The following is a 144,179-nucleotide window of genomic DNA, read 5'->3' on the forward strand; positions in this document are numbered from 1 at the left end:
GAACTGCCTTGTGGAGGCCTGATAAGCCAGATATGGTTGACTAGAGATTTTCTATTAGAGTTAAGTTTATCTTGCAACAGCCTTTGTAAAGAATCCATTTCCTCTTAGGATGTGCTTTGTCTTTTCTTCTGATATTCCTCAGGTTTGATGTCAAAGTTCAATATGAATGCTGAGCCCAAATCTGTCTTCCTCTTTGGTAGTAGCTATCAGCAGAGAGTGTGCAAGCTTTGTCATAACATCTGCTGTGATTTCAGGCTTAGTTTGCTGTTAAGCGTCCTCTTCATTTGATTGGAATGAAGCTGAAGCCTGTCTTCATTTGGCTTGTGAAAGTGCCCATGCTATGGGCAACCGCATTGTTGAGCTGTTCCACACTGAAGAGAACGTCTTTGAGGATGTGATGTACAGCTGAGGTCATGTACAGCCACACACACAAAAGTCAAATGCCCTATAAACACACCTCTAAGAGCTCGGGTGGAGGCTGGGGCGGTTGGAGTATGTGATTTGTAAATTAATGGTTGTTTTGTTTCTAACTACTTTTATCTGAGCCACAAGGAATCTGATAGGATGGATAGAGAGGAAACCACCTTCAAACAAAAAGAGTTTCCATTGCGACGTTCTGACCACTCGCTTGAGGAGGCATGGGAAATTCAGGGGGAGGAGTTTCTGTGTCCCTGAAGTGAGGAGGACGAGGAGGAGGATGAGGAGGAGCAGGACGCATGGAACTGTGTGGACAAACCTGGACTGGTCTTTCCCTGAGTCTGGAAGTTGCTACGGTTTCCACAATGTCCCGTCATCCCAGCTATTGCGGACTGTCGAGCAAAGAGGACGCCTGGAAGCAAAGATCAGGTTCAGATTTCTGTCAGCCCTTAAGACCAAACTAATTTACTACAAATGATGAAAACACCACAATCACAACCTGCCATTGAAGACGTAAATCGGGACCCAAAAGATTTTATATGATCTTATGGGGTGGTTGGGTGGGGGGAGGGGTCTAATTTCCCAATGTCAAAATCTGATTCGGGGCCCCCAAATGCTAGGGTTGGGTGTGTGTGTGGGTTCTGGCAATTCATGTTTTTCATTGTTTTATTTTCACAAATAAAATGAACATACAAATACTGTCGCAAATTTTAAGAGGGCTGCAACTAAGAAACAAAGAAAAAGGCCCCATTTGCAATACAATGAGAGCTCAATATCTGAATGCATGATCTGGATAGTGTTGTGTAAGACACAGTATCCATATTAGCATCCATAATTGGAAATGTACATCTAATATATGTGGTGATTACATTTTTGGGGATTTTATGTGACATCCTGTTATGCAAATGAGTAAATATCACAGTATCCCCTCTTTGAAAGCTAAAAGAGTCTGGTAAAAGGTGTTCATTATTAATGAAACATTGTTGTGGAGGTAATTTGCTTTCACCGACGTGTTAAATCTGGCACTGTGCTTTATGATACTGTACACAACAGTAAAGTAACTTAGGATGTATGTCTGCTGATGAAAGTATCTGTCAGCTGGAATCTGGATGATCTGGATCAAGTTGAGCCACCAGCAGCTCAGACACAAAGCTCAGATATGATGTGACGGCCAGCAGGCTTATACCCTCACATCACCTGCCCGTGTTAACACACACGGGCAGTAATTACTAAGGACACAAACTACCTTCATACACAGACATACACACACACACCAAGCAAGCACATAAGACAATAAGCCTCATCGACCTCAAATCCACAGGCCCAATTTTGAGATATTTAACTTTTTTAACTCTATTGGACTGCCACTTCATTACGATGGATTTTATAGCAAAGACATCAAATTGCGTGGAGGACTAAGCACCAGGGTGCTGCTATAACTTATTGAATTTCCTGCCTGCAATTACATCAGCAAACGGCCCCTCTATTTACCTGTGTAGACAACTCCATTTATTTCTATTGACATGTTGATGCTGCTAATGCCGTTGGTAGACAGGTTCAATGCGGTCTCTTGTCTATCATCTGTCAAGAGAGGAGGCAGAGAGGAGAGAGAGAAAAACTCAATATGAGCATTTAGAAAGGGAACAGAAGAAGCAAGAGGAGCACCCCGGTGGAGTATTGGTGATAATTCACGGAGTGACAGGATAAGGAGCGCTTTATTAAAGATTTCTGGGGAGAAAGAACTGTCAAAAGATGTTTCAGCCATTTGTAGGCAGTCAGTCATGTCAGTTATGGATGAATCCAATCACAATATACAGGCAAACACTTTGAACACTCAGAAAGTTTTGAACAGGAAATACGTATATATAAAGGAAATATAGTAAAAATAGCAGAAACTCAGAGAAAATATCAGTAAAACCCTGTTTTGAGTTTTTGCTCAACCCTCATAGCACAGCTCATGCAGAAATTGTTATTTAAAAATGTAATATAGCTTCCGAAAGTCTTTGTCCCGTAGATGAAACTATTTGTAGATTTCCAGCAATAATGGCCAGGAAAGGGGACGAGATAAAGAGGAGGGAGTGCTCTGCAGCCAGCATTACCACAATGCCCCACTAGGGGCCCCACTTTGCTCTTGGTCATTGGGTTGTGAAATAGGTAGAACTCAAACTTCACGAAGAAAGGTTGTATAAAACCTGACAAACAGGCTCAAAAGACCTGAAAAGTCGGCAATAGCTGAGTATGAATTTACAGAACAAAGATTTCCAAATGTGACAGTGTGGCAATACAAAATACAATTGAAATAGTTCGATAAATAATATAAAATATTAAGAAATTAATATAAAATACAAAAAAAATAAACATCAGTTAGAACCATATTCCAGCATAATCCAAATTAATTCCAGACGTGTTTAGGTGTCAGTCATAGAAACCATAGAAGGTTTAAGTAAACTTAGGTATTTGCATTAAAATCTGTCTGGTGGAACAATGAATTACACACACAAGTATAATTATAAGTAATAATTTTCTTGTAGATATTAATTTAAAATCTTTAATAACATCAACCATCGGATGAATGTAATGTACTAAAAAGAACTTTACTCAAAACCTCCCATAATAGGAAACTGTAACTTTTACAGTACAAAATCAGATGGCAGTGTTTAGTTACTTACTACGTTACTAACGTTTGATTGGTGTCACCTCGAATGCACATTAAAACCACGATTTTTGGAAATGAATAACATGTTTCTCCTCATATCTTTTCTTGGAAACACCTATGATAAAATAAGAGGAGTCATGATCTCACTGAGGAGCTGCAATATCAAAAACACAAATTAATGTGTCTAAGTGCAGGTGGCTGCAGACAGATGATAGTGTTTGGGCGTAATCTTTAAATGACGGTCTTTATAAGTGTTTATATGTGAGGGCCCCAGCCAGACGACCAATGTGGGAATTAACCTAAGAAAGATTCTCACTCATTTTTCCATCTAAGCCCACTATTATGACTAATATGAGAGAGGCCACAATGCTGACAGAAATGATATCACACTTGAGCAGCTCTTTCTTCCTCCTTTAGCCTCTATCATTAAGTCATATGTGACTTATGGCTTGTCATAATGCCACTCTCACTGTAGCTGCAGCCCTACACACACACATTTTTACTCATGACACTCCACATTCTCCCTGTGGTCAACAAAAACTATTTCTTCATCACATATGTGGTCCTGAGTGTCAAATTACATACAGTATGTGATATGATGAAGTATGTGCACATTAGCGGCTCAAGCATTTTGACACAGTGTCCACTGAGGCAAGACAGACTGTAATTTAAGTCTGACAGGTGAATAACAAACTAAAAATGAGTGTACAGTGTGATTTTTGTTTGCCATCCGTTGGAAAACAAAATCAGGAGCCACAATATACTTTACCGTTTACCGTCTTTTCTGGTGAAACCAAAACCTTAAACTTTTCAGGAAAACAGAGCCTCAGTGGCCATGTGTTATGGGCCTTAAAAGCAGCACCACCAACACAGAGTTGTAATTTCAGGGCAAAAAAAGAGGCATTTGGAGAATAAGGTTTTGAGGACAAGTCAAAATCTTATGATAATAAAGTTGTTATACTTTGAGAATAAAGTTGTAATATTAAAACATTATGTATTTATTTATTATTATTTATTTAATCGTGACAACATTTCCTCAACTGAACATCTCATATACTTCAGGACTTTCTCCACCTACTTATATCTGTGTCCTGTGATTTTAATGTGATATTCATGATGCAATGAAACAAAATTCTGAAAAACATGTAACATAACTAGGGGTGGGGTGACGCTTCGATTATTTAAATACGTAAGATGGCTGCGCCAGGTGGAAGCGTGCACGCAACCGGAGAACAAGCTGAGGCGAAAAGAAGTCGCCCACGGTCTAAAGTCGAAGCATCGCGGAGCGCGTTGTCAAGGCTTTGCCGGCCGCCGTGCGGCTCTTTTCCGGCTGATGTATGGCTCGCGAGCCTCAAGCGGGTCTTTGCCAGCTGATGTGCGGAAGTGCAAACTGACTGCGTCCCCTCCCCCCTCCGTCCCTCAGACCGACTCATGGCATCGCATACTCACCTGCGTCTCATGTATTTTTGTTGTTGAATGCAGACTGCGCTCGATCGCTTTTACTTGAATTAAATAAGCAATATGCTGGATTATAAAACGGAGATTATCAGTCAAAAGGTGTCTAGTTGTGGAATAATGCATTGCAAATCCTTGTCACATTTGTTTGTTTTCAAGAGAAGATGATTGGAGAAAATATAGAAATATTACTGAGACGTTATTTATCATATTATTATATTTATTTTGCGGGAAATAATTGTTATATTGTGTAACAAATATAACCTATAGATTAATTGACTAATCGAAAAAATAATCTGTAGAGTAATTGTTCAAAAAATGATCGTTAGATGCAGCCCTAAACATAACGTAACATGTTTTGTAAAGTTAATTTTTGGATTATTGCTATTTAGTTAGTAGTACACTTCATACATGATTAGGGATTGGTGTGGGAAGAAAATAATCCATTTTGAAAATATTTCTGGAAATATTCAATATATTGATTGGCCACATTTTCAGTGGATTGAATCTCCACGCTGACTGAACCCATCTTGTTATGTCTTACCTCTGTTATGGAGTTTGATATTGAGTGGCAGCTGTGTGGCCATAGCAAGAAGATTCTGCTGCAGAGCGTGCTGCATGAGCCTCTGCTGCTCCTCTGCCAACATCATCATCCTCTTCTCCGGTGGTTCGCCACTTTCCAGCTTCTCTCTCAGCTGCTCCAGAGCTGCTGCCTGAACAGCAGCTGTGGCTTGGGCCGCTGCTGCTGCCTGAGCCGCTGCATGGGCAGCCACGGTTGCTGCATGATGGCCACTAGGAGACATGGGGATGGCCACCCGGCTCGGTAGGCAGCTGGTCATAATGGTCTCCTCTGGAGAGAGACACACTGGTGAAAATTATGCAGTATGTGTATACTATAAACCTCAAGGAGGTTTTGTTTGTTAGCAGTTTTAAGTTCTTAACAGATTATGTGGAACCTTAGGCATGGATTCAATTGCTTTCAATAAAAAACTGTTGCTTGTGAAAAAGTGTTTGTCCTTTCATTTCTGTCCAGTGTCATGGTTTCCTCATAGCCACAAGGTCCCACTTTGAAACCCTAAGCTGACCCTGATCCTTTTTGTGTTTCTGTGGTGCCGATTGGTCTAATGCCAAAGTGTTAACAAAATGACAAATCTTGGCTTGTTCAGCCTTGATGAAGCTAAGCTGATAGGCTGAGACAACTTTTTTCTGTATACATTTTCAGTGTCAAGCTCACACCAATAAATTCCCATCATATAAATCTCGTAAAAAAACAAAACAATGTTATTACTTATTTTACTATTTTACCAAAACTATACCTTTCATATTTCACATTTTCTGTCTGTGCACATATCACTGTCACAACTTCCCTTCACATTCCCTGTAATTCAGGGAATTCCCTCTAGTTCCAATATCATCTGTACTTCACATGCATTCAGTCTGTTCTGATGTTAGTGACATGACAGAGTGTGGTACTATTTTCATGAGGAATTAAAATAGTTCTGGAATGTTCTTGCAGTGAAGCACGTTCTCCATCATACAGTTTTGGAATGTTTTCTTCAGAGTGTTTTCCTGTTTGGCAGAACATACACTGGATTGAGAGCCTGGGTGGAGCTTCTTTTTTCTTCCAACTGGACTATTGGATGCACAGTTCTCATGTCTGTGAAGGTTTTTTGTGGACCCTGCTCGACATGACAGCTTCCCAGCTGTCACTCATCTTTTCGCGCACTGCTCTGTACCTGTAGTAGACCGAGACTATCCTATCATTCTGTCTTGTAAGTTGCAGAAAAAAATGAAAACAGCTCTCGGACGGGAGCTGGCTCCCATCGTTTACCTAAAACAGCTAAAAGCGATGATATGGGAACTACAGGGAATTCTTCGAGCCGGTGTGTTCGCTAACGACACATGACGCCCTGCTAGCGACCGGAAAGTCAGAGACGCGTTCGCACCACAAATGAGACACGCACACACATGCCATTCACATTCGTAATTTGTTGCCTTTTGTCGGGGCTGAGTTCGGGTCGGTCATCGTCAAATCCGGCATGTGCTTGCCAGCTTGACAGCAGCTTCATTTGTTGGACTGATAGCTGATTGGCTTATAATTGTTTTGTGACAAACAAAACAATGAACAGCTAGTGACGATGTGTTGTCAAATGCACGTATTCTTTGAACCTTTTGGCGAGCAACTCAGAAACGCTTGGCGAGCAACTCAGAAACGCTTGGCGAGCTACTGGTAGCTCGCGAGCGACGTGTTGGTGACCCCTGCTCTGGTTCATATCCGAAATTGGCTTTGACAAGAAGAGGAAATCCTGCAAGGTGTTTCCACTTTGGGGGTGCTGACCGCAAGATACATGAGAATGAATGTGAGAAAATCGAGGCAGCTGTGTTGAAATAATTTGTAGAATATTAACACAGATAACTTATATAGTCTTGACTTATCTTATGTCTCGGAGGTCCTGTGTTTTCTTGTCCTCATTTACAGCATATTTTCTTATGTAATTTTGTCTAATTTTACCTTGTTTTACGTAAGGTTGTCTTTATACATCTAAATGCATACTAAGTAAATACTAAGTAAATAAGTACAATTATAATTTTGTCTTGGCTCATCCAATTGTGTCTTCTCATATCCCACATCTCATCTTATCTCCTTTTCTTTTTCCTATTTGATCTGATATTGTCTTAGTTTACCTTTCTTGATCACAGGGGTGACGTGGCCGCTGGTGTGCTTGGACATAGGTAGGTGTGGTATCTGCATCTTTGGTGAAGACAGTAGGGTGGGAGTGCCGATAGGAGAGTAGTTGAAGATGGCGGAGCCATAGCTCTGCCTTCGGCCTTCCCGCCGATTGCTGTCAATAGCTGCCTGCAGCTCACCAGGGGAGCTGAGTCCCCGCTTTTCACATTCGTATGGGTAGAGGTACTTCATATACCTGCATGAAAAAATGTAAACATAGTCAATCAATCTATCAAATAATTGATCAAGGTTTAAACCCATGCTGAGCTAGCGGGGCGGATATTGAAATGTTTTGAAATTTGAACTAAGAAATCAGTTTATCTGCAGCAAGTGCAGCCACTTCAACTTCATTTTGATTTGATTTGATTATGTGTACCAACATTCTATCAATCTGGAATGCTTTCTTAGGCTGATTTTACACCTCACATTAAAATGTGATTTCTGTATCTAGAGACATTATTCAGATGACATCTGACATCAGGAATTGTTTTGACGCTTTACATTAAAGTTCCAATTATCAGGATTCTGCAGCGTTGTGATTGGATCTCATAGGCAGACTAGGTTAGGTGGTTTGAGTTTCTTTATCTATGTTTAAAATAACTGTGTCACTTTCCATGTTGCATAAAATAATTTAATATAAGTCTATTAATTTCTGGAGTGGAAAGATAAAGCAGAGGGATGTTTTCAACGTGTGGATGGATTTTATCTCATGAATGTTTCCCAGCTGTACGGCTTTGCACCTGGATTGTGACAGATGTGCCAGATCAGATAGTGTGCCGAGTGCCACAAGTTTTACAAACACCTTGCATTAACATACGTGATTCTCTCATCTTCTCAGTATCTTCTGATACTCTCAGCTGCTCCAGAGCTGCTGGCTGACTTATAGAAATCTATGGAAAAGTTTGACTATGTCATGTCTTTCTAATGAGTCTTTCTATGATGTCATTAAATACAACAATTTCCCTCTGTGCATATTGATGTGTTGTGTAGTTGTGATTCTTGTCCCCTCTCACAAGCCTGACTGCTGGGTTATAAGGGTAAATGAGGAGGTTTTAACACTTGTAGCATTTCCTGCACTGTGCAGGCCATTTTAGTACATTGGGGGTTATCGTTCATCTGAGGTTATCGTGTCAGCTCGTACTCACTGTGTTCGCAGAGTGAAAGCTGCACTGGTTATGGAGGTAGGGAGGTTAAGGCCTTTGGTGATCTCACGCCATATTTTCTTATTGATGACTTCCACTAAGCCGCCTTTTTCAGTGACGAGCTTGTAGAGCATGTAGAGATCCAACACCTGCTTGGCCATGATAGGAATCCGATTCACTGGAGTCCCTGCAGAAAAGCAAACACAATATCCACAATCAATTCCATTAACTTTGGTTCCTCCCATCAATAGGCTGCTGCACCATCTTATAAGGCCAATTTATCTGCAGCCAGTCAAACGTCTGACAGCTCTTTTGAGCAAAACATCACTCAAAAGTTTCACAATGGCTCAGGCCCGCATTGTTTGGATTCATAAAATTTGTATCTGGACACACATCATGTAATCACACACTTCCATCTGCTCTAACTGAGACTCTTTTCTAATGCATCTTATGCACAGAATGACACAGGATTATTATCATTATTAGGATAATTACCTCTGCAAAGAAGGTTCCTGCTTGTGCCCATTTGTTTGTTTGTTTAGGTGTTATTAAGATTACTTAAAAAGCCTGTAACCAACTTTGAATAAATGTAGTGGAAGGGTGGTGCAAGAGAAAGAGAGAGAGAGAGAAAGAGAGAAAGAGAAGACAGGTATGGGGGATGGGGAGGGGTATTTTTTCTTATGTTTAGGTGTACTTTGTGTGTGATCTGACTGATTGACTGACTGTTTTTATTTGTGCCCAGCTCACATCTGCTTGTAAGAGACTAAACAATTATTGTAGTAGTGAAACAGAAACGTTTGAACTATATAGAGGCACGAGAAATGTTTATTAAAAAATGTAATAAAGGTTGTATTTACTCCTCTAGTGGAGTACTAAACTATTGTGCATTGTTAATATGTGAACAGAACTGTGTGTACATAAAGATCTTTAGCTTTTGGTGAATTTCAGTTTAACATTTGGTTCCACACAGAAGTTATTTGAGAAGGCAATACCTTCGCAATGTTGTTTTACAGCGGACATTGTTGCACTGCAACCTCTTCTGGAGAATGAAAAATTAACCATTGAAAATAAAGACTTCATCTCGTGCATAAGGGTAAGAATGTGTACTTATGGGTGAGGCTATGAAAGTTAGTCGTAAGTCAAGAATATTAAGTAAAATAAATGAGTGGCAAAATAGAGAGGAAGACGTAAGAAGTGGTGCTGCACTGAGGTAAATTATGAATAATGGTTAAGTAAATCATAAGGATAGAAGAATAGTAGCTGTTGGGGAACTTTAATCTTATTGTGGTAAAAAAACAGATAATTTCCTCTTGACTCTTCACTTTGTGTTTCTGAAAACTTAAACAATCTGTGTATAATAGAAGGTCGACCTGTACTTTATAGCTGCCAGCCTGGCCCCTTATTAGCAAAATTAAAGGGCTCAGATAATTATTTGTATTTGCAATTTAATGTTGGGCAGTAAAGACAGAATGGCTGGCTCTTTGTGGAGATTCCAAAGTGGTTGACCCTGAGATAATTAACCTGCATTTTGCTGATAGAGTTCCATTGTGCCCATTGGATTTACCATAATAGCAATCAATAGCTGCAGAAATATAGTGCAAACAGCAGCAGTGGGGCCTATACGGCGAGGGGGGTGGGGTGGACTTAAGTATCGTCTGAGGTGGTAAAACCACATCAATTAAGCCCAGTAATTACGGCTTCATTTCACCGTGCTGGCATGTGAACAGAGAGACACTATTAAAACTAAAGATTCATGGTCCTGTCTCCTCACAAAACAAAGCCGACCCAATGTCATTTCTCCATGCAGAAAAAACAGGAAGCACTGCATCTGGGTGAAACCACTTGAGATGTTCAACTTCATAAAGTTTGTGAGTGTGAAAATGTATGAAAATTGAAAAAAGAAACATGATGATTTTTAAACAGAATAAAGCTGATTCTCGGGCTGATGTCTCATATTAAAGAGATATGCCACCATGTTTATGAAATGCTCTCATACCCACACCAAGGTGGATCAAGTCTGAACAAACTGTGTTCTATTGAAATGATAAAAAAAGATCAAAAAGATGTGTCTTCAATAAACATCATATTTTCTAATGTGTGCGTGCTGCTGAATCAGCAGTTGTTATTGGTTGTTGTGTTTCTGCGCTATTATTTACTGTACAGAAAGTCCTTCACTGAACTGAAAATGTTGAAACTGAACCTGGAAAAGTAAAGTGAAACAACCTTATTATGATATTCAATACCACTGTGGGGCTATGTCGGCAACCCGCGGCTCCGGAGCCCGTGCGGCTCTTCAGCCCCTCTGCAGTGGCTCACTGTAGATTTGAATTTCTGAGCTAACATTGTTTAACACAGGGGTCGCCAACACGTCGCTCACAAGCTACCAGCCGCTCGCAAAGCATTTCTGAGTCGCTCGCCGAAAGGTTCAAAGAATACGTACATTTGACAACACATCGTCACTTGGTAAAGCTGTTTGAATTTCTATTCAATCAAATTCACAAACATCCCGCCTCCTTTTGTCACAAAACAATTATGAGCCAATCAGCTGTCAGTCCAACACATGACGCTGCTGTCATGTTTGGTTATGTGACACCGAAAACAGCCCAGATAAAAGGCAACAAATTTCGAATGTGAATGGCAAGTGTGTGCCTGTCTCATTTGCGGTGCGAACGTGTCTGTGGAGCGCCACTTCACCAAAGTCCACGGCAACTTTTCACGGGACTTTCTGCTAGCAGGGCGCCATGTGTCGTTAGCGAACGCAACGCACCGGCTCAAAGAATTCCCTGTAATTCCCATATCATCTCTTTTAGCTCTTTTAGGTAAACAATGGGAGCCGGCTCCCGTCCGAGGGCCATTTTCATTTTTTTTGCAACTTTACAAGACAGAATGATAGGATGGTCTCTGTCTACTACAGGTACAGAGCAGTGCGCGATAAGACGAGTGACAGCTGGGGGGGGAAAGCAGCATTTGGATGCATTTTAACAAATGTGACAACATAGTGAGGCAGTAGCTCAGTGGGTAGAGCTTCAGCTTGTGAACCAGAGGGTCCCAAGTTCATGTCCCTGCTGAGGTCCCCCTGAGCAAGGCACCGAACCCTGTGCTTTTGAACTGTGGTCTTTCGGGGAGTTTTAATTCCAAAACATTTCCATAACTTTTCCAGATCTTTTCCAACTACTATGTCATTGTAAACTAAACTTGTCTTCAACTGCTTTGAGCCATAATTGATATTTTTCAGCAGATAACCAGAGGCTATTAAAACACATTAATTTGTCTGCGTTGTGGAACTGATTCTATACATCACAGCCATTAAGCTCTAATCTAACAAACGTTAGCTGAATAAATAATTGTAAGAGAATAAGGAGTTACAAGACAATGTCTCATGGCAACCGTCACTGTTTGGTTTACAGAAGGAGAAAACATCTAAACTGTTTTCCCTTAATTGCTTGTAGCTTGACTTACCACCATTATTGTGATTATCATTATTTCATTCTCTAAAAAATCCATTTTCAAATTCCAAGATTTTTTCCAGGATTTGTATTTCTAGAAACTATGGAAGATGCTGTGACTTAATAAAATATGTAACCTTAACCAAAATAATTGGTAACTTACTAACTGTAACCACAACATTTGTGTGTACGTAAGCTCAACCAGCTAAATACTGAACTGTATTAATAGTGTTAAAAAGGAGTAATACATATAATAGCTCCAATTGAGTAAAATAGATCCTTGATCTTTATCTTTATTACTACTGATTATATGGTGTATCTGTGCTGATCTATAAAACTATAATTTTGTGGAAGACACAATAGCCAACCAAACGAGGATTGAGGCAATAAATAAAAGCCTCAGCCTTTGTCTGACAGAATCTGAGGCAAGACAAGCCTCTTAAAACAAGATTTATGTGCTTTCAATACGGAGGGTGATGCATTTGTCTCCATGATTCCCTGAAAGAGATATAAGGAATAAAAGAGTGAGGATGGAGGCCTTTTGTCAGCACAAACAGTCTGATCAGGCCATGTATCATTATGACAATGAGGACAGAATGGAAAGTGGAAAAAGTCTAGCAGCAGTTGTCTCGTTAATCCCTCAGCTGCTAAAAAAGACGAGTTCTTAATTGGAACAATGTTGGGCAATGGAGCTAGAGTGGTGGAGTAATCATCTTTATGCTTGGCTTCATCGCTGATGCGTTCACTTTGCACCTCCTGGCCGATAATGGGATAGGAATTTCTCCTCCTCATTGACTTTGCTCTTTTAACCCACGAAATTAACGATTAATGCAGCGTCACAGGGGAAACCAACTGTTTATCTACTCCTGCTCTGCTCCCTAAATGAAGATGAAGAGGGTGGAGACACTGCCACCATGACCTGCAGACAAATTCATTTCATGACATGCTGTGTGAGATAATCACATTAAAATCTTAGTAGAAAACTGTGTCAGACAGATATCAATTTTGATGCATGTCACATTATGCTATGAATGTCTGGTGCATCACATCTGCTTGTCCCATTTTATGGACCATTTTTGTGTGATGTCAATGGTCATGTGACATGTCCAGTGTTTAGGTCAGAGCAGTTATGGATTTGCATTAAGATTTAGAGGCAGAAAAACAACAAGCAAGAGCTGACAGGAAAACATTTGTTCACAGGGTAAATTCAGTGTTTGTTTAGTCTTTTGAAGGGACGTGTGGAGAGGTAAATGATAAGATAACACCAGCTGTACCCAGTTCAGTTTGAATTTGCTGTTACCACTCCTTGAAGAGGCAAGTCACAGCAGCAGAGTAAAAAGGTGGATTATTTAGTGTCACACAGATCGAAGGCTCAGTCATTTTCTAGGGTAACTCTCAAGCAGCCCTTTCTTCTTCCACGTAGTCTTCTTAAGTAATTAGCCGGGGGACAAAAGTTGACTTATTTGAGGAAAAGTGCTGATGGTGGTCCTGGAGGACAGTAATCAGTTAATAAGCACAGCCTCAGGCAACAGTAAATCACCCTGGATATTTATCAACACACAAAAGAGGCGATCAGCCCTTTTGTCTGCTTGGCTTTTGATGGAATCTCTCAGTGAGGATTCCATGTCTGCTTCTTCCAAGGCTGAAAAAAGCAACACAAAGGCGTTCAGCCCATCGGCTGCATGATTCCTTATGTCCTCTGAAAGGAGAAAGAATTTCAGTGAAAGTCTCCTGAGCATCGATATCAGTCACATTAGGCAGTACAGTACTAATGTTAATAGAAAATATGTACAAATGTGGAACCTGACAAATGTTTTAGATTGGCAAGCACAGATTTCGCCACAGTTCTCTCATCAGCATTAACTGTCATTTCATTTTGTTTACTTATTTTTTTAATCTGTTTTACTTGAAAGTAAAGGTAGTGGACTCAAACATCAGCAGCATGTTGATGTAGGCTTGGTCATGCAGTTCACCGCATAATGTTGCTCGTAATAAAGATGAGCAGCTGTAGAGCAGTGGCCTTATTGCCTCTGAGAGCTACTTTGACAAAATAAAAGTGTCCGAGAGCTACTCCACCCAAACCAGCTGAATAAGCGTCTTTTGTGTGAACATTTACAAAATGTTGATATCCCACACTTCAATTCAGCAACATAAGCTTGTTTTTTTTCTGTATACGTTTTCAGTGATAAGCTCACACTAATAAATTCACATCAGATTCATCTCATTGACAACAAAACAATCTTATTATTTTTTAAATATTATTAGTTACTTTTTTTTACTATTTTACCAATACTATACCTTTCATATTTTACATTTTCAGTCTGTGCACATATCACTGTCAATTTCCCTTCACATTCCCTGTAATTCAGGGAATTCCCTGTAGTTCCAATATCATCTGTACTTCACATACATTCAGTCTGTTCTGATGTTAGTGACATGACAGAGAGTGTGGTTCTATTTTCATGAGGAATTAAAACAGAGTTGGAATGTTCTTGCAGTGAAGCAAGTTCTCTGTCGTACAGTTTTGGAGTGTTTTCCTGTTTGGAAGAACATACGTTTGTACACTGAATTGAGAGCCTCGGTGGAGCTTCTTTTTTCTTCCAACTGAACTGTTGGATGCACAGTTCTCATGTCTGTGAAGGTTGTTTGTGGACCCTGCTCGACGTTACGGCTTGATTCTGCATTCTGCCTTTATGTTGTCACAATTGTTAAAATGCATCCCAATGCAGCTTTTCCCCAGCTGTCACTCTGCTTCTCTCTGTCCTGCTCTGTACCTGTAATAGACCGTCAGCATGCCCCGTCCCTCCCTGCTTGATGTTATGATCGTTGTCTGTCTTCACGTGAATTGGTCGAACGGCACAACATCAGTTCGAACGTTCAATCTTCCCCGTGTTCATGGCACGGTCGGAGAAGACCATCCTATCATTCTGTCTTGTATTATGTTGCAGAAAAATAAAAACAGCTCTCGGCCGCGAACAACACATCACGCCCATCTAGCAGCCGGAAAGTCCCGTGAAAAGTTGCTGTGGACTTTGGTGAGGTGGCGCGCTACATACGCGTTCGCACCGCAAATGAGACACACTTGATATTCACATTTGTACATGTTTTTAATTCCTCATTAATCCCTCTATTTGTTGCCTTTTATCGGGGCGGTCATCGTCAAATCCGGCGTGCACTTGCTAGCCGAATGTTACGTTGTCACGTAACCAAACATGACAGCAGCATCGTGTGTTGGACTGACAGCTGATTGGTTTATATTTGTTTTGTGACAAAAGGGGCGGAATTTGTGAATTTGATTGGATAGATATTTAAACAGCTTTACCAAGTGACATTGTGTTGTCAAATGTACGTATTCTTTCAACCTTTTGCGAGCTACTCAGAATCGGGTCCTGATGGGGACCCCTGCTGTAGAGTGTCTGGCAGTGCATGGTGGGGGTAGGGTAGAGTATTGTCTGTGTGTTCATATTGACACAAAACAAGCTTAGGAGAAGTTTTTTCCTCTTTCTAATTGGCTGTGTTTAAAATAGACTGTATCTATTACAGGCTGTCTCTATGGTTCTCACTTCATTGTAGTTGTTGTTCACTTAGCCACAGGAAGGTGGGGTTCTTGAGCTGCAGCCCCATTGCCAAATCGCTGCTATGTTACATTCATGTTTACAATGAAATTGAAGTGAATTTCTTAAATATACAGTAGCAAAAAGAAACTGTAAATTAGACAGTGTTTACCTCGACAAAGATAAGCAAATAAAATAACATTGCTACATTGCAAAACATAGTCACAATATTATACAGCTCTCTGTAATGCTCAAGTTTGATTTCAGTAGTTTCATTTTCTAATGGTGAATGTTGATAACAGACCGCTTATCCAGGTACTAGCTACCAACTTTTGAAATTGATGCAAGAAATTAATTTATAACTAATATATTGTTAATAAATGTGTTTTTTGTAAGTGGCCGTATAATAAGTGGCTGGGTAATGCATCGTCAGTCAGCCCTAACCCTAACCCCATGTTATTACAAAACATTGATAAAACATTATCCTCCACGTATTTCTTGAACATAAAACATAATCTGCACAACTAGGTTAATATTGGAAAAATATTTCTGCCGTATAACCCTGCTTCAGACTCTGATTATTCCTAAAATATTCAATAGTTTATTGTATCCTTTGTGCAGCAAAGTGACTTTTAGTTCCTGGTAATGCAGCCACTCTGCTGCTGCAAATTTTCTCACAAATGAGATTCAGAAAAGTCTATCATATCTAATGTAGTGAACTCTGTGTCTTACATTCAGCTTGTTATATGTTTTATGCCCATTTGTTGTTCTATTTACTTTGATTTGATTTGATTTTTTACCTCCAACAAGGAGGTTATGCTTGTCTGGCAGTCTCTTCGTAGGATGTCTCAAAAAAGAAAAAGAAACTTGGTGGTGGGTGGTGCTGACAACCTGATATGATAAGTACATTAAGGTTTTGGCCAATAACCTTTGAACTGTAAGCCAATAACTTTTGAACTGTAAGTTATAGAAACCAAATTATTCTTCATTTGGTCAGTAATAGGTTTATCCATCAGTAGAAGGTACAAGCATTACATATTTCATAGAGGACTGAATCTATGGATTCCTATGTGTAATGAGGATTTCACCAAATTCTTTTACAATATGAAACTATATTAACTATACATATGCATGTACATACAGTAGTTTGTTTGTTTGTTTTTTTAATAAGAATGCATTTTCTCCATGGTCCCTGGCAATGAAAACATTTCCTCTTATCAAGCTGTGGTGATTTACTCACTATCAATAAATAGAGGTAGGCAGAAGAAATGTGTAAATTGTAGCTGTACCATGTCGGCAGATATATCTCTATATCAGTGACTACTGTTTAAACGTCACAGCACACCGTGTTTAAAGTACTTCATCACTTTCAAACTTTTACAACACAAGTTGTAATTTACCACAATAGAATATAAATAGGGAACAAGACATAACTATCGGCAACTACAGACTACACAGATCTGCCTGCCAGGGTAGTAGTGTCATGTGACATTGTAACACAGGTGGAGATGGTTTATACAGGTTTCACAGCCACAGCAGTCAGATGGCACATGTCATGTTGAAACACGATTTGAATATGCTTGTGACATGCACTGCTGGTATTCATACTGTCTGTCTATATACGTTCTTGCCATGGGTGAAATTTAGTTTTGTCTAAATTCAGCTGAACACTGGCAGATGAAAGGTCACTGATCACAGATATAGGCTACAATTTTATATTTTATACAAATTTATAAGCTTCAAATCAGAACATTACTATTGTGTTGTAATCATGTATTTCACTGCTGCTAACAAAGATGTTTATGCAATATTTTGCAAACTGAACCTGTAAAACAAGCAACAGACTTAAGGGAGCTGTATCTAAAGAGAAATGCATAAAGATTTTGATCAAAGAATTCCTAGCGGACAGATGCAGATCACCTTTTTCTAACTTCAAAGTTTCTGCAAGGCAAATGAAAGCCATTCACAGCCTGGATGGTGAATGAGATACTGGTGATTATTGCTGTTTGTTGTTACATATATCCAGATTCCAAAAGACACATAAGGCTGTGAGATGAGATATTGGAGAAACTCATTGGGGATTGAGAAATTCCTAAAAGCAGTACCCTATGTCCCTGTCTCAGACCCATCCTCATGTCATCTGTTCGGTTCCTTTGGAATGAAAAAAACCCCCGGCTGTGCACAGAGCACAAATATCTGCTGGTTTAGTAAGGCTCGCTATGGCTTGGGTAGGATTCACAGAGGAGTGGAAACATATTTTATGTGTCTTTTCTGCAGGTCTTAGTCTAAAGTATTGGGAGGGAAGCCTGACGCTCTGTACTTGCCTTCTGCCCTGGATTCATCCATCCAATAAATCAACACTATTAAAGGAGTGCTGTACGGTTGACAATTTTTCCATCCATCAGCTGACATTTCTTTGGCAGTGCAAAATGATTGTGATGTTTTGAAGAAACATTGATTGGGATATGTGGACCAGTCCACTCTGATCACACTTGTCAAAGCCCAGCAGTGTAGATAAGCTGTTGCTGATCTGCTTTGCACTGACAATGTCTCCCTACACTAAGTCCAAAATCAATCTTTAATTGAACGCTCCAACAACAATCCATACTGTCTCTAAACCCAAGTGACCACCTGACTGCATCATTACTCCATCAAGTGTGTGCGCTCTCCCACAATCTTTACAACTTGAGTAATATATCAACTCATGTAAAAAACACGATTTTATCTTGATGTTTCAGGTAATTACAAACAAATAAAGCAGCAGTAGATCCTAATAGGCCTCGGCTCCAAGGAACCAGATGGAAACGTGAAGACCTCTAGTTAAGCCAGTTTTTGGCCTGAATCAGCATTGAGATGCTAAGATTTTATTGTTTGTGGTCATTTGGGCTGGTTTTAATATTCTTTAATGAGCCACCCAGACACTGGGTTATGTGCCCATGCAGCTCAAATATGCACAACTTTCCCACATGGATCTTTTGACTTAGGCAGTCTGACATGCGGCCCACATAAGTGAATACGGATATGGCACTTTGAAACCAATTCCACCCTTCCGGTGGTTATTAGTGGAGCCTTGATTTTTTGATGGATCTAAAGGTGATCATGTCAAGATTCTCTAGTGGTATGCGGTCTGAAAGGAGTGTATTTTATATCCTCCTGGAATCCAGTTGTTGCCTCACCGGTTTCAAAACTATAAATGCTAGAAAGTATTTACAATCCAATCTGACTACATTCTGTACATACTGTGTAATGTGACACTGGAAAGGGAGCCAAGTGGCTGAAAAGGAAGAGATCATAGATTTGGCCACATCCACAAATAGTTGAAACAGTGACACAGATAGATGTGATAAGCAGGGCTGCCTGTCAAAAGAAAACAAAACCAAGCCCCTGCATACACCTCAATAGATATGTAAATAATACTAGATTTGTTTGTGTTTTGCTTTTCTGTGTATTTTCATATTCCTCCCTGTCATCCCTTCGTTAACGCTAATGTCACATTTACTCTCAAGAGATACTGTGAGATTGGTAGTTTGAGAATCTAGAAAATAGTTAATTTGTGAATGTCTTAATTGTGAGCGCTCTCCAGACAGCAGAGGAACACCAACTGGGACTTGTACCATTACTTTATCTGTGGATTGCTGACATTTTATAGATGTGTAAAGATCAGAAAAATGTTGTCATGTGACACAGCCTCACTTAACTGGACTCTTGTCTAAAATGAAAGCTGAGGTGAAACCTTTCCTCCACTACAAGTCAAGGACAAACAGGTTAAGCCATAAACCAGATTTAGCTGTGTGTCAGTAAAACATTGTGTCCAGAACAAGGAATCCAAAATAACAAAAACATGACACGCAACTGGTGTGCTCCTGAAATAGCTCTTCATTGTAAGTGGCAGGGCCTTTTATTCTCTCACGGGTGGTTAACTTCCTCATATTATGCAAGGGCCTAAACACAGATCTTTTCCCCAATAAAAACAACACAATCCTCACTTTGGGAAAACACAACATGAGGCAGTTAGTGGCCTAATAAAAACAGACAATTCAGGACATTGTGAGGAGGCCAGAATGCAATGGTGTCCAGAACTCTTATATCACAAATGAGACGCCTACACAGATGGACAATTCAGCATTCTTGCAACAAGAGAATTCATACTTTGTCAGAGATGTATGACGACATAGTGACACCTACACACAACCAGCCAAACACAAAAACACAAGGAGTGTAGAGATTACAGATTACAGAAAAGCAGAGCTGGACGAGGCTAAATGAAAACTGGACTGAATTCTAAAATGCCAGAGGAACACCATCACAGTGTTGGCTCAGTTCTCAATATAGTGGGAATGCATTATCAGGGAGAGTTGAGACTATTTTCATTATCTCTATTTTTTACTTTCTTCCCATTCTGTGATGTTCAGTGATAACATTTTTTTTTTTTTTGACATTTAGGAGGGAGTGAGAAGCTTTTCGCTGCTCGAACAAATATTCCAATGAATAGATGCAATGGCCAGAGCATGGAGAAGTAGTGATACAAATGTGTTGCAGATATGGAGGAAATAGAACTTTCTGACTCACCTCGTTTCTGCATGAAACTGAAAAGGTCGTCAAGAAACTCTTTGCGTTTTTCATCATCATCCAGCTCATATAACTGCAACAAGAAGAGAGAAGAGATAAAAAACACTTAATATTACACAAATATTAACTGGCTTCTTTCCGAGGCCATGGCCCAACATTCCACCAAGTTTTGTCAAAGTGAAATAAGGACTTTTGAGTAATCCTGCTAAAACACAAACTAACAAACCAATGGATACAGCTGTGTTATCAATACTGAACATTGAGTTTATCACACATATCCTCAAAACCCATCTAAAACAATATCATGAAAACATTTCAAAAGAATGTTTTTTCTCTCATTTAGCTACAAACACTTCATATATGTAATAAACATTCTATGTTTAACCCTTGAAGACACATGCCACATTTAAAACTCAAATCAACATTTCATCTCTATGCAGATACATATCTAGATAAGGAAAAACATTAATTAAACGTTAAATTAATTAAAGGTGTAAATATCTGCAGAATCCATTGAAATCGTAATACAATATGACCTAAAATGCCTTTCGGCGCCACATATTCCAAAGAAGAACCAATAGAATAGAATAGAATAGAATAGTGAAAACCAATTCCACTAATGATCATCAGCAGGCACAACACAGAGTTAGAGTGGATTGTCTCATTTACTAAATACACGGCCGCCCATAAAGTTGGAATAAAAAATCAATTCCAACTTTATGGGTGTGTACAAACTGACTTATTTGTCAATGCATCCCCTAGACACACAGATAAAACCTTATTACAGTGTGTGTTCTAGCAATGTAGCCCCTGGTATATTTTAGTAAGAGGAGTTTCCTTATTGGCAGATCCATTATGCTCCTCATCTCCGCCTATTCACTGGGGCCGCAGCCAAGTCAAAGAGGCTTTTAAACGGGCAGATACAGCTGATGGAAATATGTTAGTGGCAGCGTTCACTTTCAGTAAGGGCAAGAGCCATGTTAACAGGCCCACTAGATCAATACTGCAAGACAGAGGGATGACCTTTGGAATCAGTGGGGCCCCGTGGACGAGACCCCTGAGATAATAAGTGATCATTTAGAAGTGTATTAGCTGTCACCAATATTAAAGAACCAATGCAGGTCAGCACTCGGGAGAAAGCTGTAGGGGGGTGGGGAGGCGTAAAGGGGTGGATTTCCGGAGGTGGTGTGTGTGTGTGTGTGTTGGGGCTGGCAGGGCTACGAGTATACTGAGAGTGCTACACTGCAGGTGGTCCGTGGTGAAGGAATATTGAAGGTAAAGGAACAGCCGGCGACAGCAAAAATGTTAAGTGCACAAACGCAGAGCAGATGAGAATGGCACAGGATCAATTGTAAGGCTCATGGAGTGAAAAGCATAGCATATGTGGACACAGTGATAGACATGCACAATCACACACTCTAAACAACACAAAGACTACAATTTCTTACATTTACAGCCTTTGTAATTGCGAACCAACTGGACTTTCTAAGTCTGACATGATTCTGAATCCTCTGACCTGAATAGTAATAAGAATAATAATCAAGCATTTATATGTTAACATGCATCTATTGAAGCTAAATTAAGGGTATTACTCTATTAAAATGGATAGGCTAACATGGATTATTTCAACTTCAATCTTACTGCATCGGAATTTGAGGAATGAAATTCAACATGTCATCACACCCAAATGAATGAGAAGGTGATTCTTCATTGCAATTTTTTTAAATTATCCACTTGCTGAATTCCCTGTGCGTATGCAGACACCCAAATGAAGTATTTGGATGGCCATATGTGCATATGCTGTCCGCTGCTGCTTTTGCATAGCACAGGGAAGACTAAAGACACAGTGGCAAATGCACTTGACTAATTTTGCTTCTACTTCCTTGGTATGCAAATGTACGTATATTGTGAACTGACAAAAATATATGGCAAGGAACACAGATCACACATTGTGTAGTTCTCAGTGAAGTAGTTCCTAATATAATACTGAAATTTTCATCCGTAAAGCACCTCATGAAAACGTTGCTTCTGTAAAGTTGGAAAAAGTAAAAAGTAAACATAGTACTTTTTTTGAATTTTTAAAATGTTAACTTACATTCCACTTTTATTTGAACCAGTAACTACATTTTTACTCATAAAGGGCATAATTGAAATAACATACCACAAAATGGATCAAATTGAAAAGGGTTTCAGATAAGTTACGATAGCCAATAATTTACTGATCTTACTTGAAATTAATCACACACCACAGAGTTTCTATTTCTTAACTTCAAACTTTCTGCAGCCCCGCACAAGAAATGAGAAAGGAGGAAAAAGTCATTGTACCGCATTCCAGTCTCTCTCAACACTGACAGCTCATTTGTTCTCTCTCTCGCGCTCTCTTCCTCTGTGTGTGTGTGTGTGAAAGGACATTGGGTTCGGCTGAACCTCGGGGCTTCAGGCTGTCATTCAGCGGGGTCAGCTCAGGGAACCTGGAAATGCCTCCCAGCCTTCCACTCGTCACACTTTACCTGCTTACACTGACTACTAACTCTATACTCATTTTAAGACTTGACTGAATTGTTGTGTTGCACAGTGCTTGAAAAAGAGGGATGATGTCACAGAGGTGAGATGACACTGCAGGGAAACATTCACAACACAACACAACTAACATCAAAACAACAGGAAGTGGGAGTGACTTAATAAATGTTCATGAAATGTTAGTTTTTTTCATTTTACATATGTGTGCATATGTAGGGTGATGACCATATTCTATGGTAAAAGTGTATATTTTCGAACATACTGTATATGATGATTTATACTTCATATATGCATATGCATCGTGTTACACCCTACTGCACCCCCCTTTCACACACACACACACACACACGTACCAACTTAAAACATGTTCCCACAGCGATGACTAACATGTTCATTTTAAGAATTCAAAGAAATGATAAATACATTTGTTAGAAAAATACGACATATAATTGGAACAGTTTGCTGAGAGATGACCAGACAAACATGACCAGCCACTTAGGTGACGAATGTACTATATGAATCTGCTGCTGTTTCTTGGCACAAATGAGTCAAAATGGGACTGGCTGTGCAGACTAAGAGGCCACATTGAGCTTTAAGCACCTGCATTATGAAAGAGAAGTGGTGCAACGAAAAAAACGTTTTTTTTTCTTATGTATTTTCAGAGTCTGTCCTTTGAGTAAACTGTGTCTTTTTATTTGGTATGGTTAGTTTCAAGTTGTATTAAATGTTTAATCTCTCTCTTGCTCTCATTCAATTGCCTTGCCAAAACATTATTCTGAGTTGAAAGGTAGAATCTTATTTATATTTAGTTGGACATGTTTCAGACTATAAAGTCCACAGTTGGATTGCTGCTGGGTCCTAAACAGAGCTGATTTAAGTAGCAGTGTATTTATTCTGTTCCATTTCCTGTTACACCCAGTTTCCTGTCCACATCATTAATGATCTTGAGTATGTTTTACATGTATTTATTGCCTATGTAGGTTAATGTATTTTTTTAAGTTTATAAAGTTCATAAAGTTTATAAGTAGTTATCAACCTTGGTAAAACAAATCCTTGGTGAGATTATGGTGTAAGTAAGTGATAAAACGTAATTTATTTCAATGACTTTTATTACAGAGTGTAAGTGATTCACTGTAAGGCTGGTTTTACCACTTTGGCTGGACGATGTCACTGTCAAATCCAATCAAAGTCTCGTTATGTCACAAATAGGGTAATGATGATGGTCCAAAATCCTGTGAAAAAGTTTTCAGCTTTCAGATATACTGATGTATTAATGCTTAATTATGAGATGCTGCTCATTTCTTGACTGGTTTATTAAAAACTTCTAATTATGAGAAGCAAAGTGAAAAAAATCATACTTTTAGTAATTTTCATTTTATAAGTCACGATGGGATACTAATTGATATTTTTTGTCTCACAAGTAAAGTATGACTGCATGAATGGGCTTCCATATCACTGACAGTAGTGTGTGTGTGTGTTAATTACAACAACAATGCTACTGCCTGGTCATGCTGGCAGCCTTCCAGTTGGCTCACTGCCAGCAGTAAACACACACACACAGACACACACACACACTGACAGACACACAGACACACAGACACACAGACCCACACACAGACATGAGATGTGTAACAGGCTTTCTGTGGCTGTGCAGCAGCATCAGGCTGAGCACATATTGGCAAACACTAAGTGACTTCCACCCTGGCAGCTGTGGAAAACACACACATGCACGCGCGCGCACGCACACACACACACACACACACACACACACACACACACACACACACACACTCATTCACTATCTCTGGAGATGCAATTTACCTTTCACTGTACAGTAACAAAGGGGAACAAACACACATCAAAGCATTGGGAAGAAATATTCTCCAGAGAAAAGCTAGTACTGTGCTAAAGTTCAGAAATATAGAGAGCTTTAAACCATGATCAAACTGTGAGTCCCATCGAGATTTTAGAATGCACACACACACATACAGTATAATGTTTAAATTTCCTTAAACAATACACATTAGATATTCTGTCCAAAATGTCCAGAGACGCAGAGGGATCCCTGTGATGGCTTCATGTTATTCCCTGGATCCCTTCATGAAAGAGGGAACACAGGGATAATCCCCACATCTGTCTCCCTGTGTGTAAATCCAGGTTAAATGCACACAGGCCTTCAGGAGCTCTAACGCCTTTCAGAATGATGAGAGGTTTTCAGATTATAGTGTCTTTTAGGGGACCACACTGATACTCCCAGCCAAATGGCATAAGAATAACACCTCAATCAACAATTCTTACATCTGCATAAATCTCCACCCAGCTGTTCCTATTTGGACATCATGAAAGATGAAGCCATTCCCCTTCCAGTGAAGGTGGACATAGTGAAGTACTTTCCACACCCATTCATGGTGACGTCCCTGCTTGTTACTTGGTAGAACATCATGATGCTTCCAGTGTTGGTGCTCCCGCTCTCTGTTTATTCAAGTCTACCGCATTTTGGATGATCCTCGGGTCCATGTACGCTCAGGTCTCTTTTCTTAAAAATGCATTCATGCATGTCAGATTAGAGGTTTTCTATGGGGCTGTTTTTGTGTGTTTTTTGTGTGTGTTTGTGTGCTTTGCATGTTCATACATTATCTTCCTACAGGAGTGTGTGAGTGGAAGGTTCTGTGCAAGCTGATGCACAACACCTGTATTTACACAAGTCGCAGTAAAACTACTGACATGTCCACTTCTACCTTTGTGCTGTAATATGATGACTGAAGTCTTTCTAAGCAGCTTTCACATGTCCCACGGTGGACAGGCCTGCTCTCCTTCATCTGGGTTACTTCAAAAGGCTGGCGTTGCCTCAAGCCACAAAGGCAGATACAACACACAGTAAATCACTACACACACCAAATTACCATTCTGTTCCTCCTGTGCTTTTATCTTCACAATCACCTGCTTCTGTCCGCTCTTACATTCATATCCAACAGTGCATCTGGTTGCTATCATATCAGGATAAAAAGGTCTCATTTGTTTAACTATTGGATAAGGTCAGTAAAGCTCAGTATTGTGACAAAGAAGTTAATCAGTGGACTGTGGTAAAGATGTTAGTTAGATATCAGATTGCGTTTTATTCAAATCACCATTACAATTTAAAAAATTTGCTTACGGAAGAAACACTCAAATATCACAAAAGGTTTTGCGTGGATTTTGTGGGGGTGGATTTTGTGGCATAATTTGTAAAAGTATAACGGAAACAGACTTTGGTGGTTATATACGATAAGACATATAGGGTTTCATGTCCGGGCTTCATGTGAACTGTGATGGATGTTTACAGAAGCATGCCGTGCTTTGTGTAGCCTGGCAGACTCAACCAGCAGGATAAACAAGAAACTATGTATTGATTATAAAAATTTCAAACCTGAACAAAAGATGTTCAGGTGGTAAAATGCCCACATCCTGATCGTCAGCTGCTGGACCAGTCAATCTGTCAAACACTGGACTCAGGGAGGTCTCCAAGCAAGTCACTTTCCAGATTCTGAATGCATCAGGGGCCCTTTTCCATTCCTCTGTCTGTCCCTCACTGACTGTGTTTATCCTTGAGGGTTGCACTTGTAACTATTCCCATATGAAAACTGCTATGCCCTGCATTGTTATTAAAAATAGATTTAATTGTCAAAAGCAAAAAACAGGTGTGCAACATTCATTAACTTTTTTCTTCACAACAAATCTCTCACCAGCAGCCACCGACCCCTCGCTTTTCAATTTTACAGCTCAGTGCCTTTTTAGCAAACTTGCATTTTACAGCGAATCCACTTAGATCTGCTGCAGTTGGAGTGTAATGCTTTCTCATAAAATACTAACTCTAATATATCCATCTTAACAGATCAGGTCAGTGAAACTGAGTGGACCTGTGAAGACCTCTTATCTGCACAAAAAGCTAATTACATGTTCTCTGGCCCAGGAATTTACCTAGCAGGCTGAGTGGTGCGATTATTAGCAAAAGAATATATATTAGAATATTTACAGGGAGAAGGTGGTAGTGTTTCATGATCCAGACACTATCAGGTTTAAGTGGCTGTGTGTGTGTGTGTGTGTGTGTGTGTGTGTGTGTGTGTGTGTGTGGGCGTGTGGGAGTGAGTGACACCTGAGGAAGAGGCTCACTGCCACTTGTATGTGTTCAAGATGAGAACTGAGTGTTGTGTTATAAATGAGGGAACATGTTTATATAATGCAATTTGCTGAGTTTTATTCATAGAAATGATTGATGAAATGGACATTATGCTACCAATAACTCTTACACAAATTGTCTCACAATAGCCAAACCAGCCACTGCTCTCAGCTCTTAATCTATTCCAGGTCTAACAGAGCTCACCCTCCTTCCACCAGTTCAAAATAGCCTTCTGTCCAGAGCAGAGGTGTTAATCAGTGTCAGACATGCAGCCATTAGACATTTCATAATAAAATGCTCCTTTACTGCACGTCGGGCAGCTTAATGCTCTGTTTATAGACTGGTTTCCCTTTCCTGTGTTTGATACATTTATTCATTAGTAGTCAAAGTTAAAGCTCAACATGGAGCATGGGATACTGTGGGTCAGTCACCCCTGGCTTATCAGGATTCAAAGAGTACCTTGCCTCACAAAGTCCAGCTAAAGCCACACTACTGAGTTGTCGCCTTGTTAGTATTTGGGTTTTAGAATACACGTATGTCCAGAAGGGACATCTGTATGCTACTTTAAACTCTGCGGTTGACTCTCTGCACTCTGCAGTGATCTTATTAGTTCAAGTCCTAAAAAGTATGCGGACAGGCAACTATGGAGGTGAAGGTTTGCTCTGTCTGCTCTCTCTCTGGCTCTCTCACACACACACTTTACATATACATAAAAAGAAAAAGAAACAAGCTGCTGTAAAGATTATTACAATGTCTCATCAACATCCCCGGGACATGTTATGCTGCATATCTATTGGTTGGTTTACAGACATCGCTCAGAGCAGCTATGCATGGCACTTTGAGATCATAATTTTATCATTGGCAGTCTGTGGTTGCAAAAGTCTTAAACAGGCCATTGATGGACATGACTCATACTGAACACTGTTGTTATTGACAATCATGGAAAAATTCAATAAATCTTATTGTAGTTGACGTTCATTCAACAAAGAGTTTGACAGAGGCTTCAGTAAGGAAGTTTAAACTCCGGTTGAACTTTCAAGGCAATAAATCAATCTTTTTCAGATATCACGTAGACACCATGATTAGATTATTAGATAATTAGGCAAAGCAAAGATTTAGCAAGATTATTCAGAAAGGCTGGGTGCCATTTTGATGAATCTTGGTGGTTAGAAGGGTGGGTAAAATAATAAAATATTGCTGCCATTCAAAATGCATGGTGAGATCAAGGAATTTTGTTAAAATGGAGATATAAGACATTTTTCCATACTTTTTTGAATTTATTAATAAATAATGTATTTAAATGTAAGCCATATATGGTATTCGTATGGGCATAATGGAATATTTACAAAGCAGTACTTACACCCACTATAAGACTGAAGTATATGGCAATAGTGAGTAAAGAATGATATGCTGCTGCTCATTTGCATGCACACTCATGTACACAAACCAAAGCGCTTTGTATTTACCAAGGTGTAAATGGGGGCTCATGTCTCAAAGGTGCTGTGTGAAACACCCACACAGCTGTTTCTACTTACTTTACGTAATTAGGTCTCAACTCTTCTCATTACTGTGAAGGACTGAACACGCTGCTTGTGTGACATTTCCCTGACACTCCTGATTGGTTTGTTGTACCTGTTATGACTGCATAACCTACACCATTATGATGGTTTAATGTTTTGGTTCGATTCCGGGCTCCTCTTGGAGAGCCTGTCAAAAGGTTTTTGAGCAGAACGCTGAACCCGTAACCTCCTGATGTACAGGTTCAGTGCTAAAAGTGCTATACAAGTACCGTCCACGTTTGCTTATATCCATTTGCTGTACTCTTATTTAAAACCTATATTTCTTTGCTACAATTACCCAGTTTTGATATCACAATCAATACAATTTTATCTAATCACACCTCATCTAATCCATTTCCATGTAACAAGTAATAAGTGCACACTAAAGATAAACACTAAGGATGGTTTGTTTCTTTGGCAATCAGGACTCAGATCACATTCCAGGCCTAAATTCTAAAATCAAATTCCCATTTGTTTGTGCAGCCAGTGTGTTTTGTTGCCAAACATTGCACAAACATGAAGTCTGAGCATCCATAAAACGGTTATTTATGTAGAAAAAAAGGTATTACCACCATCAAGTTGTATGAAATAATACAAATATGAATAGAAGAATCACACACTGAGCTGCAATCATAATCACAACATGCTAACTAATAAAAAAATGAGTAAATGGAGATATCAATTGTCCAGATCAATATCATGTGAACACTCAACATGTCAAGCTGCTTGAAAATTCCACATGATCAAGCCAATGATTGGCGTCTGTTCCATTTTGTTTCCACCCAGTCACCATCGCAAGTATTTCAGCATCTACAACTCATCAATTGGCAATGGAATGTTGCTCAACAAAGTAGTTTTGTAACACAGCACACATGTCTACCTGTTTACTACTCAAGACTCTGTGGAAGGAAAAACACAGCTATCAAGGAGAAAGTTCTTTATAAACCCAGATTAACCTTTTAGATGAATTGCTCAAGTTGCAAGTGTTACAGGACGGTAACAACATTTACACACTGATATCAGCAAACAGCCTGCTAGGCACCATTAATCTCTAAAGTTCAGAGTCCATATGTCCAACATCTAATTGCTGAAATTAAATAATTTCATCATGATTACTTTATAAAGCCTCACAGCTCCAAGTATAAATGAAATCGACAGAAAAAAAAGATTCCCTGTATCTACATTCTGGTTGTGTTAGATGCATTTGCTAAGCCTGAGGTCTTATCCTTCAATGAACAAGGAAAACACATCATACATCGGCCTCACAGCTTTATTTGAACAATATTATGTCACACACACAAGTCTACAAGAGCTCTTTGAGAGGATTCAGGAGGCAGAACATGTGAATGAATGACCTCTTTCCCGTGTAAGTCTGCTTTTGCATGATTCAGTTGTTGTGAAATCAACTAAGAAGTAATTTCACCCATTTCCATTCAAAATCAAATTTGCCATATTTCTTTCTAATTTTTCCTTTCGATTTACTGAACCTGGACACTCAACTTTGCTTCTGTTGTGTTTGGACAGCAAGTGGAAACGTTCTATATATCACCTGCTTCCTGCTTTACATCACCATATAACCACCAAATGTTTATCCACAAAATATTTGTAGAGTGTGTAATGTGTAATGTGTAATGTGTAATGTGTAATGTGTAATATGTAATGTGTCTGTACACATATAATGAGGGATGTGAGTGTTGTTGGTTTAATGGGAAATGATTAAACCAGTTTCAATGAACAACTTCTCGTAACTGCTGTTTGTCTGTGGTTGCTGTTATTAACTCTATCCAGTCACATTCAAACATTAACTCTGACTTTAATGAACCGCTGCAGTGATTAAATGATGTAGTTTCAGTGGTTTGGAATGTTTTAGAGGAGGCTGGACGGAGCTCACTGCCCCACAGCAGCAAATATCTGTCAGGGTTTGTCAAGCAGTAATTAGAAGAAAAAAGAAAAAACTTTATCTGGTCAAATCACATGGGAACACGTCAATCTGAACTTGTCTGACGTGCCCCTCCTACATACACATGGATTACAGAGGGGTCAACACAGGGCAGCCATGATGCAGCGCCCGTGGAGCAGTTTTGGGGGTCCGGTGCCTTGCTCAAGGGTACCTCGGCAGTGCCCTGTAGGCCAACTGGCAACTCTCCAGCTGCCAGTCCACTTTCTTGGTCCATACAGGACTCGAGCCAGCACTGAGCCGCATTACTTTGTGGGCCGCAGTAGCGTTGCTTGCAAGCGTTGCACTGTTCACAATAAACTAATTTCGGTCCTGTAATCAGCTATCTTGAAGAAGCTGTGTTTTGGAAACTACAGAACTGGTCAGGTGCAGGGAGTCACAGACTACAAGACTTCTGACTGAGCCTGATCTCCTGTCTGCTCTGCACACTACGTTTAATCCAAAACACACATGACAAAGACAAACAGAGCCTGATTGCGGATTTTTGTTGTTTTTGTTGAAAAGTGTGTGAGTGATCATCATGAACCTATCACATGCACAGATTTGCTTTAGCCCTAGGGCTAACATCGGTAATATTGAGGTCTAATGCATGCACTGACTCCTCTGTAATGCATGTGTGTGTGTGTGTGTGTGTGTGTGTGTGTGTGTGCAAGAGGGGCACGCAAGACAAATTTCAGATTGACGTACTGTATTTACATGGAGACGTGTTCGCATATGATTTGACCCAATAAAAAGGTTTCTATTTCTAGTTTCTATGTAGTATACATTAAGCTTAAGATGCAACTTTTTTAAGGACAATGCCAGTTTTTCAAGGTTGGAGCACATTACCTACAAATCACTGAAATATTGGTATAAACACTGATCCTATTACTAAATGATAGCCTTAACCTAATATCTAATGATATAATCATATGTACACTTCTATACCTGTCAATGTTCTGAAATATGAAACCAAAACTCCAGCCAGAGGAGTGACACTGACACTTATGATTCCAGGTACATTCAAAAACATTCTACATCATTTTAGGATTACAAGCATGCTGCCCTCTAATGTATTGATCAGACATCTTTCAGCCTCTTAATGACAGACTGGAAGAAACAAACCAGGTGTCCACTCTGTTGGGGGGCAGGGGATAGCTCAAATCCTGGGAAAGGGTGTGTGGATGGATCGGCTACTTCCTTAAGTACTTAAATTCATTATTCACAATGCAGAGAATATAAATTCCAAAATTGCAATGTGATTCCCATCTTCAGTTTTGTGGGGAGTCTTCAGCTTATTTGAAAAAATCCTGACTTTCCTCTAATAATATAAATCTTCTAAAGAATGTTACTTTAATAACATCTAAATCAGATGTGTAATGTTGTGAATTGATTGTACAGTGGTACTGTATCTTCTTCTGAATCACATAAATGGTAGCTGCTTGTTTGTAGACTTATTTGTTAATGTACAGTGACGACTTCAGTGAGAGCCCTGAGCCAGCTTATACTGTATATTAATCCACCAAATCTGAATCAAAATCTACATTTTTATTTGATCTAGTTTCGCATTACTGTTACAGGAGATCTTGCAAAAATTGCAGTTTTTGAACACTAAGGTTGTTACACAAGCTTAAGTGGCAAATGCAACTTAAATGTTGTGAATGTAGGTGCACAAATTAAAAAAAAAATGTGAACCAATAATCACATTTAAGATTAATTTAAAGTGCCTCGAAGCTTGAAGTAACGTTGTCATTAATGCTAAGTATAGGTGAGGCGAAAGAGATAGCAACACTGTATGTTTCTATGCCGACCCTTGTGTTTGTGTGCTTCTCTTTCAGAAGATAACCAGATGTTGACATTTCCATGTCTGGAAAGTTTTCAAAAGTGTTTTCTAGGACTCCTGAGAGCTGCACAGAGTTGTTTCACCAACACATTTATTTAAGTAATAATAAGAAATACTAAGTGTTGCTGTATCAGTTAAAATATACTTTTAAAAAAACTTGAAGAAGAAAAACTGGTTAGGTTTATGTTAAATACTGCAGAATTTTATGCACAAAAAGTATTAATTCTCTGCTTTTGTTCAGCTTTTAAAAGGCTTCCTGGCCATCAGATTTGACAAGCAATGGCATGTTGGTGAGGGGATAATTACCCATGGAACAGTCTGCCTGTCATGAAGAGGACTCTGGTAGTCAGTTTGAGCTTATTCCCTCATTCTAACCTCTGCCTGAATTCACGTCAGTCTACTTTGAGTTGACTTTGTTAAAAAGTTGAGCAGAAGCCGAGCCTTTGCAGCCCTTTCAAAGGACAACATATGGAGAGCAAATGAAAGGGTGTAGGCTGTCAGGGAACAGCTTCTCATGGTATTATGGCCTTCATCAGCCAAATGGACTACCTCAAAAAGAGGCCATCAGAATGAGATGATGGGTAATTGTGTAGCCATAAACCACGAGTGCTAATCTTGTGTCTGCCACCAATCTGAACAAGTATATGACATCAACCCCCACCCTCAGAGCCACACCTAAACTGCCAGACAAACAGGCCCACACCCAAATCCTGTGGGTCTGCTGCTTCAATAGGTTGCACAAACTTGCCTTGCATGCCCGGTTACCCTCCAATGACAACATACAGCACTACAGCAGATAATAACCAACAATTCCAATCAGATAAGCCTTTTATACACAGCTTCCACCACTCCCTGACAATTTAGCTTTCATCACAGTGGCTATACTGAATGTATCACACTCAACAACAGCAAATCAGTAGCTAGATTATAAATACACACCAAAATGTAAGATTAATTTTATCAGCATCGAGTTCAGCACAGGATTTATTTGTCAGAGAAGCTGGGGTCATTCCTTTTTTATTTTTATTTTTTTTACTATAGTCCATTAATATAGGGTTTCCTGGTGCACACTCTTACACAGTGCTTTTATTCAAAGCGCTTTACATGATTCATTCATATACACACACTCATACACTGATGGCAGGGACATACCATGCAAGGCTCCACCCAGCACATGAGGAGCGGTTAGGGGTTCAGTGTCTAGCTCACATTCATTAAAACATTTATTCATTGGACTATAAGTTCAGACGTACCCAGTGATCTAAACATATTTCTTTTAACACAAAACAATGTAATTTAGTTATTCTGAGCTCCCATGTAAATTTTGGTCTGACTCAAGCCTTTCTTATAAGATAAGATAAGATAAGATAAGATAATCCTTTATTCGTCCCACAACAGGGAAATTCACAAAGCCATATCAGACGGTGACATAGTACATTCAGTGAGCGTGACCAAGTGCAGACTGGACCATAGTTTGATGAATAGAACCAGAAAAGAATGATGAACAGACAAAAGTGGATAGAAATCAATAAAAACCCAACAATTTCAATGAATACTCATGTCTCCTTGCTTCATCGACTAGCCCTAACCCCCTCTAACATAACCTTATCTTACTCAAAGAAGGGAGGCAAGGGGAAACTTCTTAGCTTATCATGCCAAATGTGAACGCTTCCTCAATGAACTGTTGTATGTCATTAAGAACTAAGCTAGTTACCAGACCCCTGGGTTTCCATTTATTTACAGGTATGACTGACATTCATGTTCTCATCTATATCTAGATCTGACAGCAGAGAAACATGTTGAAATGTTCATTTAAGGTGGAAAGGTTGGTTAGTGGCTTCCATAAACAGTTGACAACGGCCTTGTAGATTTAGTGTTTGGTGTTTTTTGTGTTTCATCTACAGCTGTCACGCACGGCAAACAAAACCTGAAAAGAAGTTTTCCTGATTCATACACACATTAGGCAGATAATGTTCCATCTGCAGTTAGTGAATGATTTGCCTTGGTATCCTAAAGCTTTATTTAAAGTAAAGGTTTTCCATTGGGACACAAATTAAAGCAGCTAAATCAATTCATGTTCATTTCAGTAAATTGAATTACATTCACAAGATCTAACAAAGGAGTAGGCAAAACAAAGCCACCAGATGAGAAAAACCTAACACACAACATAACTGCAGAGATCTTCAGACAAATCCTTAGTGGTCCAGACACCTATTCAGAGGCTTCCACTCTGTACCACCTGACAAGCCACAACATGTTTCCACTGTGAGCCATTAAGGCACATCAAGGCACTTCCACTGAAGAAGGAGTCGTCCAAGATAAAGGCTGACATCATGGCTTACATCATGATTATAAGACGAAGGGAAGGTAATGAGTCAGTTTGTTCATGTTGTCCCACAGCACAAACCCTCTCCAGTTATTTTCACTGGAAAAGGCTGAATGTCACTGGGACTGTTTAGTAATTGTTATACAGATCAGTACGTCAATGTGGAGCCTTCTAAAAAAAACCTGCCTCTTACTGAATGTCCCCTTGGTTGTCACTGACCCTGGGTGATCATGGATTAGGCTGAGTCATGGTGCATGCCATCTCAGCCATAGAAATTGCCTTAACATTAAACATAACTACACACTCAAAGGTTGTTGCTTTCTGTTAAAAGTTAAGCGCCTCCTACTGCCACTTTGAAACTGTGTCCTCCTTATTTCCTTATTTTAAAGTGAAACTGAACTCAACCTTTGACACAGACACAGTGTAAGCGGTGTATCTGAAATTATCACCATTTTTATTTTAGAGGTGCTGAGGAAGCGGTGTGGCAGTAGTAAGAGGCAAACAGTCAACAAGACAAACCGAGACATGAACATGTCATTGTTGCTTGATGGCTTATCAGTGTCAGTGGCAGTGGCAGTGTTAAGATGTGTGTGTGTGTGTGTGTGTGTGTGTGTGTGTGTGTGTGCGTGTGTGTGTGTGTGTGTGTGTGTGTGTGTGCGTGTGTGTGTGTGTGTGTGTGTGCGCGTGTGCGTGTGTGTGTCTGTGTGTCTGTGTGAGTGTGAGTGTGTGACTGAGCTTGTGTGTGTGTGGGGTGCAGTTTGCATCTCAAGAACCTTTTAAGGACTTCAGCCACATTAAATTGTTAAGCATGTCGGAACCAGGACCCTTGGTGGTCTCAGGAGTATAGTTCCTTCACACAAACAAACACACAAACATGTTCAGGTAAACAACCACCTCTTAAAATTTATCTTGTTTTGGAAACAAGATTGTCCAAATATACAGTACACATACAGTATAATGTATTATACTAAGAAACTGAGGAGAGTATGCCAGGTGAGAATACAGCTTACATGCTCGAGTAAATCGATTTACAATTGCATGATCTAGGTCTTCTACTCAGAGTACACTTACTATTGTGTTTACATGACCTAAATACACCTGGTTGATACGCTGCCAACATGTGAGGTTATGTTAAAAAAATATTGAATTTAAGCCATTTGTCTGTAAAAGCATAAACTGATCGACACATCTAGTGTTTGTATTGCCAATTATGGAAACTTATCATTGCATCTAAACACCTTTATTGGCTTTCAGTCAGCTTATTCATTGTACCCAGCGAGTAATTGTACACACCGCTTCATGCATTAGTTCTTAGGGCAAGACTCACAATGCTGTCTGGAAGAAGACGATTTATACTTTTCTGCCTTCATATTTTTCTTCAATGTTGCTGTCTCTCAGTCACTCATATGCTCTATTTTCACAAATAAGATAGGAGTGAAAGCCAATGAATTGAAAATGTCATGTAACCGTTTTCCTTGTTAGTTGTATATTGATCGTAAACCCTAAACCAAGACGTATTGCGGCCGACATAACCGCATTCATGATTCATGCAGATGCAAATCTAATCTGTGACGTTTACACAATGTTTGTAAAGAAAAATAAAAGTTAATTGCCATAATCAGAGTATAATCTAAGTGGAATCTGGTCAATTTTAGCAAATACGCAGGGCTAGTGGCAAAGCTTCTCCCAGTTATAGAACAGTGAGGTCTCTCCCCCTACTCCTTTCAGCATCAGGATGTGTACTCAGACCTGCCTCATTAACCTTTCCAGCAGAGAAGGGGAGCTTTGCCGAATCAACAGCCCATCCCTGTGTGTGATGGCCTTTTATGGTGCCTGACAAGCCAACTCCAAATGGCTGCTATTCCCTTGATACCTTTGTTTTTATAGGGCAGTCAACAAACACGAGCCCCACTGAGCACACAAGAGCACAACTAGCTGCTAAGCTTGATCCCCACTTATTACACTCTGCCTTCACGAGGCCTGCCGACCATTTCATTTAGCATTTATGGCACTGAGGTTGTTAACTTTTCACAAAATGAATCTGCCTATATACACATGATGAGCATTGTTTGCATTACAGGACAGATAGTATGTATAACAACACTCCCTGTATTTCCATGTACTCAATACTTGTCAATACTGTCTGATATTTGTCTCTACAGCGATCAATCAAGGGAGCGGCAGTAGCTCAGTTCATAGGCTGCCCTGCGCTGACCCCTCTGTAAAAAGCTTGTGTGTGTGTAAGAGGGGAACACGCAAGACAAATTTCAGATTGCCGTGTTTGCATATTGCTATTCAATGAAAACGTGATTTAAGAGTAAGCTGGATTAAAAGAAAGCAGTTATTTTAGAAATGGATGAAGATTGTCCACAGAAATCCACTCACAATGCAACAGAATCCATGTGACACTTCTGTAAATGGTGTTAAGTCCTGTTTTTTATGCTTTTGTACTGATAAATTATCTTTATCTCCTGGACATCATAACTTATTGTGATAAAATATATGAAAGTGAAAATGATACAGGTATTTCCTCCTTTGCTTCCATGTCTGTAGTGTGTTTGCAGTTTTACCCAAAATGTGCTAAATATGGAAGGTGGAAATCCAAATCGGATCGTACTACAGATTATCCTGATCTTGATATCACACTTCAATCCACAAGTAAACAAGGTACAAGTGACAGTTCCATCTTAGGCTGGCCTTGCCGTAACCATTAACAAAGTTGAGGGTAAAACGAATGAGCGACTTGGCATCTACCTTCCTCAGCCTGCGCTCACTCACAGCAGCTTTACACAGCCTTCACCAGGGGAAAGAGAGACAGCAGTGTGAGGGTTTTCATTGAAGGTGATGAGGAAACTTCCGAAATAGCCCAAGGGCCTAGAAGTAACTTTTGCCATAAAAGGATGTCCCATGTCAAAAACACTTCATAACATTGTAATTTTCTCACAAACAATAACACTGACATATTAAGCAAGCGACTCAAACCTCTGTCCATCATTGCATACAAGAAGAACGACTTTAAAAAATTGAAACCTCACTGCTTCATCATCAGCCAACAGGCTAACTTCAAACTATCCAAATAGTAGGTTTTCGCATGCCACTAAATGAGATTCTTGCAGCATGCCTGACCTTTCTTGGACATGCCATTCATCTTATTTCATCCCATATCCAGACCAGCTAGCAACAACAGCAGTGGTTCCCAAAGAGGGGGCGCAGAGCTACTCCAGGGGGGCACAGCGCGGGACCGGAAGAGGAGCGATATGAATAAGTACCGCCTCAGGAAAATGAATGAGGGATACTTCTTCGTCTAGCTGCAGGAGAATGAGCCCGATCAGCCGTCCCATATTGTTTTATATCGTCCCCCCCATTACACCAATCAGCCCTCCCGTATTGTTTTTATCATCCCCTGTGTGTGTGTGTGTGTGTGTGAGAGAGAGAGAGAGAGAGAGAGAGAGAGAGAGAGGGAGAGAGATAGAGAGAGACAATTGGACAGAGACAGTGAGAGAGAGCGAGAGACAGAGAGAACACGCCACTGCAATCTTTAAAAACTAAGCAAAATATATATAAAATAAATAGCATCTTCCAATTAGATTCTGAGATTGACCCTCCTTGTCCCAGTTGCTTCATAGTCCCTTAGCACCTGCTCTGTGTCAATTTCTATGAAGTCATTGTGAATGTCGATTATTGCAAAGTACGTCGATCATGCTTAGACTTTGAGTATGGTATGAATACTTTGGTACAGATTGGTAGTTGGCAGTTTCCCTCACTACTGTAGACTGAAGTATTCTCTTTTGAGTCAGTTATGTTGACGACAGTGGACAACTAAAAATGTTTCCGGTCTCAGGAAAATCAGCAGGAAGGTGAAGCTAAATTCAAATGTTTGAAATATGCAAAACAATGAATGACATCAATAAGATAAGTCTTATTGTGGATCCCATGACAGTTCTTCGCAAGACCCACCAACACAGCATTCATGCGCTGCAATGAGCCAGGTGTGTTGATGGCACCTGGCCAATCGTAGAGCTTGAATGGCGGGAACTGCTGTGCAGACTGTGAGGAATGAGTTTCTCTGCTTCCTAATACACAATTTTGGAAGAATGTTAATATTAAATAAGAAAAGTCAAGTTCTTTTCAAGTCATCTGACTCAAGTCTCAGTCAAGTCACAAGTCATGACTACCAAGTCGGGGTCAAGTTGAGTCTTTTCTCACTGTTAACTAAGCAAGTCTGAAGGTCTCAAATTTGCGACTCAGGTCTGACTTAAGTTCCCCACCACTGCTTTTGAATATCACACCAGTTACAGTGAATCAATGGCACCCCAGCATTCAAGACACTTGCATTACATATCTTTATGACAAAGGAGCACTAGTCCAGTGTATATATGCAAATATCTCAACTTAAAACTGCAACATGTTAAAATTATACCTAAGGGTACGTAATTAGACATGGCATGTAGGTGTGAAAGTGCCAAACATTGCTGAAAAGAAAGTCGCCATCGAAAGCAAAGATACTAAATGGTTTGACTACCAACTCAAAACAGCTGTCGATGATTTTCCTTCCAGCTGGGCGTATCTTTTCTTTATTTTGGAAATAAACAAGTACAACCAGAGGAAACAGAAATATAAAAATGGGACACCATTATTAGCATCCCGTTAATATTTTGCAGTATTCTATATTTAATTTAATTTAATTTTAATATTATTTCTTACAAGTTTTTACATTTTTAATTGAATCCATAAAGAAAATGAGCGATAGCAACTTTGTGTAAATATCCTCCTGTCAGGTCTCATCTCTTTATTCCTCCAGCAGTCATTAATGAGCTGTGCAGAGTGTAATCTGTTCCTAAAGCTGGACTTTGTAAACGCTGGACTCCAGACAGGAAATACCAGCTCTGTGTGATGATGTGGCACTTTGAGCCATAAATTTACCATTCCCCCCAACCAACACCCCAACCCCCTCCCCCGTCAGCTCACCCCATCCCCCATCCTCTATCTGACTTACCACATCCACTCACCGTCCTCCTCATATTTACTCCTCCACTCGTCTGTCACTTTTATTTTCCCCTCTCAGTAAACAGCTAGTGACTGGTCCATGATGAGTTCTGTATATAGGTTATGTATATTTTGTGTCATGCTTCAGGCCAGTGATTTCCTGCCATTAAGCCTTTGTTTAGTGTCACTTGATTTATGGTCTGATTTACATCCATCTATTAGATGAATTAGGTTATGGTAATCCAATTAAAATCTTCACCAGCACAGACCTGCTGCATGGCTCAACAAAGGGAAGTGAAAAATCATTCATTCTGGATGGGACTGTGTCATAGATGCAGCAAGATAAATTTGTTCTTTTGCCAGTCAATATACAGGATTTTTATCTGTAGATCTGACTTGAATGGTCCTGGAGGCAAGGAGGGGCTGTCCTTCAGAATGACCGTCATTTCCATGCAGTCTTACCTCATATACTGATTACCTCAAGGAGGTCATGTTTTTGCCTGTGCTCTTTCACTTGTTTTTTAGTAGTTGTTTTTGCGTTAGAAGGTGTACTCAAAAAGTACATCCAAATGGAAAATGTCCATCTGCAAAGTAAGTATTTACTACAGCCATCAGATAAATGGAACTCCAAAAAGGCTCTCAGATACCAATACTGAAAATACTTTTTAACCCTAACCCTTCAACATTACAATATCAGTTAGTGCTTACATGTTACTACAAACTATTGTACTGTAATATGTGCTATACTGCGGCTGTTGTCTGTTTTAATAAACAGTAGAACGCTGCATTAAACACCCACATCAGTGAAATAATTGCACCACCAACTCCAATCACATTTATGACTTTTTAGGTCTTACATCAACTCTACTTGATCCAGTTCCATATGACCTGGAATTGGAAGGGTTATGTCACTGTTCTGTCCATGTGTAGCTAACCTCCTGTATAGAGCTTTGGCTGGCAGAACTGAAATGGGATGTAGGATTAGTATTGCAAGCTGATAAGCTGCCATGAGGTGATAATAACCATATGGACAACTACAAGCTCTAAACCCCCTGAATACTTAGCACCCGACACCCATGTCCAATCCTAATCAATCACTTGTTTTCATTATGAAGACTGTGGGAGTGTGCACACAAATAAGAGGAAGGGTTTGTGTTGCTCAATGTATCTGGTCAGGAAGCAAACTGTCCACGACCCTTTGCATAAACAGCCAGAGTCTCATGTGCTCAATGGCTAATCTGTTGTTTTAATCTGATGTTGATCCCCTCAGTGATCTCTGACCAAGTTAGGTATCTAAGCAGTGTTCTAATGGGCAGCAGCCTGCAAGTAGGTCAGGGGCCGTCAAATAGTGCTTATGCCGAACAGAAACAAAGTGTCAGTGAGCTCATGTTAGATTTCACAGGAGTACACGCTCATTATAGTAGATCACATTACACCACTGGGCCACACTCTAATAGCTACAGAGGTGCCAAACACACTTACAACTGTCTTTCTTCATATGTACTGTCTTTCAATAACATTAACTCTGGATTATAAGGGACACATCATGCACTAGGATTCATAAATACAGAAAGAATTAGCACGTCGTCTCTAAAAATCTGAATCTCCAAAGTGGAGAATCAAGGTTTCCTCTGCTGACTGGACATTTGTCCATTTAGCTTTTACACCAGAGGAAGCTGTATTAAGTGTGGCACCTTAATACCTAGCCGCCAATTAACATACTGATTTCCATTGGCTTTTACCTGGGACCCATTTAGAATTTGTCTGTGATCTGCCAAACCAGTGTTTCTCAACCTTTTTTGAGCCAAGGTATCGCTGCAATCTGTCTCGCAGGCCGGATCGCAGACCGGATCGTCGGATCGCAGACCGGATCGCCGGATCGCAGACCGGATCGCCGGATCGGCTTGTTGACTAATTAAGTGAACTTGGATAATTTCCCATGGCACACCTGACGATCTCCGCGGCACAGCGGTTGAAAAACACTGTGCTAAACAACATAAGGGAAGCTTTATGAAACCCACATGTCCTAATGAGAAACTGTCTTAAAGCGAAAGAAATGACAATAATCTCTCTGTAACTATTAAAGATACATTCAAACTGTTTGCATGTTATTGAATCAGTATTATCTCAGCTACACATTACTGTACAGTAATTCAATTAATGAGTCCCAGCAGATATTTCAACCAAATTACACATATTGATCGATTAGATATATATATGTTATGTAATGTAATGTCCTGTCCTCTCAATTAAGACAGACTGTGAATCTAACAGCAGACAACAACAATCAGGCATGTTATCAGTCATCCTATTTTTCACATCTATCATTTAGTATTTCTTAGTGATTAAAGGAGCCACTCTGTCTCTTTCCTCATAAAATCTTACAAGACCACTCTTTCCTCCTGCTGACTCCCTCACAAATTTTATAGGTCTCCCTTGGCTTTTTTTCAACAAGGTCAATATTGATTCTTCATCCCTGCGTGAGCAAAGCTGAATAATCTTTTCCATATCAATGTTGAGGTATTTGTCAGAAGCCGGGATGGTAGTGTCAGTAGAACAAATCTATAATCTTGTTAAAATAATATCTGACATCAGTAGGTCTCATTTGGGGAGAAATAGGATGATGTCATACCAGCATCAACCTTTCAAACAAACAACCAATAAACCTGAATCCATTTCAGATATTTTTAAGGATTTCCATTTCCTTCTTAGTAGTTGGGGGCGAATCAAAGTGACCAACTTATTTCCCCATGGCCTCTCATTGAGCTCGCCATAAATTAAAGCTCTGTGCAGCGCTGGTTGCCTTCATCTGTTTGTACAGCATGTTTTCTCAGGCAGGAGGAAACAAAGACAGGAAGCAAAACCTTTTCCTTTTTTCACACAGAGGAATCCACAAGGACATTTGACAATGTATCTCATTTGTATTGATTTCAGTAGCAATTCAGCTTGAATTAACTGATTCCTTCCTTGACCCTGTGAACATAGAGCAAGTGTGAAGCCTCTGTTGGAATTTTGACAATGTGTGTTTTCATGGTATTAATCCCTGTAGTGTGAGTTTTCTTTCTCTTGCCAGTGTCCACCATCAACCCCTCTTTCAAAGCAGCCATTGCATGTAATTGTGTTGTTTTATAAGATAGTTTATTCATCATCATGATGCATGCAATTCACAGCAAACCGCACGCAATTGAAATTTAACCTCATATCACACACACAAACACATGCATTACAGAGGTGCAGGGCAGCCATTTTTCGGTGCCCATTGAGCTGTTGGAGGTTCGGCACCTCGGCAGTGCTCTGGAGGCAAGCTGGCAACTCACCAGCTACCAGTCTGCTTACTTGGTCCACACGGAGGACTTGAACCAGCGAGCCTCCGGTTCCCAGCTGTCCACCCAGCGGACTAAGCTACTGCCGCCCGTCATAGCAAGCCTGAACAAAGACCCATGTCTGCCTGAAGTCAGGCAATTTCCATGTGCCAATAAGCTGTGGAATTCCTCTGCGACGCTGATGTACAATGTCATCTTCAGTCGGGCCTTCATGGCAAACTATCTGATCCATCCTTTACAGGTGGTCTTCAAGTCTGAATGTAGTCAGGAGCAGGAGCACATTTTATCAAAGGCTTCTAAGAGATTAACTTTGTCACTGTGCCTATGCCCATCTGGACAGACCCGGCATCACTGTGAGAGTCACGTTCATTGACTTTTCCAGTGCATTCAACACCGTCCGGCCTGCCCTGCTCGGGAGTAAGCTGTCTGCGATGCAGGTAGACTCTCCCCTGGTTTCCTGGATAGTTGACTTTCTAACTGGTCGGCCACAGTCTGTCAGACTGCAGGGTTGTGTGTCTGACACTGTGGTGTGCAACACTGGGGCCCCTCAGGGTACCGTCCTGTCACCATTCCTGTTCACCCTGTACTACTCCGACTTCCAATTCTGCTCGGAGTCCTGCCACCTGCAGAAGTTCTCAGATGACTCTGCAATAGTAGGCTGCATCACCGAGGGGAAGGATAAAGAGTACAGAGGTGTCATGGACTCCTTCGTCAAGTGGTGTGAGCTGAATCACCTGCAGCTCAACACTGACAAAACTAAGGAGTTGGTGCTGCAAGAAGAAGTCACCCCCCACACCTGTGTCCATCAATGGGGTGACTGTGGACTCTTTGCAGGTATACAAATACCTGGGAGTCCATTTGGACAACAAACTGGACTGGTCTAAGAACGCTGAGGCTGTTTACAAGAAGGGACAGGGTCGACTCTACTTCCTGAGGAGGCTTCGATCCTTCAATGTCTGTAACACCATGCTGAGGATGTTCTACCAGTCTGTGGTTGCCAGTGCCACCTTCTTCGCGGTTGTGTGCTGGGGCAGTAGGGCGAGGTCAGCTGACGCCAACAGGATCAATAAGATCGTCAGGAAGGCTGGCTCAGTCCTGGGGGCTGAACTTGATTCATTGGAGCGTGTGTCGGAGAGGAGGATGCTGTGCAAGCTACAGAGAATCATGAACAATGACGCTCACCCTCTCCACCAGGTGCTGGCCTCATACAAAAGCACCTTCAGTAACAGAATCATTCCCCCCAGGTGTACTACTGAACGCCAGAGGAAATCCTTTCTCCCTGTGGCCATCGGACTCTATAATGAATCTACCTCAGGTCGGGGTGGGACGGTGGGGACATAGGGATCTGAGCGCCTGATTTCTGGTTCTCGTTTTTCATGCTGTACTGTAACTGTTGCACAGTCATTTCCCTCAGGATAATAAACTTTCATCTTATCTGATCTTAATTCATTTTCATGCACGTAAAAAAAAAACAATTATACTCCCATTAAGGCAGTAAATCATTTTTCCATATACATATATACATACTGTATATATGCACCATAATCACATTGAGATTACTTAAATAGACCAACATAATGTGGCACGCACACACAACCACACATAAAATATGATACATATAATATAATATATACTGTATGTGTTCAGATGTGGCCTGTTTTAACCATATTATTTTCTAAGTTGGAGTTCTTTAGCCAAAATGAATGCTTGAAGCACCTGCAAGCAAAATGTTTGTTCTCATAACTAAAGCATATATTTTTTTATTTTTGAATGTGTAGTGTTACCACAAATACACAGAACAATCAGAAAAAACTTTGCCTTCGGGTGTCTCAGCATATTCTATTACTTCCTATACAGTACAATGCCTGGGACACTACTGGCAGACAGCACACCTGGAGAAAGGTGGTTAGCTGAGGCATGCTAACCTCCACGAAAATACTTCTGTCCTACAACAATCACTTTATACAAAAATGTATTCAGCAGTATACTGTAACAACACAGAGATTCCTTACGGAAATTTGTGTTGTGTTTTTGTTAAATGTTGCTCAGCGAGAGGAATCCAACGAGGCTATTGCAACAGCAGGCTACACAGCCTACATAGGCCAACACAACAGATGAGTGTGGTACATCTCACAGAGGGGGAAGGGCAGTCCTTGTTTAAGTCTCATGGTGTTGGACTTGAAGGTAATATTTCAGTCATGTTCAGCAAACAAAGAATGCTGAACTTTAAAATATAGAGAATGACAATAACACAATGTATGGCGTGCACCAATAATGACATGGTGCTGCTTTAAGCAACAACATGAATTTGAGTCATGAATTTGCTGAATGTCGACATGCTCGCATTTTCTGCTTTCTGCAGACCAAGACAGTAGAGAATGCATGACCTTTGTTTGTGATCCTGATGCCATTGTTGCATATGAAAAGAACACTGTTGTTTGGAGTGATAAACACTATCAAACATACATTTGTGAAATCACATTGTTGACAAATCTCTCTTTGACCATTTCCATCAACAAAGAAAATGCTCCGCTTTCCAAGCACCCCTTCTGCCTGCAGCTCATTGTTCTATGAAGGTCAACTTACACATCCATTACATGTGACAGTTGACCATGTAATGACACAGGAAATGGCTCGGCCACAATACAATTCTGTTAAAGGTGTATAAAATGTAATTTTCAGGCTCTAACCTCTGGTGCCACAGGATACACTCATTATTATCTGAAGTATCCGTGCAGAGAACCTGGTCTTCAAAACTGAAATCCAAACTCCCCGACTGTCATCATCTACGACTAAATACAATTTATTTAATTCAAATCTAGCTGTCAAATTGAATGAAGCAGGGGCCATTAATGTCCAAACAGTGCAAGACAATGTATAGAACCTCATTCCCTTCCGATGCTGTCCACATCGATTTGGAAGTCAAAATTTATCTTTAGACAAGGTTTGTTGTTGGCAGTCCAACTCTCAAAGTTTAATAAATTAAAATTAAAACAATTTTGTGCCACTCAGTCAAAGTATGCACTTGCACTGTATGCACAATGTCATGTACAATGTTTGCTTCAAAAAAAAGTATGCACTTGCATAATTAATTAGGGCATACATTGCAAGTGCATACTTTCTTTTGCAATTTGTTTTTATTAGGGCCTAATTGTTGTCTGTACTTCAGTTGAGGCAAAAATGGATTTAACTCACAATAATTAGAATTCACAGTATTCACTGCTTAACTTAAGATACATGACACCTAATCAGAGTATATCAAGAGTCCAGCTGAAGAAATGCTTGCAGAGGTCTCTTACTCCATTTACGTGATTGAATAAATCAATTTATGCCAATTTTCAATCGGATTAGTCCTATGTTGTTTACATAAGCAATATAGTCAAGCTGCATTTTAAAATTCAGGTATGCGCTTCAGTTCCGTTTTGCATTTCTGACGACATACAGCCTACGCTAATGATAAGCCACTATCACATGATAACGCAAGTCTGCTGATACTCAACCCACCCTAATGAATACACTGCTGAATCACTCTTACATTAGTCAGCTAATGTAAGAGTGCAGTTAGCTACAGCAGATTGAATGTTGATTTATTTATATGAATAAGTCATGTAGTATTAGTTCAGGGTTAGCTCCTGACCTGTAACCTCACCCACCACTCACTCTACTCTGGCTGGCTCTTGATTATTGGGCTGAGCTGGGAAGCTCTCTGAGTGGAGTGTCACCTCAAACTCGGCTATCAGCCAGAGAGGGATTGTCTCTCCATGGCAGACGAGGAAACATGACCAGCAGCTAGCTGATGTTGCCCTGTCATCTGAGATAGCAGGTTTGTGGGGGGAGATAGTGATAGCGGTGAGAGTGAAGGGAGGGAGTAATGCCACCACAGCATTAATTTCCTCGCAGGTAGACCTCTTCCGATACAAGAGTGAATTTCCAGCCAAGGAGAGAATGTTTGTTTGTTTTTATGGCAGGATTTTTTTATGGTTATTCATTAAGATTTTCAATGTTCGTTGTTTAATCAAGATTTTCTACTAGTCATATTATATTTTGTGCTGTAAAACTAAATAAAATAAAAAAAAAATAAAATAAAAAGTCAATAACCGTATATAACAAAAAATCAAAACAATCATAAAAGCAAATTTCAGTTTGCATTCATGCATATTTTTTATTTCACAAACAAAAAACAGTATTATGAACTGAAAATTAAATGTAATGTGAAAATAAAATATATAAAACTAATGGTAGCAAAATGACCTTGTTCATAAGAATGTTAGCAATTCTTACCCCGACAACAAGATGGAGCCACCCACAGTTCACAAAGCATATTCAAATATATTTTTAGAAGCAATATACAACAATTACAAATGGGACAATAGAATTGTTGTAATAACAAAATAAATTTTACTACTCGCACTTTACGCAAAGCGCATGCAAAGGAACCATATGTTGTCATATGTACATGTATGTGGATAGATACATAGTCCTCCGCTTTTGTACTCGTGTCACTGTGTCACAAGTGACCCTATTATAAACATGTTTTTTACTCAAACTCCTCACTCTCCCTCACCAACCGGATGTTCTTTTCCAGGTGCCCACAATTCAGATGCTAACAGAATCATCACTCAGAAGGATTAGTAGAAAGGTTAATTATCTTGTATTACACACAATCTTACTCGTTCCAGATTACCCTCAATCTAAAATCAGAGCAGAGACGCTGAGACCAGCCTGCAGGGCTCGGGAGGCAGAGGCTTCTGACATGTGAGTAAACGGGGGAGTCCTCATACAATGTGGCCCCTCGGGCTTCAATAGGAATGTAATGGCATGCATAATACACACACACACACCTGCACAAACACATTAATCTTTGACAGGAGGTACAACAGATGGACACAGTGTGTGTATCTCTTTCTGTGTCTGTCAGCTACTCACCAATTTTGCATGCTGATTTACGTCCAACCCCAGCACCATGACACACATGTACCAGTTCATGTTTCAATCCTTACAGGGTTTCAAATTAAGTGTCCAAAATTCACTTCCAACACCTCTGACCACTGCAACTATATCACACTCTACCTTTTTTCAGTTACTACAAATTCCACTTAGTCTACATTACAGCTGACACTTCGCAAAAACACGTGTACTGTATGTAACACTTATTTTAAAACCACTTGCAGACTTGAGATTTGCTTGAGTTGATTAAATGTTTTATTTGAAGTATACTGAACATATTAGAACTTTGCTGATACGACAATTAACTTCAATTTCTTCCAAACATCATGTTACACTCTTTTTAGTCTGAAATTGGTTTAACTCTATACTGGCTTTCCAAATAATACAACAAAATGATGTGATCATATCTCACTTTATTCAGGTATTCAGTACTTTAACCATGAGAGACTCAGTGATGTCTTTGTTGGAGGCATGAGACAATAGAATGGTCCATCAGGATGAGCAAGAAGAGTTGTACATGTACTCCCATGATCTTCAAGATATGTGGATGTGTGACAGTAATTATAACATTAAGCAAGACAAAGTTGTGTAATGTAATATTCACTTACTAACGTCTACACATTTTTAGGTCAGATGTATGTCAAAGTGAAGTTGGTACTTGAGTTCCAACATAATTTAGGAGTATTCAAATACTTAAAAAGTAGGAATTATTTAAAGTTATGCAGAATATTTCCTTGTGATATGATGGTGCAGCAATAAAACTACAACTATTTTAATATTTCACTGAGATTAAGTGTTGGGTAAGCTTATGTATGTACAGTACATCCATTCTTGGGAAAGACACCAGACATGACTGCCAAAAAGGGCTTGTAATAAAATACCCCATTCAGCAACAATACCTGCTCCACAATCCACCACACAGACCTTGACATACAAACACACTTTTATGGCAGCAATCTAATCTGCTATATTGGCATTTCCTATCAATGATTACTCAATCTTGTTAGCACAGGGTGGCTATACAGATGGCACATGCAAATCTTCAGCCAATGACCATACAGCTTTTGATGACATGTACTGGGTTTTAGAAAATGCTGAATCACCATTGTACTGAATGCAAATGAGGCTGGCTGTATTGAGGAATCAGTGAATTTTCCACTCTGGCTTTACTATCTGTATTTAGAGAGCTGCTCAGAATATCCTAGTGACCTTTACCAGCAGCAATTCTAGGGTAGAAATAACACAGAGATAAGACACTTTTTGTTAGAAAATCACAATAAATCACATTCCTGTGATTCCATGTCCATCAATGCATTTTCTTTCTTTTTCAGGCCCCTGGTTGCCTGTTGAAGAGTGGTCAGATGGTGGAAACCCCTTTTCAACGGAAAGTATTGTAACTTTTGGTAAATGACACACCCACCTCACGCAACCATTGGTCAGGTGTAGGGAGATGTGAGCAATTGGGGTTATGAATTTATTCTGATTTTCATCTCAAGCTTTCTTTCTCTCTGTAATTGTGTTTGCTCTCATAGTTGAGAAGAGAAACTGAAAGTGTTCGCCATTTTTTTACATCCTTTCATACCTTATATAAAAAACACAATACAACACTGAATTCATGTTAATAACCCCTCCCCTCTCCCCAATTAAAGGGTTGTGCTGTTATGTTATGTGACAGCTATGCTCTTAGCTGTTGGTTTCCGAAGGAAATGCACTTACGATTTCTTGTGACCTGAAGTTCTTTTGCCTACCCTTTGTTGAACTTATTGGAAGTCGCTTTGGATAAAAGCGTCTGCTAAATGACCGTAATGTAATGTAATGTAATGTAATGTTGAAAATACAAAGACAATGACACACACACACTGCCATTCCAAAAAGTAGAAACACCTTTTGCATTTCAATGTGGTCTAACAGAAGAGGATATCACAGATTGCTGCATTATGAATGACTAATAAACAGTATATTGTATGTGTCAGAAAAGAAAACCAACGCTGATAAGTAATTCTTGGAACCTAAAATTAACTCCATATTTATTCTAATCAACAAACCAATGCTACTTCTTACACTTCACTCTGAGCACCCATACATTTGCATAATTAAAGAAAGAAACTGAATTCTGTGCAATGACTTTATTTATTATCTTACGCTTCTTCTGCTTCTGGGCATTGTTGAAAACCCATTGATAAAAATTGCATTTACAACTTGGAAATACTATACTATATACTATATAAACGCCACCCATCCAGTGTACAAAATCATTATGAAGACATGTATAGTTCATGACTTATCATGGATGATATAATGTATTGTATTAATGTGTATTGTCCCTGACTGCCTCCAATGGATTTGGAATACATTTAGCTGCTGTATACAATAAAACTCAATTAAAATTGCAAACTGCTAACAGCGATTAGCTGGATGTCACCTCATCACAGTGACATGTACAGTTTATAGTATTATAATGTCTTTTTTGAATTAATTAATACCTATTATTCCCACTTGTCAAACTTTATTTTGCCCAAAGGCCACTATATTACAAAATGGTGAAGTTTACAATCTTGCAAATTTACACCTTGCATTAACACGTTTTTTTCCATATCATAGAGCATTGAAGTTTAATGTAAATATGGCCTTTATATTGTTTCTAGGCCAGTGTGGAACTGTGAAATGATGAAAAGAGTTTTGGTTTTATCATATTATGATCGCAATGTGTGTGTGTGTGTGTGTATGTTAATCTCCTTTATTGATTATCTTTTTACCACATCTATTTTTATCCATCCACACTTGCTTATGTGAGAGGGCCTGCTCCAAACTTCATAACTCACCCATTAAAGGCCTATGTGGGCCCCAATAAGTAACCATGTGAAGCATTGCACCATTATACTGCGTTAGAGAACATTGTCCCATTAAGAATGTCAGCAGCAATGCCATTAAGATGTATATGATTTAAAAGCAGATATACAAATGCATTCAATCAACATAACATGTCATGGCAAATCTGGCAAATCTGACATAAATCATGGCAAACCCACCTCCCAACAATGGGGGTGGGTTAGAAAAGTCATAGAGTCACAGACTCTACGGTGAGGCAATGTTTGCCCAAGAGTGGGATCTCGTAAACGGAGAGGGGGGCTTTTGCAAGCAGCTGCAGAAATTCCAAACTGCTGCGATTAAAAAGTAACATCCACATTGAAGGGGGGTTGTTTGAACAAGCTGACCCTGCCTCTGTTTTAATGAAAAGAGACAAACCATTTGCAGTAAAAACAGCTATGCCTCAATGACGCCTTGTGACTACTTTTCACTGGATGGTTCATCACTGCATGGCTCATCACTGCGTGCGTGCGTGCGTGCGTGCGTGCGTGCGTGCGTGCGTGCGTGCGTGCGTGCGTGCGTGCGTGCGTGCGTGCGTGTGTGCGTGCGTGCGTGCGTACGATGGTTGGGGGTGTTGCACGGTACTACTGATATGACATTACAGACACTATGTTTTTTATGCACTCAGTTTGTTCATACTGTTGTGAAGGCAAAATGCAAGTCTAGTATAATAAATTTGTAATACACACATACTGTATCTGTATATAAATGTAATTATATATACCATATATAAGAATATATATATATATATATATATATATAGCTACACAATATTATAATATACTAATACTATATAATTGTATATGTGACGTGTTTTGTGATCACGGTATTGAGGTGATTCTTCCCACACACAGAGCTGTCATTCTCATTATGACGTTTACAATCTAGGTCTGCACTGGGAGTTAACTGCATTGATTCATGCTGATTTGAATCACATTATGGTATTTATTGCCTTAGTGGCAATATAATAACATTTCTTACATGTTTTTAAACATGCCGAGTGTGTGTCAAACTACAAGTTGTGAAATGTTGAACAATATGTGAAATGTTGAATTTGGAACACAATTTGAACAAGATCTTTGTGGAGATCACGCAATACCCAGCAGGCCAAACAAACAATACACTCAATCTAACACACCTAAATCTATCTCTTCCTCCCTCACTTCCGTTTTAAAAAAAACCTTTTATGGTCCCTCCTCCTCCTTGCACCCATGTGGCACCTCCCCATATGAATGTTAAAGCACACAGCAAAAGAATCTAGGAATGCTATTAAAGCATTTCCAGGGACGGGGCACTTTTTAACTCAGGCTACAGCTGTTACATGTGTATGCGGAGCCTCCAGTTCTGGGAGGAGGACCAGGGCCCCACACACAGATATTACTGCTCTACTGCACTTGCATCTGGCCTGGGAAAATAGCTTTTGTGCCACATGGTGAATTCTACTTCATATCCTTTAAATTCACAATCAGCCACATGAGTCTCTTTCAAACACGTTTTAGTGAAGGAATAAAGTAGCTGGTGCAGAGGTAGATGGGGGCTGGAATGAAGAAGTAATTCACGATGAACCTTAATACTCTTAATAATCATCCTTGCTATTCACTGCACAAGCTACGTCTCATCACAGCATTGATATCCAGAACTGAAGCTTTTAGGAGTTAAATGCACACAAAACTGCCACTTCATTAAATGAATCACCAAAGTCTTTTCTGTAATCTTATTGAGTGTTATTGGTAAAGAGACAAAGTGAAATATATCAAAATAATGTTAATGCTACTGCAATTGCTACTACCTATTTAAAACAACTTGAAAAAATTGAAGCTGTTCCAGGTACAGATCTGTTTGTTTTACAGTTTTGCTGAATTAAGACAATGTTGCACTAGAATAAAAATAATTCTTGATTGCACAAAAAATGTTTGTAGAGTGGATTATCTGAGTGGTGGGGGAGGGGAGTGAAATCATACACCACTACAGCTGGAGTTGCCCCCCTCCTCCTCCACTATAGTTGTTGGAACTCAAACTAGCCGTAGGAGGTGCAACCCAAACACAGCACACAACACACTACATGCTGGAGCAATAACACAAATAGGTACAATCTCCTTTGAAAAATATTTGTAATTTTGTGATATGAACAATATTGTGCCATGCTGATGCATTGAGTCATTTTCATAACATGTGCAAGAAGAGGAACTGAAACATGTATGCTCAGGGTAGCGTGTCAGCTGGCCCCTGCTGTTCCAGTATTCAAATGCTTGTTCATCATGCTGGTATTCAATAGCTTGACCTGTAGTGCAGTCAGAAGTATGTAGTAGCAATAAATATTGTGTAACTTTGCCTGGGTTAATGCATAAGTTACTGTCACATATTCACATTGTATACCATCACCTCAAAGTACATGGTGGGAACAGAATCCAGTGGCCATAAAGCAGAAAGGAGACAATCAGCCACTTTCCCTCCCCTTTCCTCACTCCTGACACATGTCAGTGATTATCAAACACTTTCCCATCACTCTAAATATTGTGGATCATTATTTATGTCACACAGCAGTCACACAATTTTAATGGAAATCCCCCTAACATGGTGAAAGCTTCACAAATAGAACTTTTGCCAACAAAAAAAAGAACAATTGTGCACCACTTCCACCAGTGCAGCATCAGTGTTCTGCTCTGTGACAAATATCATAATCAAACCCAAAATGTACATCTCTCAAAATCAGATTAATTCCTTCATGAGGTCCAGGAGTTGACAGGATGCAATATCATAAGATGCAACTACAGAAAGTTCCACATTGAGAAAAAGGAAAACATTTCCTTATATATATCATATGAATGATATGTGAAAATCTATTCTGATGAGCCTGAGACAATTCTTGTCACTGGCGAGTAGAAGGAATTTTAACGTAAAGTAGTAATTGTTTGGTTCAATGTAGGTGATGTAGGGTTCTTATCAAATTATTAAAAGTTTTTAGTGTTGAAAATGTTCACTGACAAACACACAAGATGAGATAACTGAGAAAACCAAATGATACAAGACAAATGCTCACACACTCTCTCCTGGTATATACTAGGTCATTTTCTCTGGAATTTCAACTACAAATTACAGACGGCGGGATCAAGATCACAGACCTCCTCAAGTATTGCTAATCATGCGGTTACTTTGATCTGACATACAGTTAACATCTGCTGAAAACGTTTTTTAAATCACATTCTTCCTGTTGCCGATTTCTAGAAGTTACACATTCCCTCAAAAGAAGATATTTCACAGTAGAAGTTCCTCCACCTATTTGAAAGCAGCCTTCCTCTAACCTTAAACCATAACCATCACACCCACTCACTAAGAGACACAAGTCACAAGAGAAATCAAAGATTCTTGACTTGAATCAATCACTGTAGAATGTGCGGAAGGAAGAAGAAGAAAGTGAAAAAGATTTTCAGGTACAACATGGAGCAACAAACTGTGACACTACATTGCACAACACAACACACTAATGCTGTTGAATTCATGTTGTTGTTTTGCTTTATGCTCAGCAGTTTATCTCCTTTTATTTCGTAACACCTTGATTGGGAGACAAATTCTTCCTCATACAAAACCTTTACAAATCTGTAAAACATTAAACTTCACAGCGGGTCAATCTGTCTCCACCCATTTACTCCACATTCACCGCATTCCTTGTGACATTTTTTCCAAAACATACCACCATTTTATTCTTTTTCTTTCCTGACTGCAGTCGGTTTCCAGTATCTTTAGTGCAACATGAACACACACTTGCAGACCGCTGAAGCGTCATCATCACAGTCAGACAAAAATAACTTCAAAACCATTCAAGCACCCTGTACCTCAATGTTTTTGTCTGTATTGTGATTATAACAGCTACATGCCTGCTCATAAGCTAGACCTAGATCTGTCAAGTTTACACTGATTTATGCAAATGTTCCATGTTATTATGGTATTTACATGATAGGTGACCTGCCAAACATTTTTCAATACTGCAAAAGGGTGAAATGATTAGTTGAGTTTCGGAAAGTAATCAATGCAGATAAAGTTGGGAAAGATTGATGATATCACAGTTAAATTATGCTTTCTATACATGATCTTAAATGGCATCACCTGCTGATAAAGTGAAACTTGAATCTATTATCTATAATACCTGTTAGGGTTAGGGTTAAAAAAAACTCATATTAATATAGGTGTAAATGATTGTAACGCTACACAGCCTGTCGGACCAAACATTCTTTCTGTGTTCCTGCTGACACTGAGATCAGATCTCTGTTACAACTATCCAGGCTTACACACAATCCGTGCAGCAGGGATACATGCAGGAGATAAAATAACTTGTTTTACAAGTTATTTTGAACAAGTTAAAGGAGTTGCAACTTCAGGAACCCACTGCATTACAAAGACAATTCAATAAATAACAGTAATACACAGTAAAATTAGTATGAATTTCTCCATATGCACACACGTTATCTGCTGTCTCTATTACTTCATCGTTTTTTGGCTTCACACATAAAAAGTTGCTTTAGCAGCTTTTTAGACTGAGCTGTTGATTCATATTAAACAGTATTGAGGGGATTGTTTGCTCTCCTCTATGTTAACATTATGTCAGTATATGCCAAATGCCTGCAGGCCTCATGTTTCCATGCCAACACACTTGTAAATGGCATGTGTATAGCTTTCAGAGAGAAAGCTTGGCCCAGTGTGTAACAGCACGAGATTTTGTTTCTGTTTCGTAATGCTTTGGCACCAAGCCGACTCCCACACAAACACACACACACACACACACACACACACACACACACACATTCTCTCTCACATACACACACACACACTCACACACACACAAACACACACACACACAGGCTGCCAGACAGGGAGATCCCTGCATTTTTGGGTGTGAGCCAGCCTGGAATACCACCAGGTTCAGTTTCCTGCATTTCCTGAGCCGCTGCCAAAACTACACACATCTCTCTCTCTCTCTCTCTCTCTCTCCCCCCCTCTCTCTCTCTCTCTCTGCCTTCCGTGTTTTCTGATTAGCATCTTTTTCTGTTCCCAAAAATGATTTCTTTTTTATTTAAAAAAAATGTTTACATTGTGTTTTGTGTTGCCTCCTGCTGAGCCCTACAGTAAATATGAAACACTTTTAAATTGCATCAAATATTTAAAAACGTGGTTATCAACAAATTCTAGACATGAACCACTGATACAAAAAGAAAAAAGAAGATAATGTTGGAGGAATTAAAGGTGTTTAATGTTACAAATAAATCCTTGCATCTTTGTCTGTGAGCTGGCGTGTTGTCTCTGAGGTGGACAGAAGTGATTTAGGAGCTACTGTGAACACTGGTTGGTCTATTTTGGTTACAATCAGATTAAAACTTCTCTGCTTAAATAGGGCCTTTTTATATTTAGCCCACATCTTGTTCCTATTTCCAAAGATGCATTTACTGCCTTCAAATGTGGTTTTGTTTTGCAGCTTTGAGCATGCTTAGTGTGTTGGCTCCACTCTGTCTGCCTAGCAGCCATAAGCATCCTTTTATTGTCCCATGACCATTACACTGAATGACTACAGACAAATGACCCCCACAATAACTGCACATCCTGAGGAATCTCTGAAGCGTATAGCTTGATTTCACATATGCAGGCCACAGGAAAATAGCTAAAATGTGTTTTTTTCATTTTGTTTTCACAACAAACTACTGCGGTTGATTGCTATGATCATTTTTCATGACTTTTTCAATGCAGTACTCCACTGGGTGTAACATGTCATGCCACGGGAATGGATAGGTATATGTTGTAATTGAAAACATCAGGTAGGTTGTATCAACTGAAATTACAAGTTTGCAATAAGAGATGATACATAACAACAAGAACATTGAAAATATAGCAAACATAGCAAGTATAGCAAATATCACACTTCAGAATCACAGATGTTCACACAAAGCCAAGAACTGGACATTGAGTGTTCCACAAGCTCATCGGTCTATCTTCCACACATAACTGTCTCTATATTGTGGCTACTGGTTTCAGACCCTAAAAATGTCCATGCATTGGTTGACTTTAATGTGCAGTGCTAATGCAGTCACTAATGTACACATCACATTTAGGGAAGTCTGCAAATGATCCATCATAAATAAAGGATGACCTGGAACATCCACAGTCACTCAGAGAGTATAGATCTACTCTGTGGAGCAACTGGAAGTACACTGTATAGTGTTTATCAATCAAGTCATTTACTGTCATTAACCAGTCAGTATGAAAACACAACAGCTGTTCAGGAAGAATGCCTTTGGTAACTGTCCATTACTTAACACTGACAAATTAATTTCTGACATTGTTCCGCTACACATCCTCTGCTGGGTTAACAGGTTTGATAGTCGACCGTTACACCTTGTAATTCAGCTTTGACGTAAATTGAAACTGATACTCAAACTGACTCAAGTCATTACTTTACATAAGTTGTTGTTCTTTACAAAGTGCAAGGTTATCAACTAACTTTGTAAATTGTATTTTAGAGAAGGGAAACTAAACTTCTTCACTGCAAAACAATCCTCTCAATCAATTCAAATGTTTTTAAGCACAAATCAGTTTGATGTAAGACTTTTCATTAAATGGATGTCTTTAAATAGGTAAACAAAGTAAGCCAGGCTGTTGTGCTACAGAAACTATACTTGTGTAAAATATAGCTTGGGAATGCTGTCGTATGGATAAAAGCAAATGTTGCGTTTTTGGTTTCGAATATTGCAAAAAATATGAAGGTTTTTTGAGAAATAAAAACTTTCTTGATCACTGGGGGAACGGGGGGACGGGGACAGGGGGGGGACGTACCTGCTTGAATTGCTCCTCATACGTCCACTCGTGGTGCTGGGACTGCGGGAGCGCCGAGGGAGACTCAGCCCGCCGTCCCGTGGCGAAGCCTGGCGGGACTCTGGACATCAGATGCATCGGGGCGCTTTTCGGAGACAGACAAGCTCCTTCTTGTTCTCGTTGCTGGTAGTTGTTCAACACGACATCGTCGTCATCATCTTCTTCCTCGTCCATGGCCCCATGCTCATCCATGTCATCTCCCTCCTCGTCTCGCTCCTTGTCGTCGCCGCCGGGTCTGGAGAAGTTGCCCTCGTCCTCGTCGGCTCGGCGGACCTCCATGTGTGGGTGCGTCATCCCGGGGGACGAGTTGGCGACTCCCACGGCCAGAGCGCCGCGCATGGCTGCTTGGTAGTGGCGGAAAGCCAGAGCTTGTTGGTGTATCTGGGACTCCACCATGGAGCGGAGATCTTTTTCTTTCTCCGCCTGCCGGAGCTTTTCCTCCAGGGCGAGCCGTGCAGCCTGTTGCCGTTGCAGGTTCTCCATGACCGCTTCGAGCTTCATGCCGCCGCTGCCGGGTTGATGGGACTGAGCGCCGGGGAAGTGAGTGTGGGAGGAGGCGGAGGGAGCCTGGAGGGGAAGACTGCTGGCAGACGAGAAGGAGCTTTGCTGCGAGAGGAAGACAAGGACGGCGATAAGATCATATAACATGTCCCTCAGTCTGCAGATACAAAGCTCACATACAACTCTAAAGTTCAACATAAAGATGATTTACATTATAACTGTCTACATCGAGCGAAGAGGGAAAAGTTACGCAAAACGTACACAATCAAAGCGCATAAATAAAACGTGTGTAGTAAAATGTGCAGTACATTTTAAAAGTAGATAAAAAAAAAGCGGAGACGAAGACTGTGCGCTTACCAAAGCAGATTTAGTTGCTAAACTTGTGTTATCAACCATGCTTCTGTCCGTCAGACGCGCCGAAATGTAATCAACCGGGTCACAAAAGTTTTGTTTTAGCCGCGAATATGTCCCGCATTCAACATCCACGTGCAGTTTGCCTGCGAATAAACAGCTGAAATGTGTTTTGTGTTGGATGTGGGAGCCCCGACCTGCTTCGGGCAACAAGTGGCAGCTGTAGTGAGAATGACTGAGAATCTCTGACCTCTGGAGGCAGAGAGCAGCGCTGACGACTGACACGTCAATCCTCACCGCGCGCGAGCACACACACATAGACACACACACACACACACGCACACACGGAATTGAATTAATCAGTTAAACTTCAGGCTCATTCAATGCCACGACCACCATGAATAATGCAGGAAAGTTTAAAGTAGATTTATAAAGTTTATCTAGCTATCTAGCTATCTATCTATCTATCTATGCAGAAAAAATGTTCAGAATCAACCTAAAATCTGTCTTGCTATCCGCTGAAAAGATAAATACTGATGCCTATTCATATTTTTACATTCTAAAGACAGAAATTATAGAACATTTACAGTAAGAGGAAGAAATGCCAACTCCTCTTTGTAGTTGTATTTTCTGTATGTTTGTTCATACTTGCTGCTAAGAGCAAAGCAGTCTTATCTTATCAGATCATATATTCACATATAAAATTGTGCTTAAAGTGAAGAGTAGTTTCTGTAATAATGTTCATGTCAGTGTAAACAGCATTTCTGTGAAGCCTGTAATTGGCCAGCATTTGCCACAGTGACCCTGCAATTAAGGCTTACTCTGAAATAGCATCTATCATTTGGCTGAAGCAAATCAATTGTCATCAGCAGGTATCAGTGCTGTTTGGTAAAACAAATAAAGAAATGTCATATAATGAGAGGATGAGGTCCAACAGTGCTTCTGTAAACAAATAAAAATCAAAATTGACTCCCTAGGTGTGGGCTTTAATGCTCATGTCAACATGTGTTACTGTTTGCGCGACAGGTATACTGTATTTAGAGTCATATATTTCAGAACAATTCTGTAACCGCTGCAAGCCACTGCAGCCATTAGTCAAATCTCAGACTCAAGGCTCGATATTATCCTAATGTATTGCACAAATCAAAGAAAGTGAATGAACACTAACATAACTGTATACTATAGACAGCTTGTATTCTTTCAGTTGCAATGAAATAGCTCTGAACTGCATAATTTGGATTTTTGAATTGTCTGTGAGTTCTGCACCTTTGAAAGTTACTCTTGCAACAAAGGAAGCTGTTTTTGGTATCAAAGTGGTAACTTTTATATGCGGCTTTGTTGCGTTACCTGACAATGTCTTCAGTATCTCATTATTTGTTATAATATATGCACAGATTTTATTGTGGAGTTTCTGCCGCTGTAGTGATCCAGTGCGCTGTACAACAGCGACACCTAGTGTCTTTATAAGTAACCAGCAGAGAGCAGTCATATAGCTTTCTTTATTTCAAGATCAGATTGAAGCTGAGACAACATATACTGAAGATAAATATAGAATATACTGTATGAATAATTATGCAAATGTATAATTAAAGTGTCTTCACCTCTATGTTACAATTATGTTACAATGTTTGTCAATTAATGTTTCCGTAATACATATATTAGTAGTAGTAGTGGCATTGGACTGCATTACCGGATTAGATCGGATTACATCAAAATGTATTATTACAACATTAAATTATACTTGTACTTTTAGGTCATATCATATGTTATCTTATTACTGTATTAGAAACATTAACTTCAGGTATGGCAGATAAAGGAGGCAGTGGCTCAGTGGGTAGTGCTTCCGCTTGGGAACCGGAGGGTTGCCGGTTTGAGCCCCTGCCGAAGTGCCCCTGAGCAAGGCACTGAACCCTCAATTGCTCCCCCCTCTGCGAAGGGTGGTAATGTAATGTAAGTCGCTTTGGATAAAAGCGTCTGCCAAAATGATCGTAATGTAATAAATTATGACTTCACACTAACTGCCAATTACTTAAAAAGGACAAGCTAATAAATTCCCAAATGTCCATACTTTACACGGGCATCTGTCAACAAAAATTGCTTAAAATTCAACAATGTGTTCTATTGATACAGAGCATATCTATAAAAAAAAAAATGTGGCAGCTAATATGGACAATAATGAACACATACGTCCTGTATTCTGATTTGTTTTTCTGGTGTGAAGTTTGTACAGGGTTGTAAGGGTTGTTATAAAAGTGTTGTTGGAGATAAATAGTTGTGTTCAGTGTCAAAGTGAAGGTAGTGAGGCCACCTTATCCCACTATGGCTAGTTTGGTGCGTGTGTGTACCGCATTTCCATATACAGATATACAGGTTATTTATTTATGTATTTATTATTTTACTTTTTTTGTAAACATACAGGAGGGAAGAGAGGCAGAGAGATAGAGCAATGAAAATGGAGACCCTGAAAAGAACTAGGCAAAGTAATGTTGAAGTTAATTAAGACAGTAAGGTGACAAACAGGGCGACAGCAGAAAGCGTTGTATATATATATTTGATTCTGTTGTTATTTAGTCTGGTCTCCACTTTTATTCCATTTTCTTTAATGCTTAGTACTTTGCACAAATTGCACTAAATTCAATTTCAATATGCTGCTGTTGTTGTCACGTCACAAAGAATTTCAATGTTCAGTATGACCCTGTGTTTTACTGTGCAAATGACAAATAAACTTGAAACTTGAAACTTGAAACTTGAAATGATCCAGTAGTGTGGCTGCAGAGTCCTGGATGACATCAGTGTTGTTGGTTTGATGATCTCGTAGGTACTGTTTTTACAGGATGACATCATATAGCAGTTCAGGCAGCTACAGATCGCATCATAGGCTGTGGTTGAAGAAAAAGAGAATAGAAACAAAAAAATTAGACACAAGGAGGGAGAGAGGAGAGGACATTCAAAGAACTTTACAGGCCCACAACAGCAGACATGGACTAGCCCAGAGCTCTTTATGAACACGAGTAAAAACTCCCCAAAACCTAAATGTAAAGGAAAGGGAAGAAACCTTGGGAGAGGAAATTTAAAGAGAGATTCCCTCTCCTCAAACAGCCAGGTGTGCAATAGGAACCACAGGTGTGAGAGACCATTATACAGGAAAAAACACTAGAATACAGCTCAAAATTCACACACAAGTTGTTCCCTCATTCTCGTTAATCATTTGAGCTTATTAGTTTAAAAAAAGGATGTAGCTCCTCCCTGTTTGCTATCACAATGCAGCAGAATCCAGATAACACTTTGAAATGCATGGTGTCAATCTAAGTCTTGACAGATGTCAACAGGGTGAGGACATGTCCGGCTACAGGGACACAAAAAGAGCCACACTATCATCACAATGTCTTATGATCCCGCTAACAATAAATCATGTTTAACATTTATCTCAGTATCCTCAGCACTGAAATTTATTATATTATTCAAGGAGATTTCACATAATGTATGTTTACATTTACACAGCAGGGGAAATACAGTCTTTGTTTCACGATTGCTGAACAGACTGCCATGCATACACTTCCTCAATAAGTAAGACAGTGACAAAACATCAAAACTTGATGATTGGATTTATAGGGGAGGAGAGAGGAAGAGGTGGAGGTCAATACTGATCAGTGATATTGACCAGCATGTTGGGAATAGAAACATGTAAAACAGCCTGGGAGCCTTTACAAGGAGACAATGGTTCACTCTGTCTCACATCCTCTTTTATATTCAAGAATCAAAAACGATGTGGTCAAACTGCCCTTCATTCTTACCTTCATCTCATTAAGACACACATTTTGGTTTTAAGCATGGTTTATACGATATATGATTATCTTATCATGGCTTCTTATTAATTAAGTTTTTATTATATTATTGTATTTAATTATATTATTCATCTCTTTATTGATATCTGATATATTATTACTTACTTACTATTTATGTTATTAAGTTTTCCCAACTTTTTGTGGAAATTAAATGCTTGCTAATTGATTGGTTGATATTATTTTATTACTTATTATATTAATATTTACTTTAATTTTAATCAATGTAGCAAGATATGATAGGGGGATTTTGCACACAGTTGCATTAATTCGGATCACCGCTGATGATGTAATATAATTAGTGAAGAGAGGTAGAGCAGTGTTTTCAGCCAATAATCAGCCATATTATCTTAGGATAGGGCAGCATGGAAAAGAAATATGGAAGAGATTTTTATGTGACGACTTATCAACGAATCCCCGAATGTCATTTGTAGTGTGCGGTTCATGTACAGTGAGTGGCAGATGAGTAACGTCGAATATACTGGAATATATTGGTAGAATTTACTATTAATGATGGTGTAAAAGCTATGGTGTGGTGAGGTTCCTATTGTGTCAGTTTGCTCACACCTCCTGCTCCTCCTCGTCTTCCTCGTCCTCCAAGGCCATCCATTTTTTCTAATCCCTTCATAAAGTTGTGAAGTATTGGCGATTTGAAGAAAGGTGGCTCTTGAGACGAATTCTTCCTGAGTTCCAGATGAAGGTTTATCGACTGACCTGAAGCCTTGAGCCATGGAGAGGTTGACCCTTCCATCCTGTCAATGATTAACCTCGAGGGATTGGGAACCAAATCGCCTGGTGCAATCAATTGGTTTGCAACTGTCACACACTGACCACTTGCACTAATGATGACAAGCTAATTAGGTTCTTCTCACTCCAAGGGCATCCGCTCTTCAATAATTTATTTAGCCATTTCTTACTCTGAGAAGTATAATTGCTCTGTAGTGTGCTTAAGAAGTCATTGTCAGGGTGTCTTCATGACACATGTTTAATCTATCTATCTATCTATCTATCATCTATCAATCTATCTATCTATCCATCTATCTATCTATCTATCTATCTATCTATCTATCTATCTATCTATCTATCTATCTATCTATCTATCTATCTATCTCTGCCTGCCTGTCTGCCTGTCTGTCTGTGTGTGTGTGTCTGTCTCTGTGTGTATGTTCTCCGTCTTGCTCCTTGTGTACCACTGCACTGCATAATTCCCTCCTCTTCCTGCTCTACACACTCTACAACCTAAATCAGGTGTGTTTAACAAAGATATTATAAATACCAACTCTTGTGGAGGAGGAGAACCTAAAGTCCTTTATTTGCAGTCAGATGTTGTTTCTGTGCCATTGTGATCATCTTTATCTTCCTTTGGCTGCCCCCTTGTGGCTCTTAGTATACTTGCATTGAGCAAAATCTAGTGGTCATGCTTTTCTTCATCTTTATATTGTTATCTGCTATACTTTTTCCTCCTGCGGCTCTGTGTTTGAGTGATCCTAAATACTACCAGAAACCATAACCATTCCATGTGTGTGGAGCTGCTGCTGTACACACTCAGGCTATTTGTTTGTGGTTGTGAAGGGCATTCAGTTTAATTGTGCTTTCGCCACATTTTAGTTTTTTTTGTTTTTGAATTCAAACTTTTATTTTGAGTCAACAAAACAACATACAAAGAACATAGCAATGCATACATTACATTACATGACAAATGACATTATATTGTGTCTGGTTTAGTGTTAAGAGAATACACAAGGTAAAGTTCTTAAATGTATAACTCTTTCTGTGCCCCATACACTGCACAACCCAGGGAGGGCTGCTTTAATTCAACACTTGTTCAACAAACAGACTTTGCAACACACACACAGCCTGTGTCAGATGCAAAGTCACTCATGGACACAGACATAAAGATCGTCAACTAATTTAAACAGAAAAAAATGGTAACTTTCTCCTATACATGGACCTGAACAGTCACGACACACATTCAAATCACTAAACATAAACATCAGGACAACAGGATTAATTTACATCCCACCTATGAGCTGATGTGAAAGCATCCGTCCCAAAAAACAAAACAAGAAAAATACTTCAGTGTAATGTAATCCAAAATAACGCCACAATTTACAAATCAATTCAAATGCATTGACATACAAATTTGTCACCGAACCCCTGGATTGGATCAAAGAGCGGAGCTGCGGATTAAATTCACATACAGTAACTACTTGTCAGTTTTGAGAGGGTACTTGTCATATTAATTTCAGTTATCCTAATAACAATGCTGAGCTTCTCTTTGTGCCTATGAGGTCATGGAATGTCTGCCACTGGCTGGCTTGGCTTCAAGAGAAGGTTTAATCCAGAAGTGTGGGCTAAAAATGTAAATAGAAAAAAAGATCCTTTAGTCAATAAATAAGACCACTGTTACACTGTGAGTTTGCAAAATGTCATGTCTCTGTGGCTACTAAATACATTCAATATGCTAAAATACAGACGTTTGCCACTCCAGCTCTACTATGATGGTTGACAAAACATATTTTATATCTTTAGATATGAGGTAACATTAAGTTATTACCTCCACCAAGGAGGTTATGTTTTCTGATTTAAAAATCATGTTTTGCTCTTTTCTTTCCTGATACCTTGATCTACGATAGGATGTCAATTCATATTTGTAACTAGAGTTTTTGTGTATCTTCTCTACCAATTTTGGGTAAGTTGTCACAAAATGAACATGTAGAATGTCTGGATCAAGCAATCAAAAAGTTAAATCTTTCTTTGTGTGTGTCTCATTCTTCAAACAGTGCTTCATCTCATGAATGAATAACTCTCACTACTACTACTAAAATGAAGCATCAATCAGCCTGATGGTGATGTCACTATAACAAGTAAAATGTTGTCAATAACAACATCTAGAGTGCCCCACTAGTGCAAAAATGTATATTCAATTTCATGTGTGAATTTTACAACTTAAGATAAGATAAAAGTTTATTATACCGATTTTTCTTGACTGCAAAAATAAACTTGGACTCATTTTGAATGATGTTTATAACTTATAATTAAAAGAAAGCCATTTGTTGTCTCTCTTCTGTGTGTGCTGGTATGATGGACACAGAAGGAGGTAAGCCTGTACAAATAGTAAAAAATCGAAATTCACCCAGCGTCATTATGTCAAGATGACATGTCACAAGATGACATGTCATGGTCATCTTGCATTGCGTTCCTATTCCCTGGCAATGTGCTTATAGTACTATACATCTGTTTGTGACAGTGAGAATGCATTTGAGTCAAATAAGAGGAGAGAGTAAGTCTGCCTAAGGAAAAGACTATGGGTCAGTGCAGCATACAAACAAGATATACAGACAGAATTCATTTGCTGACTTGAGACTCAACTTGACATAAAAAACAACTTGCACTCATGACTTGCACCTTGACTTTGACATCACTTGTGTTCACTTGGATTCTGGTCTAGTCTAGTCCATCAGAGGATACCATTGTAGATTTGAATAAATGTTTTATAGTTATATTGATGCAGACTCCCTAAATACCAAGCTAAACCCCATACTATGCAGGAGTACCTAATAAAATGTCAAATTTCTATAAATTGATGACTTTAGACTTAAGCAGGACACAAATCCTTTGTCAAATCCAAACTGACATAAAGATTCCTGAGTGAATGACAAGAAGGCTTCATACTAGATGCAGACAAGTATGTTAGGATTTATAGGAGTTTGCAGACTTGAATCATTGCATCTGTTGCCATGTGATCCTAAAAAAGATTTAATGGATTCTTTTGTAAACGACTGAATTCAACAGCAGCTGTTCTCCACCCATAAGCCACATATTTCGAGTGAAGTATGACGTTAAGCGTATCTGCTAGGACAAGATGAAATCACGACTCTTAGTACACAATTGATTTTCAACTATTCAACACTGCCCTCAGAGATACATACATAATTAAAGCAGAAATAAAAAAACACAACAGAACTGGATTACAAATACACAAAAAGACTGCAGTGGAGAACTTCAAAAGTCCTGCAACATTCTAGCAAAACTTTACTATTTCCTTAGTTGTCTCTATGAATTGCACATTCACACTTCAAAAACCCGAGCAAATATACAAGCAACATGAACATGATGAAGATTATGTAAGAAGAAATCCTGTAAGTCTCACTTCTCAATCTCATTGAAATACTCAGAGAAGCCTGAGTATGGAGTGATGTCACCAGGATCTGAAGAGGAAGAGAAGGAAACAGCAAATATGTGATGATGACGCAACAACAAAATAATGTTACAAACATCTAATGTGTAACTAATGGATTGTAAATTCTGACTCATGGCCCAGATATGGCCTTAGAACAAAAATATTAGACCCCTGACAGAAATGAAATTGTATGTTGTTATTTTTAATATCAGTTAGAGGTCTGAGCATTTATTCTTGCCATAATCTGCTAGGCTGAGTGGAGACCGAGTTAGTAATTCACACAGCGTTTGAGAAATGTGTGCCTGTTTGATGTTGTTGTATTTACTGTAAGCTGCTGGGTAAGTATGTATATGTTTCTGTTTCTATATGAAACTGACCTTCACATGGTCCTCGTTTAAATTGAATGTCATCAATGGCTATGTCACTTCTTAATGATGGGCCTCGGATGGCTTCAAATATAATCTGCAAGAAAAACACAACTCAAATAAAATATAAATTCATAAAACTAAAGAAAACATGGTTAGCTGAGTGATTAATGACCAAGACCATTATGATTATGAGCCAAGTACTTAAGAGATCACAGATATGCATATACAAAAATCTCAAACTGACAAAATCCACAAAGGAACAGTGCAGATTTACATAAACAGCTAAAGTTTGGATATGCTAACATGCAGACTTTGAAACTTGAAGTGATGGATCATTTCTGGGGCAGAAACATGAGGAAGTGAGTGTTCAAATAAGTTATCAAATAATGACACATTAGCTGTGGAGGATTATTATGAATACAATTCTTCCATCATTGTTGTCAGTTTGTTGAGTCGGTTGTTCCAATATTCCAATAATAATAACATGGCCGACTTCATAGGCTTCCTGTAGAAAATAATATGGAAGAATATTATTAAGAATAAGGATTCTTCTTGATAACCTTACATTCTCAGCCTCCAAGCAACCTGTCCCCCTACTAACACCTTTCTGGACACATTCTATTTAAATTCTATTTATTATATGTGCAATAATTTAATTTCATATATTGTATTTATATATCTTATATTTATCTTTATCATAGGTGCAATCATTTAATTTACTCTGTGGAATCTATAGGTAGCATAGCCTTACATTATTCATTGATTTTTATAAATTTTAATATATATTGTATATATTTATATCTACAATATTCATTTTTTTTTTTTTTTTTTTTCTGCTGTAAATAACTATCCCTTGAACAAATTGCAACGTAATTTTGGTCAAATGTACATTTTATGTATAGCTTAAATGACAATAAAGTTCGTCAAAGTCAAACTCTAAAATAAGGGTTTCGGGTATTTGCTGTTAGTAGTTTATTAAGATTAAGATTTAAGATTACGTTTATTTATCATGTTGCATGCAATTCACGCACAAATTACATGCAATTGAAACTTATCTTGCACCTCCTCTTACATATCACACACACAAACACATGCATTACAGAGGGGGTGCATTGGACTAATTAGTACTGACTATCAATTTGGACTATCAATATACTACAATATATATAGACTGTCTGCAAAGTGGCATTGTAGTATTGGGCAGAAGGATTGGACAAATGACAACAATGGTGCATTACATACGATGCTGACTAACAGAATGAGCTCAGTAGAACAAGAAATATTATGAAAAAGTAGAATTTTGCACTTGCAAGATGAAATGGAGACAGATAGTAGAGAAAACATTGAGTTGCAGGAACCTGTGGTGATAGACTTTGTCTCTGTATTCATCATGGTTATTGTTCATTACTGGTGATTAACAGGGGAGTGGTGGCACATTCACATCTAAGTTGAGCAGAACTCTAATACAAAAGCCAGCCTGTCTCAGACCGACAGGTGGTGTACCTGGTGTCGGATCTCACAGCTGTAGTCCACCATCGACCTCATCCAGCTGATTCCCTGTTCACCACGGCGCCTCCATAGCAGCCTGTCCTGCAGCTGGTTGCCATAGCGCAAGAGCACACTCAGTATGCCGGTACCAGATCCATACATGTGGTAGTAGAAGATCAGGCACTGAGGGGAGGAGGATCCTCGCAGGTCAGAGGTCAACATCTGAGCTTTGTGACCAGGCCGCATCAATGATGCTTCAATGTACATGAAGTAACCTGCAAGGAGTAGACAGAGGGCCTGACGCTGGCTGCCAAGTCACACGTGTATGAATAACAAGCATTAGATCGGTGGTTCCCCAACTTTTTCTGCAGGGCCCCCCTTCTGTAGATAAGAAAATCTTCATGCCCTCCCAACACACACACACACACACACACACACACACACACACACACACACACCTTTAGCTTCCAAACTCCACTGTAAAAAAGTCTGATGGTGTAATATTTTTGTATTGGTTGTATCTATGGTGTAACTTTTACTGTCTAACAGCATATCTGCTTTCATCACATTTTCTCTCTTGTCGCGCCTTTGCAGATTTTAGGCCTCATTTACAAAACTGCAAAAGTTTACATACTACCAAGAGAGGAAAATGGCACATGACTAAATTATAATTATTTATATAATTAGAACGTCCCCTTTATTAATCCTATTCAACTGAAAACGTGTACATGTATGTTTCAAATGAGCTGTCAATGTTAAGGACTTTGTGAATTTGTGAATGCTGACTTGCACATAAAAGGCATTTCATCGATAGTAACTACATTTAAAAATTGATTAAAATCAGTACAATTAGAAGTATGCTCATTCTGGGTAACATAAAGACGGCTTATTCAAGTCCAAGTTCCCTCAGTGAACAGCAAAATCCTATTGATTCTGTGCATATAAACGGCTTAATCACATTATTGCTTTTTGTCACAGTGAGTTTATAACTGACCAAATCATAAACAACTACAACTAAAGTTCAACAATCTGCTGGTTATTGAAAAAAACTGAGGAGCAGAATAGTAACCTTTACACAACTGCTTACAGGACAGATTATTAATCACAACAGAATTTTCCTGATATTGTTGGCCTTTGAGACATTTGTATGTGATATTGGGCTATACAATTAAAAGTATATTTTCTTGGAGGAGCAATACATGTTGGCATGCTGACACTATCTATACTTCATTCATCTGTTTTTCATCTGTGTCACCAAATCCTCCTGCCTCCTAAATGTGCACATGCACAACTCAAAATTTCCATAAAGGGGTGCAAATTCTCCATTCAAGTTTGTTTTTATAAACACCACATTTTGCATGGAAAGTGGTTTGAGCAACTTTCAAGGCTCTTGGCCATTTCAAAAGGAAAACAGAGGTCTATGTCCCTCTGTTTTCAGGCAAAATTTTAAGTCAAAACTACTGAGTAAAGTAACAGACACAGCCCTGAAACATAAAACAGACTCTGGAATGAACAAACATTCATTTGTGAAAGTCCTCATCACTGTCAGCCATTGTGAAGACGCACAAATCCCTAATTTCACCCAAACTAAAGGGTTTCTCTCCCACAGGTCATCATGGGTGCACTCTGTGAAACAGATGACTATAGCAGTGAATGAGGAAATGACTCACCTACCCCAGTGGTGTGGTCTCCTCTGGGTCCAGTGTAGGATGTAGGAGTGTGACCTCGAACATGCAGCCAATCAGCCTTGTCCTCCTTCTTACCCTGGATGAAGCCACAGTCTCCACTTTCAAAATCACAGTGGCCAGGAACGGAGCCTGCACCACCAGAGCACACACAGTCAGCACATGATGTGGCAATCAGGTTTGTTAAAGGTCCTGCCTCAGCGTGCAATACTCTGCAATGTATTTACTCTCCCACAAAGAGCACAAAGCAGACTCCAAAAATCCATTAAAATAGAACCTGAAACTAAAAATATCTTTAAGCCCACTCACAGAAATACCACAGGAAAGTGACATCTGTGTGAAGCACATCAGCTGTATCTGCTTCTCACTGGAGTTAAGTGCAGAAGTGAAAATACTTTCAGTGCTCAAGTATTTCTTGGTAGTATAAAATAAAATCCATACTTCAAATCATAAAGGTCAATTCATAATCCAAAGGTTTGTAAAGGCTTGTAAGAAAGGTAACAGTGTTGAAATGTGGGCACATGCAATCACAGCTGAGTTTAGATTTGCAACAAAGTATGATTTTGCTCAAGATGCCCTGATATATTCCATGAGGAAGGCAACAAGGACATTTTTACAATGGAAAAAGGCGCAACATCATCATCCTAAGACAATGCTGTAGTTGCTGCCTCACAAACTGCAAGTGACAATAACCAACACCAGTTTTTAAGTCACAGTTTTTAACAATGCCTTCCCATCTGAGCATCACTGACCCCTCCTCGGGCAGGGCACCAAAAACACAAGAACCAAAAGATGCAAATTGAAGGAAGATCGTTTCTCCAAAAAGGTATACAGAGGTACTTGGAGGCACTTGATATGCCACTGCTGCTTCAGGAAAGGGTGAAATATTCTGCAGGTTTTGGAGCCTGGTGGCGCCATTGCTCGCCATTCTCTACTCAAGTGTAGTGTTTGCATTTTTAACAGTGATCTGCGAACTACATGTCTCGCTTTGTGAGAAGGTGCCAAAAAAACCTTCCATCGTGATCGGTCAGACTGAATGATGACTTGATGCATGTAAGACTGCGTAATGAACGACATGCAGAAAAAAACTGAACAAAACCACCAATGTGTCATCATACAGGTGGATTGTAGCAGCAATCTAACTATGTGTTTTTTTGTGTATGATATGTCTTTGGGAGGCAGTAGCTCAGTGGCTAGAGCTTCCGCTTGGGAACCGGAAGGTCGCCGGCCGGTTCGAGTCCCTGCCGAGGTGCCCCTGAGCAAGGCACTGAACCCTCAATTGCTCCCCCCTCTGCGAAGGGTGGTAATGTAATGTAAGTCGATTTGGATAAAAGCGTCTGCCAAATGCTCGTAATGTAATGTCTTTAATGCTGTCAGAATGTGATCACAATTTGGTGGACAGTTCTCATCAAGTGATCTTGGACTACATTTTGGATAGATACCCCAAAACATCAGCAACAGCCCAAAAATCTGTAATTTTTGTCCTTATTCAGATGCATCAATAATAGTTTCTTGATGTGTTCTTACCTGCTGTGATTTGACAATCCCCGAGGCTGACTGTGATGTCATCAATAGCAACCAGGCCACATTCCCAGAAATTCTTACATATGCTGACAAATACCACCTGGGAGTCAGAGATCAAGACTGAATATTACTGTGCTATTTAACCATTCATCTATCACTTACTCCATCCATCAGTCCATGCACTATTTCCTCAAGCATCCATCCACTCAGCATCACCAGCTTAAGGTAAACTATTGTAAATGTATTATAATCATGTATATTTATCAAAATTAATGATCATACCAGTGCAGGTTAATCAATGTAGTACTTACACTCTTACAGCTTATGAAAATTCTCATCACATTAACTTCTCATACCTTCAACTCACATGGACCAGCTTCAAAAACAATGATAATGGACATAACTACTTTGAATATGATAAAGGAAAAATGAAAATCAACAGAGACTATATCACAAGCGGTGAATATGTGAGTGTTGAAGATGTCTTCCAGGGCCAAATTAGACATATCGCAAAAACATGTTTCATCGGAGAGATTATGTTGTTGATAGGTGCAGGGGCAACGGGAGAAAGTGTAACTTCATAGATAGATTTCTGAGAAACACAGAAATAACTGATTCCCATTCTGAGCTGGATGCATAGATACTTCACTTATGCCAGATCTCAGATATCAGATTTGTTTGAATGTGCAGCCTTTATATGTGTCCACTGGTATGGTGATCATGACAATAACTGGAAGCCGTTCCAGAATTCATGACTAGAATGATGCTCATTAGAACTCATACCTAAACCCAAATACAGATAGATCAGAACCAAATTGCATCCATTGGGATAAATATTTCATTACTTTTGAAGAAATTGCACAAATTATGAAGAAATGGCAGATCTCCCAATGTAAAGGGATCTGCACCAAAATTAGGGTCTACACCCCCACTCTTCCAGTAAATTTAGTCAAAATTCAGGACTAAGTAATATTGATAAAAATCAAACAAACAAACCGACATGTGTTGCATTGTGTGTGGTGCGATGGCCCTGTACTGTAATGCATCATACCTTGGAAACCATTGGCTTCATATATGTAATCTCCACTTCAGTCCATACAGCCCTGGAAGTATCAGCCAGGCTCCACACCTTCTCCTGGGCCACATTGTTTTCATCATAGATGTAAAGAATCAAAGGGTTGTCTATCTTTTTAAAGCCATGGAGTAAGTAATAGAACCTCAAGCAGTATCTGTGGTTCCCAGGTAAAAAGGGGCCGTGCAGACGACCCACATAACCGGGCCTCGAGGTAAAACGAGTGTTAGCCAGCAGGAAACAGCCTGCATTAGAAGAAGAAGACAGAAAGACTTAAGGGATTGTGTAGTTTTAAGGCTATTTGGGTATAAATTATACTGTATTTTCACAATTTTGTAAAAAGCTGGGGCAAATGGGCTATATACAGAACTCTGCAGAACACGTATGATGTCAGTGGAAACATTATCAGTCAGTGTGTTAAGGGCTGACATCAGTGACAACCAATCATAGCGGATTCACACATGACAATTAAAATAAAAGCAGAATCTGTAGAGTCACAAAGGAACAAATCCCAGAATTCACAATCTGTGCAAAATCATCATGTAGTCTGGCACATAGGATAGCATTCTGATCACATTTGTTTGATGTATGTTTTGCTAGCACATTCACATTAAATGCCATTAGTATCTACATGAACATGTCAATGTAAGCCGTCAATGATTTATCCACTGCAGGATGTAAATCATGGATGTCATGTATACACGCATCTGCTTGTTCTCACAGCATGGAAATGTTGTTAATCACAGGACAAACAACAAGACAACTAAGAACCATAAACCAGCCCCACAGAGTGGCCATACATTTATGGAAAACAGAAGAGGTAAAGCAGGGAGAGCCGCAAAGCTGTTATTTGTAACTGCTCAGGTTTTTGCTCACCTGTCCCCGTGGTGTGGTCTCCTGTCCTATATGCGTTTGGTTTGACTGACACTCTGCTCCACACCTTACTCTCTGCTCGCTCCTCATAGTAGAGACACAGGCCATTCTCAAAGTCACAGTTGGCTATAGAGGGATCAAAGTTCGGCTCTAGAACAAAGGAATAGGAACAATAAGAATCTGCCTTGTATAAATTGTGTCTGTGTGTGTGTGTTACTGACATCTGGAATGGGTGTTCAGTCATGGTGATCTGCTGACCTTTCCTTCTCACCACTATAACGCCTCAATTTTGTCTTTTGGAATTTTGGTCAAAACAAATGTGAAAATCTCTATGAAATTTGGATGTGGATTGTCCCCTTCAATCATCTGACCTTTGCTTTAGCACCAGTGCAAGGTCACGTCCCACCTTTCTGATGAAATGATGAACAAGAAGGATTTGCTGAGTACAGTCATGCTCTCAGGAGGATGATCATATCTCAACACTCAGGTAAGACTCTTTTTTATTCTGTCCATCACTCTCACAAAGTCTGCAGCATCTAGAAGACACTAGTTGGTCTACAGACTTTTAGCTTAATATATTCAGCTGACTGACTGACTGACCACCAAAGAGAACAAAAGCAGTGTCCACACCTTATTCAATTTGATGGTTTCTCTGTTATGGACTTTGTGTTCATGAAACCTGTTGAGCTGCTCATCTAGGCCAGGTCTAACCCTATAAACCCCATCAAATAAATGGTAACAGTCCTGTGTTTTTCTATAGGCTGAGCCCATGGTGCAGGCTGTAGGGGGAGGCCTATATGGGCAACGGAGCTAAGTCCAATGGCTTCTGATTCAGAATCCACAATCATTATTAAGATTCTTATTCTTGTTTATCATATACTGTATCATAACAGGTGTAATTGGAAGTGTTGTCACTGGTAAAAGTAGCTTTCGAATATTTGTATAAAATATAAATATAAATATTTAGTTTTATTAGTCTCTCCTGTCCCGTCTGACTTGGAGCAGTGTGGGCTTCCATCCCTTTCATGTGTATTACACAATTTCAACATTCATTTCCTGTCCTTAGCCTACCAAAACTCTCACCAATGCTCACAGATGGGTGCAATTGTGTTGGCATGACTAATATGTCTCAGCAGATGCTGTTTTCAAAGCCACACCACTGGTTTCTTGGACATGTATTCTCTCTGCTTTGTCCACTAGGCTCTATTCCATCCACCATGCATAAATTAGCCAAGGTCAAGTCACACTGTATCTATCACTTCTGCATTATTTTTGGTCTAATAGTTAGAATAGTAACTTTGTGCATAAATATTAATATAACCAAGAGTATTCAAACACTTAAACAGTACGACCCTAGCAGTAAGCGCAAATAGTAATCAACAATGCGCTTGATAAATGCAAAATAATATGTAATCATTACACAGGTCACAGCACTCACCTGTCTCAGTGTGGCAGAATTCAGGGGAAAAGGAGATGTCATCTATGGCCACATATCCACCTTTGGCACTGTTAAAAGCCACCTCAAATGTCACCTGTTAACACACGCAGAAACAAAACACAATGACTGACAATCTGCAATGTACAATTTCAGGCTTGTCTTATTGAGAACAAGTCCTGTGAATTGGAAACAGATACATTAAAAGTATGTAATACAGATCAGATGCCTCTGCTCAACCCAGACGGTGACATCAGCTCAAGGGCAAATTTAGCAATACAGGTTAGTCAGTGGAGCACTAGGCAATGAAAAAAATCCGTACAAGCCAGCAGACAAGAGCTGACCCACTTAGTAATGTTACATAAATGTATTTCCAAAGTGAGCAGGCGGTTGTGGGAGGCGATTTGTCTCAAGCTGCAAGGGAAACTGTGCAGTCATAGAGAAGAATCCTCATCTGAGACAGCAGTGGAAACCCACAGAGGAAAAACTGTATGTGAGTGTGCCTGTCCAGGCAGCTCCAGAACACACACTCACACACAGACTAATAGATGTTGCACATGATTTTCTTCATATGATGTATACAACAGATCCCTCTGTATCAAGCACAACATTTAATGAGCTTAATAACAACATTCCAGGTCTTTGAAATGCACATATAATTACAATGTCTGTATACAAAATGTCATACATGCAATGTGTTTTTTTTGTGGGAGCAGCACAGAATCTTCAAAATTCTAAAAATTCTAAAATTTGGCTTTTGCATGTTGGATAAGCTATTCTTTTATATAAAACACACCATCAATGGCTATTTCAGTCTGATGGTAAATTTCATCATTAAAGAAAATCTGACTGACGCTTTAGACTTGATTAGTCTGGCATGTGCATACAGCACCTCATCAACATGCAGATTTTCATTGTTTTTTGGTTGGCCCTTGTTCGGCGCCTTTTAACAACATACTGGTAACGGGAAACTGGTGTGTTATTCAATGTGAGTGATGCTTTAAATGAGCTTAAATGTTTGTGGTGATTTAGAGAGATAGACAAAAAGTGTGATTTCTTTTCATTAAAAAAATTCTGAGGAGCATTGAGGATATCAGTACAAAGTGAATGTACATAATGTATATTAAAAGGTACAAAAGTGTAATTGTTTAATATAAATACGCTGATTTAGCTGAGGTGCTGCACTTACTCAAACCATGTCCCTCATAAGAAAATCCAATGTGTCCTTGTGTAGGCAGTGTGACAGGAAACAAGGAGCATTCCAGGAGACTGATCCACTGAGCCTCTGCATACCAAGCAACAGCTCAACAATTTTCCAGTGGTGAATAAAATACTTTGTTCAGCAATTCTCTCAGTTGAAACAACACTATGCATCCAAAGTGTGGTATCAAGTCAAGTTGGGTTTTTACAGCCTAGAGTTAAATTCAAAAAGTAAATTTAACAGTCCAAAATAATCTCATGCATTTGCCGCAATAAATCCCATCTATATCAAGATAGGCAGCTTTTGCAGACAGCTGTGGTATTTCAGCATCATCCATAGCCATATATGAAAAATACTGTATGGTTAAGGTATTCTTCAACTAAAAACTCAAACACTACTTGGTAAGAGTGTGTTGGTCCTTCATAACGGTTCACTAAATTTGTGATAAAAGCTAAAGCTGTTTCCTCTAGTAATTGAGGTGAAGTTAGATCACAATCTTGCCTTGTATGCTGTTTAGCTAATGGAACATTCATAACTGAATAAAAGCAGCCTAAATGCCCTAAAAGGTATAAACTTTGTATGTATTTCAAGTGTCTTATTATCTAAAACAGTTTGTATTTTCCTCCAGGCAGCAAGTGGTTTACTATTCACATTAACTTGCTTAAAGACATTATGCCTTGAAAAGTCAGAGTCGGGTACCAACCTGTTTATTATAATCAGGTTTGCAAGCCAGGAGGGCAGAGTTTACCCATTTTGAGGCCCTGGTTTGTGGTTAGGGGTTGGGTGATCGCATTATGGAAGCATTCACACAACCAGAAAACAAGCCGCGGCGAAAAAAAGTCGCCCACGGTCTTAAGTGAAAGCATCGTGGAGCGTGTTGTCAAGGTGGCAGCACTTTGTGTCCCCGCCCACCAAGCATGAGACACTAGGACAGGGGTGGTTAACACGTGGCTCGCAGGCCGCCGGGGCTCTTTGCCGGCTGACATGCAGCTCGCAAGCAGCAAAGCTGGTCTTTGCCGGCTGACATGCGGCAGCACAAACTGCCATGCGTCATGCGGGCCGCGAGCGGGTCTTTGCCGGCTGACGTGCGGAAGCGCAAACTGACCTGCGTCTTCCCCCCACCCCTCCCCTGAGACTAACTGATTGCGGAGCAAACTGTACATGTAAGCATGTATACTTGTTGTTGAATGCAGATTGCGCTCGGTCACTTTTATTTGAATTGAATAAGCAATATGTTGGATTGTTAAACGGAGATTACCAGTCAAAAGGTAGCTAGTTGTGGAATAATGTATTGCAAATCTTTGTTACATTTGTTTGTTTTCAAGAGATGATTGAAGAAAATATTGAAATATTAATGAGATAAGTTTGATATTTATTTTGGGGGAAATCATTGTTATATTGCGTAATAAATATAATCTATAGATTAATCAACTAACCGAAAAAACAATCTGTAGATTGTTTATGCACCTCAGTTGTGGCACCCGAGAGGCCCCAGGTCAATCCCAACAGCTCCGATTTACAAACACACACCTCCACCACAATCAACTTTAGCCAATTGGAATTAGGCAGTTATTCAAAAGCACAGGAACACAATAATGAACACAACACGTTATGACTATGAATGAGTCCCTGCATAGTAAATAAATATAAATTCATCACGATTTTCTCCCAACTGGCCTGCTGAACTATAAAACAGGGTGAATTCAATTAAAAAGCCAACTTTGTTTACTCTGCAGTGAGTTATGGACTAATTATTTTACAGCAGACTCAGACATGAGGTTGAGGTTGTAAACTGATGACACACAACCAAATGACCCAAACGGCCAAACCATGGAGGTACAGATGATCATTATACTGCTTTTGTTCTTTTGTGTAAAGGAATCTCTCTTGGAATTGCCTCTCCCGAGGTTTTTTCCATTTTTCCTTGTACATTTTCTCAGGAGTTCTTCCTCATCTTCCTGGAGAGCTTTGGGCGGGGTCGAGAATTTTCCTGATGTTGTGGGGCTGTAAAGCCCTTTGAAAACATTGTATGTGATATTGGGCTATACAAATAAAATTTACTTGACTTGACCCATTTATTATGGTGCTCGCTAATGTAGCTACAGTACTGACCTCCAGAGGGTGTGGCGCTTTGATGTCAACACTGACCAGGGTCCAGCCAAGGGTGGCATATACCTCTGGTCTCCAGATCTCCTCATAGTGGCCACGCTGGTCTCTAGTGAAAACAGAGAAGATATTCCCCCTCTCCTGGTCCCGGTGATAATAAAAAGACAGGCAGCCGGCCATGGACATTGTTGTCATGGGTGACGTCAGCTTGGCCACTTCCTGGAAGTGCTTAGCGTACACAGAGTCCACATACATGTAGTGGCCTGGTGAGGCAGAAGGTGTGGATGAGTTAAAGCTACACAGCTACAAGTGAACAGATGACACATTTGTGTGTGAACTAATAAGGCAGGAAAAAACAATGTGGGTCGAAATTAGTCATCAACTTGCAACCATTTGCTCCGGTATAAAGAGCGAAATTACAGACTCAGTCCACACTCAAGGTGTCTCATACTGCTTTCTATATAGGACTACAAATATTTCATCACAATCCCCTCAAAATATCAATGTGCAATGAACGATACAAGTAAAACGTGTTTTCAAGATAATCATAGTAAAGGTTGGGATTTATTTTATTCATAAAGGGAAATCAAAGGACTGTTAGACCTTGGATGGAGTATGAACTGTGAGTGAACATTAAGGCTTATTGCTTCACATGAACCCATCTTAATCTTAAGAGCAAAGATTTGTTAGCAAATATTACCTCTGTGGTTATCGTTGTGATGTTCAAGCTGGTTGGACTCTGGGTCTATAGCAACACTCCCTCCAACATACCAGTTGACATTTGGGTTCCAGCTGTTACTATAGCCACACAGATGATGCTCCTCAAAGTTACACTCTGATAACAGAAACAATACCAAAAAGCTCATAAAGCACAAGCTCAAGCTTAACAATATTCTCTGACAAACTTTACCAGTTTACTTTGTGTACATGACACAATGTTGACACTGACCTATGCAGTAGCCAGGAATGATGTGAATTTCAAAAATGGCCACGCTGTTGCCTGGGCCATGTTCCGGTCTGCCTTCCAGCAAAATCTATGAAGGCAAAATGCTAGACATCATTGTTACACCCATTCACATGCATCCTACCACATCCACCGCCCACATCAGAACATATCTGATTCCATGAGCTTACTTATTATTTACATGTTCACAATATATTCAATTATTAATCTTGGAATTATGTCAATTGTATCTGGTGATGTAGTATCCTACACCTATTACTCAAAGTTCACGGGTTGCTGGTTGCTCAATGAACCTCATTTACATTGTCTATGTGGTTTCAGTATCTGCTAAAAGTAATTAATAGATGAAGTAGCTAAGAATTACAATTGCATTGTAACAGAATCAATGTAATAGTTCAGATGTGCTGTTGTTCCAACCTGATAAGGATTGGTAGTATTAGGCAGGTCCACACTGGCGATGAGCCAGCTGTCGGATGCTTTGTCAGCAGCCCACAGCTGGTGGTCAAAGTTATCACTGTCTGGTCGAAGGTGGAGCCGCAGGGATCCCTGGCCAGTGATCTGGTAAACCAGCCTCAGACAGCTCCAGTCTGGCTGCTCCAAAACTGGACTTATAAAAAACGCCTGCTCCTCGCTATGCAAGAGGTCAGAGTCCACTGATATCAGATGCCCTATGACAAATGAAGACAACTCAGTCAAGAATGTGAAGACCATGTACGGAACCAGTAGATTGTTTGCTTTGGTGCATATTAGGGATGAAATTCTTACAATGTTGCATTTGTGACTTAGTGTGGTTCAGTTTCACACAGAAAATATATAAGCAAACTAAAATACTTTAATGAAAGCTCATGTGTATCAAAATGCACTTTTCAATTCAGCAACATCAGCTTTCTTCTGTAAACATTTTCAGTGTGTCAAGCTCACACTAATACATTCACATCATATTAATCTCATAAAAAAAACTAAACAATGTTATTACTTATTTTACTATTTTACCAATACTATTCCTTTCATATTTCACATTTGTCTGTGCACATATCACTGTCACAACTTCTCTTTACATTCCCTGTAATTCAGGGAATTCCCTCTAGTTCCCATAACATCTGTACTTCACATGCATTCAGTCTGTTGTGATGTTAGTGAGATGACAGAGAGAGTGGTACTATTTTCATTTGGAATTAAAATACTTTTGGAATGTTCTTGCAGTGAAGCACGTTCTCTATCGTACAGTTTGGAGTGTTTCCCTGTTTGGAAGAATATACACTGGATTGAGAGCCTGGGTGGAGCTTCTAAATCCCAACGATTGCAGAAGCACTGACAGTACTAGCACGCTAGCCTGCCTTTTTTTCTTCCAGCTGGACTATTGGATGCACAGTTCACATGTCTGTGAAGGTTTTTTGTGGACCCTGCTCGACATGACGGCTTAATTCTGCATTCTGCCATTATGTTGTCACAATTGTTCAAATGCATCCATTCCAAAATGCATTTTTTTTTTTTACAGCTGTCACTCATCTTTCTACGCACTGCAGACCGAGACCATCCTATCATTCTGTCTTGTATTAAGTTGCAGAAAAAATAAAAACGGCTCTCGGACGGGAGCCTGCTCCTATTGTCCACCTAAAAGAGAAACAAAAACAACACTGTATATATAACTCTCTAACTTTCCTTTTATTAAAAATCTAAACATCACTCATTCAAACTTTGTGTTAAGTAACATTTTATAATTCTCACAAACTAACCTGTTACTAACCTGCAAAGCCGAAAAAACATATGAGAGAGGCACTTTGAGTCTGTCTTGCTTCGCCTCGCTCAGCAGAATGAGGGAAAATGATACAGGTGCGTATGAGCCGTAAAATGACCGCTGCAAACAGACTGCTGTGACGTGCTTCAAACAGTCGCTCAACTAGCGTAAAGCACTCCCTGTTGGCTTCAGCAAGAAATGTACACAAAGCAAACAATGAAACAACAATGAAATGTTGACTCACACATGCTACACGAAAATATACATCTTCAAGTGTACAAAACAATTCACACTACTGTGATCACACATAAGTGGGCGTCACACAAACAATGTCTCAAATGTCTTTACAGACCCACAACATCAGATAATTCCCGACCCCGCCCAGAGCTCTCTAGGAAGACAAGGAAAAACTCCTGAGAAAACCTTAATGTATAAGGAAAAAAGGAAGAAACCTTGTGGGAAGCAATTCCAAAAGAGATTTCCTCTCCACAAATGGCTGGGTGTGAAATAGGAACTTCCAGTGGGATTATACAGAGGTCCAAAAGGATGGATGAGAGAAAAGTCATTGGATGAGAGCCAGGGTACATCCTGTATAGGTGGCCAGTCTAGACAGCCACCTCAGTCATACTCCCTTTCACACCTTTAGGCAATTAAGAGTTTCCAATTCAATAAAGCAGCATGTCTTTGGAAGTGGAGGAAACCCACACAGACACAGGGAGAACATGCAACATCCACACATGAAGGCCAACTTGGAATTTGGTACACGCTGGAATTGAAATACCACAAGATTTTAAAAATGTTTCATGACACAAATTATACTAAATATATTAAATATGTGGTAGTGTATGTACAGAATATGGAGGATCTGACTGCTCTACTGCTGAAGGCTGGGGATAATATTTCCTATACTTCCTTTTAGGTCATCACTAAGTGTCTTTCATTCACAGAGATCTGAGAGAGCAAATCCACCGCATATAAACACAGTTTATAGAGAGGTGCTTAAATGCCCTTAGTTGTCCATCAGGTTGGGGAGGGAAAAGGTTTTCTGTTGTATTCATGATCCCTTATTTGGGCAAATAAAGTTCAAGGAGAATATCACTTGCAGGAAAAGCCTTTGAGGAGTGGTTTTAGAACAGCTGTGAGTGTTGACCCATGGAGAAGCAGGTAAAATATGGCAAATAATGTTTATAGTGTATGTAATGTAGTAATGTGTGTACTGTAATGTAAAGTGTTGCTGAGATTCAGCTCCACGTCCTGCTGTTGACTTTGTTTTCTTGTTTCAGACACGCTAAGAAACGAATCTCGGGTCAGACAGAGAAGTGAGGTACCAATATTGTTGTTAATACGACACATGGTTAGTGAAATAATGTGTATTAAATGTATTCATATAGTAAAATGTGCGTTATTAGTCATGCCATTTCGAGTTCAATTTGTCACTCTTTTTTTTTTGCATTGTTTCCTTATTCTGTCTGTCCATGTTGCCATTAAAATGTAGGGTGTAGTGTGGATTGATTGATTTACTGACAGAAACATATTCATTTGAAAGCTGACATACCACAAATTCCCCCAAGAAAGCAGAAGAGATAAATGTTTATGGTTTAAAATAAACAATGGAGTGATAATATTTTAAGAACATTTTGCCCCAAGATGTCCATAAATTTACAGCGAGAAATGGTCCAGTGAAGTCTCCAAACAGGACAGGCAGAATGATGTCAACATGTGAACATGGTGGTCTCTGTCATCGCTCTCTCTCACTCCATCAATCCTGGTCTTTATGTTTATTCTGCTTGAGCACAGCCTGAAGTCTTTGTTTCTGACATCCCTGAATATAATCACAGAGAGTAGCCATCCATGCTTTTAACCACAAACTCTGCCTCACATTCTTTTTTTAGTGCAATCTCGTCAGCTCGAGCCCAGATTTCCACGGCAACCAAACAGAAAACACCGCTGGAGTCATGTTTTTATGGTCCTATTTATTGCAACATTGGGTGTAGTCTATCACCATCTTGAAGGTTGTGCTGGTGGCTAGAACTGGTTCCATTTTCGTCTGGGTTAGTGGTTTAGTGTGACCAACTCGTCTGCTCTGCTGAAGCTTCTGTTTGAGAGAGCTCAGAGGGGAAAACATTGCATACGTGAGACCTCGAGATGTGGCTGGGAGAAAGATGGCGCACACGATTTACAGTACCACCACTTATCTTAACAGCGGAAACATAAACTGTGCAGACAGATGATCATAAACAGGAGAAGCAGCTTTTGCATGGCGGCAGAGTAGTGGGGGACCCTTTGCAGGCGGTGAAAAACAGATAACAGGGAGAGTTCGGTGAAATTTCTAGCTTGATGTGTGGTGACATACTCTCTCCGGAGCCAGATATTCACATACAGCACTTTTTAAGGCAAATAACAGTGATATTTACCTCCGCCAAATAGGTTGTGTTTTCACCGTGTTGCTTTGTCTGTTTATCAGCAGGATGACTCAAAATAGTGGGCTGGTTGGACATGTGGGAGAACACATTCAAATTTGGTGGTGACGCTAGTGCAGCAATTAACACTTGGTTTTATACTTTAATTTTTGAACTGTGAGTCATGGAATAATTGTCTTGTGGATTCCTTGGGTGTCAACCACACAGACCATGCTCATTTGCACCTAATGAGATTTTTATTATTTCTTAAACAGATTTTTTTGTACCTAAACAGATTTTTTGTACCTCCTGCTACATTTTGGGGTCAGTTATCACAAAACTGTACAAGTAGAATGTCAGGACAAAGCCAGAAAAAGCTTCTGACTTTGTTTTTCATATTCTTTGTTTTGCTATAATTGAGTGTAACGAGTGTGATGAGTGTGATCATATTCATTTCCATTTAACTGTGCTTGTCATTAAGAATTGTGTAATGTAATGTAATGGGTAAACTATGATACAGAGAAGCCTGCTGACACAGAGAGAGAGAGAGATTCTGACAACGGGAAGCTCAGCAACTAAGGTGATCTATAACTGACCAGAGTTCTGTCCCACAGCAGGGAGTTTCAAAGCTCACATGTTGAGTCAGTTCATATGAGTGGACATTGCAAGACAATATAGAGCACTGTTGAGGAGAACGTCTATCAAAGGACAGCTATACCAAGTCCAGATGTTTTCAGGATCCATGAGTGAATCAAAGGACTGAAAGTATTACATGTTGTACATCGGGGATATTGCACGATGTGATCATTGGACAGGGTTCACTGGAAGAAGTGGGGATTGAATAATAAATATTGGGAAGACGCCACTATCATATCATCTACAATGTACAGGATGCATGAAGAGGGATGTGCCGAGTGGAGTGGACTCGCCAGGGACCACCAACCATAAACCAACACAAAGGAGTTTACATTAACAGTTTATATTGTATGAAAACGAGTTCTGGGCTCATTGAGTGGAAGTGTAGACCAGGGCTGGGGAACGTTTTTCCTATCGCGGGCCATTTTGATGTTGCCATCAGCCCTCAGGGGCCAAAGTTGAGTGTGGCTCATTTATTAAATCTGCTGCATCTAATCAATGATTTTGTCTACTGCAACCATGATCATAGTCTAGTTCAGGGGTGGCATGCGGCTCTTTTGCCGGCTGACATGCGGCTTGGCTCAAGTGCTCACAGATTTTTCTGTTGGTGTGCAGAATTTTCATATTGTAATTATACATTTATTATTGTAATTATATAATTATACATCTAAAATGCATATGCTATATTTGGCAATACAGACAAAAAGCTGTCTGATTTTAATATTAATTCATAAATATTTTGTCATCACACGATCTTGAGAAAGAGATCTTGTATCGTTGAGGAGCGCATGGCTCCTTTCAGAAGAGATACTCTGGTATTGCGTCGTTCGACAGGGGGTCCGCAAAATTTCAAACCAGTTTTTTTCCCCACCAATTTAAACGTCTTTAAATACACATTAACATGAATCCCACATATTGTAGTGAACAGATACAGTAAATGGAGGCAGAAGATGTTATCTTTCAGTCAGCAATGCACACATTCAGGACACAGGAGCTCTCTCAGGCTGGGCACCGGTTCACTCACAGCACTAGACTTGCCCAGTTACCTGTCCCTCCAAGCCGAACCTATTCACTACCCAGCTGACTAAGATCCCAGACACAAGACGCATGCTGCAATGTTATTAAAAAAAATAGATCAAATAACAAATTCAAAAAGACGACATTTAGTTCACCAACTAACCCTTTTGAAATCTTTTTTTCAAGATATTCCTGGTCTAAAACACTGCAGCTCCTATCCACAACAGCCAGTACTGAGGCCAGTATATTATTATGCCATCTCCAGAAGCTTAAGAGAGATACCCTCCACCTCAGAAACCACCCATGAAAATGCAAGTGGCGAGGCTGCACCTGCTGCTGATGTAGCAGCTGATAAGGGTAAGCGCAAATGAGAGAAGACCCGAAAATATACCGATAATTATCTGAAGTTTGGATTTACCTCAAAGGAGACAGATGCCATCGAATTACCAATGTGTGTCACTTGCTCTATTGTGCTGTCAAACTTATCTATGAAGGCATCAAAGCTGCAGTGTCACTTGGAGACAACCCACAGCCACTTAAAAAACAAACCTGTTGAGTACTTCCAAACTAGTCTCAAATCCCACCAAGGTCAACAGACATTGATGAGAAAATCAGCCAAAGTTGGTGAGCTAGCTTTGAAATGCTCTTATCAAGTTGCTCTTCAGATTGCCCAGAAGAGACAGCCATACACACTTGGAGAGGATTTTATATTGCCTTCAGCAACTGACATGTGTAAAACAATGTATGGGAATGATATTGATATTAAAAAACTGAAAACTATTCCAGTGTTGGACACAACCATAGCTCGCATTGACGAGATGGCATGTGATGTGAGGGTGCAACTGATAAGAGAAGCTGAGGTTGGCAGATGCATTTGCATTACAATTGGATGAATCAACAGACGTGTCAAAGGACGCACAGCTTCTGGCGTTTGTGCGCTTTGTCGATCAAAAGGAAATGCAGGAGGAACCTGCACCACCTTGCACATGTTTAAAATAAAAACATGAATATATGAACCTGTGTATTATTTCAATAGCTTAGAATTGAATGCACAGGGTAGCTATGTTTGTACATGGCACTAGGCCCAGTTTGATATAAAACACAATTTTATACAATATATAGAGTAGGGGGTCCTGCACCATCTCTCCATCAGTTTAGGGGTCCTTGGCCTGAAAAATGTTGAAGACCCCTGGGTTACAGTATAAGATATGAATGTACAATGTGCCAGCGACTGGTGAAGATAAAGCTGGCAACTCCCCAAGAACTCCCCTCGTTGTGCCTTGCTGGCCAATGCGCTTTTGGTTTTAGTTTCAACATTAGTTAATCTTTAAGCACTGTTGTCAACAATTGTCTTTTGTTCCTGGTTCTTTTCCAATCAGTTATGTTTTGTCAGGGTTTTAAAAAAATATTTTTGATTTATTATCTGTCACCTCTTCTCTGTAGCTCTTTTGTTATGTTGAACCATTTCATGCCATTGATGGTTTGGTAACAGTGTGAATCTTCAAAACGTGGTTGGGTTTTTGTTGTGGCTCTCTGAGCTGGACTGGTTAGCCACCCATGATCTAGTCCAGGGGTGGGCAAACTACGGCCCGCGGGCCATATACGGCTCGTTGGGCTTTTTAATCTGGCCCGCCGAATTATTATTATATTATTAAATTTATAAATTTTTTAAAATAAACCTCGTTCGTTTTACATTTCCCCGCAATGCCCACGTTTCCCCAATAGATGCCGCACTTCAGAGACATTGACCGTATTACTCCCTTCTTCACTTTTTCGCTTTGCCCTATGAGCCCTTCTGTAAAAATGAGCGGATTAAAGAAACGACAAGTGGATAGTAAGTGCCGAGAATTTGGTACGGAGTTGACAACAAAACATTTTTTCACTTAAGTCCGATCAAAGGCTGTATGCCTGATGTGCCAAGAAACTGTCGCCGTTTTCAAAGAGTACAATATCAGCCGTCACTTTGCTACGAAGCGTGCTAACTACGCTAGCAAGCAGTCAACGCAAGAAAAAGAGGCAACGCGAAACGCAAAGAAATACAGCAAATCACTTGACGACCTGCACAGACAATTCTGCCGTAGGTTCCCTGATTTTGAAAACATTGAAAAGTCACTTCAGCTGGTGTCCTGTCCCCTGCCACAAGACCCTGAAACAGCGCCACAGGAGCTGCAATTGGAACTGATCGATCTTGAATCTGACTCCGTCCTAAAGGAGAAGTTTAATTCTCTTAAACTGAATGACTTTTATGCTTCACTTAACAAAGCCACGTTTGCAAACCTCCGGAGGACGGCACAGAAGATGCTGACTTTTCTTGGCTCGACGTATGTATGTGAGCAGACATTTAGCGTCATGAACATCAACAAAGCCCATCACAGATCCGAGTTAACTGACCAACACCTTGGATCTATCCTGAGAATTGCCACAACAAAACTAACTCCAGACTTTGATGCACTGGCAAAAAATAGAGATCAACAACACTGTTCTCACTGAAACTGAATGTGAATTTCTCTACTGTTTATTAAAATAAAATGTTATTAAATTAATGCATTTAGAAAACAATTTGTACAATGGGACTTGTGTATTCATGCTTTGCCGCCTGTTAAAGGCCAAATACTTTCATATAATAGCTTTTACATGTCATTTATATTCGTTCACACAAACACTCCATCCATCCTTGACTGGCTCGGCCCCTCTGTCAAATTTTAGAACCCATTGTGGCCCGCGAATCAAAAAGTTTGCCCACCCCTGATCTAGTCCATAACCTGCTACATAGGAAAGACATATGTCTTTCCTATGTAGCAGGTTATAATTGCTTCATATAGCAGTCATAATTGGAACATTGTTATCAAATTTGCTCCACTTGCATATGTGGTCGTAGATCTGACTCATACAATACCTGCAACTGCTGTGGGAACACCGAAAAGAGAATGCATGCAGAACGTCTCACCTCAGAGTCATGATGGACTCCATATAGATGTAATGACACAGCAATTAAGTGATGAGAGATCCCTGTTAGCTGCTCTGGTGCCAGGCATCTTGTTTAAGAGGATTTTGCAGCAATTAACAGTTTCCTTCTGTCACCATTCACCAGACCAAGACACTAGCTATTGAGACTGCGCCACACCTCTAACCCAGGGGTCTTCAATGTTTTTCAGGCCAAGGACCCACAAACTGATGGAGAGATGGAGCGGGGACCCCCTACTATATATATTGTATAAAATTGTGTTTGATATCAAACTGGGCCTAGTGCCTTGTATAAACATAGATTTTCTTATCAATGTCTGTTGACCTTGGAGGGATTTGAGACTAGTTTGGAAGTATTCAACAGGTTTGTCTTTTAAGTGGCTGTGGGTTGTCTCCAACCGACGCTGCAGCTTCGATGGCTTGATAATAATAATAATAGATGAAAGTTAACAACTTCTGCCTCCATTCATCTGTTCACTACAACATGTTAGATTCATTACAATCATTTAGCAGATGCTTTTTTCCAAAGCGACTTACATTACATTACCACCCATTACAAAGGGGGGAGCAATTCAGGGCTCCTCGGCGGGGACTCGAACCGGCGGCCTTACAGCTCCCAAGCGGAAGCTCTAACGACTGAGCTACTTCCTCCCCGCAATTCATGTTATTGTGTAGTTAAAGCATTGGTCTCCAACCTTTTTTCCTCAGAGCTACTTTGCCAAAATAAAAGTGTCAGAGAGCTCGTCATGTTTTACATTATTAGTAACATTTGTCCACATGGCTGATTCTCCACCCAAACCAGCTGAATAAGCGTCTTCTGTGTGAACATTTACAAAATTTCGATATCCAACACTCACATTTTGTATCAAAATGCTCTTCAATTCAGCGGCATGAGCTCTTTTTTTCTGTATACATTTTCAGTGTCAAACTCACACTAATGAATTCACATCATATTAATATCAAAGGAAACAAATCAATGTTATTACTGATTTTACTAATACTATACCTTTCATATTTTACATTTTATGTCTGTCCACATATCACTGTCACAATTTCCCCTTCACATTCCCTGTAATTCATGGAATTCCCTATAGTTCCCATAACATCAGTACTTCACATGCATTCAGTCTGTTCTGATGTTATTGAGATGACAGTGAATGTGGTACTGTTTTCATGAGGGATCAAAATAGTTTTGGAATATTCTTGCAGTGACGCACATTCTCTGTTTTACAGTTTTGGAATGTTATTCTCCGATTTGGAGTCCTGTCTTCTAGCTGTTAAAGGCTGGATGACAAACAACTTTTTACTTCTTAACGTTTATGAGACAGAAATGCTGATCCTGGGACCAAAGAAACAGAAGTAGAAACTTCAGAATTTACTTGTTAACTTTGACAATGGTCCAATCCGTCACTCCGCAATGGCGAAAAACCTAGGTGTAACCTTTGACTTTTGCCCTGAATGCCTTTGTACCTCTGTATAATCCCACTGGAAGTTCCTATTGCACACAAAGCCATTTGTGGAGAGGGAATCTCTCATGGAATTGCCTCTCCCGGGCTTTCTTCCTTTTTTCCTTATCCATCTAGCTTTTTTCCTCCTGCCAGAGGGGAGGGTTGCAACAGTTTGTGACCAGGGTGGGAGGGGTCAGCCACAACCTTGCCTGCCCGCCTTAGGGTCCGAGAGGCCTGCAGGTCCTGCAGAGACAGCAGATTGCAGCCGATCACCTTCTCCGCACAGCGTATGATACCTCCTCCATCACTGTCTGGTTTGCTGCAGCTACTGCCAAAGACAAGGGCAGGCTGCAGCGAACCAGACAGTGATGGAGGAGGTGAGGATGGACTCAATAATGGCAGAGTAGAAGTGCACCATCATTGTCTTTGGCAGGCTGAACTTCTTCAGCTGTCGCAGGAAGAACATCCTCTGCTGGGCCTTTTTGGTGAGGGAGCTGAAGATGAACTCCCACTTAAGGTCCTGGGAGATGATGGATCCCAGGAATCGAAAAGACTCCACAGTGTCAACTGGGGAGTCACACAGAGTGATGGGGGCGGATGGGGCTGCGTTCAGTCGGAAATCCACGACCATCTCCTTTGTTTTCAGAGCATTAAGCTCCAGCTTGTTCTGTCTGCACCAATTCACCAGACGGTCAATCTCCCGCCTGTAGGCAGACCTTATGTTGTCACAATTATTAAAATGCATCCAAATGCTGTTTTTTTCCAGCTGTCTCACATCTCTACTTCTCTCTGTCCTGCTCTGTACCTGTAGTAGACCGTCAGCACGGTCCTTGTCCTTATGATGCTTGTCTGTCCTCAATTGCATTTCATTGGCTTGTACCTGTACTTGCTCTTTGACAATAAAGTTGAATCTAATCTAATCTAAAGTGAATTGGTCGAACAGCACAACATCATTTCAAATGGCCAGTCTTCTTCTATTCCTGGCACGGTGAAGACCGGTGAAGACCATCCATCATTATCATTTTATCAAAACGTCTCTCGGGCGGCAGCCTGCTCCCATTGTCAACTAAAAGAGTCAGCTCTTTGAGCCGGCACGTTCGCTAACGACACATCACGCCCTGCTAGCAGCCGGAAAGTCCTGTAAACAGTTGCTGTGGACTGTGGTGAAGTGGCGCTCCACAGACGTGTTTGCACCGCAAACGAGACAGGCACACACTTGTCATTCACATTTGTAAATTTTTTTGTCTCTTGTGAAAATAGTTTATTTGTTGCCTTTTATCAGGGCTATTTTCCACGGTCATCCTCAAATCCGGCACGCGCTTGCAAGCCGAATGTTACAGTGTCACATAACCGAACATGACAGCAGTGTCATTTGTTGGACTGACAGCTGATTGGCTTATAATCGTTTTGTGACAAAAGGGGGCGGGATGTCTGTGAATTTGGTTGGATAGAAATTTAAACAGTTTACATTTTAGCAGGTGACGTTGTGTTGTCAAATGTACGTATTCTTTGAACCTTTTACGAGCTACTCCCAAACGGCCGGCGACCTACTGGTATCTCGCAAGTGACCTGTTTGAGTGCACTGATGTAAAGACATTTAAAATTGTGGGGAAAAAAATTGGTTTAAAAAAATACATAAATAATTGTCTACTAAACAACAAATTTTGCCACCCCCCTGCAGTGCCCTCATGGAGCCCTTAGGGGTCCATGTTTGGTTACGTGACACCGTAACATTTGGAGATGTTAGCAGGCTAGATGACTGCAGAAAATAGGCCCGGTAAAGGGAACATATATACTATTTTCATGAGAAATTTAATTTACAAATGTGAATGACAAGTGTGTGCGTGTCTCATTTGTCTGTGGAGCGCAACTTCACCAAAGTCCACAGCAACTTCTCACGGGACTTTCAGGCTGCTAGCAGGGCGTGATGTGTCAAAGAGCCGACTCTTTTAGGTGAACGATGGGAGCCAACTCCCGTCGAGAGCCGTTTGTATTTTTTCTGCAACTTAATACAAGACAGAATGATGGGATGGTCTTCTCTAGGCCATGAACACAGAGAAGACTGGACGTGTGAACTGATGTTTTGCCGTTCGACCAATTCACGTGAAGACCGACTAGGATCATAACATCAAGCAGGGAGATTTGGGGCGTGCTGACGGTCTACTACAGGTACAGAGCAGGACAGAGAGAAGCAGAGAGAGGGAGTGCATTGAGTGCAGTGCGCGAAAAGATGAGTGACAGCTGGAAAAAAGCAGCATTTGGATGCATTTTAACAATTGTGATAACATACAGGCCGAAAGCAGAATTGGCAGAATTAAGCCGCCATGTCGAGCAGGGTCCACAAAAAACCTTCACAGACATGAGAACTGTGAATAGTTCAGTTGGAAGAAAAAGGGCAGGCTAGCGTAAATGTTCACACAAAAGACGCTTCAGCTGGTTTGGATGGAGAATCAGCGATGTGGATAAATGTTACTAATAATGTAAAACATGAGTAGCTCTCGAACACTTTTATTTTGTCAAAGTAGCTCTCAGAGGCAAAAAGGTTGGAGACCCCTGATATACAGTGTCATTACCAAGTCCAAATCTTACTTCTCTCACTCAAAGAGATAAATTATCTCTTCCCTGACAGCATTTTGACCTCGGTGGAATCGAGTCTTCTCCAACAGGCATACAAGTGTTTATTGGTCATTTTGCGGGTTTAAGTTAAGATCCTTGAGGTGCCATTATATGCATTTCTTTGTCATTATTTTGCTAAAACAGAGGACTGTGTGGCCTTCTGACCCTTTTGTTAAACTCAGAAACTTGCCATTTCATTTCTAAAGGCCCAAAAGCGCTCCAACACCCTGCCTTGGCTCAGCCATCTCACACTGCAGTGCAGCATTAAGTTGTTTCCATTTACCTCAACTTCTTAAAAGAATTCTCTGAGCAGACGGACGAGCTTCCAGTTAATTCAACCACTGCAAACATTTTGCATGGTGCACTGTTAATGGCAGCATTAAGCTGTGTGCGCACATCGTCTGCTAATAAATAAGATCTCCTACAAGCTGTTGCAGCTGCCAGAGGGATCTGCCTCATCTTTCCCCCCAGTTCATCTTTTTGTTTGACATGTAGCAAAGTCTCTACAGCTGCACACATGCACAGCTTCATTCTCCCCATCAGTAAATGGACTTTTGTTCAACGTTCTTACTGGGCTTCAAGTTCAATCCATTTTATTCAAAGTGGCAGTGTTTAGTTTCGTAATGGTGTTTTATGTTTCCACTTTTTATGATAGTGACCGACATATGAGACGAACTGCTTGTCCTTTGGTTGTTGGCAAATGAACGCATATTTGTGTCTCCATTCATCTTTAAACGCTCTGGTTGCAATTAAACTCTACACTGTTTGGAACAAGCCATGTCTCCATCTGTTACTCTTTTTGCGTATCTGCTTTTATTTTTCCTGTCTGCCCTACTGCGCTCATATGGACAGACCACCAACCAGAACAAAAGTCGCTAAGTGAACCAGCTGTTTGCTGCAGCAGATTCGACAGGCACAGGGAGGGAAGACAAGAACGTACAGTAGCTGCTAGGATTAGCTCAGTTCGTCTGTCCCCATCCACTGGAGGGTTCACCGCAGTCCCTAGATTCATCAAACAAATTATTACATTATTATTATTGAGTTTCTGCCTCCCTCTAGGTCAGTGTGACTCCCAAGATGTTACTCACAGCGGATTCAGCTATCCACATCCTCAGAATCTCTAGGCCAGCCACTACACTATCAGCACGAATGGTATTAGGGTGAGACCAACATCTTCACAGCCTAAATATCAGATCTAAAGGAAGCAAATCACCACAAATCTGGTGAATCGACAGCTGTTAACCCTGGCTTAAAGATAACAACCAAAACATGAGGCCTTACCACTGAAAGATGCAGTGGCACAAGTGTTTCAGTGTTTTGTTTTCTACACAATCTACTGGCACAGTAGAGTCCTCACGAAGATATCATAGCATATCCTTTCATAGATCTCTTGTCTACCACCATCCTGGCCCTTACACAACATTAACAACTTAGATGAGTTCTCCATGTTTATTGCAGACATGGTAACGACAACATCATAATCTGGGGAGACTTTAAGAATCAACCAGAGTGAACAGAGGACAGCCTACCCTCATCAATGTGCTGTAGGTTTTTGGCAGTATGTCCATGATTCATCTCTCAGATGTGGTCATATACTTGACTTAGTCTGGATGTAACTAATGGATGTAATCTAAAAATATTCCCTATTTTGCCAGCATTATTTGACTGCTCTTTTATCGTGTTACAAATATCAGTAATCCCTTCTGATAATGTCAAAATAACTTATTCATTCAGTCATATGATAAATTCTGACACTGTTAGTCATCCCACTGAGAAACCACCTCAGGTCCTGGAGAGGATAGCAAATTATGTAAATTCCTAACAACATTGTAGTCCATAGTAGTCCACACTGTAGTCCTAATCTAAACCCTTGTAGGTGTGGGGGCCCATAGACCAGCTATAGCCAGAGATCCAAGTGACTAAGTTGCCCCCCAACCTCAGAGGATCCCTGGATGTGTCACCCGCAGTTCTCCCAACATCCCATTCTGCAACAGCGCAGGATACCACATTTCTATGCAAATTTGAAAGTGATTAGAAAATTCAGTCATTATTCCGATTACTTTGTGGTGATCATGATTTTTGGAGAAAAGCTAAAACCAGCCCGACAAACAAACACTACCATGAGCCACTGCAAATCGTGTCTTGACGCTCAAATAAGCTACAACTTTTGATTTGATCCATTCATGTAGCCAATTTACATCTTGCATTAAAATTAAATCTCTAGATACAGATTGGTAGGTAGGATGAGTAAGCAGGTCATCAGATGTTTCAGGTTTTCTTCTTTTTCCGTGAAAAACCTCATCCATTCCAAAGTTTTTTGTGCGGACTGTCCTGGTCCATGTTCCAGGTGCAGCCACCCATTTACAGCAAGTTACGTTTTCAACTTGTGGGTGAAATTGGTCTTGTGAATGTGTCATCATTTTACACATTGCGTTTACGAGTGGATAGTTGTGACTGAGATCCAATCACATTGTGATTCCATTCCAAAATAAATGTGTTCTGTACACATTTACACCACTCATTGAAATGCATTTTTCAGTTGTGGATGCAGATCATGTTTTACAGGAAGTTGTTAAATCAACACCACCCCATCAATCAGCCTACCAGCACCACTGTGGACTTTAGTGCTTGTAGAATGTAAAACTACAGTAGGTGTGCAGCTGCATTTTGCTTCCCCATCAATTGTGTCATTTTCATGTATCAAGTGACCTTAACGTTTAACCTTAAACTTTAAAATGTAAGGCAAAGACAACCTGACTCTTTCAGGCCACCCAACCCAGTCAGGCGAGTCAGCGATCCGGCTTTTTAATGGTAAAAAATGTGCCTTGGCTCAAAAAAGGTTGAAAAACACTGCACTAGACACTACTTTGCTATTGATTTATTACTTAGTAAATACATCAGTACTATTCGTCCCAAAAACAAAGTTGTCGACTGTGACATTACTGGCTATAAATAATGAAGAGTTCTGCTATATTGATGGAGAAATTAACACGTAAGCTGAATCAAACATCAAACGAAAAAAAAAATGACAAGAAAAATCCTGAGGAAAGGAATAAAACGAGTACTGGGAGAGTAATGATCCATTATGTGTTTTTTGCTGTTACATTACGAACTTCCACTATCATCACAAGCTAGAAATCACAGGGTTTCTACCCATTTGCCAATTAAATTCCAAATGTAATAAGCTCTGGATACCTAACTTTAAGTGCCCTGATAACATGTGTAGAGTCCCTTGTTGTTCAATATCTATTGGCAGCCTCAGTGCTTTAAATGAATGAATGCTTTGACTTAAGCTAGGCAGACACTCTACACTTTTATTTATACTTGGCAAGATTTCAGCCTGAATGGATGTCACCTAAAGAACAGCGTTGTTCTTGAAATCCAATTAATGGCCTGTATGTATAACAATCTATTTATCAAGTAATCAGACGGATTTCTGAAATGTCAGAAATTGTGGTCAATCCGCTTTCTCTAAAATTCAGTGCAAAACTACCAGAGCTGGAAATTACATTACCACAATGTGTTTCCGGCCACCTGGGGGTAGATACACTATAATGTTTATTTGCCTTTTGGACAGTGCAGTATTGCAAAAAGTGTGTGTGAATTCAACTTTATTGGGAATGACAATGGTCAAAACTGTTAAACAAACACAATTCTCAGTGTGACTACCTGTATGATGGCTTATTGATAGGCCAGAGCCAGTACAGAAGAAGTAGGCATTGCCGATGCAAAGGTCATGTGTGAGTTAGCACACAATGTACACAATAACTAAACTCCTAGTGTATGCACAGTATAACCATTGTTGCTTTACCCAAATTACTAATACCAAAATTATGGTTGTATAACTTACACCCAACACATTGTCTTAAACTTTTTTTCAGCAGATAATCAGGTGTCATTCAAACAATGTTTGTCTGCATTGAGACGATGACTCACTAGCCCTTGTCTTGCAATTGTTAGGAAAATCAGTAAATACACAATACTCATTTAAATGCATAGCCACATAGGCAGTTTGCAGATGAAGGCACATATTATCTCAAGTGTAAACAGGTCAAAAGATATTATGTTGTCTTATGTCTACAAAGTGAACCATCAAATACAGTGGACAATGAACGAGTGGAGTCACATTGCTGAGTACCCACACAACAGTTAGTACATTTTCATACATTCAGTACTACTGTGATTAAAAGCTAAAATGAAATTAAACCACATACAGCAACGTCAATAGAATTCTGCAGTTCTCTGAGAGTATGTTAAGCATTGCATAATCACAATATGAGGCAAGCTGTCCCATTGTGGAAAATGCTTGTAGAGGTTTAGCTAAATCGTATTTCCATGCCTGAATAAATAGGTCTGTTACTCTGAGTGAGCATACTGCCATTTTGGCATTGCGGTGTTTACAAAAATGTCACAAAAAAGAGGTCTATTGCCTTTATCACAGTATAATGAAAGCTTTAAAGGTCATGTAAACATAGGTGACACAAAAACACTGACACTTCAGTCTAATTTCCACTGTCTGGACATTGAAGTCTTATGGTGGACCTTCATTAGAACAAACTAATAGAGAAAGGACACATTGGGAACTCTATGACCCAAACAAATGAACATTTGTTGCATGCATGCACGCGCACACACACGCACACACACACACACACACACACACACACACACACACACACACTCTCTCTATCTAAAGGGGGAGGGGGGCGAAAACCTATTAAACTATAATTTCAACAATTTCACAAAATAACACTAATAAGAATAAAGTGCTTTTTAGAGCTTCCAACAATATCAACACATTACAGTAATAATCGTGGTAAGTGGTCGGAAAATCCAATATTGCTGGGGGCCCTGGAGAGGCAGCCCTGCCTGGGTTAATTTTAGCAGCTGTCTAACAGAGTTGTTTCTATGGTAAAGCTTACTTGTTGGGAGTACTTGAGACAAACAATAAGAACATGTGTATGTACTCAAGTACTGTATTTACTTTAAGTACTTCTTACTTACAAATTTCAACTTTTCAGGAATTCATATGGAAACTGTTTAGTAACAGAATATCAACTGTTCTGTAAAGGAATGTGTAAACGTTGATTTGATAGAAAAGATCATTTGGTATCTTCAGTTAGATGGATTTTGGTTGACTAATTAAGGTTATGTATCATCAACCAAAAGGAGAACTCAAAAGTATATTATTCTATTAATAATTTCACACTTGAGTAGATTTGTTAATAAATATTGGAATATTTGAAGCACTGAAGCAAAATTCACTAATTGAATCTTTTTGGTAACACTCACGACGCATTCACTGTACCTTCTTCATTCATCGTCCAGCTGCCGGAGTCTGGCGTGGAGGTGTAGCCGCAGGTCCCCAGCTCAAAGTTGCAGGATCCCGGCAGCAACAGCTGCTGAGCCCGCAGGATCCCGCACAGTAGCAAAACTGCGGGACAGAGAGAAACATCCAGTCTGCTGAAACTCATTATTTCTCGCTTCATGCTGCCTGAACTTACACTCAATGAGTTTTAGTTACCGGTGTAAGTAAGACTGGCGCATGTCATGGTGGCGGGTAGTTCGCCTCTGTGCCTTACTGCTGCGCCGAACCGCCGTCTTCTTCCTCACATAGTTTACAGTCGGCTAGCGACTGACGAGCTTGTAGGTCAGCGGAGGTCCGAGGGCGGGAGGAATAACTTGTTACGCTGTTCAAATGGGCGTTCCTAAACTCTTGACAGGCAGGCCACTATAGCTGTAACGATTTATGTTCATACTTCCTACATTGTTAAAAAAAAATAGTAATAATAATAATAACTTTTTTCGTTACGAAAAACTGTCCAAAATTCACTCAAATCATCCTGAGGCATTTCCCCTTGATCAATGAACACACCACCAGGAGAATTCATACCAGTTTGTAGTGTACTGAAGACAGAACATAATTCCTCCTCTTGTTATTCTGTACCACATTTTCCATTTACAAGGAAATACCTTTCATCCATTCATTCTCTATACCCATTTATCCTTTTTAGGGTCACTGGAGGGCTGGGGCCCATCCCAGTCCTCACTGGGTAAGAGGTAGTGTGCTGTGCACCCTGAACAGGTTGCCAGTCTAATGCAGGGACTCACAGAGACAGACTATGCAATGATACTCCCATTCACACTTAAGGGTCATTTAGAGTATGACATTCACTGAAGTTTCAGAGACATGCAGCAGACACAGAGATTAACGTGGAACTCCATACCAAATTTCCAAAATGGAAGTTGGCACAAGTTGGATTTCTTGCTGTGAGGCAACAGTACTAAGCCCCAAGTTGCCTTACTGCCACATGAATATCTGTTTATATTAATATTTCTTTGTGTGTGACATGGAACTGCCCATATCGGAGCAGCAGTAAAGCTTTTGTGAGCATAGATATGACAGTTGGTAACTGGTCTTCAGGCTAAATTTAGATATTTTTTGAAATGTCTGACAGACATCTTGGCAGAAGTCTTCTGTCTGATTTGACCATTTGCATGGAAGACTGCATACTGCCGGGACTCCATCTGTTGCGAAGGCCTGAATATTTGGCATTGGATCAATGCATGTGTCAGTCAGCACACCAACAATGAGGAGACAGGCGCTTCTATTGCATTGATTTTGTGAAAGACAGAAATATGTACACATATACACCATTAGAGATAATGCACATTTAAATTGTTTTACATGTTGAGTAATAACCTTGGATCACATACATGCAACATGCTGCCTGTGTAGCTCACAGCAGATCTGAAATCCAAATCATCGGTATGCATAAAATGACAAGCAGTTAAATCATAAACCATCGTAACCAGAATATATACTGTATGACAATTACAGCCACCTGAGCATTTATTCTATATGGACTGTAGTTTACTTGTACTTGTACTTTAACCCAAAGTGCTTTATATTGAGCTCACATTCACCCGTGTTTGGCCATGCAAAGAGCCAACCTGCACATCAGGAACAGTTATTAAGAGTATAATTATTCATATGGCGTCATTGAAATAGCCAAAATTGTCTCGCGGCCGGATCAAACGGCCGGAGGTTCCCCACCCCTTTTTAGAAAATGGCTATGATGGGATGACTCATCATCATCGGTGAAAGTCTATTGCTGTCTGAAGACCTAAGATTCCTATACTCAGGTTGCAAATTACACTTGAGTCAGCTGGAGCTCATCTACCCCAATACATGAGCTTCCCATTGGCATTGTTGTGAAAGTTTCTCAACAATTATCGTAATAAAGTCTAATTCGTAATTTCAACTGTTTTTTTTCTGTGTATAACATGTGATTTATGGTGTTTGCATGTTTAAATGCATGATACAAATGGTCAATCATGAATTGCAAACAATGCAGCACTCAGTCTGTATATAACAGTGCTCTTTGCATCACTGTGTTAGTGGATCTTTCCACAGTAATCTTGAGCTACTGAAGCTGGTAGTCAATTTAAACCAATTCCAAAACAATTTAGCTGGCAAACTTAAAATTTTACTTTCCAGGGTTCTGCTACAAGCGTAACTTTTGGGATAATCCAGGGGCCTGTACTATAAAGTGAGAAGCGACGTTGACTGCGCCACCTCTTGACCAATCACCAAAAGAGTTGGCCAAAAGACATTTGAGCTGTAATAAAAAAAATAAAAAAAGGGCTAAGTAGAAGAAAACTAAATAATTATTAGATTTGTTTTGTTTATAAAAAGAAAGAATGAACAGTCTGTTGAGCAACCAGAAGCCTCCTCTGCATATGAGGTCAGAGGAGGAGCAGCAAGACAGTTCTACCATGGAGACTCTGAGACTTAGTATGTGCTTGAAATAATTTATTGGAACATATGTGAATGAGTCTCTTTGTTTTGTGGAACAGCATTTGTGAGTCCTTAATGCCTCCACAGATCCTGCTAGCGTAGATGGTGGGGGCGAGGAGTCTACCCCGGGATAGCAGGATAGGGACCAAACTGGTGGTGGTGGGGAGGAGGGGCGGTGGAAATGTGTCAGTCACCACACTGCAAGTAGAAGAGACGAACACTACTGAATGGCATTTTAAAACAGTAATTGGACAGACAAATGAACAGTGACGTCCGTGGCCAAGCTAGTTAACCGGCGGATGCAGACCTGATTGGAAAAAGTAATGAGTGAATGTGACGTAGCCTACAAGCACAGTGGGATGACTTGATTTTCGATTCGAGGGACAGATAAATGACTGATGGAGTCTCCCTGGTAGAACTAACGCTAGATACTGACATTTCCCTAAAACCAATTATCTGTATGTAATTTGTTGAATATATATATATAATATAATATCAGTTATAATACTGATATCAGCTAAATATTTTGAACTGGTTGTGTAGGGCATTACGATTTTAGCTTCCGATGTACCTCAGCCACCCTGCATTCAGGCTTTATCTGTATCACACGCTATTCACTATGTCTGCAAAGAGGAGCGTATAGGAACAAGCTGGAACTGTCACATGCAGATACATATTTTCACATCAGAGGAAATTACGTGTGTGTATTGTCTATATTTCATGTTCTATGTAAAGTGTATAGAGCCATTCCTGTCAAATGCACTTATGCACTGCACTGCTAAATACAAGTTGTCTTCAGTTTCATTACTTCATGTTCTTCTTGTTAATTGAATATCATCTCTGATCAATACCTAGCCATGGGTGTCAAACTCATTTTAGTTCAGGGCCATATTCAGCCCCATTTAAACCGAAGTGGGCCGGATTAGGAAAATCATAGCAAAATAACCTATAAAAGAATGTAAATGGACAACTCCAAGTTTTGCCTTTAGTGCAAACAAGTACAAGTTCATATTGCAAATGTTTACTTTTATTTAACTACCTTTTTCAAAACATGTTATGAACAACCTGACATTTCTAAAGTTAAACAAGTCCAATTTCAACAATAAACATGTATAATAATGTAAAAACATGTAATAATAATACAGTATTAAGCGTAGCGTTGGTAAAGAATATCCTTGGGTAAAGAATATCCTCGGGTATATCATATTTTGTCTTTATCTCAATATCCTGGCCCCCGCTTTATCTGGGAAACCCCCTGAACTGATGCTATTTTCCAAGCGAGGTGATTGGTCAAGAGGCAGTGCCTTATATTTCTGCCAGACTAAGCTCCAAAACAATGCTGCCATGGACCAGGATTGCCAAGTCACCATGGTGACATAGGGGGGTCAGAAGTGAGACTGAAACCTTTGTGACTTCTAAAAATCAGACTTCGCTGGCTAACATCGCCTCAACGATGTGACTAATCCTTTATTCTCGCTTTATAGTACAGGCCCCTGGATTATCCTCAAAAAAATCATGTTTGTAGCAGAACACAGGAAAGTGAAATGTTAAGTTAGCCAGCTAAATTGTTTTGGAGTTGGTTTAAATTGACTACCAGCTTCAGTAGCTCATGATTACTGTAAAAAGATCCACACAGTGATGCAGAGAGCACTGTTATATACAGACTGAGTTGGAATAATCAGCCATCACAACCATGAACAAAATCAGTATGCTACCAATACATACAGTATGTGAGCCATGTATATCCCTTCATATTCTCATATTTCCTGTTTCAAAATGAGATGGGATTGTTCCAGGGAATGAACGAGTATGGTTCTTTCAAGATAAGCCCTGATCTCAGACCCCAGAGTTGAGTGGAGAGTGGAGACACTACACATCTGGATTTGGTTTTATCCAAAACATCACATCCTAATTGTTCTGCTTATTCAGACATGTGTTTTACAGGATGCATCACATAAAATGAAAAACAGAATGAGAGAAATTGTTGTATTCATGAAAGCTAATCCACCACTTTAGTTCAGGCCTAATTTTGACTTTTCTGCACATTGTCTCTTGTAGCCTTCCTTCCTCTCAGCCAGGTGTGAGGTTACAGTGCATCCTCTTGCCTTTGTTCAGTTCAAGTGCCAGATGTTTCTTCCTTTTTTGATTTCCTATACTTTTATAGGAATAATTTGCCTGACTACATAGATGTAGTAGATGTAGATGTAGATCTATGAGAGTATCAGATTTATTTTCTTTGCAAATACTTAGACCTGGGAGGCCTCATTTTGGTGCTGAGCTGATCTATTTTATGCCCAGACCATTTGACGAATAAAGCCAGATTATTATCTAAGGTCATTTCTGATCTCCTAGAGAGAGTTTAGTGTTAGTTAGCTAAATTCAGGCTCAAGTCTGATTTTTCAATGTCACAATGTTCAGTGTGATCTCACTCCTGATCACATTGTCGCTACATACTGTATGTTGGAGCTTAATTGGGCAGAAACATAATGCAAAGCCTAATGAAGAATCAACTCTGGTGGTCTCAGATGATATTTGGACAGCAGCAAAATTGAGTTGATTTGCGAGGATATCCTTTACCAACACTATAGATTCCCAGCGGAGGGCAGAGTTTTTCACACTGCCAGGATTGCAGAAAAACTTCAAACAAAAAGTTCAGAAATTTGTGTTTGGTAGATTATTTCTCTGTTGTAACAATGCTTCTTGGCAATACATTTTATACCAGATGGCGCCCCATTTGTAAGGAACATGCATTTGTGGGATGAACAGCACAGCTGAGTATGTGGGTTGCACTCATGAAAAATTTGCCAAATCTTCTCTGCCGCTGCCAAACAGCTTATTCTGCTGTTGCTATTGACTCGTTTGGTGTTGTTTGGTGCATTGGATGCTTGAAGTCTATCAGTAACAAGGAAGAAACAAGACGTATTGGCAATTTTACAATTTATTCATTTAACCAACAGTCGGGAGCCTCAGTAGTGTGTGGAAGAACCATACACAGCCACACACATACAGCCTGGCACCTCCTCATCATGCTGGTCACCAGCCTGGTCACACACTGCCAATATCGAGATGAGATTCTGCCACCAGTGGCAATCCCATATCTCCACAGTCTGTGACTGCACTCCATCCTCCAAGATGACAATGCTCACCCCCACAGAGCGGGGGTTTATCAGAGACTGGTTGAGGAGTGGAATGCCATCCCACAGCAGTGTGTGACCAGGCTGGTGACCAGCATGAGGAGGAGGTGCCAGGCTGTTGTGGCTGTGTATGGTTCTTCCTGACTGTTAAATGAATAAATTGTAAAATTGTCAATTTGGCTTGTTTCTTCCTTGTTACTGATAGACTTTAATTATCCAATCCACCAAACAAGAGTCAATAACAGCAATAGCAGAATAAGCTCTTTGGCATGGGCAGAGAAGATTTGGCAAATGTTTCATGAGCGCAACCCACATACTCAGCTGTGCTGCTCATCCCACAAATGCATGTTCCTAACAAATGGGGAACCATTTAAAAGGGGACATATATATATATATATATATACTACTCACGAAAAGTTAGGGATATTCGGCTTTCGGGTGAAATTTCAGGATGAACCTAAAATGCACTATAACCTTTACAGGTGAACTTAATGTGACCTTCTCTAAACTTTTGAATGCACAAGTCCAACTGTTCAATGTTTCAGTACTTTTTGCACAACTTGCTGTTCTATAACAAGGAGCTTAACGGTAAAATTCACAAAAGGTGTTTGATCCATGAATCGACCAATAAATGTCCTGGTTCAATCAGAATTGGTATTTAAACAGTCCTCATCATGCTGTTCACATTTTGACATCATGAGGCCAAGACGACACCTCACAACTGATCAACAGTACCTCGCCATTGTGAGGCTTCAAACAGGATGTTCTCAGACGGAAGTGGCCACTGAGCTTAGAGTGTCACAGAGTGTCATCAGCAGGTTGCATCAGAGACACAGAAAGACTGGAAGAGTCACAGAAAGGCATAGAAGTGGACGTCCTTTGTGCCTGGAGTTGAGTGGTATTCATCCTCCTGTTCCGCAGAGCAATGTTCACAATGAAGCGGTCATCAGTGTGGGATGTGGCCCATGGACGTCCACTTCTATGCCTTTCTGTGACTCTTCCAGTCTCTCTGTATCTCTGTTGTAACCTGCTGATGACACTCTGTGACATTCTAAGCTCAGTGGCCACTTCCGTTTGAGAACATCCTGTTTGAAGCCTTGCAATGGCGAGGTACTGTTGATCAGTTGTTAGGTGTGGTCTTGGTCTCATGTCAAAATGTGAACAGCATGATGAGGACTGTTTAAATACCAATTCTGATTGAACCAGGACATTTATTGGTCGATTCATGGATCAAACACCTTTTGTGAATTTTACCGTTAAGCTCCTTGTTAGAGAACAGCAAGTTGTGCAAAAAGTACTGAAACATTGAACAGTTGGACATGTGCATTCAAAAGTTTAGAGAAGGTCACATTAAGTTCACCTGTAAAGGTTATAGTGCATTTTGGGTTCATCCTGAAATTTCACCCGAAAGCCTGATATCCCTAACTTTGTGAGTAGTGTATGTGTAAACACAGGCTATAAAATGTATTGCCAAGAAGCATTGTTACAACAGGGAATAGGGGAGGCAGTAGCTCAGTGGGTAGAGCTTCCGCTTGGGAACCAGGGGGGTCGCCGATTTGAGTCCCTGCCGAGGTGCCCCTGAGCAAGGCACCGAACCCTCAATTGCTCCCCCCTCTGCGAAGGGTGGTAATGTAATGTAAGTCGCTTTGGATAAAAGCATCTGCCAAATGATTGTAATGTAAATTATCTACCAAACACAAATTTCCGAACTTTTTGTCCGATGTTTAGATCATAATGATGCATAACCTAGGTATTGATCACATGTAAGACACTGGAGACACCTAGTATTTTGCAGGCAAATCAAATGCAGCTTTATTTAAAGAACTTTGACAGCGATGGCCAAGTACACGCCCCATGGAATGCCCTTTGCAGTCATTGAGGCTTTGAATTTTTTTCATAGCCCTCAATTATCCTTTGCTCTTCTGACATGAGATATGCCAGATAACCTTTCCATCTTGTTCCGCTATAAGATAGTCTTTGCAGATACTCCCCTTCAATCATGGGTGCACCAAGGCGTTGAGGTGTGTCGATTAGCAGCATCCTGAGACCAATTAAGCGAGCTTGCGCATACAAGGCTAGTCTGCTTAGCTTCCTTCGTAGCAGTGAAAAACTGTCCTTTGCCAAACCCAATTTGAGATCAAATACTGATGCCAACCAAGTGGCGTGCCCCCTTACAGCCCAGAGCTTGAGTGCCACAATTTAATCCAGTGGTGACACCATCAGTTACAGAAACCGCTACGCTGGCAGCAAGTTAAATAAAAACAAATGAGTAGTGGTGGTAGTAGTACAGCTTTATTAAGGCTCAGATGAAGTCAATTCATGTCTGTCGTCATGTGGGATCTGGAGCAGAAGTGCGATCAAAATAATCTTTGGCCCACAGTGGAAATCTGAGATTTTCAACCTTTGATGGTGCTTAGAAGCCACGTTTTGTATGAGCACCAGGTTGCTTGAGTGAACCCATATGAGGGCCTCTGGAGAGTGATGCGTCAGGCGGTGGGACGTCTCCAGGGGTGTAGGTAGTTTGGGAGTAGACTGCCCTTCCTCGTTGGTAGCTTGAGCGAGAGCTGAATGAAGAGATGGGCTCTAGATCCGAAACGTCGCTGAAGACGGGCTCAGGGCTGTCTAGTTCCATGTAGAACTCACCGTCAAACCCACCAGTGTCCCCATTTACTGAACCATAGTTTGTAGGATATCCAGCATCCACAGAGCTCAAACCTTCATCATAACCCACATTACTGTAAGCACTAGAGTCATAGTATCCATCATAAGGATATGCATAATAAGCAGCGCCTCCTGGACCTTTCTCATTGCTGTAAGAATCAGCCTGAGGGGCATCAGCCTGAGGAGCATCGTAACCTCCACCTGGAGCACCAGCATAGTACATATACTCACTGCTGGAAGCTTCAGGCTGAAGACTAGAGGGGCCACTGTCAAACTCGCTACCCTTAAAGATAGCACCTGAACTGCTGGGCTGTAGAGAGGCGGGGTAGAATGGTGAAGAAGGAGAGGAGCTTCTGCCCAGGCTGCCAGCATTTGGGTAGCCAGAACTTGACAGCCGATTGAAGTTACTGCCTCCTTGGGCAACTTTGTTTGAGCTAGAGGCTTTTAGGGGAAAAGAGGCATTTAACAACAGACAGCATTTCATTCTTAAACTTGAAGTCAATGAATCAATTATGAGTTTTAGACAATGCAAAATGGTCTTACCTCTCTGTGAAGGATAAGAATTTATAGTGTTGAGGAACAGACATGAAATCCATGACAGCCTGCAAACATGCATGTTTCAGCTCAGTAATCACAAGGGCAGGACAAATCAAAATAGCATGTCATAAACAGATCAGGTGACTCACCTCAGCAACCCACAAAGTGAAACCTTTTTTGTTAGCATAATGGCAGCTACGAACTAACTCCACTTTGCTAAAAAAAACTAACAAATCAGCTCCTCTGCTATAATGCACAGCCATGACCATGCTCCTTAAAAAGGATTGCTGCAACCCTGATAATTGATGATTGATTGGAAACAGCTGTTGGTGGGCGTGACAATTCTCAGCCTCAGCCAACAGTTTCAAAAAAACCAACACCAAGACAACAAGAAATTATTATATTATATATATTATATTGTGTTTGGTATCCTAGATAAATACCAGAAAAAACAAGTGGGGCACTTGGTATTCGATGCAGAGACCATTAGTCCAGATTGAGTTTTGTTAGATCATAAATCATTTATAAGGTCAATAAATTGATTCCTAACAAATATTGAGATCATGGAGGTACCTATTTTTATTTTTTTTGTGGTTTATGTTCAAGAGTTCAAGAGTTCAAGAGTTCAAGAGTTTATTGTCATATGCACAGAAAAACACAGGTTGATACTGTACATGGGGGCGGCAGTAGCTCAGTCCATAAGGATTCAGCTTGGGAACCGGAGGGTCGCCGGTTCGAGTCCCGTATGGACCAAGCAAGTGGACTGGTAGCTGGTGAGTTGCCAGTTTGCCTCCAGGGCACTGCCGAGGTGCACGTGAGCAAGGCACCGAACCCCCAATGGGCGCCGTATAATGGCTGCCCTGCACCCCCTCTGTAATGCATGTGTTTGTGTGTGTGATATGTAAGAGAGACAAATTTCAATTGCGTGTGAATTGATCGTGAATTGCATGTAATATGACAATAAAAGTATCTCGTATCTCATTGAAATTCTTTGTGACGAGTTGTCAGCAGCAGCATAAAGAGAATTGACTGCAAAAATGTAAATTTAGTGCAAAATTGAATTTAGTGCAAAAGGTTTTTAAGTGAAATGCAGAACTGCAGAAAGCAGACCAGACTGAATAGCAGCAGAATAAACTATATATATACACAGACTAAAAATATATGTTCAACGACTAAAAATATACAATGTACAGACTATATATACAATGTACAGACTATATACCTATAAATAAATCTGAGGTGGCATGAGTGCCAATGATAGTGGAGTGCAAAGTCACTGGTTGAGAAGCCTGATGGCCTGGGGTAAGAAACTGTTTTTGGGTTATGATGAGGGTTTGAAATCTGTGGGACATAGGATGTGCTGGATATCCTACAAACTATGGTTCAGTTGATGGGTACATTGGTGGGATTGGCGGTGAGTTCTATAGTGAAGTAGAAAGTCCTGAGCCAGTCTTCAGCGCCGTCTCAGATCTGGCAACCATCTCTTCATTCAGCTCTCGCTAAAGCTAGCAACGAGGACGAGCAGTCTACCCCCAAACTACCTACACCCCTGGAGAGGTCCTACCACCTCACAAACCACTCTCCAGAGGCTCTTGTGTGGGTTCAAAAGGTGGCTTCTAAGCATCTTCAAAGTCACTCACTCTTAAATTTCCACTGTGAACCAAAAATTATTAATTCCTTTCAGATCCCCACAAGGTATCCGACCTGACTTCATTTGTGTAATTTCCATTACTACAGTCAGTTTTTTCCCTCTCTCCACACATGACCTTGACATGTTACTGAGGTCTGCTGTGGTGTCTGAGTCATACCAGCTTCACTCAAGTAAATGACTTCAGAATGTGTTCAGTGGTAGAAAACTCTTTGGCTAATTAAATGCACTGCCTAACCCTGGAAATGGGGTTAGTTTCAATCTTGTGCATTTGTATGTACTCTAGAGCTTAACTGAATATACACTCTACCGTACATTTTAACTGGTGTTGTCTGTGCGAGTTGTGTGTAAACCTGTGGGTGGTTTGAAGAGTTGCAATTTAGACTGTTTTGAAACCTTACTCTCTTCACATTGGTGCTGAATTTTTTTTCACTGCAGCTCTTCCAACATGCTCATCGTTCCAGATGAGCCCCAGTACTTGCTTGCTGGGATAACAGCGTTTTTTAACAGCGGTTTTTAGTGAAATTTACAAAATATATTGAGATTCTTCTTCTTCTTTTCCTTTTGGCTGTTCCCTTCAGGGGTCGCCACAGCAAGTCATCCGTCTCCATCCACCCTTATCCTCTGCATCCTCTTCTCTTACACCAACTAACCTCATATCATCTTTCACTACATCCATATATCCCCTCTTTGGTCTTCCTCTAGGCCTCCTTAGTTGCCACCTTAGCATCCTTTTCCCAATAAATTCACTATCACTCCTCTGTACATGTCCAAACTATTTCAGTCTGGCCTCTCTGACTTTATCTCCAAAACATCTAACATGTGCCACCCCTCTTATGTACTCATTCCTGATCCTATCCATCCTTGTCACTCCCAAAGAGAACCTCAACATTTTCATTTCTGCTACCTCTAACTCTGCCTCCTGTCCCTTCCTCAGTGCCACTGTCTCCAAACCATGCAACATCGCTGGTCTCACCACTGTCTTGTACACCTTTCCTTTCATTCTTGCTGATACTCTTTTGTCACACATCACTCCTTCACACATCACTCCTTCATCACACTTTTCTTTACCCGTTCCAACCTGCTTGCACATGTTTCTTCACCTCTTTTCCGCACTCTCCGTCGCTCTGGACTGTTGATCCTAAGTACTTAAAATCCTCTACCTTCTTTATCTTTTCTCCCTGTAACCTCACTGTTCCACTTGTGTCCCTCTCATTCACACACATGTACTCTGTCTTACTGCGGCTAACCTTCATCCCTCTTCTTTCCAGTGGAACTGCGCCCTGCTCTCACTACAGATCACAATGTCATCTGCAAACATCATGGTCCATGGAGATTCCTGTCTGACTTCATCTGTCAATCTGTCCATCACCATAGCAAACAAGAAGGGACTCATGGCTGATCCTTGATGCAGTCCCACCTCCACATTGAACTCCTCTGTCATACCTATGGCACACCTCACCACCGTCTTGCAGCTCCTACAGTTTTTCTCCATTGGTTTGGCTCATTTCTTGAAACAGAAATTACATTTTCAAAACAACATGGACAAACCTCCAAACCAGTTGGCAATTGTTCACAACATAATTGAATTTCTCATTAATTTCATCAAATTGCAAATGTCTTAGTACATGTCTCAATGTCTCAGTACATCTTTGCAAATTATTAAGTACAGCTAGCCTACAGTTAGTTCAGTTAGCCTAAATTTAGCACAATTTCCAAGTAAATAGATCTTGTTGATCTTATCTGATTGTTGATTCTCAGTCTAATGGTTGTTCTCTCCAAAACATGTCACATGCACAACAGTCTGTTCAATGGTCAAAATTAGTAAAGAACATAATACCATGAATACCATATGAATCTCTTGGAGCATTTGATGAATTGATTACAGAAATTGACAGTCAGGTGAAACTAGAACTTGACTAACGAAGAAGGAGTCTCACACATCTCAGATGACCAATCAAACAGTATGTTTAGTTACCTGACAGGTGCTGTCCATGATTTTGAATGCTGCCAAACATGTACAGTATATATAGAGCTTGACCTTGACCAGTAGAATTTCTGAACATGGAGGCATTATTTTCCTTGTTTTTTGTTTATGTGTTTATATTACAGTATATTATGCTGGTATTATTTGTTAGTTTTTTTCTCATTTGTCTAGGTACCTAACTTATTGCACTCTTACTCTAGCACTAGTTATGCTTTTAGCTGTCTGTTTTGGAAGGAAATGCACTTACGATTTCTTGTGACCTGAAGTTCTTTTGCCTACCTATGTTGTCACTTATTGGAAGTCGCTTTGGATAAAAGCGCCTGCTAAATGACTGTAATGTAATGTAAATGTATACATTTTCTTTTTACTTGGATTTATGGAAGTTACTTTATGTGTGTGAATAAAACTGGTTACAATTTTCTTGGCAGTATGAGTGCAATGTGTGATGTCAAACCTTGGAGGCTACTCTTACCGTAAAATCCTTTTTCAACCCTTTCAGTTTTATACACAATTGCATTCTGTTAGCTAGACAAAAAAACTAGTACAGTAACCATTATCAATGAAGGACTGGGCTAAGTGACAAAACATCTAAACATTTTGACTTGCAGTGCTTACACAATGCCAAAGGGACGATGCATTTTGGGCGCACTGACTATTTATATGAGAAAGGAATTTAGTTTTGACACATGAGTGAACTGTTTTGGGAGAGATATGAGCTTTTGCAGGTGAACCATGGTGTTGTGCTGAACCATCCAGGTTATTTTGGCAAAAGCACCAAGAGTGTTGAGAAGGTCTGGTCTGCTTCAAGAAATGAGCCAAAGCAATTGAGAAGGATCTTTGCATTTTGGTGGCACTGACTATTTAGATGGGTAATGAATTTAGTTTTGAAGCATGAGTGAACAGTTTTGGGAGTGATATGAGCTTTTGCAAGTGAGCTATGGTGTTGTGCTGAACTGTAAGACTGTTTTGTCAAATGGTCTTAGAGTTTCGAGAAAGTAATTTCTGTTTCAAGAAATGAGCCAAACCAATGGAGAAAAACTGTAATCTGGGCCTCGACCGATCCGGTATGGACATCAGATTGACTTGCATCATTGATTTTTTGGCATAGGTTTTACGTCGGATGCCCTGCCTGACACAACCCTCTGCATTTATCCGGGCTTGGGACCGGCACAAGGAAGGCACTGGCCCTTTAGGCTGCATTACCAAAATATATTGAGATTAAAAAGTAAATTTACATAAATTCAAGATTGCCTTTCCCAGTGTTAAGGAATAGATTTTTGTTACAGAAGAATTATCTGTTTTCTTACAATTTTCAATTGTTTTGCTTGTGTTCTTTTGATAATCTTCATTTTTTTCTCTTAAAAAAACAATGCCGATTTATGACTCAACAAGGCTGCTTTTGTATGGACTATCCCTGTCCACATTTTAGGTGCAGTGTACCCATAATGTGGACATTTACAAAAAGTGGCAACTCCTGATTCAACATAACTTTATTAAAAAGTTAACTTGTGGGGGGATTTTATTTCATGAATGTGTCCCGACTGTTTTTATACCTGAATAATAGCGATCCAATCACAATGTGAATCATACCACATTCATGTATGGTAACAGGTTCAATAGCTTTCTGGTCACCATGTCCAATGAGCATTTACACACATTTCTAGCTCATCACTTGCTAATGGAGCCTAACTATAACAATTACGTGGCGTTTTTTCAGTACAGAGAGAGAGAGAGAAAGGGATGAAGAGAATGATAACGCGCAGTTCTATTGTTGAGTCCCTCTCCTGGGGCAGCAGTTCATGTGGGTAGTTGGGTAAGCTGATGGTTGGAGGTTAGTTGGGGATGAGGAGAATGGCAGGGTGGGTATGTGGTGGCGGGGAGGGGTCTGGTTCACCCACATCAGGATGACACACTTTTTCCAGAGGTGCTCTCCATCTCTTATGTAACATTGTTTGAAATGAAGTCACAGGCTTTCAGGAGGGGGTGTCCGGAAGACTCTCAAGCTGTTCCATGTCCTAAATTATTAGCTCACACAGATTTTTTAAAATATACTGTATATTGGGTCACACAAGGGAATAGTCAGTCCTTCTCTGTTAGCTAGGATCTGATTTATAACTCTTATTGTAAGTGACTGATTGCAAAGGAGGATTTGTGGATGACTATAACAGGAACAGCAAACTGGCAGTTTGTTTTACTTTCACAATGATGCATTGAATAGTTATGTTGTTGGAGAACTGCTCATTGCACACACATCGTCCTCTACTGGAAAGATCTGCATTGTGCATCCAGGCTGAATAAATGGGGAGGATTGACCCATGCGGGAGCAGCCGAAGGAGGAAGAAGATAAAAAGGCTGAACACAATTTGAGAGAGTGAAGGCTATTTACTGCATTTTTGGACAATTTAAAGACTATTTATAGACCAAAAATTACAAACACCGCTCATTAGCTTTTCTGTGAACAAATATTGTTTTTTAATTTTTTCAACATAAATGTACAAAATAAAATTCTACCATACAAACAATCAAATTTACATACAAACATTAATTATACACTATTCATTACTGGAGAAAAGGGCCTGTCCCGTTTCCTCATCATCTTCAACTTTCACGTAACAGGCTCTCTTTTCCCTGGAGATGACTGAGTGAGGAGAGCTGGTTGTGAGCCAATTCATTTTGACTGGCTCATTGTTTGGCCCTGACCTTTTTTTGACCTGACTACGACCTTACTTACTAACTGCAAATCTCCTGATATTTCACCACCTTCAGCTCTACCCTGATCCCAAGAAACCACCCCCTTGCCCCAAAATTTGAAGCAAATAAATGTCTGTAAATAAAATCGGAATCTATTACGATTTCACGGCCATCCGGCCTTCCGTAGTTCCGTCTTCGTTACCCGGATGAAGTTCTTATCGTGTGTGATCGTTCAGTGGCTTGAAAATGGCGGAGTCAGAGGAGGAGGTGGAGGTTCTGATGCAGAGAGTTGTGAAAGACATCAGGAACGTCTTTAAGAGGAACCCTAACATGTAAGTATGAGTACGTACGTGACAGACTGAATAACCAACCAGCAAACTAACCGACTTACTCACTAACAATAGCAGCTGGAAGCCTCAGTGCAGCTTTGGGGTCGGACTATTACCTGGAATTCCAATGTCCGCGGAATGTTGACTGCTTAACTGTGTCTTGTTATTATCCTCTCAGTGTCCACGTGTTAATAAGACTCATTGTCCTCCGCGTCACGGTCTCTTCTTTGACTTGCATAACAAAAGTGCGCGGTGTGTCAGTATGTTCCAAGAAAACAGACGCTGTCGTTCAGAGCCGGTGTTCGATATGAACAGCTAATGTTATTTGTTGACTTTTCACAGAACCAGGAGTCTCCGGGTACAACATACACTCTTGATAGTCTTGGGTTAGTGGTGTGGGTTTAAAATGGATTTATTTTGTCCCGTATCGGCACCCTCCGTCAAAGAACTAGCAAATCAGGAATACACTGGTGGGTGCTAATTATCTAAATCGTGTTGTTTATTTTTTCAACGGTACTAAAAGTTTTAGCCACGTCTGTATTTACATGAGCCAGATATTTGCTGGGATTGTTGTGTGAGAAGCCATAACCAAGAAAATTTACATAGAACAAGCCATAACAAGTGTGTGAAGCCCCGTCAAGGGGCCAGAAACACTTGAGCTCAGCTCGAGCAGTGTAACGGGAAAGACATCGCGCCACTCAGTGCGGGTCAGTACAATTCAGCCTTGTTGAGTCTTAAATCGGCATTGCTAAATGGACTGTGAGACTGTATTGGCTAGACCAAAAAAGTCTAATCCAAAACAGTAACAAATAGCTTGACAAGCAATCAACAAATTGTCCTTTTTTATTTCACTGTCATGTTCATCATTGTCTCCTCTGGCAGTGATGAGATTGGTGTGATCCCATGTCCAGAGGCCCGCTACAACCGCAGCCCCATTGTTTTAGTGGAGAACAAGCTGGGTGTAGAGAGCTGGTGTGTCAAGTTCCTGCTGCCATACGTCCACAACAAGCTGCTGCTCTACCGCCAACGCAAACACTGGCTGGACAGGGAAGGTAATTCCACACACTTGCATGTGATTATAGTTTTACCATGAGAAACACTGGAACATGTCAACTTTATGTCTGTTGTGAGCAGTTTTTTTTTTAAAGGACTCTTATTCTGGCCCAAGGTCTGTCAGTTCATCAGATCGAATATTTTTATCCATCCCACATTCACTCCTACACATTCACTCCTACAGTCAACTCTGTGGGCTCTGAAACAGTCCCCCCCCCCCCAACTACTGCTGCTTTTTAATCCTGCCAACAAGGCCAACTTCTCTTCTTTGGCTTGTGGACCAGGCTGAAGTTGTACCAAGGTTTTTAGTTTTAGTCTATGTTATGACACAATATGGGTATATCATTTACAGTAATTGTGTTTTCAACACTACTTATTTTATCATACCTTTAATTTCATGTTTAGCACGTGAGCATTTTAACCTGTTATTTCAGTTGTGCCCACACAAATAGTCATAACCACAGATATGTTTTAGAACCACAGATATGTTTGAAGAAGAAGTGGGAATTTTTTCCCCTGCCGGTGTTCAAGCTAGACTAGAATTTATTGCAGCCCAATCAAGTGTTGTACTTAGCTCCATTATGTTGTATTAGATGAACAAGTTGATTCAAAATAAGGAGGAAATAAGAGGAAATGGCAACACGTCTTGATAATTGGCTTTCCAATCCTAGAAGGTAACAGATGCTGTCTGTTTGTCCTCCAGCTTTAGTGGATATCACCTGCACTCTGTTGCTGCTAAACCCGGACTTCACCACTGCTTGGAATGTCAGGTACCCATTCCAAAGTGTCCTCTTGTGTGTCAACAAAGTAGCTTGACCTAAAATGGACATAGCTATGTAGAAGTAATCCATATTGTGCAATTTAGCCTCAGTTACTTTTGTTGGCTAATCCTTCATTTGTTTTTCTCAATGTATGTCTCTATTGCAGCTTGGCTATTAGAATCGACACGTGATTGGTTATAATCCCCATGTTACCGATGGTTTTGGTTGTATGCTATTGCTCATCTTTAACAGGAAAAAGAAACAAACAGAGCACATAGTGGTACGGTTATATAAGCATTGAAAGGTGTAACTACTATGCTGCCTTTGTTGTGTGTGAACTGTATAATGTGTATTATTACAGTGTATTATTTATATATATATATATATATATATATATATATACTGTATACACACACTGTAAGTATTTGGACATTGACACAATTTTTACAATTTTGACTCTGTACACAACCCCAATAGATTTGAAGGTGTAGGAATTACAACAATTTTAATTATAATGTGCCTCCCCATTTTCAAGGGACCAAAAGTAATTGGACAATTGGCTGCTCAGCTGTTCCATGGCTAGGTGTGTGTTATTCCCTCATTATTTCATTCACAAAGAGCAGATAAAATGTCTACAGGTAATTTCAAGTGTGGTATTTGCATTTGGAATCTGTTCATTCACTAATAGTGAAGCAAGCCATCATTAGGATGAACAATCCAAACAAACCCATCAAAGTGATAGCAAAAACATTAGGTGTGGCAAAATCAACTGTTAGGTACATTCTTAAAAAGAAAGAACACAAATGTGAGCTCAGCAACACCAAAAGACCCGGAACACCACGGAAAACAACTGTGGTGGATGACAAGAATTATTTCCCTGGTGAAGAAAAACCCCTTCACAACAGTCACTCTCCATGAGGTAGGTGTATCTGTGGCAAAGTCAACAATCAAGAGAAGACTTCATCAGAGTGAATACAGAGGGTTTACCACAAGATGTAAACCATTGGTTAGCCTCAAAATCAGGAAGACCAGATTAGAGTTGGCCAAAAAACATCTTAAAAAGCCTGTACAGTTCTGGAACAACATCCTATGGACGGATGAGGCAACGATCAACTTGTACCAGAATGATATAGAAATAGTTGTACTTCCTACACCTTTCACATGAAATACCCTCAAATTAAAGCTGAAAGTCTGCACTTTAAGCACATCTTCATTGTTTTATTTCAAATCCATTGTGGTGGTGTACAGACCAACATTGTGAAAATTGCGTGCGCGCGTGCTTACACACACAAGTTTGGACTGAGAAGAGAATGAGAAGGTGTGTCCAAACTTTTGACTGGTTGTGTATGTTTTTCTTAACCATAATAAGAGAGGTAAGAAGGGGTCAAGCAATTTAGAGCCAAAGAATATTCGTTCTCTCCAAAAAATGAAGTGAACTGTAGACATGATACACGTAAGCAAGTATGAAGAAACTTACTCGACTGATTTCATTTTCAAAGTGCCATGGGTAACATTTATTTTACTGCAATTTCTTAAAATGACCATCTACACGAATGAAGGATTGAGAGCACAATCATAAAGATGGATATATATAATCCATCAGAAGTGCTGTAGGTGTGCTACACTTCATTATTGCCTTGTGTTGCAGGAAAGAGCTACTGCAGTGTGGAGTACTTCACCCAGAGAAGGATCTCTATCTAGGCAAGCTGGCCCTCAGCAAATTCCCCAAGAGCCCTGAGACATGGATACACAGGTATGACTTCTCTTACTGTTTTTACTTGTATCACAATGTCACATGATACCTCTGTGCTCGATGTGTTTAGTCGATAGTTACAATGACACTTGCTAGTTAACATATTTCATTCATTTTAACACTGATTCTTCTGAGGTAGATTATGTGACCTGCCAACTAATTGAGTTGCTGTGTGATGTCATAAAGGGGGTGGTGGTGGGTGGTATTAGGTGGTATTATTGATCCATAGTTTTAAGATACTTTAATTGTCATATTACATGCAATTCACGATCAAATCACACGCAATTGAAATTTGTGTTATATGCAAATCTTTCCACATGCTCATATGTCACACAAACTTATTAGGCCTCTCTGCCACCAAAAAAAGCAAAGGTATCATGATTATTGTGACCCCCCTCTTTTTTTTGGTAGTGTTGTTTCATGTTTTAATCAGTGCTGCTTTTTGTATGACTCTTTTCCTGTTGCTGTGTCCTTGTGTATAAAAACAAGCTAAAAAAACGTATTTGACCGACTCCCGTTTCCTGAACATCAGGATACCTACTCTGGAGTATCAACTAATAATGGTTTCCTGACCAAAATGTGTCCCGGTTACTGAAATGTTCCCGGCGTCTGAAAGACGTGATAAGCTGACAGTTGATGTCTCTGCAGACGCTGGGTTCTCCAGCAGATCTTACGCCAGTTCTCAGTGCTGGACCACAGTATGAAGCACCAGCAGGGGGAGCAGGAGCAGGTTGAAGCAGAGAGAAGCCAGCAGCTGACTGATTGTCTGGCCAGGACTGTCCACCAAGAACTGAAAGTGTGCTCTGATGCTGCTGGCCGTTACCCTAGCAACTATAACGCCTGGTCCCACCGGATCTGGGTTCTGCAGCACATGGCCAAGGGCAACACTAAGGTAGGAAGGGCAGCAGGAGCAACTGTTTTTGTTACTTATTTATGTTTGCTAGATGGTCAAGCCTCTCCGATGTACAGTGGCTGAGTATTCCATCATTTGGGGGAAAACACACTGGAGGTAAAATTGTGTACGATGGCGAGTTATTCTTTGTAGTGAAAATCAATCGGGTCTGCTGAACCACTTGAGTAGCTAGTCTTGGTCACATTGGGATCGGATCTCCTCGTTGTGTAACCGCAATATGACATGTCCAAACGCCTTCACCAGATACATGTGAGGAAAACGCCTTTCCACTTTGTTTCCTCCTGGGAAAATTGAGGGGGTTATGCTTAAATAAGAGTAGAGGGCTTCAGATGCCTCATCCTGAGCAAATGTGCAATGGCACAGCAGCATGACCGTGGCTCACTGCCAGAGTGCAACGCACAGACATGGTGACGAGTGTGCTGCCGGTAAAGGAGGCTGCAGCTGAGGTCTGTGTCCCACACGGGATCTGAGAGTCCAGTCCGAATCCGCAAAGTTTTAGACAATGGGAGTCCACGCACTGTGGTCACACACTCGTACCCTTTTATCCACTGAAACAGCTCTAGCTCATAGCTCTAAACTTGCTTTAATAGCTGTTCTGCTGCCTCCTCATCAGTGCGGCTCAACCTCGATTTCCCATTATTTGCATCAAAATGAAAAGGAGCAACAACCTCGCTAACACCTAGTTTTTCACGATGTCTTTTCCGGTTGTTTGAAATATTGCATGGGATAAAACGATTGGATATGAGATCTGATGACGCAGGTCGCATTGAAATGATATTTGAAAAAAAAAAAAGATTCAGCGTTTTCCATGAACATTCATAGTTTTATTCATCAAATAAGTAGAAAAATGAATATAAAATATTGTCAGGACATTGACAAAGTTGAAAATAATGTTTTTGCTTTCGTCAAAGAACTGAGCGCTTGTTTAAGTACCATACGCTCAAGCTGCTCCCACAACAGCTCAGTGGGGTTGAGCTTTGCTGACTGCGCTGGTCAATCTATGAAATTGTCTCCGATCAAGTGCCGTCCACAGGGTATGCACAGCACTGCTGTATAGAGTGAAGGACTTACTTGGCATTCATCCACCATGCTGATTTAAACACTTCAAAAAAACGTCTGTGCATAAGACTTTCCAGTCATTCGCCGTCCGTTGTCTGTGTTCCTTTGCCCATTGAAATCTTCTCCTTTTATTGGCCACTTCTCAGACATGGCTTTTTTCCTTTGAGAGTCAGTCACCTCTTCACTGTTAAAGATGAGACTGGTGTTTAGTGGATGCTAGTTATTAATAAAGCGGCCAGCTGAGGACCTGTGAGGCGTCTGTTTCTGAAACTAGAGACTGATGTTTTTATCCTCCTGCACAGTTGTGTGCTGGGGCCTCCCACTTCTTTTTCTATCCTGGTTAAAACCAGTTTGAGCTGTTCTGTGAAGGGTGTAGTTTACACCTTTGTAAGATATATTCAGTTTCTTGCATGGACTAGCCTTCATTTCTCAAAACAACAGACTGATTGTCAGTAACTCTTTCTTCCTGGCCATTTTTAGCCCATAATTGAACCTACAAATGCTGATGCTCCAGATACTAACGTGGCCCAAAGGAGGCCAGTTTTACAGCTTAATATACAGCACAACAGCTTTCAGCCGTGCTACCATTGCACAAGGTGTTCCCTATGATGATTAAGCCTTTTAACACATGGATTAGCTAAAACAATGAATTAGAACACAGTTGTGATGGTTGTCGAAAATGAACACTTGTACGCTGATTTAGATATTCTATTAAACATTTTGTGTGTGAATGAAGGGTAGTGTATGTTCTCTAGATTTGTCTTGGTGAGGACCCGTGCAGCAGCTTTCGGAATGGTCTGCGATCTTGAGATAGCCGTCTTTGGGAGACCAGTAAGTAATAAGTGCGTTACGGTAATATAGGTATAAAAGCGTGGACTAAATGATAAACGGTCAAAGTGATAAATCAGCTATAACGGTAAGATCAGAGTCTAAACAGTTCCAAGGTTTTTGACCTGTCTTGATTTGACAAAATTTGAGCAGATTAGATCTCTCTTGCATTGTAGACCAACAATGATCATTTCAGCCTTTTCCCTCTTCAACCATTGGAAGTTATTGCTCATCCAATCATTGATGGCAGACAATTATCAGCTGGATCCGCAGATCTTTATCATTGGCAAAACTGTGGAAATGAACACCATAGTGATGAATAATATCAAGAAAATATTATATTATTCATATTACATTATGTGATGAATAATATGACAATGTTATATTATGTGGTAAATAATATTATTTTGATTTTTCTTGTGTTCCAAGAGCACTTTGGGCTGGTCGGCAACTTTAGTCTCAAATGCCTTTACAGTGCGTGAACTTAACAACATTTTCAGGAAGCAATTGTGTTTTCAATTTAAAAGTAATTTCCTACAAATCAACAAAAACATGTATTGATTTATTCTCTTGATACTAGTCCTTATTCAGGGGTGCCCATAAAAGGTATGTTGGTGTGCATGTGTACTCTCAAACTAAATATATCTCGTTGGCATTCTGAGCTGTGTGCAGACATGGAGCCTTTAACATGAGAACGTACAGTACTACGGAGTTCAACCTAAACTCTGCCGCATGGCGTCAGTTGACAACTTTCTTTTTCCCCATTCTGTTCACTGCACTCGCTTTCCGTGACTCTCTTATCAAGCTTCTAATACGCAAAACAATGAAATTCAACTAGCCACAGGCGATGACCACGATCGACAACACATCTACAGTTTTCAGTGCTCTTTGTACAACCTGTTGACATTTGAGATCCTTGCTGCATTTTGTCTGCATTAAGAGAAGCTGAAAAATGGTTGGAGTACTAAGAACATTTATTTCATTAAAGTGTTCACTGATCTAAATTGAAGTACTTAAACAGTAATGCGCCGCTCAACACAACACACGACACAACTTCAATTATTTTCACTTTGGATTTAGTGTTTTTATTTTAGTGCTTTAGACAATGTGAACAGTTTTCAATCTGTCAGATTGTTGAATGCAAATAATTAAGTGTCAATAGTTTGAATAGTTTGTGTTTTCATTGCCAGTTAACCAAACAAAACTCAATGAAGTAATTATAGGCCATTTTTCATCCAAGGTCAGGAAAAGTCTCCTCTTCAGTCCACATAAGACATGTTATACTTTTTCACAGATGTGTTGCTCCCAACCTGGAACTGAAACACTAGATTTCATGTCCTGTCTAACCACGGCGTCACAAAGTCTTTTTCCATTCAAGTTTCTTTTACGATCTTTATTATCTGACTACAAAATCCACCTCAAGTTAGTGTTTAGTAAGTAAAGTGCTCCCCTTGTTTTAACGCCCCTGCTGGCAATCTTGTTTTTAGGTCTTCCATGATGAGTTGTCCTCTACACGTTTGTGGATATCCATGCACATATCTGACCACAGTGGCTTCCACTACCGCCAGTTCCTGCTCAATGAGCTAATATCAGAGTTCTCCCATGCCCCAGCTTCCAGCACCGGTTCATCCCACCATCGCTCCACCACAGACCCCAGCACTCCCCTGAATGGAAGCCATGACCATCCTAACGGGAAACTTTCAGGGACTAACAGAGCGGCTGAGGAGGAGAGGCAGGGTGCTCTCTCCAAAGTGCTTGAGCTGTTCCAGCACGAGATGGAGTTGTGCTCAGACCTGATTCAGTCCTTCCCGGGACACGAGACACTCTGGTGTCACAGGTGAGACCACAGAGTGAAAGGTGTTCTTCTCACTTGTTTTGCCATCACTGCAACATTTTATTAACTTTTATTTTCAAAGCATTTTGCAACTACTACAATAATTGTCGATCCCTACATCAAAAATACAGTTGTGAATCTGCAACTCAGTAAACTACATTGGCCTCACACTGTACTCTGTGGATAGTGCTATGTTATTGGATATAGATATTAGTGTGAGCTAATAATACTTTAAAGCAGGGGTTCCCAAACTTTTTCTGTAGGCAGGGCGCCCCTTTTATAGATCAGAAGTTTTTTGCGCCCCTCCCCATACGCCCCCAGGCGTAACCAGGCATATTAAATCCACATGTAGTCTAAATCTAAATCTAGTCTAACAAAACTTGTGAACAAAGAAGAAAACATCTCCTGAATTAAAATATCTTTTCTCAGGAAGTCAAATATGTCTGTTTTTAGGTTGTAGCTGGACATCAAGATTACAATCTTTTTGTCAAAAAAAATTCCTAACTTTTCCTAACCTATGAGGATATTTCCGAATTTCCCCAAAACATGTCCAGACTGGGACAATGCATGACTGACCAGGTTTCCTGTATGACTAGTGGAATCCTATTCATAAATCTACCACAATATTTCATGCTCGTTTTTTTTTTTTTTTTTTTCAGGCGGCATATCTTCTACCTTTGGCACCACTGGAGGAGAGAACAGCAGCGCCGTTACTGCAGTAGCAATGGAGGCAGTGAGCTTAGCCTCCATAACAACATTGAACCAAGCCTGATGAAGGATGGCAATCAAAGCTGCGGGGACAGTGTGGAGAGCATGAATGGACAGCGGCATGCTAGTGAAGCTATGGAGTTGGATCGGGTGTCCTTGCCAGAGGCCCGCGACAGCAAGCGTCTGAAGAGGGGCATTCTGATGACCTGCCCGCCTGCCCTGTCCTTTGAGCACAGCTTTCTGAGCGGCATCCTGGAAGGTTGCAATAGTCCAGAGCAGAGACGCTTTGCCCTGGCATACAGAAAATGGTTGGACACTGTCGTTGTCAGGCAGCCTTGAAATAGAGAAAGCAAACACCTTCCTCTCACCTTTTTCCAACTTTGAAGTTGCCTTTAGAGAGATTTTGGATCAGCTTACCGTCTGTAGTGCTGACTAAGTAATACAGTGTATCAAATGCAGCAGTGACTTCAGAAATAAATCTTTGGGCAACTCAGTTTGATTCCTGTCCTCCTGGCAGTCATTAGACAGGATGGGGGCTAACACTAAGGTGGTATGGCACCACACAGTCTTGTTCTTCCGCTGAAACATCTTGATTCTCTTGAGCTTTGTCTGAGCCAAAAGCCCTTCAGAATGGAAATTTTTCTACATCGCACTCATTGCACTGGGTCACCATGTACGCACCTGTCTGTATTTCAGGTGTTACAGTGCCACAGATCAGATCTTCACTTCTGTTTTGTTTCTTTTTCAGCTTTCACCTGTGTATGATTCGGATGTCTGTGTCTGTGATGATAATTCAGAAATAAGCTAAACTAAGCTGCCAGAGGACCAGATCAAAGGTGTGTCACTTTCTGCAGAGGTACTACAGGGTAACATTTCCAGTCACTACGTTTACGTGCACATGAAAACTTGGATTATAGGTCACCCAAGGCAACATTGATGTCTTTCAAACATCAATTGGGTTGAAAAGGGCATAATTGATATAAGATTACTCCATGTAACAGACCTTGATTGTAGAACTATAATTTAATTTACAATTGGATTAAACCACCACATATGTCCTTACTCAGTGGACTCCTCATACATACACATATAGAGTATTACAGAATCGGGCAAATAATGAGGAGTATACTGTGCATGTAAAAGTAGTGCAGGTCAAGCAACAATTATCTTTGGTATAGTGTGACATTCATATGAAAGTATGTGTGCGTGTGTAACACACCCCTCCCCGACATGTTTTCTTGCAAACTGCCTGTTATGCCTATGTTTAGAGCCGCCACTGACCTCTCACACAGTTAAGCTGTTCATCAGCTGATCATGTACTGTGTACAGTTTTAATCGCTGTTGCTGTATGTTATTATTATTATTATTATTATTATGAAAAAACTCTGCCCATTAACATATTGTCATGATTATCAGCCTATCAGGTCATGTAAGTGTGAATTAGGTCACTGACATGATGTTTGGTGTTCATCTACCATATAGGCCCTTCAATGGACCTTTAAGGATCCCTCTGCTAAACACGTTGAAAAGCCTGTAAAAGCTTCTTTGTAAGTTTAGTTTATGCATAAACGTCTTTTTCCTATGACATTTGATCATGAAGAATCTCTAACTGTGTTTCATCCGTGAAGTACCTGAGAGAATGTTGTGGAGATATACATGCAGGACGTTGTAAAAAAAGAAAAGTAGCCAAAGAATTTTTTTTTTTTTTTGAAACAAGGCTTATTCCAAGCACTCATTTTAACATAATGTAGTTCTTTTCCGGAATCCACAAGACATATTGAGTTTTTAGTGTGGTTTTCATAACCTCTGTTTCCGCTTTTGAAGACGTAGCACAGGGTTTCATAAGGGTCCATTCAAGCTGAGAAGTGAATGCCAAAACATTAACAGAATATTACAGCCTACACAATAAGCCGAGATATCTAGTTCAGATATAAATCATTTGAAAATCATGAAACTTTGTAAGTAAATTACTTACAAAAAGCCAGCAAATGGCGAAATATGCAGCATGATATTTCCTCTTAAGTTATGGAAGCTTTACAATATTAGATGTTAGCATGGAGGCACTTTGCTGAAAACATGGGGGCCTTTGCCGTCCAATCAGAGTCACTTTGTCACAGCCGATGACGGCGACCTACAGCACATCTGCACAAAAAGTTTGAAGATATTGGTAATATCTCACAGCTTGGCTTCCCCAAGCTGCATCAGGAGAAGCTGATTGGCCAGTGTGAAGACTTACCTGGACATTTGTGCTTACATTCCTGTAATGAATGAGTGAACATGATTACCTGCTGTTACTGACACATTAAATCTGGCGCTGTATTTTATAAATGACACTAAATGTTTGGCTTTCCATCCTTAACAATCGTTACAATGCGTTTCTTATTGATTCTCCTTGTGTTTCTGGTAGTTCTTGAAAAGACAAGCTGGTCAAGTAAAGTCTGAGGTTGGTTAGTTTTCCATTCTGAAGGTGCTGACACTTATTAACCATGTCCTTTTCTCTGTCTTCACCTTGTTAATCTTTTGTTGCAGCTGCCGTTTGATTTTTATCCTCTTAAGTTTACTGGAGTACAGTCATTGATACCTTGAACTATGTAGCTTATCTCTCAGTAGTTTGTCACAGAAAGCCAAAAAACTTAAATAAATAATAAAGGTGGTTTGCTTCCTGCACGAAATCCAGAACTTTTAGCTTTACTAGTTAAGCGGTACTGATGTTTTTAGGATAGCATGCTACATTCCCTGGTGCTATGTTCTGCTGTGACTACAACTCTTAATCTGCTGCAGGTGTGCAGTTTGCAACAGGTAAATAATATGAAGCAGCACTTTGGACTACTTTGAGTTAATGGTTATGACGTTTTGGGGAATTCATTGGTAAATTGGCAATATTACCTCAAATTTAAAATATATTTGTCATGTGTTCTGCTTCTTTGCACCAAGATACTAGATAACAATAGGCATAGCTATCCTTTGATGCATCATTTTCTCAGCTATTAGAGAAACATTGGATTCTTATTTTGTATTTCATACCTTTGAAGGTCACCTGTATACCAGATAATCACATAGAGAATAAAAGTAGCCATCATTTACATCTGCTGAACAAATTCTTTAGTGTTTGTATTTACTCTTGTGATCTGAACGCTATCTGATTTGCAAACACTACAGATGGGACACATTTATGAAATGAAATTTGCCCGCAAATTGAAAATGGCAAGTTGCCTCATCTTCCTGCTCAGACTTATCTTGAATGGTTGTTGGCACTAATGGGGACCTGCACAGTAGCAACCCATGCAAAAATCTTTGTTGATGGGAATCAATCACTGAGCAGGGAGAAAGGCTTAGCCTTTATAGTGTAACACCTATAACCCATCAGGTTTCTAAGATCTATTCACTCTGTTGGCAACATCTAGATGACAAGGATGAAAATCCTGTCATCAGATTTCACTAAAACAATTCTGATATTACATTTCAATGTGAGGTGTAGAATCAGCCTTTTTAAGCTTTTGGTTACATTCCCTGACAATTTTTGATGTAAACAGGCCTTTTATACAAGAAGACTCGTATTAAATAGCGGAAACATTTATATCTAGCATGTGTACAGAGACTTGAGCACCTCCTCATTGACGCCCTGTCCTACTATGTCACCAAGTGGCCAAAATGGGTAATGCTATATAATTCCTGAAAGCTAGCAATCTCTTGAATTTATTGACTACTGCTCAGGTTTTTGTTAATTTCAAAAAGTTACTCTATACTTTGTTTAGCTATTATATTTGTTTCCACATTTTTATTTTTTTATTTTTGCATGTGTAGCTTACTCACATAAAACTTATGCAGAGTTGTGTCATAAATGCATTAGATTGAAGGATTTGCTGAAAAAACTGTGTAGTGTGTTTGATGGGTGGCAGAATAAGCTCAGTATATTAAGATTTATTCGAGCCGTTAGTGGTTACACACATTATATGCATACATCCAAAAACAAGTGCAAGAGTGTAGATACACAAAATATAAAGACCAACATTTAGACCAGCACAAAGTGGGTCTGTGGAACATATTGTTGGTACTGTTAAGAACTGAGGGAAAACAGGTACAGTTTTGAACAAATACATTTTGAATTGCAGCTTTTCGATTTGGATTTAATTTGCATACTCTTCTCTTTCTCAAAACTCCCAGATTAAAATTACATCCTCAATATCCTTGTTCCTCTAATCATCCTTTGTATGCAGCTGTACGTGTATTTCCAGCATTCTAAACCTCATGGACAGCTGTAACTATACAATTATTTCCACTGTCTCAGCACCCACCTTAGAATAGGATCTGTAGCTTAATATGTGCACCCGATTCACTGATTGTGAATTTTTGCTTTTACAGTTGCATTTATTCTAAATGATTTGATAAAAATAAACATCAATATGACTACAAAAACACATTTTTTTATTAATTCAATTTAAAAATTTTGAATTTCAAATCATGCTGCTTTTTGGACTTGGAAACTCATAATTTGTGTGAATGTACTTGTCTGCTGTGTGATAGACTGGTAACCTGTCCCTGCCCCAGTGAAACTTCAAGTGAAGTTAAAGTTCTAGGAATATTTTTTTAACTAACAATATTCATCATGATATCATCGATCCTTTCCTTTTTTCAATATTTAACATGCTTTTGTAAGTTGAAGCATTCTCGAGATAATTGACATTCACTTACCACATTCATAGGTTTCTCTTTATGTATCCGAATGCTATTACGTCAACAGCAAAAGTTATGAATACAACAATAAAAGCTAAATGTATCCTGTGGATTCCCAAATCTCAGCAAAATCTCTCAAATTTTGGGTGAGAATATAAGACAGCAGTGTGGATCCTGGAGCTGAGTGACTACTAACTTTTCAGCAAACCGCCCAGCAGCGGACCGACCCAAACTCACTCCAGACTCCACCCATACTCTTCACCACCTTATGGGTGACAGCTCATCATGCAAATTTAGAACACTTCAAAAATGCAGTTAATCCAAATAAATTACATTATCAGAAATTGTGTTGACCGCAGACCAGTAAAGACTTAAAGAAACATCTGCTCACCGTACCCATTCAAGGGTTGACTTCCTTTATAGGACCGTGCAGGCCTATATAACCACTCGCCTATATAAGCACTGAATTGCACGTACTACCCTTTCTGTTTGCTTTCTGAACAGGTGGATGATGATTAATACACCTGCCAGTTTCAGTACGTATAAGGAAGAATGGATTAAATACGATTAATGCTTCCACAACACCCATGAAATTTAAGGCCATCCGAATATTTCTTACCCCTGAGAGGTAACCCACACTTGTGCAAAGTTACCCATGGCAACCACACTTTTCAGAATTTCAGTCCAATATTTGCATTTCTATGACTTGGACAGGCTTTGTGCTCAGCAAGGCCGATGGTCAAGGCCCTACTGGACATATGTTGGCTTTTAATGAGAATAAAGCTACACAGCAAAGTGATCACTGCCTCCACTGACATGACTGACAGCAGTGTTTACTGGCTGAAACTTCATGATCCTTTCTTATCACCACTATGAATACAGTTCTTGCCCAGAGACTATTCATAACCCAGATACATCCAGATTGTGAAAATATGCAGGATCCTTTCCATTGTACTCCTTATTTTAATCCCACTGGAGATGATGAAGAATACAGACTATTATTGGAAAGTTAGTGCAAGGCTCCCTCTATGACTTTCGATGTGCAGATATTTACTGTCGCGTTGAAGGAGTTGCTATTTCTGTTGAGCTGTCCAAAGAATGTCGTAGTATCAAGTGGCCCACTCTTACCCACATGTGTCGCTAATGGTTGCTTCTATAAGCAAGGAGAACGAGGCCCCGTGGTTCAGAGAGCTGTCCACGCTGAGTGGCTTCCTGCAGATAATCCCTTCATCCACATCTCACGTGATGGTGACCAGACTTTCTATACATCAAGCCTCATTGCAATGTCTCTCACTGAACAGCCAATCAAAGACTTTATTGAAGCTGAGTTCCCTTTTGTTCCAGACCCACACACTTTGCCAGTGGCGGGCCGTCAGGGCCAGCAAGGCCTTCTTTGTTGGCCTCAAAGTCATCAGAATATAAATTTAATTTTGATATATTTTTTTTCCACAAATATGTATTAAATTATTCCCCATAGTCTATTCTCTTCATTTCATAGCTTTCGTCTTGGTTGCCCTGCTTCCAGCCTCAGAACAAGATTTGGAGGGGGTTGGGCTTTATGTTAGAGCTTTTATCCAATCATATTTCAGCCTTAATGTGTTGCCAGGGTCCATGAAATCTGCCCTTAGGCCATCAGAATCAACAGTGTGGTCGCCTGTAGCTTAAAGTCAACGCAAACAAATCCATTAAGAAATCAGATTTCAAGTGGGCTATAAAGGCCAGCTAGCAGGCGTACGATAACGTCAGCACATGCACGTCTTTTGATTGGATAGGCACCATCGAGAGGCAGAGCTTTGCAGATGAGCTCAACACCTTCTACGCACGGTTTGAGGTGAGCAACAACACCCCAGCTAGGAGGGGTATTCACCTCTATCTTCAACCTCTCCCTGTACCTGTGTGTAGTTCCCACCAGCTTCAAACAGACCACAATTGTCCCTGTACCCAAAAAAAACCTCCATTACCTGCCTGAATGACTACCGCCCTGTAGCACTGACATCCACCATCATGAAGTGCTTCGAACGGCTAGTCAGGACCCACATCTTCTCCTCCCTCCCTGACACCCTGGACCCCCTTCAATTCGCCTACAGGCGAAACAGACGACCACCGATGACGCCATCGCCCTGACTGTGCACACTGCCCTCTCCCACCTGGATAAAGTGGACACATACGTGAGGATGCTGTTTGTCAGCATTCAACACTATTGTGCCGATGAGACTGCCTACAGGGAGGAGGTCAGTGCCTTGGCAACCTGGTGCCAGGAAAACAACCTCTCTCTCAACGTCGGCAAGATGAAGGAGATGATTGTGGACTACAGGAAACGTCAGGAGGGGCACGCCCCTATTCACATCAATGGGGCTGAGGTGGGCTGAGGTGGGCCTTAAATTCCTCGGCATGCACATCAGTGACGATCTCACCTGGACTAGACATTCTGACTCGGCAGTGAAAACTGCCCAGAAGCGCCTATACTTCCTGAGGAGACTCAAGAAGTTCGGCATGTCTACAAAAACTCTCACTAACTTCTACAGATGTACCGTCAAGAGCATCCTCTCCAGCTGCCTTACTGCTTGGTATGGCAGCTGCTCTGCTTAGGACAGCAAGGCTCTCCAGAGGGTGGCGGAGCGCATCATTGGCTCCAACCTCCCCCCCGTGCAAGGCATCTACCACACAAGATGCCTTAGAAAAGCACAGAAAATCATCAAGGACTCCAGCCACCCCTCACATGGACCCTTTCCCTCCTTCCATCTGGTAGACGCTAACCGGAGCATCCGGGCTCCGACTCCTGAGACTCAAAAACTGTTTCTACCCCCAGGCCATCAGGCTCCTCAACCAGTGACTTTGCACTCCACTATCATTGGCACTCATGCCACTTTAGATTTATTTATAGGTTATAGTCTGTACATATATATTTTAGTCTGTAAACATATATTTTTAGTCTGTATATATATTTTATTCTGCTGTTATTCATTCTGGTCTGCTTTCTGTTCCAGAAATTCATCCAAAAAACCTTTTACACTAAATTCAATTTTGCACTAATCTTCAATTTTTGCATTGTCAATTTCAATCTCTATAATGCTGCTGACGTCTCTTAACAAAGGATTTGAGTGTACAGTATTACCCTGTGTTTTTCTGTGCAAATGACAATAAACTCTTGAATCTTGAATCTTGATCGGAGAGTGTGTGGATTTCTACAAGCTGTTTTTTTTCAACCCACAATGGCTAAAGGAGGAGAAGAGATCGATTTGGTTGCAGATATAATTACAACGGCATTTTCAAGACAAACTTTTCAAGAAAAGCTAGACATCGTGAGAAGAGAACTGCCAACCTAGATGCTGGCGATCCAAGCGATCTCAAAGTTGGCAGCTTAACACTCTTAATTGTAAATGCGGATTTATTGATTATAAATGCTTCGAAAATATTAATATAACTCTGTTGTACTACCATGTTAAGGTGATGCAACGCCCAGTTATACTGCGTTTCTGTCAAATTGTATAGTTTCTAGAGCAGGGCTACTCAACTTCAGAAGCCAAGAGGGCCACATTCAAACCACAACACCCGCAAAGGGCCACAAAACATATATTTGTACCAGTTTATTCGCTGTATTTACTACTGCTGTTTAATATGCTGTCTTGCTAGTAATTTTTAATGCATTGCAAAGCATCATGGAATATTAACAAATATTCTCAATTTGAGTAACAAATGTGGTGTAGCGACTGCGTTTCCAAGGATGACAAGTGTCGGTCAAGCTGATGTTTTATGAACACTGGAGTGAATACCTTTGCATTGATGACATTGATAACATTTGCAATATAACAAATAGTTGTTACTTATTCCTAGTGAGAGCTCTGAGTCTGCGTTCTTTTCACAAGTACTTCCAGATCTGATTGTTGCTCAGTTGTAGCTGCTCTGAGCTCTCCACCTCTCAGCTTGCCGCACAATTGCTCTTGATGCAAAATGCAGTGATATGAGAAGAAGTCAGGCGTTTCAGGATCTTTTCTGAGCAAAGCAATTAATCCTTTCTCCTTTCCTACCATGGAAGGAGCCCCATCAGTAGTCAGAGAAACCAGCTTTTTTGAATTGATGTTTTTGCCTGGTCCGTGAAAAAAGCTTATCATTGCAGAATAAATATCTATTCCCCGTGTTTGCCCTGTTAGCGTTAGCAAAGCAAAGTCTTCACACGATTTTGGTTGGCTAATTATAATTATTATGCATTCATAACCAGGCATGTCGGGGGCCACAAAATAAGCGTCCACAGGCCGGATGCGGCCCGCGGCCGCCTGTTGAGTAAGCCTTTTCTAGAGCATAATGATGGTATTGAGAGGTGGAATAATTCAGGTAGGACTGTGTAGGACATCACTGAAGGCCTAGGTGTGAAATGCAGGGCACTCTGCTGACGGGTGTTCCAGTTGACACCAAGTATTTATCCGTCATCGATCTATGTTCTGCTTTTTTCAGTGTCCTTTTGACATCTGTTTGCCTTTACATTTGAGGGCAAGCAATCTATGTATGCTCATGTCCCACAGGGTTATTGGTAATCCCTGTCAATCTTTAACAGATTAGTGGCACAAAACATTTCAAATGTTGACATCTCCTCCACACTAATTCAATATGTCGAAGATCTGCTAATTTGCAGCCCTAGATAAGCTCAGTGTGAATTTGACACACTTAAAGTCTCATGATCCTCGGCGCAAAACGATCATATGGCTGGTAATGTGTAATCTCAGATGATCACACAGTCGCCATTAGGAAAGGCCTAAAACCAGGAGCTGCCCCTCAGATGGTCTCCCTTTTGGGTGGGCTTCAGTAGACCATGGATTTTAGAGTTAGCAGCCCTCAGGGTCCTGGTCACTGAATCCTCCACAAACCAATGCTTCTACCTGCATTGGACACCTGAGGTGGAAGCTGCATTTAGTGTAAAAATGGATTAAGTTTCAGTTCCAGCCTTAGCTCACCCAGACGATGCACAACCGTTCTAGCTGTTCGTTTCTCAAAGGAATGGATACACTAATGTGGTTTTGATACAAAAACAGGGCCTGCCTAGACAATTGATTGCTTACTGTAGCATGCATGGAGATGCTGTAGCTAGAGGTCTGACAGCCTGTTTAGTGGGTCTTGCAGCCGCAGTGTTCGCCTATGACAAAACCTCTACCATCACCCTGTTACTCTATTTATGCCGTTTAAGGCGTTGCATGCTCTTCTTGTAATAACCAATGCGAGATGTACCATATATGAGGTTTTACTGCCAGCCCCAGAGGTCACCATACAACTTTGTTCAACTGTTAACCTTGCTGACTGGATGGTCATTCCTTGTAATGGTGAACCTCATGAATGCGTTTCTTATTCGTTGTGTCGCCAGAGCCCCTCCCATACGCTATTTACACGTATTTTGTCTCGTTATCAGACTGAACACAAAAGGGTTGCTGATTATGCCATTTGGATACTGTCCTGGCCTATTCCTTGACACCTGTTGTCAGCCCAGTTGGCTGAGCTGCCTGTAAGTTGGCTGCTGGCAGGCAGTGTTATGTCTATACAGATTCCACATAAGCTTACGGTGTTTGTCATATCAGTGGGGTCCTTTGGGCTCAGTCTGGGTTTGTCTGAGGTGATTGCAAACCAGTCTCTCATGGATGGGCTATATCTGAGCTGCTTCATGCAATTGCCTTATGTGAATCATTGGTGAAAATTAAGAAACTCATTCCACTTTTATAGCTAGAGGTAATAAAGCTGCTGATGCAGCTGCTGAACTTGGCACATTAAGCCCAGGTGTTTCTTAGCTTCCGATGCTGACTATACTTGGCGAGTCGCATACATAAGCATATGCATATTCACATACATATGATCCTATTACTTCCCAATCTGACCCTATCTATCTAGGCTCTATCTGATCCTATCTACACTCTGCACAGGAGGCAGCATCCCCAGAGGAAAAATCTGAGTGGTTGTGTAGAGGTGCCACCTGTGGTCCCCAGTGACATGTTTTCCGCTCTATTTCTGGTCATCTAGTTGCAACCGTTTCTATGAGTCCCCTGTTGTTTTATGATGTGCATGGGATATTCCTTGTGGCAAAGGGGGAAATACTAAGGGATATCATTGTAATCCACTCACTTCATCCTTATCGGCTGTCTAAAGCTCTGTTTTCATGACCCAGAATGTTAAAGTCTAGCTTCATAGATAATAGTCTCAACTCTTGTGTTGTCTCCTCTGATTTCTCCAGCATTCTAATATCCGATCATGCACCATAATATTGAGATATTCAGTTATCTACTGTACACACAAATCTACTCCCCCTTTAAAGATTCAACTAATTTTTGCTAGCAGGTTAAACATTTTGTTAAAATCTATTGAAGAGGTTCTTTATTTTTATCAAAATACTTCCTGTTCCTCTTATTCATTGCTTTGGCAGTCACAAAAATCTCTTCTTAAAGGGAAAATTATTTGAAATTACAAAATAAACTTACAATACCAGAGCCAATAAGTAGCCTCAATCATGAATCTGCATCTGATCCCTCCCCAGAACTATTTAAGAAGCTTCTTGATCTTTAAGTGGAGTTTGAGCTCATGGTTCTATTTTTTTTTTGGGAATTTGTTTTTATTGAAGCAGATATTGTACATGATATTGTGCATACAGGTGAAGGGGATTTTGGAAATCATTTTTTATATAGAAAGAGGGGAAAGAGGAGAGATAGAGAGAAGGGAGGCAGGTTGTGATATCCCTACTATTGTTGTTGAACTTTATACATAGACCCTGAGGTAAAATACAAGTGGGCTGGAGTTGCAATGAAGTCATAGGGTACATACACAACTTACAGGATGATGTCAAACAGCAATGTAGGTTAGAACAAATCGCATCATAGGTTGTGATAGAGAGAGAGAGAGATAGGGGAGAAACAAACAGGAAATGAAAAAAACCAAAGAGATGGCATCCCGCCCTGAAACCCCACCCAACCCCACATTCATACAACCCCGCGTTCACAACCCCCCCGTCCTGGACTGCCTGAAATGCAAAATAAAATGATAAAATAAAATAAAAAGGATCTGATCTGTGTTCTTGTAGTCAGTCACTGGTCTGGCATAGCCTGTAGATCTGTGAAATAGGAGAGAAAAGGTTGTAACATAACTGTCACGGAGCCTGTGGAAATTAACGCCACATTCAAATAAATTTATTCTTCCCTATACAAATCTGAATTCCCTACAGATACTACCAAAGGGAATCAGTTCCTGGGCAGTCTTGGAAATTCAACCGTTGATCTGACCATGCAAAAGAATTGGATAACATTTTTTCAGTTAGAGCAATGCAATCTCATAAAGGATTTCGTGATAGCACCTTTACTTTTGCTGATATTTAATGAATCCTTTGAAAATGGTTTGTTACATTCTACACGGACTCAAGCTGCAATAGCTCTTCTCCTGAAGAAAAATAGAGATCCCACCTCCTTTGGTTTTTATAGACCTCTGTCTTCACTCAATACTGATGTCGATGTTTCGGCCAAAGCATATCATTCCTGAGGCACAAAAAGGTTTCATTAAGGGGGATCAATTATTTTTGTAAACCTTTAAATATCATTGCACATGTAATGATAATTTACTTGAGATTGTAATCTCATTTGATCTTGAAAAGCCGTTAGACAGGGTAGAGAGGGAGTACTTATTTGCAGACTTTGGAGATACATTTATCAGTTGTATGAGAAACAAATGCTATTCATTCTGAATATTTTGCACTGGAATTATTTATCTCCATTTCTCTTCTCCTTGGCTATTCAACCACTGGCCATCTTGCTAAAGTCCTCCACTCTTTTTACAGGTATTCTTTGTAATGGTGTTGAATATTGATTATCATTGTAAGCAGAAAACATGCATCTTGTTTTTGGATTATCCTGCCTAATCTGGAATGAAATGAATCTTTCCCAGTGAATATAACCCCATAAATGCAACAGGTTGGACTTGCAACCTAAATTTCAGAGATTGAACATTCTACCTTGCCAAATTTTCTCTCAATTGATTCCCTTATTCTTATCAAAACATTTAGACAAAATGATTAGCTCTTTCATTTGGCATGAGAGATCTCCAAGGATCCATAAATCATAACTCCAAAGATGTAAATTCAGCGGTGGTCTCCCCTTACCGAACTCTCAATTCCATTCCTGGCTATACTAAAATACGTTATTGGTTGGATTTTCCTCATTTAGCTCGATGTGAACTAGAAGCCCAGCCTTCCTGGAAAGCAGCTCTATTTCTGCTCTCATAATACCTCTCTTCCAACCAAGATCTCAAAGTATATCAAAAATCCTGGGCTCAAGTTTGGAGGTTCTGCAGGAAACTCTTAGCACGTGTGGATATTCAGTAGTGCCCCCTGTGATATCATTCATGATGATGTCATTCATTCATGTTTCCCATCTCCCATTACTATGATTTGTATAATTGTTAATTGCAAATAAAACATTCAATACACACGCAAATGACATGAAAAGCACCCAATGCACAATATATCTTTATATATATTAAGACAATATATGACAAGTTTGGAGGCGATTGCTGGAATCTTGTTTCCGTGGGACTGTTGACTGGATCTTACGTTAGCAGTGACAAGAAACTTTGGAATTTCCCAGATTTCTGCGCCAATCACTCAAATATGCTTCATCTGAGTCACGACATAAAAACAAAATCTGCATAAAGTGATAAGGACAGGCTGGGAGGAGGAGGAGGGGCTGGGCTGGGTTGGGCTGGGCTGGGAGGCTGCCTAGCACAAACAGCCTACACAAGGAAGATGGAGGACGGAGGGGCGGCGGAGTGGAGCAGCATCTGCTGGAAGGAGGTGAGACAAATGGCGTTGATTTTGAGGGAAACATTGCGTACAGGGCGGCGGCTCAGCCTGAGCGCATCGGGAGGCTCGGCGTGTTTTGGGAGCGGTGAGAATGTGTGGATGCCGCGGGTTAATTTGGTGTGAGGAGTGGCCGCACAGAGAGCAAACCGAACGCGACAGTAGCTGGCTTTGAAACGGGGATGGAGGAAAGGAGACCGCCCACTGCAGATGTGAATGAGCCGGCACACAGAGGGCCTGTTGTGGGCAGGTGCAGGCTCATCACCGCAGTTGCTCAAGGCTCGGCTTTAGGCTTCCTGGATGCATTGCTAGCTTAACGTTTCATCTGACAGTGTGATGCTGCAGACTAATGGTGTGCTCAGCGCCACCAGCGTGCGTGTGCGCGCGCGCGTGTGATTGGTCTGTTGAGAAAGGTAAAGGTATCATAGTGCAGCATACACACACGATATCAGTATGACAGAAATCTGCTTGTAAACCAACTGGATTCATTTCTCTGTGACCAACTATGGATCGTTCCTTAATAGAAAGAATTCTAACTATACTTTTTGTTATTTTACTGTAGAGTGCATATTAAGTAGGTAACCAATCTCCTGTGGGAGTTACCAAGAAAAACACATTTCTGTTGTTGGTTATTTTATTTCAGCCTCATCAGCATATTTTAGATGCAGCCCCTCTTTCGATGTCCAGGTCGTCACGCAGCAATATGAAATTGCATCAACACTAGTGAAAGAGGTGGTCTACACTAGCTTTTCACGCCACAGTCTTCCATATTCCTTTACATCTGTAATTGTAATGTAGAATCCAGTAGATCACACGGTTATTTTCTCGCTTGGTTCTATTAATTTGACCAGGTCTGAATACAGCGATCACATGCGGGTGTGGACCAATCAAACTGCCCTGAGTCTTGCTTTGATGAGGTGGTCTTGGTCAGGTTGCAAACAAATGTGTGGGGGTATCCAAAGTTGTTCCAATAAACCACAAGGCAATCTATTGATCTCTCAAGGCAGAGAGGGTTAGGTGTGTGCGTGTTTAACAGTAAATTGTTAACATACAGCATAAAGCTTACCTTTAACCTGTGTGTAGATCAGTGCTTCTCAATTGTTTTCTGTCAAGCCCCCCCAGGAAGAATAAAATAGTATAATTTCTCTATAAAATTGTTACAAGTACACCTCTGCATAACATTATATCCTTATTAACATTAAGGAAAACTAAAAAAAAGAAAAAAGAAAGAAATAGATCTTCTTACTACAACAAAGAATAACTTTATTAACCTTGTTTTTTAGTGTGAACCAGAAAAGATTTAAATTGCAAACTATTTTACTATACTATACCAAACATTTTCAACATCAACACATTAACCAACTAATTGAGCCTTTTGACCCTGAAAATAAACTTCAATAAAATGAATAAATACTGCCTCTCTACACTCAGCCAGAATTCACTCAGTGTCTGTGATGTGAACCTCAGTCTCAATGTGGAGTCAGACGTCATGTCAATGAACTGGTCCTCCTCTGCAGAACTGAAACCAGTGGGAGCTGGTGCATTGAAAGGGTCTCTCACCCAGTCATACTGGGAACTGTTTTCATGGAAGCACTTTTTAAAGAATCCCATCAGTGATGAAATATGCTGCTTAATACATGGAATCACTGAGGTAGGATCATAGTCAGTAGTTTCAACAAATTCCTGCAGGTTCTCAAATGAATATAAATAAACAAGCAGTCTTTGTTGCTGTCAGTCGCTTCATCGAATTGTAAGGCAAAACGTTTGTCTTTGAGTTAATCCACCAGCTGTTCTTGAAGATCGTCAGCAATGTCATGTATACGTCTGGCCATCGTGTCATTGGACAGAGGGATAGTTTTTAATTTTTTTCGGCACTTGCGTCATCCAGCATGACAGAGACCATCTCTACTGCTGCAGGAAGTATGAGCTTCTCTGCTATGGTGTGGGGTTTTTTGCACTGAGCAATTTGGTACGCCACCTTATATGATGCTAACAGTGCTCGCTGGTTCACCGAAGTAGCATTCACGAAGCGGGATGTTTGTTGGCCATATTCGGCACGTTTTCGCTGAAAAAACTCAAGCGGCTTATCAGCGTGGTTGGGGTGTGAGGTGTTCAAGTGACGCCTTAATTTATTTGGCTTCATGCTGTCCGCTGCCAACATTTTTAGACACAATAAACACACCGGTCTTTCCTCGTCTCCCACCGTTGTCACAGTGAAGCCAAGCGCTACATATGATTCGTCATATTTCCTCGTCATATTTCCTCGTCTTGGCTTTCGGGATACTTTTGTCTTTGTCATTATCTCCGTCTCTCTCAGCCTTTCTTTTCATCCCTGTTAAGTATTTTTCCATTGTGTCTTCTATGCTGGCTTTGGCTCTGTGTCGTGCGTGTGTGTGTGGATGCTCGGTGCTTCAAATCTCCAACTCTAACAATGAGAGTAAATGGAACACTACCTGCCATTTACTCTCATTATTACACCTATTTAAGAACTACATGTTGGCGTGAAAGAGCCAGTGCCACCTATGGTAGCGGCTGTGCAATTACACATTCTGGTACTGAAAACTGGCAATGAAAAAGTAAACGGTAGTTTCGCCGTGCATGTTCCCCGGGGTCACACGCGCCCCCCCTGGCATCTCGCCGCGCCCCCCTATTTCAGAAGCACAGGTGTAGATAGACATGTTTGCTCCTGGGGCGGCAGTAGCAGCAGTAGCTTAGTCCATAGGGATTCAGCTTGGGAAGCGGAGGGTCGCCAGTTCGAGTCCCGTATGGACCAAGTAAGTGGACTGGTAGCTGGTGAGTTGCCAGTTTGCCTCCAGGGCACTGCCGAGGTGCACGTGAGCAAGGCACCGAACCCCCAACTGCTCCATGGGTGCTGTATAATGGCTGCCCTGCACCCCCTCTGTAATGCATGTGTTTGTGTGTGTGATATGTAAGAGGGGGTGCAAGACAAATTTCAGTTGCGTGTAATTTGATCATGAATTGCATGTAATATGACAGTAAAAGTATCTTATCTTGTCAATATTTGCTCCATTCCAACCGATCTGTCTGAGGGCAGCACGTTTTTGTCACGAACCTTTGAGGAGTCTCCTCATGTTTTCTTCTTCTTGGGTGCCGTGTAGTTGCTTGTGCGATGCTCCATCCTGCCATATTTACCATGGCCTTCCCTGAAGCAGCGGTTGCAGGGCCTTTGCAAACTTACATAAATTACCTTTAAAAGCTATTGCATACATTCCCCAAATGCTCACTGAATGCACTTTTTTCCCTTTCTTCCTTTTATTTTTACATCATTTCTGTATTGCCAACATGCAAACTTGTTCAACATGCTGTTATTGTTAGAGAGGAATACGAAGACGTTGTTAATGTCAACAGAACGGCAAGTTTATTCCCTATTTATACACCTAAGCCCAGGTTGGGTGCGCACCCACAACAACAACACTCACTGACTTCCCTCTCACAACTGAACCCCTCCATGTCTCTCCCTGGCCAACAATTAGGGGTGCGACCTCCCCCCATGCGTGCGTGTGTACGTGTGCGACTGGGACGCTACAGTACAATTTGTATGGATAAATGGCAAGAATGCTCTCACATTGTTGTACATTTCTGTCCCTTGTAGCTTCATGTCCAGCTCATTCGTGTGTGTCAATATGTCCACAGCAAAAGCAAAATCACGAAGCCAATCTTTGTTGCTCAGCTCAGGAAAATCATCAGCTTTCCCGATTGACTCCAAAAATGAGCTAATCTCCCCATTGAGCTCCCACACTCATAGACTTAACTTAACCAGCAGACATTTGATTGGTAGGTAAAGCAGGTCCTGGTGATCAGCATCAGTTTCCTCAAGGAACTTAATAAACTGACGATGCTGAAGAAGCCTTGCTCGTATGCAGTTGACGAGCTTTACGACTGGCTTCACTACAAGATCAACCTGCAATACTGAAATTCACAGGGCTTCCTCATGGATTATGCAATGAAGGAAAATTACATTCAGCTCAGAGTTTTCCTCTTTTCCCCTTATCCTGGATCCGTTGAAGCAGGCCGGTATTTTTTCCTGTTAAATTCGGCGATCGGTCCATATTTGTACCAATATCTGACGGGCCGCATTAAAAATCGTACGAGCCGCATGTGGCCTATGGGCCCTACTAGGAATTCCATCTTTTTTTCTGTTTCGTCACGTTTGATTTTCTTGCTCCCGTCCTCAAACATTTCAGGCCAATATGTAGAGAGAGTGCTTTAAAAAAAAAATACAGTTTGGCTTTAATATTTTTCATCTGTGAAACCAAACTGAGACAAAGTGTTGGATTGCAGCTTCGGAAAAGTTTAGACCCACAATTCAGACCAAAAAAACAAACTGGAGGTGGGATTGTTCTTGTCTCTCATTAACATATAGTATTTTAGATGTAGTATGTGTATTTTGTGTATTTTACATATATAATTGCAACAATGTTTAGTTTCAATAACACTGGATCAACGACTAAAGCAAACAGTGTTTTATGCTCCTGCCGTATAGACAATGTATCATTGTGGTCAAGAAACTGAAATGAAACCTGCAAATGCGTGCAGTGTTCTGTGATGAAGTCACCAGGCTGCATATTATCTCAGTTGTCACTCCTTCACTTTGATTCTTGTGCTGTAAAACATGCAAATTGAGGACACACCACGCGGGACACTTGTTTTTCAAATGATTCAAACACAACCTCAGCCTTCCACTTCTGTCACATATGAGCTAATGGAGGGATGAGGGGAAGTGGATAGGAGAACACATAGGGCTTCTGCAGCTCTAATACACTTGTCGAAGTCATTGTAGCTGTTTTACTACAACCATTTCTAAGAAAATAATGGTTGCTCGAAACCTCCGCAAGTGTCATCAATCTGGACTGAACTGTGTCAAGTTGTTGACCCAGTGTTGAACTTGAAAGTTTGAACCCATAATTGTTCTCCCCATAGGTTGTCCAAATGTTCATAGTCAGTTAAGGAAGAACATGGATGTACCGTGACACTTACACAGAAAGTGGAGAAATCCTACAAATATGCACAATTTAAAGGTTCTGTGTGGTTGATATTAAAATTCTAATGACTCCAACCATTACAAAGCTCCAGATTACAGTTTGTATTTTTTCTCCATGAAAGTGTAAGTAAATCGTGTGTCTTTTCTCTCAGTGTGTGAGTCTGAGGTTTGTGGGTCGATTAATTGACGTTGTGGCTGGATGGTGTTTGCTTTGTGGTTAATTCTGTGTGAATTACGCTGACATTTGTTGGCCCTAGGAAACCGCAACATGCGTTAACACTGTCAACTAACTGCTCCTACTTGCACACAAATTCTGCTTAAAGAGGGATGATAAATGTGGATTATACCCTTTTCCAAGGCTGAGCAAATGCAGACAAAATGTGTTGTGTTGTAAAATGGATTGTAATTATATAATTGACGTTTCTTGTGCCAAATAATTGAGTGTTCATGCTTCAAATAATAAATGACAACACGGCGAATAGTGAAAAGCCAACAATCATACAATGAACACAGAGGTTACATAATAAAAAGCTTAATTAAAAATCACTAAATAAGAAAAGTTTAGGTCATATAACAAACCTTACATGAATTCAATATTTTTTATTTTAGGATGTAAGTCTATGTTTTACTACTATGGGTCTTGGTTCCGGTCCTTAATCTGGACATTTATCACTTGATGCCTGCTAACATTCGGCATTTGTTGTGGCATTCGCTACTTGGCAAAAACGTGGCTGGCGCTAGGAGTGTGTGAGTTTCGTGAACTTGCAACATGGATTACTGTATTGATTCGAAACAAACTGGTCAAATTATTTAACCAAGTACAGGACAGAACAGCTGCAGATCATTTTATTTGGTTTGAATGAGAGAAATACTGTACATACTCGGAAGGCAGAAGCTTAGAGCGTGACATTTTTTGTGCAACTTCTATATATTGTAGTAAATCTGCAGGTCTTATTCATAATTGGCAATTGCAATTTATAATGACATTGTTCATTCTCTTATTGTATTGTTTTTCACAGGTGTAGTCAACAGAGCATTCACATTACCTCAACAGTGGCTGTGCTCATTGACATTAGGTGTTTGTATAATGAGAGTAGCTGTAGTTGATTGAACTAGGTTTTTATTTTTCCACTTTATACCTAAAGTGTATTTATAAATAGTGGTGTAAATATTTATTTGTCAGGTTAGTGCTGTAGTCTGTATCTTGCTCAGTCTGTAATTTCCCCAGAGAGGCCATGCAGGCCCTGACCACCTCAGACAGTCCTTCCAGCTTTCTGCAAGTCTGTGACTGCGGAATTCAATACAAATTCAACAAAGTGCTGCTTTTTTATCACAATGTGAATTTTCCATTTTAACAAATTCAATTCACCAAAGATGCGAATATCAAAATTGTTTCTGAGGAATCTGACAAACGCATTAATCAAGGAGCAGACTAGCCCATTTGTGGCTGCTCCTGAAGCGCATTCATTCCATCACGTAGTCTATGTCGATAGACTTAAGTGTGATTAAGTGCCATTAAAGCAACAGTGATGCACACAGAAGTGTGAGTGTGGGGTCGTGGGGGTTTCCCACCTGGTGTATAATCTGAATATCATACGTTTAAACTAGCTAATGTTATATGATGGTTAGAATGTTATGTCAGAAATTGTAATGCGTCACGACTCAAGAGACACAAGGTTGTTCTATGCATATTGTTTGTGTTTGTTCGTAATGCAGATCTATTTGTTAATCGAACTTTGTTACTAAAAATAAAAAGTGTAGTTCCTAATAATGGTTTGATTGCAAAAATCACAACAGAAAGAAATCTTGAAACCCTGGGGTGCTGCTTAGAGGGGCCCAGTTAGCAAGTTGCTTTTGGCTAAAGCTTTCAGCCATGTTTCAGCAAGTGTTTTAATTTGATTATGTAAATATTTGCCTCCCCCAGCTTTTGAGGCCTCAGTTAGTAGAAAGTAAAATACTGTAAAGTAGATGAACAGAGAGGAACTTTGCCGTTCTTCATACCTCCCCGATGATTGTAATTGTTTTTCTTACGTTGGCTGATGCTTTCTGCAACTCCTGTTTCCGGATTACATTTTTTTCTGGTATTTTTTTTATTGAAGCAAACATTTTACATGACAGTGCGCATACAGTTATAGGACATTTTGGAGATCGTTGCATCTATTGCATTTGTCTTCTACTGCTGTGTACATTTTGGCCAATCTGGATTTACAAAAAATGGACCCAAGTTTTAGCTTAAAGTGGATGAGAGCGAGACGAGCACAGGACGAGACAGTATTTAGATTGCATATGACTTCTTCCCACCAGTCCATGTCTAGATGGAGTTCGAGCTCAGCCTCTCATGCGGCCCCTGAGGTCCAGAATGTGGCAATAGATCTCAGAGATGGTCCCTCTGAGTGGTGTCTTGAACGTAAGGAGGTCTTCCCACATGAGTTGAAGGGGAGGGGAGGGGAAGGGAAGTTTTGGAAATTGCTGGAGGCGTGGAGTGTCTTTGGAAGTACATAAATCTTTGCAGGTTACTTAGCAGGTAGTCTATATTGAGGTGACAGATTGGAGAAGCTGTTAAAACTGCCGTCCGAGTATAGGTCAAGGAAACATTGTATGCCTTTGTGGGGCCATGCTGAGATGGAAGAGTCCAAGAATGAGGGAGGGAACAGATGGTTCTTGGGGACTGGACCCAGGGGGGATGCGCTTGCGAATCAGCAGTGTGTTTCCTGAATTTTTACCAAATCATTAGAGTATTAAGAAACACAGGGTTTTTGGTGGGCTGAAAGATCTTCGTTGGGAATGAGGAGTATATTTAGGGAGCTGCGGCTGCTGCAGAGGAGGAGGAGGAGGAGGAGCAGGATTGGGCTTCCAGCCTGCACCAGGCTAGCTCAGGAGAGTTATCCCAGTACCGTAATTTTTTGATTGAATTGCCCAGTAATAGGATTGGAGGTTTGGTAGGGCTAAAACCCCCACAGAACTTACGTCTTTCTAGTAGTGGTTTGCGGATCCTTGGGGGCTTCGCACCCCAAATGAAGGTGCTGATCATTTTGTCTAAAGAGAGAAATGTTTAAGAAGGAACAGAGAAAGAGATTGAAACAGGCAAATAAATCTTGGCAGAACATTCATTTTGATCACGTTTATTTTCCCAATTAAGGAGAGTGGTAAGCTGTTCAATCTTAGAAAGTCAGATTTCAGGGTTGTGGTTAGTGTGGTGTAGTTGGCTGGCAGGAGGTCTGAGAATGGACTACTCACATTGATGCAGAGATACTTCAACCCCGAGCTACTGAGATTAAAGGGGAGGTTTGCTTGGCGGAGCTGCAGACTTTAAGTATTAATGGGGTTAACATTTGCTCTTTGAAATATTGATTTTGTACCCAGAGATACTGCTGAATGTGTCAAGGATGGACGGACAGCTGGAAGACTAGATATGGGGTCAGTAAAGCACAGCAACAAATCATCCGCGTACAGCAGGGGTCTCCAACTGTTGTAGCAAATTTGATGTGTTCTATATGATGTGTGCATGTGTGTGTGCGTGCGTGTGTGTATGTGTGTGCGTGTGGTAAGCTGTGTAGGTATTATTGTTGTTGCTGCTCCACGTGCGCACCTGAGGGCACAGGAGGTAATTATTCACATAGTCTACAAGGGAGAGTCACAGGTAAACGGTGACGGGGGAATTAGAAACTGGGAAGCCACACAGTTTTTCAACCGTACTGGTGCGGATGTGGTCTCAGCTTGGTCCTGTTGTTCGTTAGTGTTTTTGTTTGTTTTACATTATGAGTTCTTGGGTAAAGCTTTCTTCAATCTAAATCAAATTAAAATGTCAAACGCATATCAAATGGAGGACCTCATTCTAGCGTCATCAAGGGAGGCAGTGGCTCAGTGGGTTGAGCTTCCGCTTGGGAACCGGAGGGTTGCCGGTTTGAGCCCCTGCCCAGGTGCCCCTGAGCAAGGCACCGAACCCTCAATTGCTCCCCCCTCTGCAAAGGGTGGTAATGTAATGTAAGTTGCTTTGGATAAAAGCGTCTACCAAATGCTCGTAATGTAATGTAATCATGACCCGTTGGAAATGCCTTTAAATTCCCTCAAGTGGCCTTTTTTTGTTGTTCCACTACCACTTCCACTTCCATTACCACTACATTTAGTTGAAAAACTGACTACAAGCTTTGTTGAAAAACTTCGCTCAATGAATGGATCACGCTGATTTGCGATGCGGAAGGACAGCGCTGCGCTCCGATGATTCTATGCCAGCTGAAGCACAAACGGGATACAGGTAAATCCTACTACAATTCTAAATAAAGCCTTGGGC

The 144,179-nt window shown here is 40.3% G+C and overlaps 3 protein-coding genes across 3 annotated transcripts; 1 reads left to right on the forward strand and 2 right to left on the reverse strand.

The window, feature by feature from the left end:
• Positions 1-200: 200 nt before the first annotated feature.
• Positions 201-57,879, reverse strand: arid3c (AT rich interactive domain 3C (BRIGHT-like)). Its single transcript, XM_076165219.1, has 7 exons — positions 57,251-57,879; positions 19,968-20,040; positions 8,402-8,585; positions 7,214-7,452; positions 5,073-5,378; positions 1,909-1,998; positions 201-829 (listed from the first exon to the last, which is right to left on the reverse strand). Exons 1-7 carry the CDS (start codon positions 57,788-57,790, stop codon positions 648-650), a joined length of 1,614 nt encoding a protein of 537 aa, XP_076021334.1. The 5' UTR covers positions 57,791-57,879; the 3' UTR covers positions 201-647.
• Positions 57,880-63,693: 5,814 nt separating this feature from the next.
• On the reverse strand, positions 63,694-97,305 carry mamdc2a (MAM domain containing 2a). Its single transcript, XM_076165153.1, has 15 exons — positions 97,225-97,305; positions 97,009-97,134; positions 79,300-79,550; positions 78,868-78,952; positions 78,619-78,753; positions 77,925-78,181; positions 74,615-74,708; positions 73,180-73,326; positions 72,283-72,548; positions 71,235-71,331; positions 69,693-69,839; positions 68,038-68,297; positions 66,544-66,628; positions 66,137-66,194; positions 63,694-64,337 (listed from the first exon to the last, which is right to left on the reverse strand). Exons 1-15 carry the CDS (start codon positions 97,250-97,252, stop codon positions 64,268-64,270), a joined length of 2,106 nt encoding a protein of 701 aa, XP_076021268.1. The 5' UTR covers positions 97,253-97,305; the 3' UTR covers positions 63,694-64,267.
• Positions 97,306-112,373: 15,068 nt separating this feature from the next.
• ptar1 (protein prenyltransferase alpha subunit repeat containing 1) lies at positions 112,374-124,069 on the forward strand. The gene is made up of 7 exons (XM_076165132.1): positions 112,374-112,491; positions 113,371-113,540; positions 114,245-114,311; positions 115,951-116,055; positions 116,704-116,947; positions 120,343-120,692; positions 121,349-124,069. The coding sequence occupies exons 1-7, from the start codon at positions 112,406-112,408 to the stop codon at positions 121,734-121,736; spliced, it is 1,410 nt and encodes a 469-aa protein (XP_076021247.1). The 5' UTR covers positions 112,374-112,405; the 3' UTR covers positions 121,737-124,069.
• The last annotated feature ends 20,110 nt before the right edge of the window (positions 124,070-144,179 follow it).

The sequence above is a fragment of the Genypterus blacodes genome, unplaced genomic scaffold (genome assembly GCF_046128005.1).
Source record: "Genypterus blacodes isolate CSIRO-AG114 ecotype Tasmania unplaced genomic scaffold, CSIRO-AGI_Gbla_v1 ptg000141l_1, whole genome shotgun sequence".
Lineage (NCBI taxonomy): Eukaryota > Metazoa > Chordata > Actinopteri > Ophidiiformes > Ophidiidae > Genypterus > Genypterus blacodes.

Excerpts from the sequence above, each read along its gene's own strand:
- mamdc2a (XM_076165153.1), bottom strand. The coding sequence starts at position 97,252 with ATGACATGCGCCAGTCTTACTTACACCG. Across the intron at positions 73,327-74,614 it reads ATTCTGCCACACTGAGACAG|AGCCGAACTTTGATCCCTCT; the intron begins GTGAGTGCTGTG and ends CCTTTGTTCTAG. Across the intron at positions 72,549-73,179 it reads AGACCACACCACGGGGACAG|GCTGTTTCCTGCTGGCTAAC; the intron begins GTGAGCAAAAAC and ends CTTCTAATGCAG.
- ptar1 (XM_076165132.1), top strand. The coding sequence starts at position 112,406 with ATGGCGGAGTCAGAGGAGGAGGTGGAGGTTCTGATGCAGAGAGTTGTG. Across the intron at positions 116,948-120,342 it reads TGGCCAAGGGCAACACTAAG|GTCTTCCATGATGAGTTGTC; the intron begins GTAGGAAGGGCA and ends TCTTGTTTTTAG. Across the intron at positions 120,693-121,348 it reads GAGACACTCTGGTGTCACAG|GCGGCATATCTTCTACCTTT; the intron begins GTGAGACCACAG and ends TTTTTTTTTCAG.
- arid3c (XM_076165219.1), bottom strand. The coding sequence starts at position 57,790 with ATGAAGCTCGAAGCGGTCATGGAGAACCTGCAACGGCAACAGGCTGCA. Across the intron at positions 7,453-8,401 it reads GCTTTCACTCTGCGAACACA|GTATATGAAGTACCTCTACC; the intron begins GTGAGTACGAGC and ends TTTTTCATGCAG. Across the intron at positions 5,379-7,213 it reads CACCCCTGTGATCAAGAAAG|AGGAGACCATTATGACCAGC; the intron begins GTAAACTAAGAC and ends GTCTCTCTCCAG.